Source organism: Lonchura striata, chromosome 22 (assembly GCF_046129695.1).
Source record: "Lonchura striata isolate bLonStr1 chromosome 22, bLonStr1.mat, whole genome shotgun sequence".
Classification (NCBI taxonomy): domain Eukaryota; kingdom Metazoa; phylum Chordata; class Aves; order Passeriformes; family Estrildidae; genus Lonchura; species Lonchura striata.
In genome coordinates, this window is record NC_134624.1 from 10,472,740 (window position 1) to 10,598,139 (window position 125,400).

Consider the following 125,400-nt stretch of genomic DNA (forward strand, 5'->3'; position numbering starts at 1 on the left):
CCAAAACCGCTCCGAGACCGACCCAAAACTGCTCCGAGACTGACCTGAAACAGACCCAAAACCGACCCAAAACTGACCCGAAACCAATCTAAGACTGACCCAAATCCAACCCAAAACCGATCCGAGACCGATCCAAGACCGACCCAAAACCGACTCAAAACAGATCTGAGACCGACCCAAAAGGGACCCGAAACTGATGCGCTGGCAATGGAATTGTTCTGTGACAAAAAAATTTAAAAAAATAAAAAGCCCATTTTCAGAGTTGCAGAAGTTCTGCTGTATGTCACTAAAATTAATTTAATGCTTTCTGAGTAAACCACATCCAGCCTCCAGTTTAACTTCTCCTCCAGTGTCCCAAACCATTAAAGGAATGCTTAAATGTATCCACAGAGAACAGATCTTCTGCAACATCTGCAGGAAGGATGTGCTTTAAAACAAGCAGAGAGTGAGATTTTTCTAAAGTTCACACATAGTTGCTTTCTAGATATTATAAGTGTCTGAAATTAAAAACCTTATTGATTAAAATATAAAGTGTCATTTGTTCCAAACATTAAACATTAATTACTTGACACCCTTTCTCTTGCAGTAAAATGAACCCAGGGTCCCCTGTGTCCAACCAGATCTGCATGTCTGCACTGTCCCTCCTAATTATGGAAAAATTACTGTTCTCCATCAGGGTGTTTTTCAGATGAACAACAAAATCGGGGTGTGTGGGCAAAGCTACCGGGCAATGTCTACTTTTTCCTCCAATGCTCAAAAATATTTGCCAATGGGAGAGAACAAAAATGGGGAAGAAATCCAAACCCCAGCCTCTCTCTTGATTGTGCCAATATTGCAGAAAAAAGCCACCAGACCAGGCAGGAGCATCCTTAAAGTGAAGACACAGAGGACCCGTGCTCTGCACGCTCCTCTCCCCTTCTTTCAGCCCTTGGGTAACTGAAATCCCATGTTCTTGTGTACCAGTAAAGCTGGGAAACTGTCTGAGAGACAGAATATCCTGCTGCCAGATGCTCTTTTTTCATTCTAACACAGTTGTTTTTCTCTTCACTTGATAAAGTTAAAATAAACAGTCTCTGGGGTGAATTACAGGCATCAAAATTGGATTGGCATGTAAACTGTGGAGCAGTTGGTGGTGGCGAGTCTGGGGAAAAGGAAACAGCAGGTTTTAGCTAGAGGGGACAACAGCTTTATTTCCCTTTTGGTCCTTGACAACCAAGCAGATGTCCTACAATTATTGGTTTACCTTCTAGGAATAGCGTGCCTTCTCCCACCCTGCCAGGTACACAGGCCTGGCCCTCCTGCAGATGTGCAGCTCCATCTCCTCCCTGCACCACCAGCTCCATCTGCCTGAGAGTCACACAAGTCCTTGCCTCCCCCTCAGCTTTCTGGGGTACCTATTTCCAGTCCCTTCGTGTAGGTACAACTGGTGGTCTAAAGAATAATATCTTCTCTGATCAGCTGGCATGGGCTTTTTCACAGCTGTTGTATTTATCTGGCAGTATAGCAATTCTGGGTTTGTGTCCACTGTAGACACAAGGGTCTGTGGATGTCCCTTTGGTGCAGAAGTCCCTGAGCCCTGACAGCAGTGGTGGGTGGCAGGAGGTGTCCCTGGGCACCCCTGCTGCCCCTGGGCTGGAGGATGGTGCTGTTCTGATGAGCTTGGCAAGTCCAAAAGTGTGCAGAAGAATAAACACTGGGGAAGAGAGTGCCAGGTTCAATTAAAAAATTTTTAGGTTCTGGTCCCATCTATAAAGAAGTGCTTGTGATACATCTGGGAACACCTAGGGCTGCACACCTCAGAGCTCACCTTAACACGCTGCAATGAGCTGCACTCAGGCCTGAAAAACACAAACTTTTCTCTTTACGTTTTTTAAAGCAGTCTTGAAATCTGTTTCTAGCATTTACAAAGCTGCAATCCAGTTTTATCATCCTACAAGACATCTGACAGGGAAGTTAAATAGCACTCCAGACACGTTTTTTAAAACTTCCTTGGGAGAGGAGGAATGTTTAGTGCTATCTCAGCAGGTGGGCATTGGAGCTGAGCTCTGTCTTCACTGCGTGTGTGTGATGTTCAAACTCCCAGGTATTTTGGTGTCTGCACTGACACCTGCCTGCTTTCCCAGTTTTGTGTTCAGTGCCTTCTCAAAGTGTGAATGACAAATGACATCTTGAGTTCTTGGACCTTTTGAAGAGACGTTGGGTAACTTGGAATGCTTGACAAAATCTTCAGTATGGTTTTCCTCTATGAAGCTAGCACCTGCTCTTGCATTGTGAGAGGCAAACACGCTGCTGCAGGGTAACTAGAGGAAATCACTAGGCAATTTTTTGCTCTCCAGAACAAAGGAATTAGAAAAAGTCAAGTCTTACCAGGCCAGGCTGGTCTCTGCACCACCCACCCAGCCCTGCCCAGGACAGGTTTCCTTTAGAGCTGGTCAGAGGCAAGGCAAACTGGCCAGGAGGGAAATCACTGCTGGTGCTCCTGATCCCTCACCACAGCTGTGCCTGGTGATATTCCAACATGCTCCTGGCTGGTGTGCATCCCTACCTCCCGAGCTAGCCAGCAGCTCCTGCAATGTCCCAAGGTGAACTTGTGTCAGGAGTGGAGCCAGGCAGGGAGATAATCGCTGAACTGGAGAATAAACTCACCATGTGTCTCTCCTGCTCCAAGCCCCTCCAATTTCAAACATCTCGCCTCAACAACGATCTGTTAACGAGCTGCAAGCCAAGAATCTGTCAGAAGAATTTAAATACAATTCTGACAAGATCAGAACTAGATAGACTCAAACTTCACCAACCTGTGGCTAAACCAAAGCTCATCAAGTAAATGTTTGCCCAGGCAGGACAGAAGGTGAGCTTGCTGGGATCTTCCTCATTGCATCTGAAACTTCCAAAAGCAGACTTACTTGATGTATTTAAATTCATTAGTGAAAATGGAGTGTTGACTTGAGTTCAAGAGGGTGCCTTCATTACTTTGAAAACTGAAAGAAGAGGTTGGAGCAGGCATGGGGATGATGTGAGATGTGAAGGAAGTTCCACAGAGCTTCTGAAAGAGCCATTTTCTGAATGGGAATGCTTCTGGCAAAGGCGTAGATGTGAGAACAGACTGTTTCCCTCCATGGGACAGGATGTCAGCAAAAGGGATGTGTGGGGGGATTCCCATTCCAGGTTGGGAATGTACACTTGAGCCGACTGAACTCCGAATCTGCGGAGACCCCAGGGCTCAGCTGTGCTTCCTCCTTCTCCACATCTGTGTTCCTGCGAACTGATGTGGAGCTGCTTGTGCCAGTTGTTTGTAGCCCCTCCTGTCTTGTGACTGTGGTGATTAAACCCAGTAAAGAGATGGTTTCTCCAGTGCCAGGCTCCTGCAGAGAAGACTTGGGCCATCTGCTGAATGGGCTGCTGCGTTTCTGGCCGCTGGTGCTGTCGCGTGGCTGCAGCTCTGCTGTTGTGCAGCAGCCACGTATGGAAAGCTTTAGCCTTTAATGTGAAAAATGGGAAAGACAGATGCAATCTGGGTCTCATATTGTTCTTGTATGTTTTCCTCTCATCTCTCAGGAGCTCTCTTGCTGCTGCCTTTCCTCACTCTCAGCACCAGCGCTCTTGTTTTTACTTGATAAAGCAGGCACAGTCACTGCCCCCAAATCCAGATCCCTGCCTGAGAGTGTTCCTCAGGACCTCCAGAGGATATGAACTGTCTCCCCATGATGGTTGTGACCTCAGCCTGTGCATATTGACACCTCACAGAAATTACTCTTTGCAGAGTTTTTTCTAGCTGTCATTCCAGGTTCAAGTAGGTGCACAGTGGGTATCTGGTTAAATCAACAAAACCCCTTTAGTAGAAAAGTATGGAAAAAAGGTATCAGAAAAATTTAGTGTTTCAAAGACAATCAGAACCAAATGCCCTGTCTTGCTGGTAGGAGGATGGGAGATTTAGGAGTAGTTATCTTGAAAAAAAAACTAAACCACCAAAAAGATGAGTAATACAGGCAGCTCCCATTTTTCTATTAAGTTTCTGGGCTACACAGATTTGTAAATGATGGCACTAAATAACCAGCCGTGCCCAAGCTCCCTGAAAGGCTCTGTAATATCAGCAGCTGATGTCCCACTGCGCAGGGACACAATTGGGTCTGTTCCTCCAGACAATACACCTGTCACTGGGAAACAGAAAGCTGGCAATTAACGGGGAGGCTCTGTGTTGGGCTTTCATCCCAGACAATGAGAAGGGCCTGGAAGAGAGAGATTAAGGCTGGCATGTCCACGTGAGATTGCTGAAACAAACCTTCACTGAGACTTGGGGGCATTTAAAACAAGGAAATAAAACCCTGGTTAAATCTAACTCTACAAGCAAGTTAGAATGCAAAATAGCACTGGAACGGGATCCTTTGCATTAGAAATGTGAGCTGGGGTTGTAGAGGAAACTTTCTTATCAGCTGAGATGTCCTGTAGCTGTCAGTGTATCGTAGGAAATTAACCCAAGTGAGGTTCTGCGCTCAAGGGCTGCAGAATTCTGGGAGCCCTGCATTGCTCAGTGTTTAGAGGTATCCCAAATTATTGGCCCTACAAAAGCCCTGAAACCAATGCAGCAGCAATGCACTGACATAAAGTGTCAGTGACTGCTTGTGACCTGAGCCTGGAAGGGAGCAGCTGGTAGAGAGAGGAACTCATTTGCTCAGCAAGTCTCAAACACTTTTTTCTCCTGCTGCAGGTGTTCTTCCAACACACAGGAAAGCCAGAGGAAAATTAGGAAAATATTTTCCTTGCTATCAGCTCCATCTCTTCAGGATGTAACTTAGGATTGCCACTTGCCATAAAGCAGAGGGTGGGGGTCTCCAGTGAGTGCACCCATGCTGAGCTTTGAGCAGAGCTCCGAGCAGGGGCACAGCTCCCACTGCAGAGCCCTGCACAGGAAACTTCCCTTCACCCCTCTGCACATCCTGCACATCCTGCATCACCAGGGACGTGAGCTGTGATTGCTGTGCTGAGGAGGTCACCTGCTGCTGGCAGGGGCACGGGGGACTGAGGGCTGCAGGGAGAGCTGTACATTTTCTGTGTGAGGTCTTGGGTACAGGCAGGCTCTTGAGACCTCCACGGGTCACTCTGTCCCCTTGGGGAGGTATTGCTCTGCCTGTGACCTTGTGCCCTCTCCCCTCAGCTTCCTGGAGACATATCCATCACCTACCAGCTCTTGATGGGAAGCCTGTAGCATCAGGGAGTTTGGGCAACCCTGATGTGACAGACTTGAAAGGAGAAGGGGAGAGGAAAATAAGAGAAATAGACAAATAATGGCATCACGAAAGATGTGAGTGTCTGGCCATAAAATCACATCAGTGCAGACCTTCTTCAGTGTGCAGGGTGAGGAACTTGTTTGGAGACCTGAAGAAATAGCTTGAGCACGTGTCCCCTGTGCCCCTGCCCTGCTGAGCTGCCGTGCCATGTCCCAGCTGTGCACCTGGGGACTCCTGCAGGGCCCTCAGGGCTGCTCTGCAGCTCCAGACCGTTCTCTAGGCAAGGGGAGTGTGGGGCTCGGGTGGTGACCCTGTGCCTCTGTCCAGAGGGGCTGGGACAGTTGTCTTGGTTTTTCCAGGCACTGCTGCCTCTGCCAGCTTGTTCCCTGTGAGTGGGAGGGGTGCTAAGAGCTCCCTTGGAGTGGCAGAGATGGGATGTCCAGCCCTGAGGGCTCCCCAGAGCAGGAGCAGGGGGACCTGAGCACTGCAGTGCAGGGTTAATTGCTTCCTGAATGCTGATGAACTTCTTTTGGGAGAGCTGGCATGGACAGCCCGCAGCAGCACAAGCCAGCAGCAGCTTGTGAAACATTCAGATGTGTAAAAGGGTAAAATAATTGCCATATGGCAGTGGTGTGAAATGCTTTCACAACCCCAGTACTGTGAGGGAAGTAAATCTGCACCTCCTCAGGTGTCTCCTGAGTCAGCCCTTGGAAAACCCTGCCTTGGGTCAAAACTGATTCTAATGAAAGTTTGGGTGACACTAAACTGAGTGAGGAGGAATTGGATTAGAGAGAGTGTCAGTTCTGAGCAGTAAACAGCAGGACAAAAAAGACTGGAGGAGAATAATATGTACAACTGGGCCAGGGGAATGCTGCTTTGAAGGACAATTCTGCAAGGGACAGACTTGCACATGCCTGAGTGATCTCTGACACACTCTGTGCTTTGTTTCATTTCTCAGTGCATCTTGCTCAGACACGTGGCTTCTACTCCATTTGGCACATATTTGATTTATAAAGATTAACACGTTGCTGGCCCATGTACTGGGAAAGGTTGTGTGAAAGGTGTGCCTTGAGGGTGGCAACTCAGGGTTTACTCACTGCTAAGGAAACATTCCTTAAAATGCACCTGAGCTGATTTTTTAAATTGACTGAGTGTAAACAGAACTGCAACGTATTCCAAACCAAGCTAACCCAGAGTGACAGCATCATCCAAATGGCACAAAACAACTTGCCCTTTGCTCAGCTGCTTGTTAGAGAGATTTACCAGCATTAAAAGTGCTTTGGGATTTTGTCATCCAGCCATCCAGGTTGTATGTCTGATTGCCAAGGTCTTCATGTGCTGGACAGACACCTCTTAACTCTGGGAACTCTGTCATTTCCCCTTTATGGTGAGATGTATGAATGAAGGTGATTCCAGAACCTGCAGTCGCCCTGAGGAGACAGCTGACTGGCTTTGTGGGAATTAGCGCTGATACAGTGAGGAGCTGCCAGCACTGGTGGCAGCGAATCTGCTCCATGGCAAGGAGCAAACAGCTGGCAGTGCCCGTGTGTGCAGAGATATCATCTGGAGAGCCAGGAGGAACCACACTGTTCTCTCTGGGGCTTTTTCAGTCTGATTTTAGGTGAAAGCACAATGGCATGCCAACTGTTGGTTTCCACTTGCTGGCTGTGACCTTTCCTTTGAAATGCCAGTGATGCTTTCTTGCCAGGGTCTCTTAGAGCCATCCTTGATGCCAGCCAAAGCATCAAGTCTTATTTGAAAGTCCAGTGTATACTTATGGAAATTAGTTTATGTTTAAATCCAGATAACTGGTATAGGTGAGGTGGAAACTTGGGTGGCATTCAGGGATCAGAGGAAACTTCCCTTCACCTCTCTACTTATGCACAGAAGAAGGTTTATTTGAATACACAGAGAAGAGTGATGCTGAGGGCTTGATCCCTTTTCTAATGCTACCATAAAACTGTATTTTGTGCTCTTACAAAAAGTGAGTCATTCTAAGACACAGGCACAAAGACCACAGTTTTTGCTGTCTACTGGGAAACTCTAACTCTCATTAAACCTAATCCAGCCCTAAATTTGAAATAATTTTGCTGTTTCCCTCAAGATTTTTGGCATAAAGTTGGGCTCTGCCTCATGCCCTTTGCTCCCTCCATTACCAAGGGAAGAAGGATTCAGGTGGGCAGCAGAGCCTTCTGCAGTGCTGCCATGCTGTTGACAGGCCCTTGGCACTCTGTGCCACGCTGCCAGAAGTGCCAGGCCACTTCCCAACTGGCACTGAAGCACCAGAGCAGCTGCCTCCAAGGTCCATTCTTCTGTGGGAGATTTATTGCCAAGAGCAGAGGCATTGGGATGGGAAAATTGCCTTCATTCCCAGGCGAAGACCCTGAAGAACAAAAGCCAGTTGCTGGTGAATCCATGGTGTGACTCAAGCATTTACTGGGTGGGAGGAGTGGGAGCTGTGTGCCCGTTGCTGTAGCAAAAGTGAGTGGGCATCAACCGAAGGAGCAGCTCTGGCTGGTGAGGTGGGGAGTGCCATGGGGGTGACCTGGACCCCCCAGCCTTGGCATTGTCCCCGGGCAGCTGCAGACCCCGGTGCGAGGAAACGCCGGAACGCTGAAGCTGCTCGGTGAGGACATCGCACCAGGAACCCACTGGACGTCTCTAGACCTATCCCACTTCACCTGCACTCCTGCCTGTTTTGGCTTCTTTCTGCTGTGAGGATCCCTAGGCACTCCTCCGCTCCCTGATTTCTCTGCCGTGATCATGCGCCAGATTTTCTGGGAAGGTTAATTGGACACTTCCATGGAGCAGTGACTGCCAGGGAAGAAGATCCCGGCACAGCGGAGCGGGGAGGGCTGTGAGTGCTTCGCTGTGGGCGATGGGGTGGGCTGGAGGGGCGTCCCGGGCTGCGCTGTGGGTGAGGACGCGGGCAGTGGGGTGCGGGCGCCCGGCAGCGCCCGGGGACTCGGCAGAGCCCGGGGACTCGGCAGAGCCCCGGGGACTCGGCAGCGCCCGGGGACTCGGCAGAGCCCGGGGACTCGGCAGCGCCCGGGGACTCGGCAGAGCCCGGGGACTCGGCAGCGCCCGGGGACTCGGCAGAGCCCGGGGACTCGGCAGCGCCCGGGGACTCGGCAGAGCCCGGGGACTCGGCAGCGCCCGGGGACTCGGCACCGCCCCGGGGACTCGGCAGAGCCCGGGGACTCGGCAGAGCCCCGGGGACTCGGCAGCGCCCCGGGGACTCGGCAGAGCCCCGGGAACTCGGCAGCGCCCCGGGGACTCGGCAGAGCCCCGGGGACTCGGCAGAGCCCGGGGACTCGGCAGCGCCCCGGGGACTCGGCAGAGCCCGGAGACTCGGCAGAGCCCGGGGACTCGGCAGCGCCCCGGGGACTCGGCAGAGCCCGGAGACTCGGCAGCGCCGTCCCGCTGCCAGCGGGCCCGGGGCTGCGAGCGGCGGCGGCGTGCGGCGCGGGGCGCGGGGCGCGGGGAGATGTGCGGAGCGGGGTCGCAGCCGCGGTCCCGCGGAGCTGTGCGGAGCAGGGTGCGGAGCAGGGTGCGGAGCGGGGTCTGGAGCAGGATGCGGAGCAGGATGCGGAGCTGTGCGGAGCGGGTGCGCAGCGGGGTATGGAGCAGGGTGCGGAGCAGGATGCGGAGCTGTGCGGAGCGGGTGCGCAGCGGGGTCCCAGCCGCGGTCCCGCGGAGCGGACCCGCCGCCGCCGCGCTCCGCCGCCCCGCCGGGCTGCTGTGCCCTGCCCGGGCTGGCCCCAGGCCCGGTGCCCTGAGGCACTGGGCTCGCCCCGCGGGGACACTGGGCTCTCCCGGCTGGTGCCCCGTTTTCTCGGGCTGCACCATCTCCAGGGCCCTCCTTGGAGAAGGGGACACCTGAGGCCACAGGCGCAGCCGAGCGGGAGATTGGCGGCGCCGCGGCTCCCTCTCACCCATCAGATTTATACTTTTCCCTGGAGGGCCAAGAGCTGTGTTGGGCGTTTCCAAAGTCTCTGCTGAACTTTGGAAGACCGTGAACACAGAGCCCGGGCTGCAGAGCAGATCTCTGAAGTCCCTTAGCAGCAAAGTGCTTAAATGTGCTTTTACAGCGCGCACGGCGAGCCCGGGGAGAGCAGAGATCACTCACAGCCGGTGATGCCAGCGCCAAGAGCTTTAGGGCTTGTTTGCATTGGCGTTGCCAGTTTCCATCTTGTGTCTTTACGTGCCCTCATCTATGATTTTACTGGGCTTTTTACTGTCGTGCGCTCAGTTTCCTCCCCCTGGGGAGATGGGGGGTCACTGCCGAGCCCGGGCGCTGGCAGCTCCCCGGGATGGCTCCGTGATGCTGGGCTCTGTGTTCGGGCTCATGGAGGCTGGATTTACTGCTCTGCAGGGTCTGCTCCGGTGCTCTGCTCCTGCAGGTTTTAAAGGCAACGAGAAAATCTGCCAGTGATGCAACACTGTTTAATTATGCCATTTATGGTGGCTTTTTAATTTAGTTAATGCAAATGAAGAAGCTCTGCGATCTTTCCTGTTCCCTAATATCGCACATCTCTACGTTTTATGCTTAATTATTTTGTATCCTGCAAACAAATGTTAAACTGAGACCTTAAGATCTTCAAGAAGATCTGGAAATTCTTTGGATAAGATACTATTCAGGACAGGTATTTCAGAGGGAGTAATTTTCTCCTTTTTGTTTTGAGACTTTCTGAAGAAAGCAGCATTGTCAGGGGATGTAATTTCTGCAGAATGCCTCTGTCTCCTTGAATCATCTCCAGTAATATTTTATTTATTCTAGCAAAGGGTGAAAGCTTCCCAGCTGGTCAGCATGGTTAGGAGAGACTTGAGACCTGATTCTTCCTTCTTCAGCTTTCTGGTGAGTATTACCGGGCTTTTTTTTATTCTGAGTATTTGAGACAATATTAATGTTTCTCCACATGTTACAACACATCCTCTCCACCAGGTCGGTCTGTCCAGGAGTCTCCTTGCCTTTGCAGCCCTTGCCAAGAACCAGACTTCTAAAGGTTAGTGATTTTATCAGCACTCTCTATGTGTTTTACAAGTAATATCCAGCACAGAGAAACAAAAGGTGTCTGGTGGTGCAAACAAAGGTAAAGAAAATTTTTCTGTTACTCTGTTTTGTGCCTTAAATGTTGTTTGCAGAGCTGGTATTTGCCAGGCTGTTTGCTCAGCTGCTGCTCTGTGCCCCACTGCAACTGCAAACCAAACAGATTATTTTGTGCTAGAAAATTGCATCTTCAAGTGCAGAAGCTGGGATGAGCTTTTTGGGGATAAAGCAAGTAAAGTTATTTTTGCATAACTGCTTTGAACAAGCTTTTCTGAGGGCCATCCCTAGGCAGAGCAGAGTGAGTTTTCCTTTGTGCTGAGCTTGGCATGGCTTGTGTGTCCCACGGGAGTGTGCCCAGCTCCAGCCCTGGCCCAGAGAGCAGCCACAGGCACCCCTCAGTTCAGGCCCCATATGGTCTGAGCTCTGTCCCACTGTGCCCACCGACCAGCCCAAGGGCTGCACGGGCAGATGAGCTCCTGCCAGCAGCTCCTCCAGCATGCACAAGGCAGTGTTTTTAGCAGCGGGCTGGAGAGCCTTTCTGTTTGCCCAGGCTATGCGTGTCTTTCTCCAGGTTTTGCTCCTGTCACAATTGAGACCCCCAGACACACGTATGAATACGTGGCCACTGCTCTGGACTGGTGGCAAGCTGACAGGTACTGTGAGCAGCAGTTTGCACAGCTGCTCTTTGAACCCCAGGACAGTGAGCGAGGCTCCTTCAGCAAACTGCTGCAGTCCCACCACATCCGAGGTTCTGTCTGGATAAAGGAAAGGGACAGTGTCCTGCACAAAACAAAGAGGAGACGTGAGTATAAGCAGACATGGGCTATTTAGAGATGTTTTCATACTGAAAAATACAGCTGGGCAAGTTGTCCCTTGTTTTTTTTATTGTCACTTATTGGCCTGTGCTTTGTCCTTTCTGCTGACTGAAATTTCTCCTTCTAGGTGACCACACTGTACCGGTCCTGGTATTCCGAGACAAAACAGACACAAAATACGTGAAAGTGCTCTCTGACTTCCCGGCACTGCATGCTGTCACAGCCTGTGCCCACCTGCAGTGGGACACCAGCAACCAGGAGATCGCCACCATCTTCTCCTACGCCGTGCCTGCCTTCATGAACGAGTTCCAGCTCCGTGGCTTTGTGGATGAGGAAGGCTTTGTTCGCTTTGCTCTCATCGTCCACGGGCACCACTCCCCTTACCTGCCTGTGTTCCGTGCCGATGGACAGTGGCATCACTTCTGCGTGACCTGGCAGCAGGAAAACGGGACCTGGGCCATCTATGCCGACGGGAAAAGGAGGGCGTCAGCCAGTGGTCTGTGTCCTGTGGGGCCATCTGCCCCCCAGGCCATCTTGGGCCAGGGCACCTTCATCATTGGGCAGGATCAAGATTCCCTGGGGGGCACCTTCAGGGCAAAGGAGTCCTTCAGTGGGAACATCACTGACCTGCACATCTGGCAGAAAGTCCTCAGCCCCGAGTACATTGAGAAAGTTCGCTCCTGCGGGGTGGTAAAGCAAGACCTTGTTTTTGGGTGGAGCTCAAATGCCCTGGAAGTGGAGAGCAGCGTTCAGGCAGTGGCCACACAGCTTCTTTGCCCAGGTAAGTCTCAGTATCCTCGTGGCTACTATCCTGGCTCTTAGGGCACAGCCCACAGTGTCTGTTGTACCATGGCTTGTGGATTGCTGCAGGAGAGGTGACACCTGCTGGGGATGGTGGGTCTCTGGGAGACCCTTCTGTCTGTGTGTGTTTCCACAGGGCCTGTGGAGGAATGCAGAGTTTTGGAAGTCGGCAGCAGTGGATTCAGTTATGCTTCTTGTTTGCAGACTTTGCCTTTCATCTGTCACTACAGCAAGGGTACAGCATCTGTTAGTTATCCCTGCATTGCTTCCACCACATGCACTCCTGGCTGGGCTGGTGGCCAGGGATGGGGAGGCCCCTGCTCTCAAGGGGTCACATGCAAAACCCTCTGGGGCTGGCACTTTGCTCCAGCTGCCTGCACTCTGGCAGGGGGTTTGGCTCTTCCCCAGCTGAGCTGGGCAGTGCTGGCACACCTTCTGTGCCCTGGGTGCAGCGCTGTGAGTGCCTCCCAGTCCAGGCATTCCCAGATTTGTTGGCCAGGGGAGGGACAGAAAAGGAGCGTGGAACTGTCTCTCCAGATGGGATCTTGGGCTAAAAATAAAATACAGCTGTGGAGACTCCTTGTCCTGCCTGTCCTGCAGACTTAGCCACCATCTGAGGACCATTGCCCAGCCTTTGAACATGGCATGTGTTAACCACACTGTTGGACACCTCAGCAGTGGTTCTGGTTCTGGTTTGTCCCCAGATGCATACTGGCAACTGAAAAGAGCTCAGCTGGAGTCCAGTCACTCGCTCGCCAGCCGTGTGAACAGCCTTGCAGCGAGGACTGTGGTGAGTCCTGCAGCCCAGCAGTGGCAGCTGGCACTGGAGCAGGCAGGAGCTGCTGGGGTGGATGTGTTGGCACCTAGAGCTGTTTGAGGTCACTTTGCCCGCAGTTGTGCCTGGGGCCTCTCCTGAGCTGCTGTTGGAGATTGTGACCAACACAGCTGTAACTTCTGCTGTGATCAAACAGTGTTGCTTGAGATGGACTCATCTCACTGAGGATGGGAATCTGGACAAGAGATCCCTTCCCCCAGGGTATTCCTGGCTGGCCAGGTGTTCTGATGCCAGCAGGGGCATGCAGGGCATTGCCAAGGCACAGCTGATGATCGGGGAGAGTCAGGGCTCTGCACTGAACTGAACCATCTTTTCCATGACAGATTCCTGACAGTGTCTTCACGAGTGGTGTGCAAGACATGAACCTCTCTGTGGCTCTTGATGTTCTTGATATCTTGGCAACAGTTCTGAGAGAAGAAGTGCCCATGCTTGAGCCATCCGACCTCCTTGCAGTTCTTCAAGTACTAAAACAAGTTTCGGATTTGGAAATCCAGGAGGGAGATGAGCTGGAGATGTTGGAACAGTTGGGCCAGTATTACATGGAAGTAACTCAGTCAATTCTGGAAGAGCAGAATACTGGGACATGGTCATCGATCAGCCAGGTAATGGTGCCACCAGCCTGACTGCTGCGTGCCTCACCTGCTCATCCTTGGCCTGCTGCACCACCACAGGCTGGTCCTGCTGTCCCTGTGTGGCCACCTGCAGCCTTTGTGGCCACCCTTCAGCACGGGAAAATGCTGCAAGCACAGCCATGGAGCCTCTTCAGCTCAGAGCAGCTGCTCGCGGTACCTCGTTTGTTGGATGTGCAGCCAAGTCCTTGTGCAAACAAGTGCAGTGCTAGTGGTGCCTCCCTTGCAAACCCCTCTGGTGGTTAACTCGGCTCTCTTCAAGCTCTCCCCGCTGTCAGTCTGGACTGACAGTTTGCAGATTCCTGGGGCTGTTTCCTTGCCCCCACATCCCACGTCTGGCAGGGACATGCCCTGCCTTTGCAGTGTGTTGTGTTTTCTGTGGATGGGCTGCCAAGGAGCTGTTTGCCATCAGCCCCCTCACTGCTCAAAACACCGTCAGGCTTTGCATAAGGGATTTCCATCATCCCACCCCTGTGAGGTTTTTCTCTGTGCTCACGTGTGTTTTTTGTGCCTGGTGCAAGGTCTGCACTCTCCACCTGCCTCTGGAAAATGTGTGACAGTGTCTGGCCTGGCCTGTGCCCCAGGAACCAAGCCAGGGATCTCCAGAGATGATTAAAGGAAGCTGAGCAGTTCAGAGCTTGCCTCACTGCTCACAGTGGCTCAAGAGTGGCTCAGGTCTCCATGGCCACAGCCACTCACAGCTTCTCAGCAGTGGCACAAACTCAGCACTGGCCCAGTGCAACTGGTGCAGCTGGCAATCTCAGGGAGAAGGATGGGAGCTGTGCACTGCAGGGGTGGCACTTGTGCATCCAGCACAGCAGGACCTCGAGCAATGGGGCTGCTCTTCTGCTGCCCTTCAGCTGGTGAACCCTATTCCTGGGTGAAACCTTTTCCAGGAAGAGCAAATGGTTGCTCTACAGCTTTGCGAAAATCAGAACTCAAGTCTAAAGGTCTTTCTTTCCAGAAGCTCATTTAGTGATTTATTTTCATGCTGTTTTAATGGCTTTTTATGCAGAACAGCAAGTTTCCCTCATTACCAGACTTGTCTCCTTGCTGAAGGAACTGGGAACATCCTTCAGTTAAGAAATCGCAAAAAAATCACAGAAAAGCAAAGCCAAAGCCTTGAGTCTCAACTTCTCCTTTTTTCTGCCAAGGACCAAATGTTTAAGGAAACTCCTGTGAGCTGTGGGAAGGGAGGGCTGATGGTGCAGGTGCTGATTTCCATTGTTCTCTCTGGTTTTGCAGGTTATCAGGGGGCCCATGGCTGTGGTTGAGCTCTGTGACAGAATGGTGTCACTCTTGGTCCCACTGCTGACCAGAGAGAGGACAAAGATCACCATCCAACATGGGAATATTGGTGAGTGGCACTGGAGGGCATCTCACCAAGACCCAGATCAGCCACCCCATCTGGTTCCCATCCAAATCCACCCCTGGCTCCTCTCCTCCTCTGGCTCACCTCTTGCCAGCCCTGCAGCCTGCTCCCCATTTCCTCTGTGCAGAGTGTCACAGTGTGAGGGCACCTCTCATGCTGTGGATTGCAAGAGGATTGTAAGAAACCCTTGGGCTTGGCAGAAAGTGAGCCCAGATGCCCTCAGTTTGCACAGAAAGGGACCTGTCTGCTGCTGCTGGGGGTCTTGGCTGGTCTTGGCTGGGACTATGGTGTCCTTGTGGTACTTTGCTGTAGCAGGAGCTCTGGAGGGAGGCTGAGCCCTGGTTCAGCACTGACTTTACCTGTGCACAGGGATGGAGGTGAGGGAGCTGGAGCTGAGCGAGCAGGAGCTGAGTGGCTCAGCATACGAGATCCAGACCCCTGAGAAAGGCAGGCACGACCTCATCGAAGTTCCCATGGAAGAAATGCAAAGGCTGAAATCCAGAGGTTTGTTTGGACACCTGAGCTTCCCCTGGTACCTCTGCACCACCTTCCTTAGTGGCACAAACTGTTTACCTTGGCCACGTGAGGTCTGGAGAAGTGTGGGGAGGGGATACCCTTGGCAAAAGGGAGATGGGCCGTGGGGAAAGGCTCTGTAGGGCCCCTCTAGAGGCACAGCTGGGAGCTGAGCGTGCTCTGGACCCCAGCATCACCCCAGAGGAGGGCAGCGGTGTCCAGCGCTGCCCTGTGCTCTGTTCCTGTCCCCGTGCTCTGTCCCTGCAGGTCTCCACAGAGTCACAGTGAAGAACATGTGGTTTGGCTACGGCTCCCTGCAGCGCTGCCTGTCCAGCAGCGGCACCAGCGCTGTGTCCCAGGGCACGGCTGCCCCTGATGGGGGTCAGAAGTGAGTGAAACAGAGCCCCCCGCGCCCCAGGGCTGCCCTCAGTGCCACGGAACAGCTCATTTCCAAACCTGGTGCCTCGGTGCTGGGGTGACCTTCATCCCGATCCATCTCAGCCCTGGCACTGGGGCTGCCTGTGCCCCGAGGTACCCCGTGGGGTGTCCTGCGGGCCTCTGGTTCCCTGGGTTCCCAGCTCTGCAGGGGTGGCAGGGCACAGAGCCCACGGGGGCTGCTGCAGGGTGCCCTCTGGCTGGGCACAAGGTGTCTCTGCAGACGGTGCCTCTGGGAGCGGGGGGCCGGGCTGGCTGCGCTCCCGGAGCTCCGAACACTAGGTGGGGATGGCCGCCCGCGCATCCCGCGCCCGCTGCGCCCGCCCGGCGGCTCAGCTGGAGCCCTCGGGATGCTCCAGTGCCCGCCCGGCTGCTCAGCTGGAGCCCTCGGGATGCTCCAGGGCCCGCCCGGCGGCTCAGCTGGAGCCCTCGGGATGCCCCAGGGCCCGCCCGGCTGCTCAGCTGGAGCCCTCGGGATGCTCCAGGGCCCGCCCCAGTGCCGGGCAGCGATGGGGCTGTGCCAGGTACCACAAGGTTTGCCCCGTGCCCCGGCCCTCTGCAGGCGGCCCGGCAGCCGCCGGATCTCCGCAGCTGTCCCGTACCCCGGGAGATCCCGTTCTCGGTTCTCTGAGCACATCCTGTGCTTCCTGAGCCCGTGAGCAGCGCCCTTCCCCCAGCAGGTACCTGAGCACCACCGTGGGCACGGCTGTGATCTCCTCCACCCTGCTCAGTGAGGACCAGGAGATCAGCACGGCCGTGCGCTACCACCTGCAGCACCGTGTCCAGGTACCCCCGAGGGGCTGTGCCACCCCCTGCCCGTGGCACCACAGCCTGGCCCAGCTGTGCCCGGCTGTGCCCGGCTGTCCCTGGCTGTGCCCGGCTGTGCCCAGCCGCGGCTCAGCACCAGAGCTTTGGGATGAGGGCTGTGCCTGCTCGGGGCTCTTGCCGTGGCTCCTGTGTCCTTGGGGAGGTTTGTCCTGTGCTGACAGAGCCTGGCACAGCCAAGGGAGTGACCTGCACCCCGTGTCCAGCACCAGCATGCCTGTGACCACTCCTCTCCCCTCTCTGCCTGCAGGACCTGCCCGATGCTCTGGTGGGGCCCGTCTGCGCCTTCTGGAACTTCAGCCTCAGGTGCCTTGTTTCGGTTCAAGTCCCCAGATTTATGAGCTTTTTATTTCCACTGGAAAACCAAACTCTCAATATAAATGTAATGGTAAGAGTAGAGATCTGGAATTTTTTGCCTCCTTTGCATGCTGACATCCCTTGTCTGCTGGAGGAGAATGCTTTCCTGGGAAGATTTCCTTTGGAGAAGTCACTCACAAGCAAGTGACCTTTAATGAGGTATATACAACTCAGATGGAAAGCCCTAGTTAATTATAGTTGTTGCCTGTGACAAAGAAGAGTTAGTCCAAGATATACACTCCAAAGACATGCAGGACTCCCAGCCTCATAAATCCTGCCTGGCATTGGGATGTGTTTTTGCTGAATGTCACTGTGGTGAGAACACTGAGGCTGTGATATATCATAGATTGGTAATGAAGTCATTCAAGTGAGAAAAAACCTCCTTAGAGTCCCAGACTTGTAGCAGGCATGGATCAGGTAGGGGAAGATGAGAAGGGTGATTTTGGAAACAGCTGGTTATTGTCCAAAGAGTCCCAGCAGCCTGCTGGATGAGGCAAAGCTGATGAGACAAAGGGGAACCAAAGGGAAGTCCACATGAAGATCTGTTTCTGATATCCTCATCTTCCTCCTTTAAACTCTGCTTTTTCTCTGGGAGAATGAAGTTCCCATCATGCCCTGGCTTTCTGTGGAAGTGAAAGGTAACTTCCATGTGTTTTCTCTGGTTTTGCTGCACATTAGCCCAGATGCTGGTGGGATGTGGTCCACAGCTGGCTGCTCTGTGGCCAAGTCTCTCCCAGACTCCACTGCCTGTTTTTGCAACCACACCACAAATTTTGCCATCCTGCTGCAGGTGTACGAGATGCAGGTATGTGAGGAGCCTGTCTCTGGGGTGGGTGCTGGGACTGCAGCTGGTGGGTTAATTCATGAGGGATTTGAGTCTTCTGTTGTTTCATGTCTGGAGCAGAGGACCACCAAGGAGGAGTTCACACTGCAGACTTTGACTTTTATTGGATGTGGAGTTTCCTTCTGTGCCTTGACAGTCACCTTCATTTTGTTCTTGGTAGTTCGGTAAGAAAAGCCTGGACACTCACAGCCTTCTCTGTGCTTCCTACTTGGTATTTTACTTCAGAGCCTTTCTCCAAGTGTCCTTTGTCAGTGTGGGAGGATGCAGGTGTGTGGGAAGAGGTGGGAGCTGCCCTGTGCTCCGTGGCAGAGGGGAGTAGTTGGTGTTGGCTGGAGAGGGGCTCAACCCTGGTTGTTTCTGTGGAGATGCTCATTGATCTGTGCACACACCTGCGTGTCTGTGGCAAGATTTCTATCAATTGCTAACGATGTTTACTATAAAAGCTGCTTTGCTAGAATGAATTTTTATAAAATAAATGGAGCAAGGACTATTTATTTGATTGCCAGCTCTTCTGTGTCACTTGGCAAGCACAGAGATCTGCCTTGTGAGCATGGCAGTGGCTCTCTCCACCTCCCCCTCACTGCCTGTGTCCTGGAGCTGTGGCCAGGGGCTGAGCAGCTGTATCCAAGGGTGTCCCCAGCACCAAGTACTTGCACAGCAAGGCTGTCCCCTGCCCCTCTGACTGTCATCTTCACCCAGGCAGGCCTGCACAGCCTGGGAGGACAGGGAGGACCCTTTTGTGGTGCACCCTTTTGTCTGGCTCAGCTCAGGGCTCCCTCTCTCCCTCCCCAGTGTCCCCAAGAGTGAACGAACAACTGTGCACAAGAACCTGATCCTTGCACTGGCTGCAGGAGAAGCTCTGCTCATGTTCAGTGAGCTGGCCAAGTCCAACCAGGTGAGCTCACCAAGAGTGGCCCACTCAGCCCATGTGGCCAGGCTCCAGCACCACTGTCAGAGCAATGGGACAGAAGTATTTATTAATTCCCTTAAATTAATTAAAGGGTAACTACCTTACCTTTTTATTAATTACCTGTAACTGTAATTGGGATAGAATTGTCTCTCTGTTTGGAGATGCACATATATACGTTGTGCAGTGTGGTTTCTGCCCTCTCCAGGTGCTGTGTTTCATGGTCACTGCCTTCCTGCATCTCTTCTTCATGGCAGCCTTCTCATGGATGCTGGTAGAGGGGCTTCTCCTCTGGAGCAAAGTGGTAGCAGTCAACATGAGCGAAGGCAGGAGAATGAAGTTCTACTACGTGACAGGCTGGGGTATCTGCACACTCCTTTGCCTTGGGTCCTCAGGAAAATATTCTTTTTCTTTCCTATTGAAAGTTTTAATAAGAGAGATGCACTATTGTTTGATTTAATTTAATATGAGAACTGGGTGCCAATGCCCTGCAGAAGCTCCCTTGAATTATTTGTCAAATTGCTAGTCTTAGAATATAAGTTGAGCAGAATTTCTGTTATATTTCTAAGTCCAGGAGTTCATTAGTAAAAAAAATGGAGGATGAGATTTATGGTAAGTTCTTTTTCTTGGAGAGCATCACCATTGTCTGATAATAATTAAATATAAATGTTTTCCTAACTAAGCACCTTTTATTCTGAGGGAGCCCTTTAGGGACATAGAATTATTTGAATAAGCTGAGGTTTGTGTCCAAGAGGAACCTTTTTAGGGATGTGCTGCTCAAAGAGCACACACCTCGTTGGACACTGGGCAACCGCTTCAAGTATTTTGGATTGGTTTATGTCTTTGGTTGTCCATTTTGTTAAAAAAGCAATCTGAGGAATAAATTGCTTTGGTCAGGACTCAGGTTTTGGAATGCTTTATACCTCAGAGAAAGATGCTGACAGCTTGTAAATCTGGCTGTGTGAGCCAGGACAGATTTCAGCTGCAGAGAATTGATGTTGCTCGTGGGGTTTTGGAGGCTCACGCTGAAGTCTGTCTGGTCTGGGGGGTTTTGAAGCAATTGTCTGGTGCACAGTGCCCTGCCTGGGGCACCTCTGCTTTTCCCAAGGTCTGACCTGTGGGTTTTTCTGCAGGACTTCCAGTCCTTATCGTGGGGGTGACCCTTGCAACTTCCTTTAACAAGTATGTGGCATCCAACCACTGCTGGCTGAACGTGCAGACCAACGTCATCTGGGCCTTCGTGGGGCCTGTGCTCTTCATCCTGGCTGTAAGTGCCAAACCCTGCTGGGAAGGTGGGAGTCCCTTGGGTCTGCTCCTAGAAAAGCAATGCAGAGTCAGGGGTGAATCTCATTGTGCCTGCTGCTTTTAGAGGAAAATTGTTGTTTTGCTTTATATAGACTTCTACAACACAAGTAAATCTCTTTAATCAAAAAAGCTTTTTGATAGGAAAAAGTGCTTTAAGAAAATTTTGCTGACCAGTTCTTGGTTGGCTGTTCAGTTAGGAATGTGGTGTGTGACATTGCCTCATCTAAAGGTCCTGTATTTTAATACAGGAACATCTAACACAGCAGCAGAAAAAAGGTCCAATATTTATGGGATCCAGAATAGACCTTTAACAGGGAAGAGGTTCTGTAGGACAAGTTTTGGGATAAGTTTCCTAGATTCCATACATGTGTAGAGAGCTCTGTGAAGTCTTCTGATTTCATTGTTTTCCTGGTAGCGATATTTGTCCCCAAGTTCTGAGCCTAGTTTCCAGCAGGGAAGTCTCACCCTGCTGGAAGTGTGCAGGATGTCTCTGAGGCCAGCAGCTCTGCCCTGGCAGGTGAACAGCTTCGTGCTGCTGCGGGTGGTGATGGTGACTGTGGCCAGCGCTCGCAGGAGATCCAAGATGCTGACGCCCAACAGCAGCCTGGAGAACCAGATGGGAACACAGCTCTGGTGAGCAGGGAAGGGCCTGGCTCTCCCAGCTGTGGCTGCTCGGGGTGTGAAATATGTGAGATAGTGTCAGATAGATGGAAGAAATCCTTCCCAGTGAAGCTGCTGAGGCATTGGCACAGGCTGGCCAGAGCAGCTTGGCCAAGGGAAAGACAGCGAGCTGTGAGAGTCAGAGCAGCAGGGGCAGGAGGGTTTCTCTCCCCCAGGGTAACTGTGTCTCGCCCAAACAGTCTCTAATCCCAGCTGAGAAGCCCAGCCAGCACCTTCAACTTAGAGAACCAGTGCTGGTCTCCATCTGCACTCAGACTCCTAAATCTCATCCCTTTAGGACAGGATACCTTGGCAGTACCTGCAGCAATCCAAGCTTGGGGCTTGGTGAGTTGAAAGTAAGGCTGGGGGCTGCACACAGGGGACAAAAGGCAGTGGGGACTTCTGTAATCAGTCAATACTGAGAGACCTCTAAAAAACTGCTGCCTGAGTCATATTTTATCATGCTCTGTGAATTTTTATTGTTGTTAGCTGGCGCCGGATACCCCTGCTAGACACGCATTGTTCCCCTGTAGTGTAAATAAATTTTACCAAATTTACAGAAGCACAAAGATAGGGCATTGCTGGAGGGCAGGGTGACATCCATGTACAATTAAAACAAATAGAGAAACCCTCCCTGTACCAGAAATTGGGGGGAAATAGCTGTTTTCTCATGGCTGATGACATCAAAGAGCTCCCTTCTTGCTAACTTGCAGTGATAAATGAAGAGCAGGGCTGGCACACTGGGGTCTGGGAGGTGAAATATTTGGTTTTTCCTGTCTTAACTTATTTTGTTTCCAGAGGAATTTGTTCCACAGCTCCTGTCTTGGTGGTGTTTCATCTCTGAAATGTGCCTGGATAACCCTGAGCTCTTCCTCCCACCAGGGCCACGGCCAAACCCGTCCTGGTGCTGCTGCCCGTGCTGGGGCTCACCTGGCTGTGTGGGCTCCTCGTTCCCCTCAGCATCGTTTGGGCCTATGTCTTCGTTGTGCTGAACTCCCTTCAGGTGAGTCCTGCCCCACGTGGGTGCCCAGGCCAGGGCCAGGCAGGCACCTGCAGTGCTCTACCTGTCCTTGCAGCCAGGGACACTTAGCTCTGAAGCCAGCCCAGCTCTCCCAAGCCACTGGGCTGTTTTGTCCGAGGAAACTCATTTCATCCTTCCAAGATACAAAATATAACCCTGGAGACCTTGCACATCTAATGGCCCTCAGCACCAGTTTCTGGCAGTGTCTTACTGGTGACACAGGTTTCCAGTTCAGATCCTGTTTCTTGTGCTAGTTTTTCTCACATCAGTATGTTATCAAAATGGCAGTGACAAACTCATTAGAGTTTCCATTTGCTCATATAATACGTAATTAAAAAGGTACCTGTGCAGTCAAACGGGACAGACATCCCTCCTGCTCTTTGCTCCTGGGAAATGAGCCTCTCCTGCAGGACAGGGTGCCTCTGTCCCTGTCAGAGCAGGGCTGCTGGAGGAGAGCCTGTCGAAGGTCACATCCAGCCACAGCCTGCTTGACTGCTGCTTGCATGGTGTGTTCCAGTTGGGTGTTTTCCATCTAGCTCCTGCTCAGACATTCTGAGAGTTGTGACCTCTGTGAACAGTACAGGCAGAGCCACCTTCCCCTTGAGGTTCAGCCTTACTGAGGGAGACTGGGGAAGAACTAAGAATCAAGAAGTGAAAAATCTTTACCTCTGAAATCCATGTTGTCTGCAGCCATGCAGCTACTCCCCAGGGATGCTCCCAGTGCCCAGTGCCAGCTGTACTGGGATCTGGTGAGATGCAGGAGTGTTTGGTGTGCCAGCTTTGGTGGGCTGGTGAGCAGAGCCTTGCTTGGGACAACTGCAAGTTTGGGGGCTGTTTCTAGCTCTGACTTGCAAGACCTTGTGTGGGTAATATAATTTCCTTCATACTCTTCATTCCTCTTCACCACCTGGCTACATTTTTAAGGCTTTTTGCTTGTGTTGGTATCTTCAGGGCCATGGCTGTGACTGTCATTATTGCAGTCATGTTGTTAATCAGTTAGTGTTAATAGGAAATTCTGGAAGGCAGAAAGTAACTTCATCACCTGGCGCATAAAGCAGCACTCAATATTTGCTTCTGAGTTCACTGTTTTCATCAAAAGACTTTAAAGTTTTAGCCAGCCTGTATATGGTTAAGAGAGCAAAGCAAACTGTGTAAGTCCCAGCAGCCAGGAGAGCTCAGTTCTGCACCAGGCTGGGACTGCTCCCAGGGCCTGGGGATATCTGCAACTCAGGGACACACGGTGACAAAACTCCTGGAACATGTGCTTGCCACCTGCGGTTCAAAGCATCAACAGAGGCATTGCCAACCTTGAGAGAAGGCAGCTGTAGATGGAGCTAGAGAAGCACTGAACACCCCTGAGAACTGCTGCACACCATGGCTCCCAACACGGTCCTGAGGGGACAGGAGCTCTCGGCAGGCAGGTGGGAGCAGGGAGCTCCTGAGGGCACAGAATGGAGCAGCTCCTGAGGGCACAGCACAGCGTGGAGCAGCTCCTGAGGGCACAGCATGGAGCAGCTCCTGAGGGCACAGCGTGGAGCAGCTCCTGAGGGCACAGAATGGAGCAGCTCCTGAGGGCACAGCACAGCGTGGAGCAGCTCCTGAGGGCACAGAATGGAGCAGCCAGCCCTGGGGCCGGGGCCATGCCTCACCAGAGGTGCCCAAGGGCACTCCCTGGCCTGTCCCAGCCCTTGGCTCTGCATATTCAGGGTCCCTTGCCCAGTGCTTGAGCACAAATCCTAATCCAGGGGATCCAAGTCAAGGGAGCAACTGGGCACTGCCCTCCAAGCCAGTGGGATTAGAATTTTGCAGCCCCATCTCCCGTTTTTCCTCTGTTTCAGTAGAAGTTGGCTCCTGCCGTGTGGCGGAGCGGCTCTGGGCACTTCCCTCTGGCACACTTGGCTGCTCCCAGCACCGGCCCTGCTCTCCAGGGTGAATCCCGGCCTTATCTCCACGTGCACAAGATGGGTGGCTGCTCGGGGATGTGCTGAGGGGCTGGCGCTGCTCCAGCAGCCGGGTGCTGCTCACGCACATCCGTCAGCCCCCGATGGGAGGCTCCAAGGCCAGACAAGGGCTGCCTCTGCACATCCCCGCTCCTAGGGATATCAGGAGGATGGCAGGAGGCTGTCTTGGTGATAGTTAAACAGCATCAGTTCTCCATGTCTCCTCATGCCGTGCATGGGTTACTGAGCAGGAGAGAACTGCGGGCCCAGAGCTGTGTGACAGACATGGCTGTGCCCTACTCACTTGCCTTCATTACCAAGTTCAGGACAGTCTGCAGATTGCCCCAGAGGAGAAATAAATGCTGGTGAGAGGCTGCAGGGTTGAGAGAAAGCCATCCTGTTTCAGCCCCTTTGCTTACTTCCTATGGATCACTTGGAATTTCCTTTGAGGCCAGAGTGCTTCTTCACGTGTGCAGTTGTTCTGTTGCTGGGGTTATTTTTGTTTGCTGCTTTCTTTCTGCTTGTCTGCAGAAGCCCAGGCCTGTCTTCAGAGCCCCACACATGACAACTCCTCCTGCAGCCAGGCAGTGACTGAAGGGCGAGAGGGAGCCTGTGGTGCTGTGGGGCAGGAGCAGGGCAGGGGCAGGAGCAGGGGCAGGAGCAGGGGCAGGAGCAGGGACAGGGCAGGGGCAGGAACAGGAGCAGGGCAGGGGCAGGAGCAGGGACAGGGCAGGGGCAGGGCAGGGGCAGGAGCAGGGGCAGGGGCAGGGGCAGGAGCAGGGACAGGGCAGGGGCAGGAGCAGGGACAGGGCAGGGGCAGGAACAGGAGCAGGGCAGGGGCAGGAGCAGGGGCAGGGCAGGGGCAGGAGCAGGGGAGGGGGCAGGACGGGGCTGCCCCAGAGCTGCATCTCTGCTCCCGCCCACTGCTGCAGCTGGGCCTCCTCTCCTTCCTTGCTCTCCTCCCAGACGACCTCTCCGCTCCCCCCTCCCCACGCTCATCCAGAATGATTCTTTCAAGGAAGACCTGCCTTGGAAGCCTGGCCAGAAATCTGGTCTGGGGGAGTGACCAGCATTGCTGGCTGAAGGACAGGTCACGGCGCGGTGCCAGGGGGCTGCTGCCATTGCGCCTGCCAAGAGCTCGCAGATGAGAGCAAGGCTCGTTGGAGACAAGATGAATTGCATCTCTTGCTGCAGCTGATTTATCTAGCTGCGATAACAAAACACCCACAGATATAACATAAATCTGGTGGGCCAGATAGGGCTGCCTTAAGGCCAGAATCGTCAGTCTGGAGCTGTAATTAGCCCCAGGCTGTGGCCCCAGGCAATGCTCGCTCTGGGCCTGGCCTGGGCACTCTCCCTGGGCACATCCCTCACACAGCTGTGCCCAGCGTGCCGTGGTGGCCGAGGTGACGCTGCTCACTGCTCCCCTCCTGGTGTGTGAGCGCAGCAGACTGTGAACAGCTGCTCTCAAGTGTGGAAGGTCCTTCCTGCCTGGCTGTCCCTGGCTGGGCTGTCCCACCCTCTGTGCCAGCCTCACCCATCCCATCCCCTTTGCTCCATGAAAAGCAGCACAAACCAGCTGTACATCTCTGACCCTTCCTCTGCTCTCTCCCTTGCAGGGCCTGTACATATTCCTGGTCTACGCAATCTATAACAGCGAGGTAGGAGATGGGTTCAGGCACTGGTCACAGCATCTGTGCTGGCATCTGGGGGGAGCTGGGTTCTGGCAGCTGCAACAGGCAGCACAGCCCCACTGTGCTTCTGGAACTGTGGCTGCTTTTTCTCCTTTCCTTGCTGGTGTGGCTCTGTCTCATATCCTTGCTCTGCTCCAGGTGAGGAATGCCATCCAGAGGATGAAGGACAAGAAGAAAGCCCTCTCATTCACAGTAAGTTGCAAAGAATCCCTGCTGCCCCTTCATCCATCAGCCACCCACCAGAGGAGGGTCCCAGCTGCACTGTGGGTCTGCTTTGAGGAGATGATGATGGAAAGAAATCTGATTTTTACATTTTTGTCTGCCTTCTTTTGATCTTGCTGGACACCACAGACCCAAAGGTAGCCTACCCATACTAGACAGCAGCCTGCTCTGCCAGGGTGGGTGGCAGCCAAAGCAGTGATGATGAAATCAATCCTTGATGTTGGATCTGGGTGTAGCAATGGCTCCTTGCAATTTTCACTGTCCTATATCTCTTGCCTGTCGTTCCAGAACTGCTCTCATCCAATCAACTACTTATCCAGTCCACGAAACACGACCTCCTGGGACACGGGGAAGCTGAGTCCTGCAGCTGAGGCTGCCCTGCCAGGCCCTGTGCAGAAAGAGCCTCCAGTGAAGAACATCACCAGCAAAGGTAAGAGTGTTGTTGTCACTGTTAGCCCAGCCTGGCTGGTGACACCACAGTAAAATGCTTTTCCCAAGACTTGACTCGTAGTGCAGCTGGCACTGCATTAATTCCTTTGCACACTGTGCCTGTGTGAGCACAGGGGCTGCTGCTGCTGCTGCTGCTGCTGCAGGGAAGGCAGAGCCTTGTGCATGTGGATCAGGCCCATGGCTGCAGCCTGGCTGGGTGGTCTCATCAGCATGTTAGGCAGCATTGCATTCTTCTGAGGCAAAAATCCATGCTAGTGTCTTAAAATTAATTTTCTGGAAGAGAGGCAAAGGTGACAGTTGAAAATAGGGATTTTGGCTTTGTGGAAAAAAGGTTTTGTGTTCTCCAACCAGTTTGTGGGTGCAGTGATGCAGAAAACCCGTTTGGTCCCTTTGCTTTAGCGAGGGACACAAAGTACCAAGTTCTTGGGAAAGCAAGAATATTTCCATTCTCTGGTCTGTGAACTCATTGTGCTGCTTCACCCTTCAGGAAATTTTGGACCCAAAATTCCCATGGGCATTTCATCCATTATGTCAGCCGAGAGACCGGTATGTAGCACCTCGTTCCTTCCTCCTTCACCCCTCCCAGAGCAAAGCTCAGCAAGGCAGGCCTAAAGCAGGGAACAATTTAAATTTGACTACTCTGCTCCCACTTCCATCTCCTGCTTTTGAAATGATCATCAGTCCTTGTGTACTTGACATACAAGTGCTGTAATTCCCTCAGAATAAAATCCAGCACTACTTTCATGAGTCTCTCACTGAAGGATCTCTCTTTCCCTCTCTAATATTTATCCTTTGAAAACCTATGTCACATAGACAGCTCTTATTTATCCAATAGATAATACTTCTACAGCTGGCATATCGTTCTGAAGGCACTCAGTAAAATCCATATTTCCATCTCTCATGATTTATATTGTGGTTAATGCTGTGGCACAGGCCCCTTGTGCTGAACAGCACCAGGGCTCGCTTGCAGGTGATGCTTTTCTCAGGCAGCCAGGTGCTGGCTGTGTGAGGCAGGGTCAGGGCTGAGCTCCTGGCACGGGGAGAGGCGTGGGGATTAGCCCAAGGACCCGAGCTCCCCGAGGCAGGGGCGTTGGGAGGCAGCAGATCCCCTAAATGCCAAGGCCATGGCATTTCTGAGCAGGCAAAGACAGAAAGTGCTTCCCTTGGCGCGAGGGTCACGGAGGGCTCTGCTGTATCTTTGCTGCACAAACATTGCATTTTTAATGTGCTCCTTCCCTTTCTGGCCAAGGCAGGCACTGCAGCTCCAGGGCAGACCTGGCAGGGTCTGTGAAACACAGCAGGGCTGGGCATGGCAGGGCTGGGCACGACAGAGCTGGGCATGGCAGGGCTGGGCACAGAGTCTTGGGCATGGCAAGGCTGGGCACAGCACAGGGCTGGGCATGGCAGGGCTGGGCACAAAGAGTCCTGGGCACGGCACAGAGGGCTGGGCTCGCCTGTGCCCTCTCGGTGTGCCCTGCGCCGCGGGGGCTGGGGCTGCTGTCAGTGCCCTCAGTTATGTAAGCCAGGCTGTCTCCCTGCTCCCTGGCTGAGTCACGGCGCTCGCCAGAGGAGCGGTGGATTCAGAATGTCACTGGCAGCTGCACAATAGTTGGGATGAAGAGAAGATGCTACTTAAAGGCGTTTGAAAACACTTAAAATGACAAAACACTGAGCGAATGGAGATACAAACACAGACAAGATGTTCTTCGTGTTTCAGCTTTTTTAAATGTTGTTTGGTGATCTTTGTTGTTGTTGGACTGGGAGTAGGAATTTCACATCTCCCAGAGCATTAACCATCCTTTAAACACAGAGTGCAGACTGTGTGGGCTCTTCCCACCGCAGCACAGGGGTGCTGTCATCCTTCCCTGGGTTTTGCTCTGGTCTCCAGCATGGTACCCAGCCTGGTGGGTCCCCACGGGGCTGGAAGGGTCCCCAGAGTGGGGTTGGGAGCAGGGTGCCAGCTCCCCTCTGCTGAGGGGTGCAGCTGTGTCCAGGCACCCTCTGCCAGGTGCCCGTCCCTCGGGGCTGGGATGAAGGCTCCGGTTTCCAGCCTGTTTGGGGACAGTGGGTGGCTCAGTGCTGGGGCAGTGGGTGGATGGCTTCTGGGGAGCCCTGCCTGGCCCCAGGGAGTGTGCTGGGGGCAGCCAGCACAAAGCCATCAGACCCAAACGCTCTGCTAACTCACCTTCTCCCCTCTTTCAGGCCGTAGAGCTGACAGCGTTCAAATGCTCAGGTAACCTTTGCCTACATCATGCTCTGTAGTTGTTGGTGCTGGTTCCTGTGGTGGGGTGTTGGAGGGCTGCCCAGGGGGCAGCTGCTTTCTGCTCAGGCTTCAGGAATTGTATTCTTTCCAAACTGCCCTGATGGGTGCTGTCCTGGCCAGGCTGTGGGAAATCTGTGTCCCCCTGAGCAGGTGAGGGACAGCTGGGGGCTGTGGAGCCCCAGCAGCCCTGCCAGTGGCACTGCCTGTCCCAGCAGCACTGCCCAAGGTCCCATCCCAGGGCACCTGCCTGGATTCTCCCCGTGTCTCTGCACCTTTCTTGCTGCCCGTCCTTGTCTGCTCCAGATGCTGGGGCCTGCTGTGCCAGCAGAGCTGGGGCTCTCAGGCATGGGCAGCTGGCAGAGCTCCTGGTGCTGAGCTCTGCCTGCCCCCCAGCCCCACTGCTCTGTGGCAGGGCCTGGGCTGCTTCCACAGGGGCAGCAGCTCTCTCTGCCCTGGGCTATTTTAAACCAGCAGCTGTGGCAGAAAGCACTGGTGGGTGCTGGGAGTGCCATGATCCCAAAGAAGGAAAGCTGGGCAAGGTGGGTATTCAGACAGGGCTGGATTTATGAGCTTAAAAGCAGCCATTTAGCTTCTTCTGTTTCAGGTTGCAGAAAGGCCAATGTCACCATGGAGGTGGGTAGAATTAAAACCAGAAATCCCTCCTAAGCCCCAGGCCTCTGCTGGATGGCAGCTCCCTGCTACCTCCTCAGCTTCCCAGCCTGGCTTTGGGCAAGTCCCCATCTCCTCAGAATACAAATGCAGCATATTTCACTTTATTTTCTTTAACAGCCACTGCTGGGTACTCCCAGTGCAGCTTCTGGATGGGCACCCTGAGGTGAACAGTGCAGTGAGGACACACCAGGGGTGGAGCGATCATGTTTTTTCTGCATTGTGACATTTTCTTTTGTCAAGGCAAGCAGTGCAATAGCAGGTCTCTGATTTTGCTCCACATGAAGTGTCTAAGTAGGGCACCCTCAGACTATTTTCGAGATGAAGCAGAGCAGCTTTCCTCCCCACACTGGACATATGAGAAAGGCAGAAACAGTGGCAGCCAGGAGTAGCTGTGCAGCAGCATTTTGGGCACAGAAATGGGGTCTCAGAGGCAGCAAGACCTGCACTCACCATGGGCATCTGTGCTCTGTCCACCCACCTTCTTCTGCGTCTCTTATAACCCACGTGTGTTATTAAACTCCAGCTGTGCAAAGAAGTGGGTTGTTTAGTTTGGTTTTATTTTCTCAGGTGAGCCCTCAGTGTGTTTTTAGAAGCCCAGGTCTGCACAGAGGGTGATGGAACACCAGGCTGGGTTCGGTGCCAGGGGTGAAAGGAGTGCTGTGCCTTTCTGAGCTCCCCAGGCTGCCCCCGTGGCCAGGCAGTCCTTGAGGCTGGGGTGAAGGAGAAGATCTCAAAGCAGAAGAGCTCTCCTCTCACTCTCGTGTTCGTGCAGCCCCCGCTGCTCCAGGCTCAGCCACGAGAGCCTCCAGCCACTAAAGCAGAGAATAAAAGGCTGTAATGCCCAGCTTCAGGGTGCTGGGGGAACCCAGGGCAGCTCAGCCTCACACAGGCATGTGCCTTCACATTCTGCTCACAGAGCAAAGCGCTGCGGAGCCCTTGGGTGCCAGGATGGGGACAGATCATTCCAGCACAGACACGGTCCCCCTTCTATTTGTTGTGTCCCAAACAGTTTAATGAAAAGAGATGTGTTTAGCCCCAGATATCTTTACTAGAAAGCTGCCATCCAGCTGATTAAAATGGTGCTGCTGCCAGCAGGAGCTGTGGCAGAGACAGAAGCCCACTTGTCTCTCCCAGGAAAGTTGTGCTGGATCTGGGATGGGATCCAGCGCTTCTCTGCTCCAGGGCCTCAGCCACACTCTGGGCATTGCACTGGCTCCAAGGGCAAGAGCCAGACAATGGGTCCATGGGGAGGTGGGATGGGTGAGGATAAGGGTGGATAAAATCCCCGTGAAAGCCAGGCCAGAACCAGAGGAATGGGGAGTTTTGCAGCGTGGCTGTGGCAAGAGCCAGGCATGGCCTCCCCCCCAGGGGCTCAGCCCATGGAGCAGTTGTGCAGTAATGAGCTCCAGCCCAGCTCTAGGGAGCTGCTCTGTGCAGCGAGCCCTGCCTGGCTTCATTACACACTTTTTGTGAGCAGGGCATGGCTGGGGCGGTTCACATATTTGCACAAACAATAACTCCCATCTTCCTTGTCTTGGCAAACAAGGGCTCCAAGAGGCCTCCACATCCTCCATCTCCTCAAGTGATGGCTGCTTTGTTTCCCCAAGATAATTTCATTATTCTGTTTGAATACATTTATATGTTGCTAAGCCACACATAGCAACATGGATCTTGTCTCCACAGCCCAGCCTTCCACTGATCGATACTGAGTAATTCTGCAACTCTCACCATATTGTGTTCCATAAGCTTGGTTTGAAATAATAAGGAATTTATGAGTCTTTGGGATTCAAAGCCAGAAAAGCACCTGAGTGTCATGGGGAGAAATGCAGGCCCCGTCCATGCCAGTTCTGCTGGGCTGGCTGTGGCAGGATCACCACTGGTGCCATGGCCCTTCCTGAGGAGTGCCTTGTGTACCCTGTGGAGGAGATGCAGCCCGTGGGGCACCGGTGCTTCCTGCCATGGCAGGGCTGCTCTTTTCCTTAAATCCCATTTAAAGCTCCTTGTTCCGTGCCCCCAGCACTGGGTGCTGTGCTCAGGCCGATGGCTGACAGGGAAGGAGAGGTTTCCCTACGGCCATGGCCCTACCTGGAGACTGCTTTGGCTCCCTGTCACAAGGACCATGCTTCAGAGGCCCCCAAAGGAACAGGGGGGTCTCTGGGGTGGCAGAGCTGAAGCACTGACAGGCAGGGCTGGCTGTGCCAGCCTGGTGCCAGCTGCACCCGCAGCTCTGTCCTGCAGCAGGTTTGTGCTGTGGGGTCCCGCCAGCTCTCCCCCTGCCCTGGGAGGGACCCCTGCCCTCCCCTGCTGCCAGCAGAGCTGAGACCTTTTCTCTTTTGCTTTAGGTTTCTGAGAAGTTTCTGGGTGACGAGCCTGCAATGCAGAGGGTTCTCCAGCAGGAAGGATGGCAGGTTGGAGGAGCTGGCTTCCCTTGGAGAGCTCCCAGCCCAGGCAGAGCTGACACCCTGCACCCCTTCCCAGCACTGCGTGCTGCCAAGCCAAGGCAGGGGCAGTGTGGGGTCTCACAGGGCTTTGTCTGCTGCTGATAACTGCTCTACTCCTCTCCCGGGTGGGTATTTGTGTTCTGGGGTCCCCTGGCTCCTGCAGCCTCTGCCAGGGCAGCCAGGGCTGTTCTGGGGCAGCGCTGCCAGCCCTGACCCTGGCAGTGCAGGGTTGTGGCTCTCGTTGTGGCTGCCTGGGGGAGCTGGAGCAGCGGGATGGGAACAAGCCCAGCCTGCCCGTGGCAGCCGTGCCCAGGTGCTGCCCAGGCTCCTGTGCCCGTGGGGATGGCAGCACCCCTGAGCTGGGGCAGGGCTGGGACGGGCTGTGTACCAAGCACAAGCACTAGGGAAGCCAGCAGCTGGCTTCAAGCCTTTTCTAAACCAGCTGACATCAATAGCATCTTCTGCTCTTTAGGACAAAAATCCTCTCCCTGCTCCTGCTTGGGTTCCTGCCCGGCTGGCCTGGCCCCTCGCCAGCTGGGCTCTGCTTTCCTTCCCTCTTCTCCTGTTACCTCTGTAGCGTTTAGAAAACAGAAAATGTGGTGGGTTTTTCCTGATTATGACAACAGTAAATGCTGATTTTAAAGACAACCTCCTCTCCTTGTTGCACTGTGTCCAAGGGAAGGGGATCATGTCCAGCTCTACATGGCTGAGCCCAGAGATGGGGGGTTTGGCCATGCTGCAAGGACCAGGGCACTGCCCACTAATTGCCCACAGATGTTGCTGCTCCTACACTCACTTGCAAAATACTTTAAAACTCACTATGGCCATTCCCAGCAGCACTTTGAACCTATCTGGGGTGCCCAATGCCCAGAGGCAAAGGCAGCAGCAGCCCCCTGCCACAACCATGGTGTCCTGGTCCCACAGAGGCAGGTGACACCCCAGGAGTTCACCCACAAACACCCAGCCCTCCCTGTGCCAAGCACCAACCACAAGGCTTAGAAAGACAGCCAAAAAAGACAAAGTTTGCCATTTTAAATGAACTGCAAAATTTATTACAGTGGTTTGCTCCTGACAAAGAAGTTGGTAACCTTCTGCCTGGGAAGAAAGGGGGAGGAGTGGGGAAGGGCAGGGATGAGAGGGAGGAAAGGATGTAAGAGACAGAGAGAGACACTTAAGGACACTTTTCAATTTCTGAAAATAAAATGTCTTTTACCTCCCAAAACATTTTCTCCAGTTAAGTTCACAAAAAGAAGAAGGTGAAACCAAACCACAGACTTCAGGAGGAAAATGCACAAACGTGTTAAAGCAGAGACAAACATGCTCTTTCTTCTGTGTCTAACAAGCTTCACAAACGGCGCGGCTCCGGGCGCAGCCTCTGTGGCTCCTCAAGGCACCGGCTCTGCAGAGCCGCAGCGGCCCCTGGGCACGGGGACATCCCTGCCCTGGGAACAACCCTGAACAACCCCGGCCATGCTGCAGGACCCCCAGAGCTGGGGGCTGTGGGGCAGGGGCTGTGCCAGCCCCGGTGATGGGGCAGAGGAGAGAGAGCACGGCTGAGACCGAGAGAAAGCAACAGTGAGAGTCCAGCACGGCCCAGTTTGGGGGGGCTGAGACCCCCAGTGCTCCCAGTCCTGTCTGTGAGCCCCAACCCCATGATGGGAGAGGGACAGAGAGCTCTCTGCCTGTGGCATTGGCACAGTTGGCACAGCATTTGCTGTCCCCTGGGGACATGGCAGAGCGAAGGAGGGGGCCAGGAGGCCCAGCATGAAGTGCAGGACAATCCTTATTCCTCCTTACCCACTCACTCAGCAGATAAATGCAGGGGGGGCACTGCAGAGCTCCCCAGGTTTCCCCAAGATCCTGGGCACGTGCTGGAGCTTGCACCTCCCTCCTGCCTGGCTGCTCTGCCCCCATTACAGTGGGCAGGAGTGAGCTGTGCCGCCCACGGGCAGCTCTGGGCTCTGGGCACTGCAGCTGCCACAGAACTGCTGCCTCCAGCACCAGCAGGCACCAGGAAAACGCACCTCAGCTGAGGATTCAGCACTGCCCATCCCTGCCTGCCCTGTCTTGGCCAGGGCAGCTTCAGGACAGAGCTGGCAGCAATTGGGACCCGGCATCTGCCCCTTGGGGTCCTGGCACTGCCGCAAGGGCCTGGCATCTCCAGCCCAGCCCCTGCATTCTGTGTGGATTTCCTCCAGAAATCCACCACCTCTGTGTTCTCTAGTGCCTGGAGACACCTCAACCACCATAAAACCACAGCCTGGAGGGGTTTCACCTCCCCTCTCTCCTGCCCCATGCACGAGGGGCCCTGAGACATGGGCAGGGTCGGGGAGGGATGGTGGCAGTCAAGAAACAGCTGGTGGAGGCAGCAGGAGAGGAGCAGAAATAGGAGAAAAGCCAGGACAGGCTTTCCCCTTCCTTGGTGCTGCTGAGCTGGGTTGGCAAGTGACAGGTTTGGGCACCAGGTGTGCAGTGGAGCTGGAGGTCAGCACTGCCGACGGGGCAGTGCCAAGCCACGGCCCTGCAGCCTCAACTGTCCTTGCTGCGTACGAAACCTTCTGGGGCGTTTCCAATAGCAGAGGTTAAATAGCATCACTGAGGAAGGCAGGGTGGGAGACGGCGCCTGCCAGCCCCGGGCACCAGCCCTGCCCCTGCAGGAGGCACTGGGGTGCTGCCGGGTCCTGCGGGTGGCCGCTCAAGTCCGCTTGGCGTGCAGCATCTCGATGAGGAGGTTGTTGCAGGGCACCTCCCCGCTGAGGTGCTTGTGGTACAGGTACTCCTCAGCCTGCAGGCTCAGCGCCCGGACCTCGGCCAGCCACAGCAGCAGCTGGCGGAACTTGTCCGTGGAGTGCGGGTAGTGGCACACCGTGTACTCCAGCAGCGCCGCGTTGGCCTTCTCCTGAGCATCCTTGGCCAGCGTGTGGTTCTCCAGGTACTTCACGTCTGCAGGGGGGAGGATGGGCATGAGATGGTGCCAAACTCACGGGTCTGCCCCATCTGTGCCACACTGTGCTGGGTGGGCCAGGAGGGACCCGCACTCCTGGGTCAGTGTCCCTCCTGCGTGAAAACACAGTGCAGGAGGGGACCCACACCCCATCCCCACCCAGCGTGGGCTCTCCATCCCTACCCTGCTGCCCAGGTCTGCCCTGATGCTGAAGACAGATTCCAAAGCCCCTGGCAGCAGGACTGGTGTCTCCCTGCCCCTACTGCCCAGGAAGCTGCAAAGCCAGAAGGTGTTGCCAGCTGTGCCAGCACGTTGGGAGTCGCTGCCATCAGCCCTCCTTAATTCCTGAAGGCCGAGGAAGCGGCTGAATTAATTCCCTGATAAACCTGGTCTTTCCAATGTGGCAACCAGGCTCACCAGCCTGGAAACCCTAATCCTCCACGCCTCGGCAGGGCCACAGCAGCTTCCCATAATCCTGCTGCCAGCTCCGGTGCCAGCAGGGCAGTGACAGCTCAGCAGGCAGCGGCACTGAGGTGCAGGCAGGGTCAATCGCCCCTGCACACAGATTTCGGTGGCTTTAGGAACCAGTGCTGGGCACTGCCTCATCACCACCTGAAGCTGCACACAGCCATGGTCCCACTCACCTGCCCAGCAGAAACCTCGCTGCCAACCCTGGCACGGCCCACCCAGGGCACGAGGATTTAATGGATTCACTGTGCAGGACAAGGCACTTGGGAGCAGTGCCTCGGTCACAGCCCCTCTGGCTGTGCTGCACACAGACCCTGATGTGCCAAATTCCACCTGGAAACGGGGAAATCTGGGCACAGGGGCTGGCCAGGGCAGCTGGGAGTTTGGGGCTCCCTTGGAGGGATCGTGGTGCCCAAGGCTGCCGCAGCCCGGCCGGGGGTCAGAGCCGGGAGCGGAGTGTGGGGGTCCCTGGAGCCCCAGGGAGGGGAGGCACAGCACAGCCGGGGGCCCGTGAGCCCCCAGGGAGCCCCACCCGGGCCATGCCCACGGCCACGGGCACTGCGGGGGCAGGCACAAAGGGCACAGGTTGTGCCAATTTGCAGCGGATCAGATCACCCTTCCCTTTTCACTCTGACAGCACATTTGCTCCAATTGTCTCCTGCTACCCGGGTTGTTGTTATGAAATCTCTTTATCTGCATAAGGTTATTGTGCATGTCATTAAAAAAAAGAAGTTATATTGATAAATGTCAAATCTATCCCCTGAGTTGGCTCAACAATAGCTAGTTCTACTCGATGAACTCACCTGGTTCTCTGAAAGACCCTATTCACTGTTTAATTGAATATTTGAATAATCTTTTCATTCCTGCAAGGAATAAAGAATGTTGTCCAAATAACATTGACTCACTTCATTTAGAGACACTGCAGCAGTTGCAAAGACTGTCCTGTGACAAAGCCTCCCATCACACATACAGATATGCCTGGGATTATTTCTATGCCCTCAAGTGTTCTTCCTATTCACAGCTCCTTTTGTTTGGGAGAAGCTGCTGATAAATTGCAAACGCTTAAGGGAATGTGGGCTATAAAAGCCTCTCTTCCTCCCCTCCCCAAGAGTAGCTGCTTCATGAATGTAAGTCATGAAATCGAATGATAGGTCAATCCATTAAGGCTCTATTAAGCCCTTCTGTAGAACAAAGCTAACCTGTGCCGTCCTCATAAATATTGCTATTTTGAGAAGCCCTAATTTTAATTAAATCTCTTTACCTGCTCAGGAGAGAAATCTATTTAGAACTCAAATGGCAGCTCTTGTGAACAGGGCTTGGCTTTGACTGTGCTGTGGCAGAGTGGTAAATGTGGAAATTCTCTTGTTAAAGGCAATTACATCCTGCACATAATACACAATCCCGTCCTCTACAGCTGAGCCTACGAAGGGCAAATTACTCCAAGTGAGCTCTGCAATATGGAGAGAAAAAGTTGCATTTGGGGCAAAATGATGCATGGGAAAACACAGCTTTTGGATTCTACGCCCTCCCTGAAAGCCGCTGCTCTAAGGAAGCCATCGGGGGGACAGTGCTCCTGCTCGCTGTGCTGTGCCATGCCAGGGGACACGGGGGGACCCGGGCAGCACGGGGGGACCTGCCCCTCCTGGTGCTGAGAGCGCGGGGCAGCAGCCGGGGCAGGTCCCGGCTCGGGCTACGAGCCCCCCCGGCTCGTTCACTTCCCAGCCTGGGCACTGTTTGTGCCACACCTTATCACTGCTTGGGCAGCGAATTATCGTCTCTCGTTTCTGCGGGTTTCTAAACAGCTCCGGGGAAAGGAAAGCTGAGGGAGGAGATGCTGCAGCTGCAGGACGGGATAGCAGCGCAGCTCCCACCGCCGGGGCCTGGACGGACCCCGCGGGTGCGGGAGTGCAAACACAGAGCCGAGGCACTGGCACAGGGACGGGGCGGGGACGGGGACAAGGCTGGGGACGGGGACACGGCTGGGGATGGGGACAAGGCTGGGGACGGGGACAAGGCTGGGGATGGGGATGGCTCTGCCACAGGCGGCGGGGGGCTCACCGTGCGCTCGGCCGACACAGGGCTCCCAGGGCAGGAGCTGCGCCAGCCCCGGCGCGTTTCGGCCCTGGCAGCAGCGCCTGGCAGGGCTCCGCCGTTATTTAGTCTGGGTGAGGTGGGAGGTGTGAGCTGCGCCGACCGCAGGCTCCGGGCTGAGCCTAATCAGGAGCGCGGAGCGCGGCCCCGCGCCGTGCCCGGGCTCGCTGACGCAGAGCCGGGCAGATACGGGCCCGGCCCGGCCGCCTCTGTCAGCACCCCTCTGTCAACACCCCTCTGTCAACACCCCTCTGTCAACACCCTGTTTTCCGCAGCTGTATCAGCGCCCGTTCCCCTGCCCGCTGTGATGGGCCAGTGACCAAAACAGGCTCCGCTTGGCCAGAGGGGTGACAATGTCCCCTGCAGCTGGAGCAGAGCCCGGCCCCGCAGCGGGAGACGTTTGTGTCCCGGGACAAGAGAGGGGACGTACAGGTGGCAGCTCTCCATCCTGCTCCTCCTTAAAAGCCCCTCTGTCGCACAGCCGGACCCTGGGCTGCGTGTGCCCCCTCCGGCCCCGCTGCCAGCCAGGCTCCGCAGCGGCTGCCCTCGCCCCAGTGCCCCCCGCTGCACTCACCGAGGCTGAAGAGGATGAGGAACTTGAGGCAGACGAATTCGTGCCGGTCCACCTGGAGCGAGTGCAAGTGCAGGACGAGCTCCTGCGCCCGCAGCACCAGCGTGTTCAGGATGGAGCCAGCCTGGGCTGCGATGGCCGACATGTCCACCTGCCAGGACAGGGGTGGCATCAGCTTGGGCAGCCAGTCCCCAGTCCCACCACAACCTGCTGCAGGGCACCTCACTCCCATCCCACCACTGACAGTACAGGTGGGTATATTGATCTCTCCATAAGCAACATTATTCTCCAGAACCAGGAGCTGTGTGGCAGGATGGGACAGGATGGGACAGGATGGAACCTTCTGCACAAGCAGACCCAGAGTGTAACAACACCATCTGCCTGCCCTATGCTGAGCTGGCCACACCAGGACAAAAGAAAGAAAGAAGTCACTCCATTTCCCCATGCAGCCCCTTCCCATCCCCACTGCTCCTCCACAGCACCACCACAGTCCCAGAGGCTGTTTCTCACCTCCTGGCCAGTGACCAGCAGCACGCTGTGCTCCTTGCCATGCTGCAGCTGTCGGTAGATGTGGTCAAACACCAGCAGCTCACTCCAGCAGTTCTGCAGCAGCTTCATCTGGTCACCCACCTGAAACAGAGCAGGAGCAGCACGGCTGACACCCACCGTGCTGCAGTGCACAGCACCCACCCTGTGCCTGGCAGGCATCCCATGGGAGGGGCTGTCCCCTGGGGTGAGCAGGGAGAGCTGGAGCTGCACCCCAGAAAGGGGGACCCTGGGCTGGAGGACAGGAGATGGGCAGGTGGCTTTGCAGAGCTGGCTTCAGAGCAGCTCAACATGTTTCAGTGGCACTTGCAGGCTCTTATCAGCACGGGTCTTCCCCCAGCAGGCACAACCTCCTCAAATCGCACACAAATTTTAACAAAATGACTGTGGGAGGGACACGCGATGGCTGCACAAAGGGCCTTGTGTCCAGACAGCCCCTCTGGATACTTTAAAATGAAAGAAGACAGTGCCCATCCTGGACTCCCTGGCAGGATGGCAGGCTGGGGGGCAGCAGGGCCGTGGGGGAGCCGCCGGGCACGGGACATCGCTGAGCCCTGCAGCTGCCAGCCCGGCCCTGCCCGCGTACCAACGCACACCACGCGCACTGTGCACATGTGCTGCTGTGTGTGTGTGCCCAGAGAAACACCTGGGCCTGTCCCTGTGAGGGGCTGGAGCCAGGACACCGGCTGGAGGGGCCCCCAAAGGTCTCACAGGGCACCGGGCACTGCGGGCAGCAGCAGTGACTGGTGGGATGAGCTGCCAGAGCCAACAGCTGCTTTTGGAAGAACCAAAAGGCCCCGGAGCTGTGGCATGCTGCCTTCCCCACTGTCCTGCCAAGAAACACCACGGGTCACTGGCTTCATCCCCTCAACACTGCTCTCCACTGAGCCCCAACTCATTTCCACAAAGAACTGAACTCCTGCCCTGCCTGGACTCCCCTCTGCTGCGGGGCCAGTGCAGGGAAAGGGTTGGGATTACGGTACTGCCTCCACCCCCGCCCCGAGGAGCAAATCCAGTGCCAGCAGCCCAGCCCTGCAGGGCCATTGTGCTCCCCCGTTAATAGAGGGAAGACAGATGCAGCATTACAGGGCTGGATAATGCCCTCGTTCTGCTGAAGAGGCTGCAATAAACCCGTGCTGGGAGATTGCAAAAGGAATAGAAGCCAGATGAGAAAGAGCTTTATGGTCTCAGAGCCGGCACTCCCCGTGAGCCGCCGGGATTTGTCTCTCAAGGGTGGTGGGTGGCCAGAGCCGGGCGTGCAGCAGCGCAGGGAATCAGATGGGGTGGGAAGGCAGTGACAGTGCCTGCCTGCAGGGCCGTGGGCACTGTGGCTGGGCTGTGGCACCTCTCCTGCCCGCCTGCAGGGCTCTCCCTCATCCCCCAGCCAGTGTAGCAGCAGCCATTCGTAGCCCAGCACTTCAGAGTGTGAGGCTCCTGGTCAGCTGCTCAACAAAACCCTGGGGAAAAGCTCATTGTGCACTAAACCCAAACGGAGACTGTCTGCAGCCGTGGTGACCCCTGCCAGCAGGCGAGTGGCCGGCTGTGGCGGTGGCCAGCCCGAGCAGGGAGCTGGGGCCAGCCCAGCTGCACGATCCCGGCCGGTGCCGAGTGCCTCTGCTCTGGCTCAGTCACGGTGTTGTTTTGGAAGTTCTTTCCTGTGCCTCATTCCTGAGCGGGAAGAGCTCCAGAAGAGACAGACAGAAGGTCTTGCCTTGAAAACTATTCTAAAAAATTAGCTTTTCCAAAGAAAGCGCCTCAACAATTTTGAAATCTTATTTTCTTCCTTTAAAAATTGCTAATCAGCTTCTCCCAAACCCTGAGGGGTGTTTGGCTCTCTCCCTGAAGCCACTCAGCAGCACATTTCACCCTTCGTGGCTGTTCCTTTGCCAGCATGCTCCGATGTGCCGCGGAGCTTCCTGGGAACGTCGCAGTGCACCAGAACCACATGGCCATGGCACGGGGGAAAGTGCCTGGGGACACGATGGAGTGGGCTGGGGGCTCCATGGGCCAGTCAGAGCTGGCTGAGGTCCGTGGAGTTGTCCCCAGCACCAAGCTGGGTGTCCCCATGCCCGGCTGGGTGGCAGCGGGCACCCCCACAGCCCCACTCCAGCGCTGGGCAGGGGCTCAGCCTGGGGGTCACCGCGGGCACCCCGCCCTGGCCTGGCCTGAAGGAGCAGGGGGCTGCTAATGGAGGGCACTCAGAGGCAATCAATCCTCCCAGCCAGGCGGCAGCACACACGCTCACTGTTAAAAGTTAAGCAAAGGATCTTCCTCTTTTAATGTCAAGGCTTTTCCTCGGAGTGCTTTATCAAAGGCCTGATGCAAGCTGTCTTTGAGAGGCAGTCCTTATCTTTTTTTGAAGCGAGCATTTAACCCATATCCAAAACACGTGGTGAAACCCTCCCCACACTGGAAGAGCAATCCTTGATGGGCTGCAACCCACAGAAAATGCAATTCTCCATGGGAAAGGGTCTGGGATGGTGCTGGAGGGGAGGCAGGGCATGCAGAGGCGGGGACGGTGCTGCCCAGGCACGGAGCTGCAGGCCCTGCATGTGGGTGTAGTTTTAAATCTTCTGCAACCTTCCCTGTGGGTTCATAGGTACAAGGTGAGGGAGCCCCTGCAAGTGTTGGGGCTCCCCAGAATGTGCTCAGGCCACGCAGGGATGGTGCAGCCCCACAGCGCTCACTGCTCCCTGCATGGCTGGTTCAGGGCAGCCCCACCTGGGTACCACGGCTTTAGGAAGGAGAGTGACCCACCAGCAGCTCCTCTTTGGCAGGAAGCCCTGAGCTGGTGCCAGGACATCCATCCCCAGCCACGGGCCCAAGCAGCACACAGGTGCCCTGGCCTGTCGTCACCACACAGATGCCCTCCGGGTCTAACCCCATATCTCAGGTGCAGGATTTGCCCCACAGCCCTCTGGCAAGTGTGTGGCACATGTCAGCACCCCAAGCAGCCCCAGCAATTATTGAGTGCAAGCAGATCCTATCACTTTGGCTACTGAGAAGTGTGAAAGTGGATTGGTGTCCACCAGCCACCCGCAATGGAAAACCCACACACGCCCAAGGTGTTAATGGTCAGTGCAGGTCCCCATTGCCCTGCCCAGATACCACCACGATGTTAATCTTAAAACAAATAGCCATCAGCAGCAGTGTGGCCAGGCCAGGATCCCATTCCCTGCTGGCTCCCAGGCTGCTGCAGCCCTGGCTGCACGGGCACCACGACTCTGCGGGCAGGGCTGCGCTGGCCGGGGCGCCACAGGCAGGGCAGCGTCACATTTCCCCCAGTGCATGGGATGCTAAACATTGCTGCAGCATCCACCACCAGAAGGAGATTTTAAATCTGCCAAAAAACGCTCTGGCCATTGGCCAGGAGATGGGGTCAAGATGACCCACATGTTAAAGGCAGAGAAGCAATTGACTGCAAATGGGCTTTGTCGTGGCTCTGGGATCTCTAAGCACAGCTGAGGGAGAGCAGCCCAGCAGACAGACCCAGTGACCACAGGGACCCCTGGGTCTGTGGGAACAGTGCTGCCCTCAGCATCCCCCCATCCCTGGAGCTTGCCTCTGGATGGAAGGCAAGCTTGCCCTTGGCACAAAAGGGCTGAGGAAGGGTCAGCACCACCACCCTGGGGCTGTGCCATGCCCCTCCGGTGGCACAGGGACCCACAGCACACCCAGCCCAGCCTGGCCTTCGGGCTGGAACCGTGGCAATTTGTTTAACATTCCTGGCTGCTCATCCCAATCTAAAGGTCACTGCAACCCTGTGTTCACGATATTGATATGTAGGTATGGCAGTGACACCTATATAAACTAGGCTGTGCAGGACGTGTGTGCATAAACCACACCAAAACCAGACACAATGTGAGCGTGCAAGCACGCGTGCGTGCGTGCACATCCTCTGTCTGTCTCCATATACATATAAAAAAATTACATCTGAAAGGACAAAGTTGCCTGAGACTCACAACCCAACAAAATATATTTCACCCCCGGCCTATATTTTTCTTCCTGAAAAGATGCTGCAAATCTTCCCTCAGTCCTGACACATCTCATCTAGACTCAGTTAAAGTTCGTATTTATGGGCGTCAGCGCTGACCTCTTCCACCTCCGCCCGCGCGGCCTCGCGCCGCGGCTGCCTGGCCGGCCCTCGATAAACAAGCGGGCCCCCAAATCCCCTCTGCCGAGCAGCGTTATTAGTCTTGCCTCCGAAGGCCAGCGCAGTCCGTAATTCTCCTCCTGGTGACACGAGATGAACGCCGCGACATCAGTCTCGCGGCGGATTGGCATGGGGACCCTCGTTTGTCAGTGGCAGACTGACAGAATTACTGGCCCTTAAATGAAACGATATATCTGGGAAGTTAAATCTGTTTTCAATCTGACTGCCCCGCGCCTGCGGGCGGACGTGGCGTGCGAGCCGATGTCAAGAGGCCATTAGCCCCTGGCCCCCCTCCTTCCCCTGGTGCCGTGGTGGAGCCAGGGGGGCTCTCCCCAGTGTCGCCCAGCCCAGCCACCACGCCAGGAGTGTGGAGACAGCAAAGCACCCGTTCTGGCCCTGGGCAGATTGCTGGGGTGGGAATGGGAATGGGAACAAGACTGGCCAGCTCCAGGGGAAACTGCTCCCATTGTCCCCGGGCAGGCACCAAAGGCTCATCCCAACCAGGCGTGAGCCAGCAGTTCCCCACGTCCCTGAAAATTTGCTCCTTCCTCTCCAGGCTCCCTGTGAGGGCCCGGGGAGAAGCCAGGTCTCTGCTAGCAGCCCTGTGGAAAGAGCATGAGTGAGCTCAGGCAGGGCAATCCATGAGGGGCAATCTGCCCACACCTCCCCTTCTCACCTGCCTGCACCTCCTCCCATGTAGTGCCAGCCTGGCACAGTGCCCTGCAGTGCCTTTCCAGCCTGGATCCTGCACTGGGAATGCCAACAGCCCTTCCCTGCTGGGGCTGGGGACCATCACCTTCACACAGACCTTCCTGGGGGATGGAGAGGGCTGCTGGCAGCCCTGCCCTGAGGAGCCCCGAGCCCCCAGAGGGGACTGCCAGTGCCATGGATCCTGGAGATTGCCATGTTCCTCCGTGCTGGCTTTAGGGCAGAGCCATAAACCCTGCACTAGCAGGAGCTCATTTACCGCCCCAGCAGCCGCCTGCTTTTATGTGCCAGGCAGGAGCAGGAATGAGGACTCAAGTTCTCAGACCTGCTCCTGCTTCCCACTGGCTGCTCTCTCATGCCTCAGGAAAAGCCTCTGCCCTGGCCAGGGAGGATGAGCCGTGTGGGGTGGGCAGAGGCAGGGGCAGCCCCAGGTAGGGGCACCGGGGATACCGGGCACCTCTGCTCCGTGCTGGGGCTCTGTGCACGGTGGGAGCCAAGGATGGCCATGCCTCATTCTCCCTCTCCCACTGGAGCCAGGGTGAGCTGTGCGTCCTGCAGTCCCTGGCGCTGGGAGATGCTGGGAATGCACCCCACCATCACCATGTGGATAAGGCAAAAAGTTGAGCCCCCAGGATGGCAGTGATGGATGTGGGCACCTGCTGAGCACTGAACCCCCTGTCCTGAGCATGGCAGGGCAGCTCTGGTACCAGCTCTACACCTGGTAGCTCTGCCCAGGTGAGGCCTGTGGCACTGCCATCCCCCTCAGAGTCCCACGGCAGGAGGAGCAGCCGCCAACACCGATTCACACAGGAACAGCCTATTTTGGTGGCACAATCACGCTGACAATGGAGTTACAAGGCTACACAGCTATACAGCTGGGAACTGAATTTACACTGTTTACAATATCTCCTGCAAAACAACAACCACCCTGTTCCCAAAATCCAGGCTGGACACTGATATGATTGAAACAAGCCCAACCCACCCCCACAATGCCATTTCCTGACACTGTTCTGAACGACAGGGGCTATTTTGAGCCACGAGCCTAGGCCACACTCAGCCCCACAGCACCCATGGCACAGGGAAGAGCCTGGTCCTATCCTACAGGACAGTCCCACTGGGAGAAAGTGATTTTGGCCAAAGCTAAGCAGCACAATCTCATGCTGGAAACACAAGAAAGCACCTGAGTCTCATCACAGCTGCCCCAGGATGTTGCTCTCTGGGTTTTGGCCATGTTGCAAAATTTTCTCTCCCATTTTTGCAGTTTGGGATCTTAGGTCAGCCCAGAACATGAATGGAAAATTTCTGAAAACTTGGCAAGGTGTGCAGGATGGCAGAAGCTGCTCCAGCCCTGCTGACCCTCCCCTGGCCACAGTAAATGCTCAGGGACATTTGCTAGAGGGGATGTCTCGGCAGGGCGGAGGTCAGCTCCGTGTCCCCCAGCCGGGCACACTCGTGGGCTGCTGGCAGCAGACACCACGGCTCTGGAGCAGGCTCGGGCTGCCCCTGCTGCCTGGTGCTAACAGGACCCACCTGACCACATCGATTTTCCTCCTAAAGGCAGGGCAGAGAATTGTCTCAACTATAATTCCTCAATGTTACATTTTTCAATTATGTCTTGAGCTTGACACCACAGTCACTCTGCCGGCGATTGCCTCAACACCTGCCCCTGCCGTGATGAATCTGAAATCATTAGCCCCACACGACAGTGGGAATCGCTTCGGCATCGCAGCCGGGCCCCGGCACCTCCAGTCCTGCAGGGAGCTAGGAGCAGGACTGGCACATGGTAACAGATCTGCAGTGATGGCCCCAGGCTCATGCCCACGCGTGTTTCCCCGTCCTCACAACATTTCACCCTCAGTCCTGCCCACAGCCACATCTCGTCCTCACATCACGGCAGCCTCAGTCCTGCCTGTCCCCCATTGTCCCTGCAGAGCAGCGCCCATCCCACTGACAGGTCCTACCTCCAGCTCCTTGAAGAAGATGCAGCTCCGTGCCCACTCCACGATGGAGAAGAGGGTCTGGTCGGCCATCTTGCACATGAGGCCGAAGGTGCTGAGCTTCTCGTGCCGGCCTTTGCCCTGCTCTTGCTGCAGGCAGGACAGTATCCGTGCCTTCACCTGGGCCTCGTCGGGCTCCAGCTGCAGCAGCTTCAGGATGACCTCGGGAATGTCGGGGGGAGAGCTGCTGGGGTAGGTCTCTGGGTACATGTAAGCAGGCACGGCCTCATGGGCATTTGTGTAGTGGTCAGGGTACTCGGACTTGATGGTGCGGTTGGGGAAGGAGGGGTAGTGGTAGCCAGGCAGCGGCGCGTGGCCAGGCACTGTCATGCCCAGGGAGGGCGTCCCGTAGGGGCTGCGCTCGTAATCCACGGGCGTCAGGGCGGCCGGGTTGGGCGGCAGGGTCTTGGACATGGCGTGGATGCTGTGGATGGTGGAGGACAGGCTGTAGTCACTCTGCACAGGAGACATGATCTGAGGCACGGTCTCCAGCTTGAAGCTGTTGGCTCGGATCAGAGCTTTCTTCTGCTGCTTTAAGGCACGGTCCCGCTTGTACATGGGTCCAAACTTGTTCCTCCCTCCACGCATCCGGTCTGCACGGACAGCTGGAGACAGAGAGAGGGCAGAGACTGCAGTGAACCCACACGAAGAGAGACCAGGCCTCCACAGGGCACAGAGAAAATGCTGGGGGACATGACTTAGTGGCAAAAAGGGTTTGGGGGACACTGGGGAAACCTTCCCAGAAAGCTGACAGCAGATTGTGTCACTCCCAGCCCAGCCAATGTCACCCTCAGAGCGTCTGGCGATTGCAGGAAAGGAGGACACATTTGGCTTTCACTACAAAACGAGCTGGAGGGAAAAGCAGCTTTCATTCCCTGTGGGTTGAGGGGACAGCCCTTAAAGCCTGAGCAAAGGAGGGGATTTGACACTCCCTTTAGTTTTAACAATCCGTGTCACTGGACCAGCCCTGGGATTTCTTTGTATCTGTAGAGCTGGGACCCCACAGTCCCCTCAGGACCCTGGTTCCCTCCATCCAGGCTGCACGTGCTACTTCTTAGCAGATCTCTGCCACTTTTTCGGGCAGCACGGCTGGCAGGTCGCAGTGGATGCACTTCACCTCACTGGACTCAGGCAGGAGGTTTCCAGCCCTGGGGGTGCCAGCCCTGGCGAGGGCTCTGCTGGAGCATCCCGCTGGCAGAGTCCCTCTGACGGCTGCAGCAAAGCACATGCTCCCACCAAACCAAAAAGCCCCAAGGATCTGCCAACGTGCCAGGGAGCAGGTGCTTCTCTGCAGAAGGAGCCTGTCCTCCTGCACTGCCTTGCTGTGCTCCGGGGCTGCTGCCCGGGCATCTCCTCGGAGCAGCCTGGGATCGCTGGGAGGCAGGAGCGGGGGGCTGCGCGCAGCGGAGGAGTGCGCCGGAGAACAGCCCGCAGTGAGCATCAAAGGCAAAACCCCTCTGCTATCTTGTGTTCCCGCTGACAGCCAGCGGGTCTTGCTTTGCCTCTCAGCTGTTACCTCTGCCTTTCTTTCGCCTGCTTATCCTGGGGCTCGCAGCCAGCCCCCCCGGAGAGCTGGAGCACCTCCCCAGCGCTCCCAAGGCAGGCTGGAAAGGCGGAAGGGTGGCCGGGAGCAGCAGCATTTCCAGGACGAGCAGGAATGTGCTCCCAGGAGACCCGCCCTGGCTTCCTCCCTCATTCTTTATTCATGAAAACAGCATCTCGCTGGGAGCGGGCTGCCAGCGGCAGCCTCTGAAGAGAGGGGTTCTGCGTCCCCGCTCCCGAGAGCCGCCCCACGCCCCTCTGGGCAGCCGAGAGCTGTCCCGGGCCAGCTCCTGACTCGGGTCCAAGGGAGGTGGCCACACTCGGACGCGTGCACAGCCCAGCCGGGGTCTCACACAGGCAGACAGGCTGACAGCCCGCACTGGCACAGGCAGGTCTGGTAGCCCTGGCCACAAACCCCAGAGCCAGAGCACACCAAAAAACGAATCTCACACCCACTCGAAGTGATGTTATCCCACCACTGCTCGAGGTCGAGCACAGCGACGCCCAGAGATCACATCCCAAAGCAAACCCCTGTGACCCTGGGCAAGGGTGCTCAGGCAGAGACCCTCCTAGGGCTGCCTGCACTCCCACACGCAGCGAGAGGTGCTCACCGCCTGGTCTCACAAGCCCTCCAGAGGTAACTGCATATACCTCCTCCCCTCTCCCAGCAAGAACACAAAGGGAGAAAAGGCCTTTTAATTCCCTCCTGCTCTGCTTTTCCTGCTATTTGTGTTACACTTGGGATTGGGAGCAACTTGCCATTTGCTGTGTCCCAGCTGACAGCCGAGAGGAAAATGATGCATCCTGACCTTCAGGGCAAGGGGGCTCAAGTGGAGCCACCCAGGAGGTGCCTGCACCCCCACAACGACCCCAAAACCATCTGCAGGTGACTCCCGAGCCACAAACCCACACGGTGGCAGGAGCGGTCTCCAGCACCCTGCAGCCCCCCCTCCCTTCCCACTTGCACTGCCTTGCCTGCTCTCATCCCTGTACAGAGCCCTGGCTGGGGCAGGCTGCTGGCCAGGCTCTGCCTCCCTTTGGCCACCTTTCTTTGCCTAGGCAGGAACACGGAAGGTGCCATGGGTAGTGCCTGCAGGGTGCCCAGGGCTGTGGGCAGCCTTCGGCCAGGGCTGTGCTTCTCCTCCGGGCAAGTTTCACTGCCACCTCCCTTCAGCCACTTTGAAGGGTGCCTGTATCGACACTGTCAATCACCTCCCAAAATCAATCACCTCGAAGTTGCTGTTGTCCTGTGGACCTATAGACTCACCTCCAAAACATCACCTCAGATACTCGGGGTTGAAAAAGCTGGTCTCTTTTTTACTACAAAAGAGACGATTCCATGGGAATATTGCCCTCGGCTGGGCGATTTCTCGTCTGCCCAGCTCTGCTGAGGAGCCAACAGCAAGAAAACGCACACGGAAAGGCTGTTGGGACAGCTCTGGGACTAAAGCACCTCCACATATACACGACAAAAACTGCTGGAAAGGGACAAATTGAAACCATGCATTCTCACCCCGGACACCCCAAGCACTGTCCCTGCCCGTCTGTCGTGGGTCTCCAGCCCCTGCGCAGCGCCCAAATCCCCTTGCGACATCGATCAAAACAGCCAGAGCATGCACCGAGGCATTTAGGGCACCAGTAACTCCAGCCCAGGGAGGAGAGTGGAACTGGGATCTGTTTTGGAAGGCAGCCCACGCCGGGAGTTTGCAGGGGCTGAGTTTGCAGGTCGATGTTGTGTCTTACTCCTGCGCTCCTGCTCGCAGGCTCCCAGCCCGCTCCCGAGCGGGCGGCCGCCCTGCCAGAACACGGAGCGCTTTCCGATGAACCGCGCCGTGCCCCGAGCAGCGAGCCCGGCGGGCGAGGGGCTCAGCCGGGCCACGGTCAGGCGGGAGGGTTCAGCCCACTCCCACCCCTGCAAAACGCAAACGATTTCCAGCGCGATGTGGGGAGGGGGCGGCTGACTCTGGGGTGGGGGGCTCCTTCTGCCTCTGCTTTTGCTCTGCCATCCGTGCCAAAGACCCGTCCCCTCAAATACGTGTCGCTGCCGGATGCCGAGCATTGCAGAACCCGCAGCACGGGCTGTCGGAGCCCGACTCTCATGTCGGGATCCTCTGCGCCGACATCAGAGAGAGGCGGCGGCTGTGGGGCTGCAATCGTCCCCCGGGGGTCAGAAATCCGTTATACTAAATGTCACCGAGAGGAAAAATATAATTCCTGGTGGGTCTGCGGCAGTTTTATTGCGATCCCCATAATTTTTAGCGTTTTTCCTTAAGTCTCGGCTTCTGGAATTAGGTGCTTAAGGAAAACAGTAATTTATTTGCTATTTCCCAACCTTCCTGCAAGCAAAAAAAAAAAAAAAAAAAAAAATCCTGGAAAGTTGAAGCCGTAGCAGCAAGAACCCCGGGGAAACAAACAAAATGAAACAAGGAAAAGAAGGAGACGACGCAAGAAAACGATTTTTTTCTTAACTTAGGAGATAAAAACGGAATCGAAGCACTGGCGGGACTGACCGGCCCGGGGAGGTGGCGGGGACAGCGCGACCGGTCCCGGCAACTGCACAGTCCCCGCACAGTCCCGACCCAGTCCCCGGCCCCCACCGGCCCCCGCCCGCCGTGCCGTGCCCGGGCCGTCCCTACCTTCCAGGCGCATCCCCACGGTGAGGCACTTCTGGAAGCGGCAGTAGGGGCAGCGCTTGCGCTGGGTCTTGTCGATCTTGCAGCTCTGGCTCTCGGTGCAGGTGTAGTGCTTGTTGTTCTGCACCGTGCGCTTGAAGAAGCCCTGCGGCGGCGGGCGGCGGCGATGCGGTGGGCACCGACACCGGCATCCCGGCACCGGCACCCCGTCCCCGCCACCCGCCTTCGGCAGAGGCTCCCGCCGCGCTCGGGGCTCCCGTCGCGGCCGCGCTCCCCTCCCGCCACCGGGCGCGAATCCGCCGCTAACGAAAACGGGCGAGAGAAGCCCCGCGGCCGGTCCCGCCGCCCCGGCCCCTGCAGAGCCCCCTCCCCGCTCCCTACGGAGCCCCGGACCCCTCTTCCCCGTGCAGCGCTTCCCGCACAGCCCCGGCCCCGCAAGGCGCCGGTCACGCAGAGCCCCGGCCCCGCTTCCCCGGCTCCGCACGGCCCCAGCTGCATTTCCCCGGCCCCGCACAGCCCCGGCTCCGCAGCCCCGGTCACGCAGAGCCCCGGCCCCGCTTCCCGGCCCCGCACGGCCCCAGCTGCATTTCCCCGGCCCCGCACAGCCCCGGCTCCGCAGCCCCGACCCCGCGCGCCCCGGCCGGTCCTACCTTGCAGCTCTCGCAGGTGAGAAGCCCGTAGTGGTACCCGGAGACCTTGTCCCCGCAGACCGGACACAGCTCGTCCAGGTCCTCATCATAAGAATAGTCCATCCCCTCCGGCGGCCCTGCTGCGGGACGAGCCGCGATCAGCGGGACGGGATGGGACGGGGAAGGGGACGGAGGGCGGCCCCAGCCCCGGCGCTGGGTGCGGACCGGGAGTGGGCGCGGTGGAGACCGAGCGGCAGGTGCGGGAGCCGGAGCTCTTTATAGCGCCTGGAAGAGCATCTCCATGTTGGTGCGGGCTCACGGCCAGCCCCCCGGGGCTGGGGAACCTCCTCTGGGAGAGCGGGCGGCTCGCGGCGGCAGGGACGGGGCGGGGGCGGAGGGACCCGGCGGCCCGGGGACCGGGGACACCGCGGCCGGGCTGGGGAGCGGCTCGGCCAGGCCTCGGCAGCATCAGGGATCCCCCCAGGGACTCCCCCAGGGACAGGCAAGGGGCACCGCTCTGCGGGAAGGGACGCGAGACCCTCCTTGCTCCCCCACACCATCTGTGGGGAAAAAGTCCCCCAGCCTCTCTGGAGGGTCTGGCCTGAGAGAGGCAGGACCTGCTGAGAAGCAGGAATCTTGGGGCTGGAGCAAGATTCACCAGTCTGGGCAAGAGCCTGCTCTGCTCTGTGCACAGCCCTGGACCACCAGCTTTGTGAGAAAATACCAACACCCTCCACCAGCTGCCCCTGCAGCCCAGGGAGAGCTGTGTGGGGAACACTGGGTGTGCAGCTACTCCTGAAATCTCCTCTGGGGCCACCACTGAGGAGATGAGTTTGGACCTAGCACTGGCCACCCCACCAGGAGCACCCACTTCCAATGGTATCCTGGTCTGCCTGTCAGACAGCAGGTATTGAATCAGTGCTTCACAATTAGGGTTTCTTGATGAAATGTTCCATGACAGCAGCAGATCAGCACAGGGACACCCCAGCTCCCTGCATGTCCTGTTTATCAGGATGCCCCCAGGCCACGGCCCTGGGATTTGGCTATGGGGAGCTGGAGGCTCCAGCTCTGAGCCAGACCCTGGAGCTGAGCCCGTCCTGCAGGGCTGACGCTGAGTCAGGGTGCAGAGCCTGTCCCAGCATGGTGGGACCTGCTGCCAGCACAGCAGCACCGGGGCCTGAGGATCTGGGAGCCTGGAGCCCCGGCACAGCTGAGGACTGAGCTGCTGGCAGTGCCCCGCAAAGGAAAGGCATGGCTGATGGCACCACACGGCTGATCCTGCCAGGCTGACCCTGCATGGTTTGTCCTGAAGGGCTCATCCCACAGATCTCATCCCACCTGGCTCACCCCTCACTCTCACCCCACACACCAGCTGCCCACGGGTAGGAAGCGGCGCTGGCAGGGAGAGTGGCAAACAGGAAACAGGCTCAGTGGAGCATCACCCCAGAGCCACCAGGAATGGAGCCCGGGCTAAGAATAGCAGCAGAGCGGTCTGCAGCGGGGCCAGCCGCTGCTCGGCTGGGAAGGAGCGCTCCCACCCCGGCGGAGCCCCGCGGCCAGTCGCCACGAGCTCCTGGGGGAGCTGCCAGGCAGCCACGGAGCAGGACCTGCCGTTCTGGAAAAGGAGCCCGGGAGGGGCTCTGAGTTGGAAGAACTGAGCAAACACTGTGAGGAACAAAAGCAACCCAAGCCTGAAGGCTGTGATCCCCACCAGCGCAGGATGGGGACAGGGCACAGGCTTGGCCAACCCCAGGAGTCAAGGGGTCCCAGATGCCTCCCATGCCCGCCAGGGTGTGAGGCTGCCTGTGTTCCTATGGGCAGCTCCCAACCCTTGGGTGACCAGGAACCCCCAGGCAGCACCAGCTGGGCTCCCAGAGCCCCTCAGCAGCCTGATCTGTCATTTCTGAGCAGCAGCTTGGCCACAGGGCCAAGACTCTGGTGAGGCCTCACTCTGCTGCCCGTGATCTGCAGAGCCGCCATCCCCACGCCCGCTGACGGGGACGGGACGGGAAGCGGAGGCCCACACACGATTCCTGCTTCCTCGTCAAGCCCTGCCGCGTCCCCAGCCCCGGCCTTGGCTGCCACCATGCCGGGGAATGGCGGCCGTGGCTGGGAGATGGCTGGGATGGGGACTGGGTTCCCCCCACGGACACGTACTCACCGCAAGGCGGCTGCACGGCTGCTGCGCGTGGGGCCGGCGGGTGGGAGAGCCTCGCTCGGCCACCGGCCAGGAGCTGTGACCCGAGGAGCCTCCGTGGGGTGCGGGTACCGCTGCCCTGTCCGCGGTAGGCTGGGGGATTTATGGGGACCTACGTCTCTTGGGAAGGTGTTGGGGCTCTGGCTGCGCACACGCCGCCCCGGGCAGGACACCGGCCAATCTCCTCCCCATGGGGGCCAGGCTCAGCCAGGATGGACCCACTTCGGTGCCTTATTGGCTTCTGTAGCCACGTGACCATGATGAAAAACATCATAATTAAGCTACAAAATGCTGCCCATAAACTAGCATTAGAAAGTGACAGCGAAGATAAGTGGAACCCCTGCAGCAGATAAGGTGCCCCGGGAAGGAGATCCTGCAGAGAGGTGGGGGGCACCAGAGTGCCCCAGCACCCACGGCCACCCTGATTTATGGCCAAGGGCAGGAGGGAGGCGGCCGGGGGCACGGGGCAGGACACCTCTGAGAGGAACGTGAGCTCACCTCACCCACCCAGCGCTGGGATGCCGGCACGGCCTCCTTGGCCCTGAGAGGTCTCCTCTGCAGGGGAGGACAGGAGGAGGCTCCTCCACACTCAGGGCCCCACTCCCAGGTCCCTGGGGCTCACAGCACCAGTGGTCAGCAGCTCTTCATTTGCCAGAACAGCACTCACAGAAAGCCAGTGCCCCTGGGTCTAGGCAGCCACGCCTTGGCTGCGTTTTTGCCATGTGCGATTCCCCACATTTGACTGCCATGCTTGGTCCTACCCATGGGCACTGTGCCGGCAGATCTTGGCTTCCGATTTCCCTGTGCAACACAGGAATTGCAGTGCCAAGGCAAGAGGCTGCATGAGAAACCCTTCCATCCTGTCAGAGTGGGGATCTGCTCTCACTGCCGGCCCCGTGCTCTGTCCATCCATCACCACGGTGTCTCCCCACATGTTTGCACAGTGTCCTGCTTTCTGCTTCATCCCACAGTGACGACACAGTGCCTTGAGAAGGGGTGGCTGCCTCAAACCCCACATCAGCCCAGCAGAGGCTGTGCCACGGCTCTGCTCTGGCCAAGAGGCTGCTGGCAACCAGGGAGGAACAGCAGAACCCACATTCCTGGGCTCGGGAAAGGCTTCGTCCTCTCTCTGTATCAGCACAGCCTGACATGGTGTGGCGGTGAGGCGCCCTGCAGTATTCCCATGCAGCATGAGGGAAGCATGGGTGCTGAAGGGAGAGGAGTGGGAGTGCGGGCTGCACAGCCCTGCTTGTTTTTTCCTTGCTTTGCAGCTGAAGAGAGGAGAAAAACTAATGAAAACAGAGCTCTGGAAGAAGCGCCAGGCCTGGAGTGGCTTCCGCCCCGATCCCCAGCAATTATCAGCCACATGCCAGATGTTCCGATGCGATGCCAATGTCAGAGAAAATAAATCTGTGTCAGGTTCAAGGTCCCTGCCGGGCCGGCACACAGCGGCTCGCGGCTCAGCGCCGTGCGAGGCGGGACAGAGCTGCGGGCCGGCCACGGCCGCTTCCTCCTGCCAGGCATTGTTCCCCTGGGAAGCCCCGGCCTCACACCGGCCACTTGCTATTTTTGCAGCAAGGTGCTTTCGGGGGTAAATACGTCCCTGCCGGCCTTGGGCACTTTCCTCTGCGCGGGGCCTGGCCAAGGCTGCGGCCTGGCTCCTGCGGCGGGCGCGCGGCTGCGGTCAGGGCCGCGCCGCCGGCCTCAGGGTGCATTTCTGAGGGTGGGTTTGGGAAGGGAGCGGCCGCACAGGCACCAGGCAGAGCCGGCTCCCAGCAGCTGTGGGGTTCCTGGGGACAGCGAGGAGGCAGACAGGTGACATTGTGGAAGCACAGCACCTAGGAGGGAAGGATGAGGTGGCTCTGGCTGCCAGCAGCACGGGACGTGCTGGGGAGGGGATGTCAGGGCTGGGGACAGGCCCCAGAGCTGCTGCCCTGAGCAGCGCTGTCCTGCCACGGGAGCAGCGCAGCCCTGTGCCCTCGAAGGGCCCAAACGCCGGCAATGCCACCAAAGCTCCCGCTGCTGGTTTGGAGCCAGCCTGGTCCCATCTCCTTCCCTCGCAGCCGGAGCCTGCGGATCCGCACCACCCGCGGTGGGCCGCAGCGTGCTTTGGCTCCTCGCTGGTGCTTAGCCTTGATGCTCAGCAAAGCATATCTCCTGCTCGGATTTTATCTCCATCCACTCAGCTTATCGGCGCGGGGCAGCCCTCCTGCCTGCGCCACGTTCCCGGAGCGTGCCTGCAGCAGGTGTGGCCGGCGCTACTGTTCGCCAAGCGCCGCTGCCCGCAGTCCCTGACTCCAGGGCCCGCGCTGATAATGCGCGTGCGGCGAGGACTTTGGCGATAGCGTTCCCCATGACATTACCTTGTCCCCCGCATTCTTCCGATGCCACACACGCCTTCGCTCGGGGCGCGGGCGGCCCGGCCATGGCGGCGGGTGCAGATGCTGTGCAGGCAGCACTGGGAAGTGCTGGTGGTCTCCTCCCGGGGGGACTCATTGACATATCAGTCACATAGTTCTGCATAATTGGGACTTGGATGCAGCCTCTCTTTATGTTTCCTCTTGGAAGTTGCCAACAACATGAAGCACTCCTGGGTCAAAATGACAGCCTTTTGTTTACTATTCCTGCTTATGTGCCTCATTTTCTTCAAGGATAAGAGCTCTTTATAGGAATCTTTATTGTGATGAGGTTAGCAGAGAGAAGGATTTCTCTCCAGCTTTCTCTCTCTCTTTCACAGCTGATTAGCAGGGTCGGCCCATGAGGACAGTGATGTGGAGCACAGACCCAGCATTCGCCTCAGAGTCCCCCCAGACATGAGGCATCTTCTCCAGCACAGTTACAACCTGCTGGACCCCAGCACCCAGCCCGTGGCACTGCTCCCCTCCTACTCGTGGCAGCCTGCAGGGAGGGGATCCACCACCCCAATAAAGGTACTGAAAATCCCAATTGACCCCAGAAGCATGGACAGGAGCTTACCTAGAGCACACATCCAGGCCACCCATGGTGACCTATCCTTCCTTCATCTGACCTCTGCAGTGGTGACCAACCCCATTGGAAGTGTCCACACTTGGCACACTGAGATGTGAGAGACTTGTGATGGACCAGACAGTGGAGACCCACCAGTCTGCTGCACTCAGAACTCTGGTTTTCAGGTGTGAACTCCAAATGGACAATGACTAGGGAAGGGATGAGGAGAGATGTGGGAGCTGTTGGTGACAGGATGGGGAGAGCTCATGGAATAGACATGGGCAGGGTGGACATTGGAGAGCCTTCCCCAACTCTGTGAGAGGCCCCACAGGACCATCCCAGCAGATCTGTCACCCACTGCTGGACTGACTGCGCCTCTGCAGGGAGGTGACCCAGCTGACCCCACAGCCCCGTCCCAGCCAGTGCCCATGGGGTGACACACTCCTGGGAACAGCCACTCCTGTCAAGAGGAAAGCAGCTTACCCTTGAAAGTTACTTTGCGAAGGTCAAGAGTGGGACTGTGACAGAGCAGCCTGACAAACACATCTCCCTAAGTCCTTGGGCCCGATAATGTATGTCCCATGCAATGTTGACACTAGTGATCCACCAAAGATCAGGTTAACAAGTTTGACGTTAGTGACAGCGTGATTTGTTCTGCGCTGGCTCTGAATTCATAGAGCCGCTGGCCTTCGGTGATAAACTATTGCGCCGCGCACACGGGGCTGTGGCAGTTGTCACCCGCCGGAGCACCGAGATGAAAAGGAAGCAGAGCTCTAATCAAAAGACAGTGGTCAGTAGGGGTTGAGCTGAAAATTAAAAGGTGCTGGTACTTTTCCCACTCCAGCCTGGCTTTCCAGACAGTGCCTCGTGCCAGCGTGGGGTGAGGGGAGAGGCTGCCTTGTCACCTCTGCGTGGCTCCAGCTTCCTTTGAAAGTGAGGACAAACCCATCACCTCACCTCTGCCACCTCCCAGGGAGCCCCACCACTGCTGATCTTCAGGGCCCCCTCACCAGGAATAAATCCCGTGTGGCACAATGCCCTTATCCCAGTTCCCAGCCACAGCAGCAGCCCCAAGGCCTTCTCAACACCCACAGCCCATTCCAGGAGCACAGCAGCAGGCAGGGCAGGGCCACAGCCACCACCCAGGGCAGCGCTGGACTCCCCCACCCTGAGAGAGCCAGCCCCAAAATGGGAAGGCACAAAGAGCCTGGAAACACCAGCAGTGCAGAACATTTCACATTTATTAGTTCATACAGCTAAACACTCACTAAACATGCATTCAACACTTATTGGTCACATTTCCACAGGTAGTCAAGTCCCAGAGCAGAGCAGCGGAGCGGGGCAGGCCGGGAGCCGCCGGCAGAAACATTCATTTGGTCGTAGCGCGGTGAGGGGGCAGCTGCCGGTGCCCGTTCCCCCGCGGTGACACGGGGCCGGGCACATCCTCCTGCCCCAGCCCCAGCTCCGAGTGTGCCAATGCTCACCATGTGCCACGCTGCAGCAACATCCTGCTTCCCTGATTTACACAGGGATTGTGGGAAAAATGAACGGGAGAAACCATCACTGGGAACGCCACCAAGAAGGAGCCAGCAGCTGGGACTGACCCTCTTGGGAACATCCCTCACAGCAGCAAGGGGCTGACACAAGCAGCAAACCCGACCCGCTGCCTCCCCGGGCTGCCCAGGACGGGCACACCAGGAGCTGTGAGGTCCTGGGAGGTGCCAGGTTACACAGGCAGCCTCTGCACCAGGCTTGTGGCTGGATGGGCACCGCCAAAACCCAAACTGCCATGAGCCACACGGTCCCCAGGGAGGGACAGAGAGGGACAGGACACACAGCAGTGACAGGAGCCAACCCCAGGAAACACAACTCCAGCAATCACGGCCCCTGTTCCTCGCTGGCAACAGACACTGGCAGTGTTTAGTTTTTCACACAATCCCTTTGAGATGATAAACAGGATGTCACACGAGGTAGTTTAGTTATGGAAATTGAGTCAATAATGTTATCAACTATTACAAGACATTTTATAAATTGAAAGAAAACAATGAATCACAAAAGGCTTTGTTAAGGTTGATCGTCATCTGGTCTCAATTTCTGTTTCTTTTTGCCCTTGGGGGCATTTCTTCCACTGAACCATGTTGCTTCTTTCACAGACTTGTCAGAGGGCAGCTCACAGGAGCTATTTTTAATTTTTTTTTTTTCCAAGGGAAAGTTACTGCCTGGATTGGCTTCCCCAGCTTTTTGCAAGGCTGGTTTAAACTCAAATTTGCAGATTCTAGCTGAGGGTGCTGGGAGGGGGTTTCAGCCCTTAAAACTTTTGCTGACTCTCAGTGCTGGCCCTGTGTATGGCTGGATGGGGCTGTTTGGACACTCATAGCAGCTGTAACCCAACCAGAGTCACACAGCAGTGCCCTTCTCAAACTGTCTGACTGCTCCTACAACCATAGTGAGAAAGTTGCACCGATGAAAATTAAGAATTCATAAGTAACAGAGTACAGGGCCCTGCAACTGGCTGCCAGGGACACAATGGGAAATTTCTGTTTCCCCTTTCCATGAACAGTCAAACATTTAACAGCAAGGGCAGAGGGATGAGGGAATGCAGAAATAGAGCCCCACAGACAGAGCTGTCCCCAGCTGCTGGGTGGCACAAGGGCACAGCCTCGTACAGCCCCGTGCACCTTTGGGATGCTCTGCCCACAGCACCACGTCTGAGCCTTCAGCAGGCAAACTTCCCACAGCCAAACCCAAAGCTTTTCCCCCAAAATCCCCATATGGGGCTTTGCTCAGCTCTCAGCGGGTCCTCCAGACAAGTGGGGAAAGAAGCAACTGTTGCAACATCAAAACCAGGGTTTCTCTGGGTCACATTTTAAATACTTATCCCTGAGCTTCTGTGCATTGAAACAACACACTGTGTACCCAGAGAAACACCACAGCTTGATACTGATAGCTATGCACTCCCCTCCATTTACACATCATCTACAACTTAAAAATTAGTTTCATACTTTAACTAGTTCCCCAAGTTTCCCCCTTTCTCCTGCCTTTCATGTGGCAGGGATGATTGCCGCTTATTATCCTGAGAAATAACAACATTTTCACAGACACCGAGCTTCATAGCTTCAAATCAAAACCAAGAAGGAAGAAAGAATTAATGGGAAATAGCACATTCACAGGAGATTTTTTTTTTCTTTTTTTTTCCTTTTAAAAAATGTAGTAAAGATAAAAGAAATTCAAGTGTTTTCTTTTTTTTTTAAAGTTGGTTTGAAGGACAAGACTTAAACTCCTTTACCTGAAGTGGCTGTGGGTCTGTGCAGAAGCCTGAGGAGCAAGGGCAGATCCTGCTGGCACAGGGGAGGGACAGCAGCAGAGGCACTTGAGCCTTTGCATGGCTGGGGATGAGGCCACCAAGGCACCCAGCAGCAAGAGAGAGCAGCCAGAGGGGTCAAGGCTCAGCCCAGCTGGCAGGAGCCTGAGCTGAAGGGGAAGAAAACTCCCTCACTTCCAGAAGGTTTTGGAGGCCCCGGGGTCTGGCATTCACCTGGGACGGAGCCCCACGAGCGGGACCCTCCAGCTGCACCTCGGCAGCCTCCCCTGAGCACTTCAAATTTATGTCCCACATCTCTGCTGGGATTAAAAGTAACTCCTCGGCTTTCTATCTGCACAGACGCTTTGAAGGAGAAGAGGGGGTCAGCCAGCCAATCTATCTTTCAAATCGGGGATAAAAATTGACTTGTCATGGCAGAAAATTCTACCAAAGACTATTATTGTTGATAGATTTCTCTATGACAGAAGGTCAGATAAGCAAGAGCAGATAGATACCAAAGATAATGAACTTCCCCCTAGTAGCATTAAGCACAAATAAAATATGAGTCCCTGTAAACTGAATGTTACATGAAGAATGGAATGAAAATTCCAACCTTTCCAGGGTGTCCTTCAAACCAAATTCACAAATACATCTACCTAACACCTCTACGTCTCTAGCTACATTCCTACCTTCTCATTATACCTGAGTTTGCAATGCAACACATTCACATTACCCTGTTTAAAAAACACAAGTCATTAGAGGACTTGGTGCAGAAGATATCAGGAATGACTGTCCAGTGATTCCATCTGGTCTGTTTGCTGCTTCCTTACCTGTCAGTTCAGGAAGGATTTTCTACTCCCTATGGCAAATGTGTATTTGGGAACGGATACTGCTGCCAATCAACCTTCGTAAAATTTGCTTTCTACAACAGAAAGTGGAACATTCATGTCTGTTTGTCATCATAACCGAGTTTAAGTTTTTGGTTGTTGCTGGTACAGCATTAGTTTTGGGAGGCTATTTTGAAAAACCACAGATTACCCAATAGATTTCTGTTGGGTAGCTGACAACAAGATGACTGTTTTTATGTACACTAATTAGAACACTTATTCATCAACAGATTATAATAATTCAGTAACTGTAGAATAAAATCACTCCTATGCAATTTTAACAATTCCTTGAGTGTATAAAACAGCAAGCCAGAAATAACCCGTAATAAAAAGATCATATCAAGCTATTTGGAAATTAAACTCAAAAGCTGAGAAATACATTCTAACTTACAAACAGATACACTAAAATCTTCCCCTGAACATGTGAGGTATTGGCTGTATGCAGAAGGCTTTCCTGAGAATACACACGTGTCTCATTGTACTGTCAGGAAGTAAATGAGATTTATGGAACCACCTTTGGGTGCGAAGCTCCACCGAGCTGAGCCGCTGCCATGCCCAGCAGCTGTTACCCGTAACATCCTGTTTAAATAATGAGAAATGAACAGCTATGGACTCTTAGAAGAGGGAAACCGTTGAGCTGGGAGATGCCCGAGCGGGATGCCCGCGGTGGGGCAGCAGCAGAGCCCTGGCGCGGTGCGGCCGCAGCCACCGGCACTGACCGGGCCGTGCCAAACCAGCAGGGCACAGACCCTCGGGCTGCGACCAGGGAGCACCCCCCGGGCCAGGGAGGGAGGGAAGGACGACTCTGGGGAAGGGGAGATTTCTCCTGCTCACCATCACATTCATGCACAGCAGCTGCAGCCTTGTGCTTGCTCTGTGCCACGCAGCTGCCACCGGGGAAAGACAAGAGGGTAGCGACTCGTCCCTCCTACCCTGAAGGAACAGAAGTTGTTTCCACAAGTATTCTTAAACCAGCATTCAAACACTTATCGAGGAGCCACCTTTCTAAGTGAATGCCAGATTTACATCTAAGTAGGCAGGGAAGGAAATCCAGCCAAGGCTGTTTAGGAGAGTGACAGTCTTTGATATAATTCCTAATGAAGGAGATGAGATCAAGAGCATCTCATCCAACCTCCCCATCATGAGCAGGAAATCATGAAATTACTCATGAGAATGCCCAAGTTTAGCTAAACATCAGCACCTAGCAATCACTCAATCAGCTAATCAGCTGTCATTAAACCCTCTGGAGTTGTGGAGAGCCTGTGAGATGGAAAATCCAAGCCTTGCAACACCTAGAACACAACAGGTAACCAAGTACAGCAGTAATGTAGTTTTTCCTGGGATTCCACAAGGAACAGGGCAGTCCTGGCAGGATCTAACTATAGAACACCCATTCCCCGAGTCCAGCGGAGAAAGCCATGCCAGAGGACACTGGAGTCCCTCACCCCACTACACAGGCCCCATTCAACACAGGACACACTAACTGCTCCCAAAACGGGGATTGCTGCAATGCAGAAGTCTCAGGTACCGTGTTGGAAGCATTAACAGGGACAATCCTGTCTCTTCTCTAAGTAGGTTTTTCGTGCTTTTGTAAACCTAAAATGGATTTTAAGGAAGTGATGATAAAGTCCTTGCCATCTCTAGCAACAGGAACACCTTTGTGTAATGCCAGGAGCCTGTTATGAACTGCAGGAACACAATTTCAGAGGAACTGGCAGGTGTTGTGGCAATAGTAAGAGGGCAACTGGCCAGGAGGGGCTGGGGCAGACCCCACCTGCAGCTCCCCAGACAAGACAGGGCCAGGGAGATCCTCAGAGCACTGCCATCCCACTGGAAACCTGCATCTGGAAACTGCCAGGGGAAAAGAAACCAACTGCCTAGACAGACTTCTTCTCCACTCCTGCCTTTTTAAAATCAAAGAAAAAGCTTGGCACTTCTCTAGCACCCACTTCTCCAAAGTCGTCCCTTTGGGATACTAACATCTTTGTCAACATCTGCTCTGTCAACATCAACAAACGCTTTGGATGCAAATCTTGGAAAGAGCAGTGCTTGAACAGCATCTTCTCCTTGAGGTAGTCTTAGTCATCTCGGTCCCCAGCCCCAAATACAAAAGAACTAACCCTAACAAACACTGTAACATTAAACATCTTCACATTCTGTAAACTGCTGGAGAATGCATCTGCTGCATTCTTACAGAACCATGTGCATCGTGTTGAAGATCATACATTCAACTCTGTCGTGAAATAAATATATAGGAAAACGAGTAAAAAAACAAAAACAAACAAAAAGTATTCTTGCTACAAGGGCAGGGAGGCCCACTGCCCTGCCTCCTGCCTGGATGGCGTTTGCCCCTCTCCCGGGTGAGCCGGCCCCTGGCTCAGCGTCAGGCACGGCCGGGGCCAGCTGCGCTCACTCTTTGCTCATGCTCGTCTTGCAGGAATGTAGAACGGCCTTAAACAGGAGAGGCAGCTGCTCCAGAGGGACATTCACCATTTTTCCTGGTAAGAAAGAAACCAGAATCAGCAGCTACAACTGAATCGGATTTCAGAGACACCTAAGCCAGCAGCACTGGAGACAGTTTTACCTTGAACCTTTCACAGAAACAGTTAATCATCCTACAACTACATTAGACATTTGATATGCATTTGGACACAATATTATTTATTTACTGAATAGAAAGCAAAATAAATGGGCAAAGTCAGATCAAAATGATTTCTCCACAAAGGAGAAGTATTTACAGAAAGTGGGAAAGGCTAAATCCCATCTCACCTCAAACCCCCTTGTTGATCTCCGTGAGTAAATTACGAAAGCTACTCTGAGATTATTATCTAGTTCATTATGACGGAGTAGGATGAAGCATATGGAGCCTTGAGACAGGGAGGAAGGCATCTCCCATTGCCATAACATTCAGGAACAGTTTTAGCAACACTAGGCCTTGGAGATGTAATCTGCAACACAACTGCAGCTGAGAATTCACCTGCGGATTTCTGCGGTCCAGGTGAGGAAACCTGGGGGTTACACTGATCCAGTTGAACTCTGCTGATCACTTTCTGCTCAGTTCAGGGATCTCCCTAATTCTGATGAGATAATTACTCAAAGCAGGATTACACCCTTTTGAGACAAAATGCCCCCCAGCTGGGAGTGAAAGAAGAATAAGGCGAGACTGAACGATGTGTTTAAATAGTGTCAGGTTGGAGCAAGGCATCTCTTCCCCAAGTGGCACTAACCCTGTGCCCACCAGCATCACCAGGACACCTTGCTAAGAGCCCCTCAGACTGGATGAGCTCAGGGTAACAGGATGGGCTTAAAGATGGGCAGAAGCCCTGATAAGAAATGGTCCCACACAAACATCCTCGACCAAAGTCCACAAGAATTTGGCTGCAGTAAGTTAATTATCCTTCAGAAGCAAATTTCATCACTTGCTGCCAGCGGGAGAAGCGCTCAGAAGTTACCTGCAATGTAGCGTATCTCTGGCAGACACATCATCAAATCCGGGAAGCGGTTTGGCTGGTGGGGGTATTTGTACTCTGTGAAGTCCTGGCAAACGTACCAGTACCGCTTATTGAGCTGCTCCAGCTGGGAGGCATTGGTCAGACCCCTGATATCTGCAAAGGGACACAATTAGAGCAATGAAAACGTGACAAAAAACATCTCAGAAGAACAGCAGCCTCGCACTTACTGCCGCTTCTCCATTGACAGACTGATTTCTGTCACTCTGATCTGGGTCCCTGCTTTGGAGACTGGCTTCCAGCACCCAGTTAGATCAATACTAAAATTCCCATTTCCCCTTCTGCTGTGCCTGCATCATGGATGTGTCTTTATATGTGTGTCTGGATCCAGGATTTCCCTCCACAAAAGGCTGGGAAAAGAACAGCTAATGTCCTACATTGGTCACCTGCAGCTCAAGGAATGCTCTTGGAGAGAACAGCCCCAGCAACCTGAAATCCCTGCCTGGCACAACACAGCCAGGTGTCAGGCTTTGGTCCTCAGAGCAGATCAGGGAAACACCTCCTCAGACAGGAACACATTCATTTTAGCTCTATCATCTTGGCTGAGGACAGCACTCAGCTCTATAATTAAAGATATTATCACATTTCTCCCCACCTGCTTAGGAATCATGTCACGGGAGCTTTATAAACCCGTCGAGTCCTTGTTTTTAAATTTAGCTTTGCCAGCGTCAGGCAGCACACAGAAAGGGAAGAGGGACAGGCAGGAAGCCCCACTGGCAGCGGGAGCAGCAGCACTGGCAGGTCCTGGGGAGGACCCAGCCCGGCAGCGAGGAAGCTGCGGGGCAGGCTCGGTGCTGGGAGAGCATCTGACGGAAGAGGCATTGAGCTACTGCCCGAAAGCTGGCTTTTAAAAATAAGTCTCAGGTATTTCACATAAAAAATTGCAAACTCCAACTAAAAATAAAAGAAGACAGGAAGTTAATGAAAATACATTTTGGAAAACAATGGAGACAGCTCGAGAAGTGCATTATCCAGTGTCAGGAAACTGCCCAGGGAAGCAAACCGGAACCTCAGCCCGGCACAGATTGAAGTGTCAGCATTATCTCCCTCTGGAAATGAGCGGGGGAGGAGGGAGCCCGCAGCACATTTTTACAGACTGCAACTATCTTTCACAGCACAAAAGACTTTGGGGACATTTATTTCCAAAATTACAGCTGAACACTATTCACTGAGCATTTGTCTCTGCGTGGATTTTGAAATGCCCAGGGTCTTGAGGGAGCCTGAACTGCCAGCTTTACTATGCTGCTTAATCAACAGGAGGATACAGCCCTCTCCTAGGCTGAATTCATGGCCTGCATGTAAATACTTCATTTGTGATTACCTGTCACTGTGAAGAGATTTGGGTACAGAACCTAAAAAGTAGGAACCCAGCTAAGAAACCTTAAGGATACATCCTGAAGGTAAACATTGTCATGAGTCTGAAAAAACTCTAAAAAGAGAAGAACGAGGCTTGCAAATTCACCCTTTGAAGCATAAAAATGAGCAAGTGGGGCTGGCAGCTCCTCTCTGCCTCACCTTGGTTCAGGAAGTTGATGGCTTTCATGCAGGCGTACTCCTCGTTGCTGACCTTCAGCTGGCTGAATTTGCGAAAGAGGTAGATCAACCGCTCCATCACCTCCATGCCCTCTTCACTGAACCTGGGGGGGAGAGATCACATCAGCACACACAGCACATGGACTGGACAGCGAAGGCAGGAAGCTTACTAAAGTAACTTCAGAGATTTTAACATGTCGCAAGAGAATTAAAAACAAAGTCATCAAAACTGCCCAAAGTCTGCTGGTGCCAAAAAATAAGGAAGAAAATGTCTCAGTACAAATGCAGAATTATAGAATCATGGAATGATTTGGGTGGAAATTACCTCAAAGCTCATCCAGTCCCATTCCCCAGCCAAGGGCAGGAGCACCTTCCACTAGACCATGTTACTCGGAGCCCTATCCTGCCTGCCCCAGGGATGGGGAGCTCACAATCTAGACATTTGCAGGGAAAACCTCTCTTGGATTCACTTCACCACCAGCCTGTTCTGACAGCAGAGAAGGTGTCACAGAGCCAGGAATCTGCAGCAAAGCCAGTGACAGAGATGGGCACCACAGGGCATACCGATGCACAGAGAACACCCCAAAACCTCCTGGAAAATTGCCTGATGGAGATTTTGTGGGTGCAGAATGAGGTCCTCCTGCTAAAGAGGGTGCCACACTTCACCAGGAGAAATACCCCACGTGTGCACCATGAAAAAGCCATGGGGAAGGACCAGGCTGGAGCAGAGTGGGAGGGTGTGGAGGGCTGTGAGTGTCTGCAGGCATCTCCAGACCATCCCACGCCTGCCCAGGGCCAGAACAGCCTCTTGGGAACACATCTCACAGCAACAGCCCTGGCTTCAAAGCAGGCATATATTGCAGAAGCGCTCAGAAGTGGGACAGAAGTGTTTCGGGAAGCTTCAGCGTGCTCTGGCATTGTGCAGCACAAAGAATAAGAGCACAGCCAGCAAGCCATCTCTGAATAGAACAGAAATAGAACCTTTTTCACTGAATAATACCTTATTTTGGCATGTGTGTTTGTTTACTTCAAAGTTTTGTAAAATGCATGGTGGGGTTTAACCTCTGCGAAGAGAAAACAAGCTGTCTGAACTCCAGGTCAGTTCTTCAAGAAAGTAATATTGTAAGTGATGAAAGCCTTGTCGGCTAATCTAAAGTTGTACAAGTTTTCTTGCTCTCCAGTTGACATCAAAAATCTTGCAGGTGCAAGATTGCAAAGCTCAAGAAGTTAATGAGCACAAAGACCACTCAGTCATCTGTGGGGTTTAATTGTTTTTAGAGCATGCACATTTTTACCAGCCACTCATCACTTCATAAATCCAGGAGAGCTCTTCTCTCATTCCTGCAGTTGAACTGTCTTACTTTTCTGCACATTCTTTCCTCCCCCTTTCAAACAAAGCTGTTCTGTTTTTCACAGCCCTATTTCTTCTTGAGGACTGACTCCTCCACACACTTTCCTCACAGTTTACACCAGGCAAGTTTCTGGCTGGGAGTTGTCGGCATCAGCTGGGGAGGAGGGGGAAGGGAAGCGCTATCAGGAGTGCTGGGGGAGGTCAGGAGTCTATTAATTTCATATTCATCTTCAGAAAAACAGCACAATAAAAGAAAACATTTGATCTAGCAAGCAAACAGAACATTTAGCCAGTTGTTCAAAACAATTAAAACAAAGGGGCTGGGGAGTTCATTCTATGCCTTTGTTTGTCACCTATGCTTTAGCACTGCTCTTGTCATTTTGTTAAGAGCAGAAATTAACCCTGAAGTGCCAGACCATCCCTGCTCAGTGAGATTTCTCCAACCAGGTGTGAGCTCTAATGAAGTTCCCTTTGCAGTCATTCCTGATCAATGCCAGAGGAGCCGGGGGCACTTTGAGAACACCCACAAATGGGACACCTCTCCAAAAGGGTCCCTCTCAAATCCAGAGTGACCAGATACTCCACGAGTGCTTTGGACAGGGAGACTGATACCCATGAGCCATCCCACTGCTGCTGGAGACAGCCAAGCCACGGCTGAGGGACCACGAAGACCAGTGAGAGGGAGCCATGGAGCTCCAGACCCCTCATCTGTGCAGCTTCCCGCTAAATGGCTTTTTGGGTGTGCATTCTCCCAGGTTACTAATGACAATTAATGACACTTGAAAAGCTAAATCACAAGAGGAGACTGCAGAAGCATTCCTCTCCCAAGAACACCTATTTTCATCCATGTGCACAGATCTTCTCTGAAGGACCTTCAAGGCGACCAGCTCTGAATTGCCGGTTTCTGCAGGGCGAGGATTCCTCCTTTGTCTCGTTGTCTTACCTCTCGCTTGTATTTATCACAAACTCAAAATGAAACAAACACTTCTCTTGTGAGGCTCTGACCAGGACAGCAGGAACAAAAGGACAGCTGAATGCAGGAACAAGTGTCATTGTGGTTTTCTATGACCCTCAGTGCTCCTCGCAGGAGCTGCACCAGATGCACGATGAATGGCTGTGCAGAGCAGCGCCGCAGAGCAACCTGTCCCAGGAAATGAGACACCTGGGGCCAGCTCCCCGCTCCCCACCATGGGCTCAGCCAGCCAGCGCCTCTGCTTGTCACAACAGATGCACAAAGGAGCCCCCAAGAACCACGAGACGCTGCAATGGCCGAGGACCACAGCAATGTTTTAAATCCCTGCTCCTCAGACATTCCCTGCTGACTCCAGCAGCATCGTGAGCCCAGCAAGGGCAGAGAGCAAAGGGCAGGTGTTTAAAGGGAGGACGGGCAGCAGTTTCTCCAAATCCTACCTGTTCTGCCACAGGATGGTGAGATTGGGACTCTACTACCAAAAGAAGAATCTGTCTGACAGCAAGACTACAAAATAAAATATCCAAACCAAAAAACAACACCCTGACTAACATGATAAATGAAAGGCAGGTTCCTCAGAGCATCAGATAGTCTGTACCATAGAAAAAACAAGAGTTAAGTTGCAACATCTTTGAATTTATCTAATCAAAACAATGAAATAGCAATTAATAATCAACACTGATAATGCAGACAACCAGCTATGCGAACAACCTTTCCACCGGCCCTAAGGGTTTTTAAATAAGGCTTTCTTTCCTATGTGTCAGGGTTACCCAAAGCATTGGTTAGTTTTACCTTCCTCATAAAAAGGTGGCTTGTAGGGCTCTGTTTGGGGACAAGAGCATTGCTGCATGGAATTCAAACAGCCCCACATATTACTGTGCCCTTCCCTGTAGAAGGAATTCGTGATTCAGCACTGACTAACCATGGTGTGCTTTCTAAGCCTGGAGCAACTGTTCCCTAAACACAGAAAAGGAAAACAGCCCCAGGTAAAGTGCCCTGTCCCAGGAGGTGGTCAGAGGACACCTGTCCCATGGCTCCTCATCCCCAGATCTCGCTGCCTTGCCCTGAGCTCAGCCCATCTCACCTGTGCAGCTCGTCGTCAGAGGGAGAGTACTTGGAGGTGACATCGGCAAGGTCACCAAAGATCTGCTTGCTGTAAACAGTCAGCGAGGAGAGCAGGATCAGCTCCTGCCACGTAGAGCTGAGCAGGCAGGTATAGTCCTTGATGGAGAGCTCGCAGAAGAACGGCAGCTTCTTGATCCAAGCAATCTGCCTGAAAAGCAATTCATCCGCCAGACGACACAGCAACGCAAACAGCTCTGCCTGAGTCACTTTATACCTGCGGGCACAGTTAGTACAAAGACAGAAAAACATTAAAAACGTTGAATGACATCATCTGACGGGGAACACGGCAAACACCGAAGGGAGTGGGTGTCACCTGGTGACAGGAGCCACGATGGCCAGCACCCACCCTGCCCGGGCAGGGGCTAAGGGAGTCCTCGTGGCCCCTGGGGTCACCCAGCACCCAGACTGGCCACACCACGCAGCCTGGCCCACGCGCCCCAGCCCCAGCCCGGGGGGACGGGGTCTGGCTTGCTGCTCGCCCCGAGGACGCCCCACGCACCCGTCCTCGATGAGCATGGGGGTGCCGAGCGGCTCCAGGTCCTCGGCACACAGCAGCTGGCTGATGAGGCCGTGCGACTGCGGGTCCAGGCTGCGCGGCTGCGGCGCCACCAGCGCCGAGTGCGCCGAGTAGCTGAAAAGGTGCGGCAGGTACTGGTAGTGCGTGGACACCGGCGTGCCCAGGTACTGATCCCTGAGTGCGGCGAAGCCGTTCAGCTCCACGGACCTACTGGAAAAGGAAAAGCTCTTCAGTACAGCCCCAGAACCCCGCCTGACGCATCGAATGTCGCGCCCAGCTCCACCAGAAGTGTTACCAGAAACGGGGAAAGCGAACAGAGTGGAAATGCCCTTGTGTTTAATGCCCTGGAAAGAGCCGGGTGTGCACCGGCTGCACACCCAGCCTGGCTGGCACTGGCTCCACGTGATGGAGATCTGGGAGCTGCTGCTGAGCTGCCATTCAGGGAGCCAAGCAGAAACCCCAACCCACCTGTGCCCAGCCTTTCCACCCCGGCTTCCTTACAGGGCCAGACCTTAGGACTGTACATTAAGTACCCACACAGACAGCGAACACAAACAAGGCCAAGCTTAAGCTGTGACTGAAAGCAGATGGGATCAGGTCTGAGATTCTTGCTGTGTTCACAATCAAAGGCTGCATCAGGAGGTTTGCACTCACAGCAGCCAACTTTAACATAACACCACCAATTACTAACATAAATGGTTTTATTTTCAGAATCTGAGCACAGTGCAGAGAAAGAGCTTATGCAGAATGAGCAATGAAAGGTGATCAAGTTCTCAAGATCTGCAGAAAACACAAACAATATAAACTGAGGTATATTTTAAATATAATTGTAACTCAAGATCGCCTTCCTTTGCTCACAAACATCTCATTTCCCAGTTCAATTCTCTTCAACCTGGTAACTGTTTGTCTTAGAACACAATCAGAGAGGTAAGAACCTGCTGCACGACCAGTTTACACAAAGATGCACACGTGTGTTTTACCTACATTGACCCCAAGTATCACTCAGGGAAAGAAATCCAAGATTTCTGTAACACCAAATTCTTCCAGAGGTCATTCCCACCTTGAAGATGGAGTAGAAACAGGTGAAGGCTGGTTGCTCTCAGAAACTCCATTTCCAGGGGAACTATGGTCACTGTCTCCGTTGTTGCTCCATGACATGTTTGCCTCTCCCTCAAATTCTTGCCCAGACATAATTCTCTCAATCTCTTCCTCTGATATCTGTCAAACACAGGACACAATGGTTACTTTGGCTTGGAACAGAAAAGCAGAGCTTCTGTTTGCAAACATCTTTTTCAGGCACATCTAACAGGGCTGACCCTCCCACCCCCCTGCAGGTACCACATCCTTCCTCTGCATTTAACAACACACATGGAAAATTCTATTTACAGGTAATCGTGGTGACCTCCAGCTCCAGCAGCACCGTTCAAGTGAGGGGAGCACAGCAGACAGGAACTGACACATGAAAAGATGATGTCAGATGGACGTGGCAATGAGCTGTAAATCAGCCACTGTCACACCGTGAAAAACCTGGGAGTAATTGAGGCCAGTGCATTGGGAACATCAGTCAGGACTGGCAGAGGGAATGGCAAACGGGAGGTGGGGCAGGCTCTGGTTTGATAAAGCAATCAAGAGAGGCAAGGTGACACATATAAAATCAGTCAGGAAAACATTTACAGGGAGACAAGAGCTCCCTATTTTCCTCCAGATAAGAACCAGGTGGCACCTGAAGTAGTAATTGAGCATCTAATACTTAAGTTCTAGAGAGCAACATATAGAAAGCTAAAATAGAGTAAAAAAATTGTAACATTGAGTTCACTGTAATATGAAGTTTCAAGAAAGTGCTGGGCATGCTCCTGGAGGAATGTTCCACCTCTAATGGGGAAATGCAACAAAAATTTAGAGGCTTTTTTTTTTTTTTTTTTTTTTTTTAATTCTGTGTATGTCCCTTAATGCAAACAGCAGGAAACAGGTTTGTGTGGTTCCAGGCAGGCTGTCTGACACTGCCCAGCAGGGCAGAGCGGTGCTCGCTTGGCTCCTCACGCTTTGGGCTGGGCTGAGGGCTCTTCCCAGGCACTCACACTCACAGAAATTGCTTTCAGTGTTATTTCTATTTTGCTAAAATAAACAGTAAACTTTTAAAAGACCCCTCTTGCAGAAGCCAGCTGGAAATGGCCATCATTTCTCAGGAGCACGGCACGAGCTGCTGTGCTGAATTCCCTCGCGCTTCACAAGGCACCTCTGGACAAGCTGGGCCATCAATCAGACAGACATTTACTGGTGCCCTGCTTACCACAGCTGAAGGGATTGCAGCAGGCAGAGTGAGATTTACGGGAGGCGTGGAGGGACAGACGTCCTTGTGTGGCTCACAAAGGACAGGGTGCAGCGAGCCTGTCCGTGTGTCCGGGCAGCACCCTGGGACAGGCAGCACCCAGCTCCACCAATCTACAGCTCCTGACAGAGCCAGAGCCCTGCACGCCAGCAGGAGGCACGGCCAGGGGGGATGGAGGCTCCACCAAGCCCAGCCCAGCCTTGGCCAGGGGACCAAAGGCTGAAGGGAACCACGGAGGGCCAGCCACACGTGCTCACCTGGACAGGTCCGATGCTTTTGTTTCTGCCTCCTGGCATGCCATCCTCCCTGATTGCTGAAAGATACAACCGAACCTCAGTGAGGAACACTACTGCCAGGCATTCCCAGAGTACATAAGCAGATACCTACTTATGTTGAAAGAAGTTTTTAAGCATTAAAAGATTCTTATTTTTCATTAAAGAAGTTTATGGAGAAACCTCCAGTGCTTGAGGAGCACACACCACGGTTCTCACCCCAAAAGGCACAGACACATCAACAGGCCTACAAGCATTACTCGAGGATTTTAGTTTCTTCCTGTGCTCCTTGAGTGACAGGTAATGAAGAAATAGCAATCCTTTATCACAATTAATTCCAGCACCATTTGAGAAGTGGCACATGGTAAGGAACCCCATCTAACCCCTGGAAATAATCCAGTGAATGCCCAGGACTGCTGGAAAATGAGATGTGGAGGCCAGCACATCCAACTCCACCACCCAGAGCCAGAGAGACACCACCACAGACACGAAGCCCTGCACTGCTGGCTGCTAACCCTGCTCTCACTTCAGAGGCTCACATCTCCAGCCACCACAGAAAACAGAGGGGAGATGCTGGTCTGACCCTGCTGGTTGTTTGCAAAGCCACTGTTTAAAACTCAAGTTACCACCCCAAGCTGCACAGCTGCATTTCAGAGGGGCAGCCTCATATCTCAGCTGCATTTCTAAGGCTCTTTAATCAATTTCCAGGGAGCTGCAGTGAAATCCAGCTAAGGGGATGAACCTGGAGCATTGCCCTTTCCTCTGCCTGTCTCTGCAGAGGCCAGTGGCAGCCCTGCTCCCTGTTTATCAGGGCCCATCTCTTTCCCAGCACGACCTGGCCAGGCTTGGCAGGAGGCTCTCCCCAGCTGCACGGTGACCTTGCTGCTGCACGGCCTCACCCTGCTTGGCACAGGGGCTGCAGGAGGCCCTCCCGGAGCAGAGAATGGCACAACACTTCAGCAAAAGTTTCTGTCCCAGAAAAGCCACAGCTCAAATCCTCCTCGAGGCTGCTCCTGCAGCTCAGGGAGTGCCTCAGCAGCGCAGAGCAGAGGGCCAGGGGACCTGAACTGTGCCTGCCCAAACCCCAGCCACCGACCCGAGCAATGCACAGCACTGGCTGCTCATTTCCTATGAAAGCTCTTTAAAAAAAATAGCAGCTTCTCACTTTAAAAAAATAAAAAGTAAAAAAAGCTGTCATAGCTAGCTGTTATCCCCTTTAGGTTTTTTTAACTTACTGTAACTACAGGAATTCTGGGGGAATTTTTCTCATTTTCCAAGATATTTTACCACTAACTGTGATTTAGAAGCTTCCCTGCTGCTCATTCCATTATGAGCCCTGGGCATAAATTATCTTGGTCTTTTGATTTCAAAGCATAATTTTAGCAGACAATCGTTTACACCTGCAACAAAATGTAGGAATGTTTTTGCTGGTGGTCCATCAAAAAGGCCTCAAGAATGGTTCCCAAATACAGATGGAATATCATCCTGGTGCTGGTCCTGGCTAGGCTGCATGACAGCCAGTCTCCTCAAAGCTGGTTTTCCTACCAATGCTAAGCTCTGCACCTTAGCTGAATTAAAAAATTATGGTATTTAGACCTAATATTGAAGGGATTTTCCAACCCCACAATGCCATAACTTGGGCACCAGGGCAGGAAGAGAAAGCTCCAGAACCCAACACCGAGGGCCTTCAGGGCTGCCTGGCCGTGGCAGAGACACCGGTGGGGAGTGGAATTCACATGGTTGTTGGAAGAAAAAGGAAAGGAGAAAAAGAAGAGGAAAAGCGAAGAGAGGAGAAGGAAGGGAAGAGATGAGAGGGAAGGGAAGAGGAAGAGCGGAGAAGGAAGGGAAAGGGAAGGGAAAAGGAAGAGAAGGAAGGAGGGGAGCGGGCGGGCGCGCGGCCGGCAGGTGGCGCTGCGCCCCCGCAGGTGAGCGCGGCCCCCAGGTGAGGAACCCGCGCCGCCCCCAGACCCACGGAACACCCCCGACCCCCGGTGAGGGGCTCTGAGCGCCCCCAGACCCACGGAACACCCCCAAACCCCCGGTGAGGGGCTCTGAGCGCCCCCAGACCCACGGAACACCCCCGACCCCCGGTGAGGGGCTCTGAGCGCCCCCAGACCCACAGAACACCCCCAAACCCCCGGCGAGGGGCTCCGAGCTGCCCCCAGACCCACAGAACACCCCCAAACCCCCGGTGAGGGGCTCCGAGCTGCCCCCAGACCCACGGAACACCCCCGACCCCCGGTGAGGGGCTCTGAGCGCCCCCAGACCCACGGAACACCCCCGACCCCCGGTGAGGGGCTCTGAGCTGCCCCCAGACCCACGGAACACCCCCGACCCCCGGTGAGGGGCTCTGAGCGCCCCCAGACCCACAGTGCAGCCCCTGCTCACAGCTCTCCCATCTCAGCCCTGATGCATTTCCTAAGGCAGATCCCGGTGGATTTGCAGTGAATTTGTGATGTTTTTGTGCCGTTCACAGGCGGCTTTCGCGTGAGCGGTGGCCCAGAGGGCAGCAACAGCCACATCCAAAGCCATGAGGTGACACTGCAAAGCCATGAGGTGACACTGGGCTGTGGCCAGCGGGGTGGCCGCTGCCCTGCCTCACTGCACGGCCAGGGCAGCACAGCAAAGCAAGGAATCCCTGCTTTTCACGGGTAACAGCAATTCCAGAGGTTAAACACGTGAAACACTGGAGTGAGGAGTGGAGACGTGACACCGAAATCAACCACAGCCCGTTCTTTATTACTAATTTCTGAGTTACTTCAGCCTGTCCATCCTGGAGGTGCCACCACAGCGTTCCATCACCTCTGCACACGTGGGGGTCAGGGGTGGCTGTCCCTTACCCAGACCACAACTGCTCCAGCCAGAGCTGCTGATCAGGGAAAACCCTCACACCTCACCCGTGGGCAGCAGCTGCTGGTCTGAGCACCACGACAGCAAACAGGTAAGATCCCTTGGCATTCTAAAAGCCTGTTTACCTGCTTTAATTTTTGCCTCGTTAGTAGATTGAAGCATGGAAAAAGTGATCACTTGGCTCAGTGTAAATACAAATATTCTCAAAATATTTATACGTGCTTTCAATTCACCCAGCTTTTTCCTCCTTACAGGAATGAAGCAGCTCAGAACTTAGTACATGCGCATGATTTTTAATCCCTGCACGATTTTGCTGAAGTTTCGGGGGTTTTTTTTTGCCGGGAGTTTCGGAGGCAGAATTGCCGTGGGAGGGGCAGCCGAGGGAGGGGCAGCCCCACGGTGGCCCTGTCCCCTCTCGGTGCCTGCCCCGAGGCCAGGTGGTGTTACCTTTGCGGTTCATGCCCATCTGGAGGCACTTGAGCAGCCGGCAGTACTGGCACCTGTTGCGCTGCTTGCGGGACATGACGCAGTTCTTGTCCCGGCTGCAGCGGTACACGCGCTTGTTGCAGATGCTCCTCTTGAAGAAGCCCTTGCAGCCCTCGCAGGAGATGATGCCATAGTGCAGCCCCGTGGCCCTGTCCCCGCAGATCAGGCAGGTTCGCTGATCCACCCGCTCATCTGCAAGGCAAGAGGGAAGCTGAGGAGGAGCCCCCGTTTCTGTCAGGTCGGTCTGACTGAGGGGCAGCCACGGCGAGCCCATAAGGATCCATCCCCAGGGACAGCCCCATCCTTCCCCTGAGGATCCATCCCCAGGGCCAGCCCCATCCTTCCCCTGAGGATCCATCCCATAGGGGCAGCCCCATCCTTCTCCTGAGGATCCATCCCCCAGGGCCAGCCCCATCCTTCCCCTGAGGATCCATCCCCAGGGGCAGCTCCATCCTTCTCCTGAGGATCCATCCCCAGGGCCAGCTCCATCCTTCTCCTGAGGATCCATCCCCAGGGCCAGCTCCATCCTTCTCCTGAGGATCCATCCCCCAGGGGCAGCCCCATCCTTCCCGTGAGGATCCATCCCACAGGAGCAGCTCCATCCTTCCCCTGAGGATCCATCCCCCAGGGGCAGCCCAATCCTGCCTGTGAGGATCCATCCCCCAGGGGCAGCTCCATCCTTCTCCTGAGGATCCATCCCCAGGGCCAGCTCCATCCTTCTCCTGAGGATCCATCCCCAGGGCCAGCTCCATCCTTCTCCTGAGGATCCATCCCCCAGGGGCAGCCCCATCCTTCCCGTGAGGATCCATCCCACAGGAGCAGCTCCATCCTTCCCCTGAGGATCCATCCCCCAGGGGCAGCCCAATCCTGCCTGTGAGGATCCATCCCCCAGGGGCAGCTCCATCCTTCTCCTGAGGATCCATCCCCCAGGGGCAGCCCCATCCTTCCCTTCCCCACTGCCAGGCAGGTCCCCTGGGGCTCTCCCCAGCAGCCTGCATGGACCTTCCTGCTGTTCTCAGCAGAGTGGGACAGAAACTCCAATGGGGAAAAGAGGGTTCTGAAATGTCCCACCTCAGCTGCACAGAGCAGGGTGTGCAAATACAGAAGCCTGGCAGACACCAGTGCCTGTGAAATCCTGTCACATCTCACAGGCTCCAGGGGCACGAGCCACCGCCCAGAACCCAAGAGAACATCGTTACAGAAACCATCGTACAGCTAAGCCACAGCCGTGTGATTTTACTGATCCTTTTCCAAATCTTTGAAAAGCCTTTGGATGACTAAAAATGTAAATTTCAGGGCTCTCCGCAACAGGAGCTGTCACATTAAATTCAGTATTTTAAGACTCTACCACCGCCTGAGGGAGAGAGCAGAGATGATGCTCGTCTCGGTGAGATGTCCAGACAGGGATGACAAACAGAAAGGAAGAAGTAAACGAGAGTGAAGAGACCCAGGCAGCTCACCCAGAATCTCATCACCTCAAACTGCACAGGGAGGCCTAAACCTCACTTCAACCAAGTCAGCTATGCTTAAAATAATGCCAGCAAGTTTCACCAGCAGCTCTTCCTGTAGCAGATGTTTCACAGCTCAACAGTTTAACTCCTTGCACACCAGGCCAAGCTGCCCCCAGCTCCCATATTGTGTTTTAACCCATTAAAATCCCAACAGTTGCAAACAGATCTGCACTGCAAAGGCAGGAGCTCTTCAAAGACATTCAGGGACACAGGAATATGGAGTATTCCAGTATTCTCCATGGGGTTGCTTTCCCAATTGCCAAAGAGGCACTATCCAGGTGACTAGATCACCCTGGCTGAGGCAGGCCCTGAGAAGAGAACGGAACCACTCATCACACCCTCCTAGGGATGCTGGTTAAACCAGGCTGTCTCTGGTGCTCCACGGCCTGAAGGCAGGGCAGGGCCACTGCCCATGGGGCAGAAACGGCCCAGGCAGGACCCAGGAGGTGGCACGGGCTCTCTGTGGCTGCCTGGGGACAGAGCAGGGCACGGAGCAGGGCACGGCAGCTTCCCGTGCCCCCCATGCAGCCTGGGAGCCAGCGGGGAGCTCAGACTGGGCAGCCACAGCTGCACAAACCCGCGGCGTGCCTGGGGTGCTGCCCACACCCACTGCCCCTCTCTGGACACAGACCCTCCCCAGCCTTGGCACAGCACTGGCTTGTGCAGATGAGCTGAGTCAAACTCGCTCAGCACAACACCAAGCCTGACTTTCCTCATTTAGATTTGAGCAGGGAGTTTTCTGAGACAAAGGCGTTTATCTGCAGGATGGATTTTCGGAGCAGCAGAGAGTCACAGTGAAGTCTTCTCTAGCCTCAGTAAAGCCCAAGCAAGCTGACAAACCAGGGTGCAGCTTCTTACTACTGCAGCACATGTGAATGCAAGAGAAATGAATGAGCCAAATGTATTGGGACCAGAAATTAAACCAGTTTTCAGTTACACAAGCCAAACAAAAATCTAAACCAGCTGCTCCTACTCACAAGCAGCTTTCTCCAGAGCTTAAACCCAGCAGAAACCAGAACCAATCTGTGTTAATCTCTAAAAGGTTTGCCATGCATAGCATGCACATTTGCACCGCTCTGCAAATTTCACTGTTGCAAAACATTAAAATAAAGGGATGAACAAAGGAAACACAGACTTTAAGTGAAGAAACATTCCTGATTCGCACCAAAACATTCCCAGTTTCACACGGCAGACCACCTCAGGTATGTGCTGAACCCAAAGGAATGTGGGTGCAGATCAGGAGTGGGGCTATCTGAGCATCTCTGAAGGGAGGCAGCTAAACATGACTTTGTAGCCACCAAGTGCATAATCTCCACCTTCAGCAATCTGATAAACGCGGGGAGGGGGCCGGGGATTAGCCAGGACAGAGGAGTCCTGTATCTGCAGGGTTTAGCTCAGCCTGAGCTCAACTCCCGGGCCTCCCCCTGCTCCGGCCGTGCCCAAAATCCCGGCCAGCAGCCGCGGCCGGAGGCAGGGCACGGCCCCGGGGCTCCCTCCAGCCGGGCAGCCCCGCTGGCCGCTCACGGAGGGCTCGTTCCCAGGCACGGCTTTTCTTGTTGCGGGAAGAATAGGGCCGTCACCCCGGCAGGGTGGGGAGCACGGGCGATTAAAGCAGGAGGAACCAGAACCCTTCCCTCGCCGTGCCCATCTCCCCAGCCGAAGGGGAGATGCTGTGAATGGCCCCTGGCCACGGGAACCGCACACACCTCCAGCAGAAACTGCCCCTCGGCTTTCCAGGTTAGAGCTGGAAGAGCAGCATCACACCCCGGGAACAAAGACAGAGCCCAGGGACCACAGAGGTGCTCCCCACCGACAACTGGGAGATGAAAAATGATGTTCTACAGAAAGTCCTAGGGGTTTAGATATCTAAAAAAACCCTGCAGGGACCACGGCCAGGCCCACGCTGCTGCTCCGTGCCCACGGGTTTGCCGTTCCCGACCTTTGCCAGTTTTCACCCCGCATAATGTGTGGGTGAAGGATGGGAGAGAACCACAGAGAACTTCACAGAAATGGCAAAGCACGAGCAAATCTAAAGCAGTTTTGCACTGAGGGTGCTCTGAAGTCCCCTAACCTTGAAATTTCACTAAAATATCAGAACAGATTTTTAAGTGAATAAGCCCTCCCCCCTCCCTGTCTCTGTCACCTCTCATCTCACTGATTCCTCTGGTTTCAAACGCTACACAAGACAACACAGATTAGGGCACAAAGCAATGGGTAAGAATTTTTAAAAATACCTGTTTTATTTCAGAGAGAGAGCTGAGGAAGCTTCCCCCCGACCCCTCTACCGAATTTTCCTGATGGGTCTTACATTTAACAAACTCATACACGGGATATTCCGGCTTTGTTCTCCCTACCCATTGTAGCAGGGGCCACTAAATCAAACAGTTGCTGCTACGACAAAAGCACTCACAAAAATCTCAACCTCATCTTGAACCCTGAAGATTTTTATGGCTACTCCCTTGCTAGCCCCTCCCCGAAGCCACATTAAAGGATGTATTGTTTTCAGAGGTCATGGTAGGTTTCATACCACATACAATGTAAATTCTCCAAGAATATGATGATGTTACACAAGAATCACAAAAGATGGAGTAAAAAAGATAAAAACAACACTCCTCACCTATGTTTTATAAGACAAACAGTAAAAGCAATATATTATATTTTTCAAGAATCTGCCTTTTGCCCTCAGCAAAATGAGCAGTCTTAATAATTTTTTAAAGAAAATTCCTGTGAAATTCCAAAAAGAATCCTGCCGAAGCACATAGCAAAGACCCAAACAGAAAGCACTACGGCACGTGAATGAGATTCCAAAATGCACAGCAAATAAACTGAAGCATGGGGACGCAGAGCAGCGCATCCCTGTCACTGCTCCCACCTGTGCCAGCCCTGCGAGCAGCCGGGAGGGGACCGGGCGCTGGCTGCAGGTCCCCAGGCTGCCGGGGGCTCACACCAGCCCTGCACACCCGCCTGGGAACTCTACAGCAATCCAGCTCCCGGTGAGATTTACCTGGGAAACCTGGCAGCGTGCTGGTGCAGCCGCCTTGGGGGATTTTCCATAGTGGGGCTTTACGATGGAAGAGAAACAAAGGCTTTATTTCCAAAAGTAAGGCCAAAAGTGAGGGCACAACCCCTCACCCAAATCCCAGGGCACACGGTGCTGGGATTTGGCCTGCCTGGAAAGCAAGAGGGACAACGAAAAAAGCTGCTACGGGCAAAACTTCCCATTTATACAACAGAACATGAATTTACAGCCAAGAAAATATTTTACAGATGAGAAAAAATTACAGGCAACACTCAGCACTGCAATTCATTAGTATATTTAACATCTTTTCAGCTGTGTGCCAGTTTTTTGCTTCTTGATTAACTGACCCTATCACAGCCCTCTGCAGCACCCTTTAGCTGGGTTTAAATCTCAAGCTGCTAAATACCAGCTGTTTGGGGAGGGGGGCGGAGGGGGAGATCTCACACATGTGTTACTTAAATCCCAACCGCATCCCACTCTCCTCTCGCCTCTGGTGATGCCTCGAACACAAACAAACGTGTTGGTTGTTTTTTGTTTTTTTTTTCCCTTTATTTTTCCTAAGGATGTTTTTCATTGTCAATTTTTGGTTTCAAGAAAACCATCCTGTGAAATTCAAGCCGCAGAACTGGAGGAACTCCCCCTCAGTGTGAAGCGCTGCATTGTCCAAACAAGCCCACCCCCAAACCAGGCGCCTTTGCTTCAGGGGCCTTTTTTTTTTTTTTAACTTATAATCGATGAACACAGGGATTAAATGTTCTGTGCGCTGGCCCCTGCTCGGTTCGGCAGCGGGCTCGGCGGCAGAGCCGCGGCCGGCGCACAAAGGGCCGGGGCGTCCCGCTCCTGCTCCCCATCGACCCCGCAGATGGGGGTCCCAGCCCCACGCTGGAGGCGGGCGAGGGCTCCGCGTCCTGCCTGGCCAGCCCGGCTCAAAGAGCAGATTGTGCTGCCCCGGATCAGGCCGGCCCTGGTGAGAGCTGAATAGAATTAACCCTCTGTGAACTAAAACAAAAACATTTGTGTGCCCAGCTGGGAGAAAGGTTAATTTAAATGGACAAGCCTCCTGTAAAAAAAAAAAATAATAATACAGGAGGGGAAAGAAAGAGGAAACCTGCAACCTTATTCCCTGTACTGTAAAAAGATGTTCTACTCACAGAGAGTCTCATTTTAAAAAGCAGCAAGTGAGTACTGGAAAGAAAAGAGGAGAAATGCTACACTAGAGGAATGGCCAGCGCATCTCACGCTGCTCTCCCTTTCCAGTAATGAAATTTCAAACTCACGCTCTTATTCCACCCTCATTCTGTTTCTGCCCAAGTGGAGTTCAATCAAAAGAAAACCCCCATTAAAACACCCAGAAATCATCAGCTGCTCCTTCTCGGCTCGGTATAAATCAAGAGCGTGCAGCTGATGAAACCCATCACCCTTCCCCTGCCTGGGACACATCTCCATTTGCATATCAAAAACTCATCTGTGAAATGCAACTTCTCCCGGGCAGGGGAGCCCCGGCCCCGCCGCTGCCTCACCCCGACCCCGGCCCGCGCCCCACGGACCGCGCGTCCCGGCGGGCGGGGGCTGCCGAGGGACGCGGGGCGCTGCGGGACCCCCGCCCCGCTCCATTGTGGGGACGGGGAGAGGACGGATCCTTCGCTCCAGCCAGTTGTTGCACAAAGAGTTTGGAACAAAAGCCCGCAAAACAAAATGTGCCCGATGGCCGGGACCGCAGCCGGGACACGCACGAGGGTCTCGGTCGCTGCCCACGCTCACAGACCGACTCCGAGTTCAGTCGCTCTCTCGAGTGATCAACTTTCGCTGATCCAATTTTAGCAAAATAAAGCTCCGTGCGCGGTCCCTGCCCTGGCTCCAGCGCGGCCGGCACGCTCTGAATTAACGACTGGGTTACATGGTTTGGTTTTTTTAATCGGTACATTAGAAAGCGGTAAGATGAAGCCCTGACTTACCTGCCCTAAAACCTATTCTCTTGGCCCTATTGAAGCTGTCTAGATGTGCAACCACTGAGAAGGATGCTGAATTAAGAAAATCTGGAACTAACCCCACCCCCAGCAGTCCGGGCTGCGGGAGCAGGGCCTGGGCACAACTGAAACAGCGACTTCTCCAGCGTGGGTTGCCAAACACGCAATGTTCTCTCCTGGAATATTTCATCCTCACTCTGAAGGTGAGCTTTGCCGCTGTCTTCAGCCCCAGAGGGGAAAAAAGGCTGCAAATACCGGGGGGGCAGCGCCGGTCCCGGGAGGGCGGCCGGGCGCTACCAAGCGCCTCCGTGACCCCGATACTATCCGTAATTACCGATACTAAAAAAAGCTCCTCCAGATGGTCGGAGGGATTAGGAAGTTTAAAATATAAACACATCGAGCCACAAAACAAACTAATGCCCTTTTTTTTTTTTTTTTTTTTAAATTGCATAATCCTGCTCGCAGCCCAGGGCTGCGCTGCCCGGCCCCCGCGCCCCGGGAGCCGTGAAAAGGCAGGAAAGGGGAAAGCCCCCGCGGCTCCTTGTCCCCGCGGTCCCGCACGCCGCGCCCCGAGCCCCGCACGCCGCAGCGCGGACGGGGCGGCCCCGGCCCGGTGGCGGCGGGGGCGGCGGCCCCGGGGCCCCGCAGCCGCCGGCGGCACCGCCCGGACAAAGGCCCGGCCCCGCTCACCTTCCATGCAGGTCGAGTCCCGCTTCATCCCCGGCCGGCTCCTAGGGCCGCCTCATGGCGGCGGCGGGCGGGCAGCCCGGCTCGGCCATCGCCGCCGCCGCGGGCCGCCCTATGCTAACGACGTGATGTCAGCGCCGCCCCGCGCACCGGCCGCGGGGGGCCCCGCCCGCCACAGAGCGCGGGGCGGCCGGACCGACGGACCGACCGACGGACCGACCGACCGACCGACAGAGCGACCGACGGACCGACCGACAGACAGAGCGCGGGGCGGCCGGACCGACCGACCGACCGACGGACCGACCGACCGACCGACAGAGCGACCGACGGACCGACCGACAGACAGAGCGCGGGGCGGCCGGACCGACCGACCGACCGACGGACCGACCGACCGACCGACCGACCGACCGACCGACCGACAGACAGAGCGCGGAGCGGCCGGACCGACCGACGGACCGACCGACCGACCGACGGACCGACGGACCGACCAACCGACAGAGCGACCGACGGACCGACCGACAGACAGAGCGCGGAGTGGCCGGACCGACCGACCGACGGACCGACCAACAGACAGAGCGCGGAGCGGCCGGACCAACCAACCGACTGACGGACCGACCGACAGACAGAGCGCGGAGCAGCCGGACCAACCGACCGACCGACCAACCGACCGACCGACAGACAGACAGACAGAGAGAGCGCTGAGCGACCGGCCGGACCGACCGACCGACCGACCGACCGACAGAGCGCGGAGCGGCCGGACCGACCGATGGACCGACGGACCGACCGACAGAAAGAGCGACCGACTGACTGAGGCACCGACCGACAGACCGACCGACAGACAGACCGACAGAGCGCAGAGTGGCCGGCCGGACCGACGGACCGACCGGCTGAGGGCTACCGACCGACCGAGAGACTGAGTGACCGGGTCACAGACCGATCATCCAACTGACAGACTGACCAACAGACCAACCGACCAACTGACTGACTGACAGACCGACTGACCAACAGACTGACTGACAGACCGACTGACCAACAGACTGACCAACTGAGTGACTGACTGACTGATTGCTGCCACTGCCGTGAGGCGTGGCCTGGGCAGTTGCCAGGAGGCAGCAGGTGATGGCCATCACCACCAAGCACCAAGCACTGGCCATTGGCCACCAGCCATGACCGCTGGCCACCACTTTGCACAGTCCTTGCCAGGGAAGTTGAGAGCGCTGTTCACTGCGGTGTGAAACAGGTACCACCAACACAACATCAACAAAACCCAGGGGTTCCCAGAATGAAGATAAAAGCTGCCCGGAGCAGCTGTGGCTGTCCCATCCCTGGACATGTTCAAGGTGAGGCTGAACAGGGCTTGGAGCAACCTGGTGCAGTGGAAGGTGTCACTGCCCACAGCAGGGTGAGCTTTAAGGTTATTTCCAGCCTAAATCATTCTGATATTTTATGACTCTATGAAAATTATTCATCTCCCTCTGGGACGAACTCAGCCTGGGCTACAGTGCAGCTCATGTGCCCAATAAACTGTCCTGGTGCTCAGCTGTGTTTGATCAGCCCAAAACAATGCTCACACCACGCCACAGCATTTAAGGGAAGGCCCAAGAGTATTTCTGCTGATGCCCAATCCAACCTGTCATCCAGATGTCTGGATATCTCAAAACTGGCTTTTCTCAAAAGCCACAGTTTGCTTCTGTTTCTCTTCCTGAGGACTACAGCACCCAACTGTGCTCTGAGAAATGCCTGGCTTAGAATAAACAAGGCACAGGCAACAAAAGAGGTCATATTTCACTCCATCCCAAGCCTGAAATTTTATTGCTTTCTGGTGACATCCAGCAATGCAAGTAACCTCGTGAGCATGCAGGGCAGAGCTCAGTGGTGTCCTCCTGGCAGCCTGGGCCCCCTGCTCCAGCTGACCCTGCTTTGGCAGGAGATCTGGCCACCAATCCCAAACCCAACCCCAACTCCAACCCTTCCATGATTCTCTCTACTCATAATCCTGTTTTTAACCCAGCATTTCTGCACAGCAGGTGCATTTGCAGGAGCAAACTCTCACGAGCCCACCCTGCACTGCTTTGCTGATGCTGTAAATCTGTGCAGTTTTGTGTCAGTGGGACCCTGGTGGGACTGACCTCTCCTTTCTCACAGGCACCAAACGCGGGCTGGCTGAGCCGGTGCTGCCGCCCTGCAGCGCAGGGCCAAGGTAAGCCAGCCCTGGCTGCACTATTGACACAGCTGTTTGCAATTGTGCTGCTCCCAGAGCTCCACATTCTTCATCCCATGCGAGCCCTGCGCTGGCTCCCGGCACCCCTCGGAGGAGTGTGACCAGAATGCAGAGTGCTTATTTTGTAAAGCTGCAGCGTGGTGTGGACACAGCAGGCTGAAATGAAGCAACTTAATCTCCAGATAACACAAAGTTGCTCCCACAACTGCTGTTCGGACCCAAAACACCAAAAAAAAAAAACCCAAAACAAACCCAAACCCCCTGCCCCACTTCCAAAACTGCAATTATAGACAAAACCTGGCTGGGAAAAATGATAATTGTCCAAACAACCCAAATCTTCCAAATTATTCAAAACTCACATTAAATACACATGGCAGTTTATGCATACGAAATCCTGAAGGGCAGAAAACAATTGCATAGATCCAAAACTATTCTGTAAAATCACAGGCCAGCTGGGAATGGGCAAAGGGCAGGTGAAGAGACAGGAAAAAGGAGTTCTGCTGTCTGACCCAAACAGCCATGCAGCAAGTCTGGGCAAAAGGCAAATAAAGTAGCTGGTTCTTATTTTAGCCTGTATCAGCCAATTCCCACCTCAGACAGAACAAACTGGTGCTACTGTAACCAACCCCTAAGAATTTATAATGACAACAGTTCACGGCAGTAAAAGCCAAAAGCATTGCCAAAAAGTGGGCAAGTGGCACTACTGCCTGCAAGGGATTTATTGTCCTGATGTTAAAGCCATAAGGGACAGGCACAGGAAGCAAGAGGAGGTCCTGCCCCTCTCCCCCTGCTCCCTGGTGATGTGCCATGAGATCATCATTCCAAAGAGAAGGAATTCTCAAAAGATGTGACTTTTTTTTCAGAAATATGGAGACAAAGTGGCATCATAAGCCATCAAAATGGATTGAACAGTGCCAGTGCAGGCCAGAACAGCTCTCCCAGGACACTCTCTGCCAACACCATCACTTGTCACAGCCAATCCCAAAAAGTTTGATGAAAGCCCCGAATTTGGGCAGAGCAGGGTTGGCAGAGCTGTGTGGCCCCAGGAGAGGGGCAGCCCTTCCATGAGCTCCTGCTCTCCCACCCACGGCCACAGTTTCATAGTTCCCCGTGCTGCAGCGGGCTCTGCCCATTTTCATGACAATCGGGGCTCTGTTGTGTCCCCGCAGTTTGAGCCATCGGCCCCTTTGTGGCAGGAACAAAGTCCGGGCTGTGACAACAAAACCCAGCACATCCCGGCTGAAGGCGACAGAACCGGGGCTGCCCCCACACCACTGAGCTGGCCACGCACCAAACCACAGCACCGACGGGCATTTGATTTCAAGCAATGAACAGATCCTAAGGAAATGCCCCACTCCTGGCTTAGTTTTGCTTTGCCCAACAGTGGTGCTGCTGGCAGCACCTGAGCCCACACGGGTCACCAGGAACCTGGGAACGAGACCCAGCACCCACAGCCAGAACCAGCCTGGTTTGCAAATACAGCTGAAAAAATGATAAGAATTCAGATTAACGCATCTCAACAGCCTCGGTACTGTGGACATTGCTGTTTTCAGGCACTGCAGTGAGAGAACTGGTTGGAGGTAAACACAGCGTGTACTTTCCCCAAAAGATCAATTCCACTCACTATGGATGCAGCTATTTCAGAGAAAAAATTTAAAATTAATATTAAATTGCTTAGAGAATCTGTGGAAGAAACTGCAAGGAATGATAATAAACATCCACCTGATGTCTGAACTGTTCTTGATAATGATTTAACAACAGGTCGGGTAATTCCTCTCCTTCCTGGCATTAAACACACCAGGAGTGTGGTGTTAATAATTCCAGTGAAGGTGGTCACTTGGTGCACATAAAATTAAGCTATTTTCTCCTCCTTACTAGTTTGATAGGTCGTTCTGTAAATTGAATCCTTCTAACAATTTCCGGTTTTATCTGTTTATTTATATTTTTATTCGCCTGGCTAGCGAATCTGCCATCCCAGACAATGGAGTGGTTACAAGGAGCGTTTCATTGCACCTCGCTTGGTGGGTGACACACAGCAGAGAGCAGCTCTGTGCAACAGAGGAAAAGGCAAGGGGGAGGTTAAGGGCTCCTCAGAGAGGTCGCCTTCAGAGGAAAAAGGGAAAACAAATGGGATTGTAGGCATGGGAAGTATATGGTTTTACTGCCTTAGTGGGAAAGTACAAGAAAGGGGAATTGCAAAGGGAGAAGCTTTACATTTCTATGAGGAGGCAATCGAGTTCCTTTCCTTCCCTATGGGATAGCTCCATCCATTCTCAGAGCGCATCTCCTGTAACTCCCATAACCAAGTCAGGTCACACAGCCTCAGAGCATGTGGGCAAACACGGGGAAGTCCTTGGGCTGGGCCTGGCACCAGCGAGAGCCTCACAGAGCCTCGAGCACTGCCTGGCTGGGGCAGCAGCGGGCCCAGGCTGAGCCTTGCACCCCCTCCCGAGGGCAGCTGCTTCTCCCAGGGGCCGAGATCCAGAGCCCGCAGCAGATGCAGCACTGGGGCTTTGTCCCGGCGTGTCGTGCCCAAACCAGTGCGCCCAGCAGCCAGCGCGGACACACACGGGCCCAAACCTCGTCACCCAAACCAGGCAGAAGGTGATGCTCAGCAGGATGCGGGAACAGAGGAGAGGCCTGTAGGCCAGGAGGCAGAGAGCATCTCCCAGATTTGAAGAGCTGGGAAAAATTCTGTGCATTAAAGTGATAAACTGAAAAGCCAAAGATGACTTTATGCCAGACTTAGACAAACTGCAATCACACAGATACACCAGCCTGCTGCAGTTGCTGGTGTTTTTAATAATAGCAAAAACAAACCAAGTTTGTTATTATAACTGTAGTTATTATAGTCCTGAACAGTATTTACAAATTTCAGCTTGGTGGTGAGCAGCAATTCTTTTGCATGGCCAGGGAAAAACAAACAAACAGTGAGGACGTTTCCTCAAATTTCAGGTCAGATGGCAAAACAAAGAAGAAAGAACCTTCAGCATGACAACTGCAGCCAACACATTGTTGGGACTGCAGCAGCTTGGGATCATTAAATGTTGGGAAAGTCCTGTTTGGGAATGTCCTGGCTGCCCCATGCCGCTTGGGAGCTTCTCTGGATCATTAAATGTTGGGAAAGCCCTGTTTGTCCGGGCTGCCCCATGCCTCTTACCCAGCGGCGGGACTCGGCAGAGGGACGGAGGCGGCACGCCGTGACACACGGAGGCACCGGGCCAGGCGCGGGCTGGGGTCGGGAAACACGGACGGACCCGCGGCCGCGGCTTCGCAGCGAGCGGAGCCCGGCCCGGCTCCCCGCGGGCCCGGCGCTGGACGGGAGAGGGCAGCACCCGACCGGGGAGCGGCGAGCGGCGCGGCGGGGACCGGGACGGGAACGGGGACGGGGACGGGAACGGGACACCGGGAACGGGACACCGGGGACGGGAACGGAGACGGGAACGGGACACCGGGAACGGGACACCGGGAACGGGAACGGGACACCGGGAACGGGACACCGGGAACGGGACACCGGGGACGGGAACGGAGACGGGAACGGGACACCGGGAACGGGACACCGGGAACGGGACACCGGGAACGGGAACGGGACACCGGGAACGGGACACCGGGAACGGGACACCGGGAACGGGACACCGGGGACGGGAACGGGACACCGGGAATGGGACACCGGGAACGGGACACCGGGAACGGGAACGGAACACCGGGAACGGGACACCGGGAACGGGACAACGGGAACGGGACACCGGGAACGGGACACCGGGAACGGGAACGGGACAACGGGAACGGGACACCGGGAACGGGAACGGGACACCGGGAACGGGAACGGCACACCGGGAATGGCACACCGGGAATGGCACACCGGGAACGGGAATGGCACACCGGGAACGGGGAAATCACACCGGGGACGGGACAGCACACCGAGAACGGGACACCGGGAACGGGACACCGGGAACGGGAACGGAGACGGGAACGGGACACCGGGAACGGGACACCAGGAACGGGAACGGGACACCGGGAACGGGACACCGGGAACGGGAACGTCACACCGGGAACGGGAACGGCACACCGGGAATGGCACACCGGGAATGGCACACCGGGAACGGGAATGGCACACCGGGAACGGGGAAACCACACCGGGAACGGGACAGCACACCGAGAACGGGACACCGGGGACGGAGCTGGGCACACCCGGAGCCGGCCCGGGCTCACACCCGGAGCGGTCCCAGCCCAGCCCCTCCGGGACACCCCGAGTCCCGCCCGGCTCTGCCCAGCGCGGAGCGAGCACGGCGCCGGTGCGGGCCCGGCTCGGCCGCAGCTCCGGTTCCCTCGGCCCGGCAGCCCCGCAGCACCTCCCCTCCCGGGGCCGCCGTGCTGCAGCAGGAGCAGCGATTTAAAATGTCCCTTTAAGTATTTAATTTAACTTGTTGAAGTTTGTAATCCTATTTTCCTTTTTTTTCTTTTTTTTCTTTTTTTTTTTTTTTTTTTTTTTTTTGTACAAGAAAAGGAAAAGCTGACTTGAAATGTCCTTCCAAAATTTACAAAAACGGGAACAAAATTATGGAGGAACTATCTGGTGTACCTTGAGAAACCCTCAGACTTCCCCTTTGTACCCATGTAACCAGCCAAGAATACATCCACGCAGAAACCAGCATATTCCACTGAAAAAACACATCACCCAAACTCCCAGCTTCTGTAAGAATCTCCTGCCAACACCTCAGCTTGGAGACTGAGTGATTTACCATCTACAACCATCTAAAAACAACGATTATTTACTAAGATGAATTCAAGCTTAAATTAAATTGTGAAATGTCAAGATCTATGGAAAATATATTTATTAGAAAGGCAAGGACAATTGAGGATAACAGCACAGGACAACAGCACAGGAGAAATTGCCATGCTCAAAAAATCCTTGTGTAAATTCAATTTCCTTTCTAGAGGGCCTCAAAGCAGCAGGGAGAGGCAACCAGCTCAGGAGAGTGGCACAGTGGCACAGCTGGCCCTGTTTGTCCCCTTTCACTGCCCAGCAGTGCCCAGCTCAAAGCTGCAGAGGGGATCCTCTAGAGAAATGCTTTCATCAGTTTAAGTTTCTGTTGTTGCAAACATGAGGAAAACGTTCCCATGAGACACACAGGTTGTCCTGGCTGCAAGGTCAAATCTTTGTGTGTCCAGCAGGTTGTGTGAGTTCAGATCAGCACTGCAGAGCAGAATGGTGCTGGGGAAGCTCTTTGTGTCCTGTTCAGTCCTTTGGAGCAGACTGGAAATCCGGGGCATTTCTGCACTGCTCCCCCCTCCTACTAATATTGGTTCCAATTCTGAACGGGGCAAGAGCTGAATCCAGAAAAAAATATATGATACCTCCCTGTCTTTCTCTTGCTAAGCCTGATCCTTGTGTTTTCCTTCTGATAAACTGGATAATTTATGCATCACCTGTCCCAGCATCTCCCAGGCCCAGATACCACCCACCCCAGTTAGCACGAGGTTCCAAATTAAGATGTACATGACTGCAAAGAGCCAATTTTATTAGACAAACACTAGGGGAAAAAAAAAATCTTCCATCCTCCTCTCATTTGTGAAACCACACAGGGCACAGTATTCCCATGCCTATTCCTGACAGGGAGCAAGGCTGCCCCAGCACAGGGGATGCTGCTTTGGGTGTAAAGACTGAATTGAACATGCAGTATTTAAGACAATTAGGTTTTCAAAGAAACTACACTAAACATTTCTTTCATGTGTAATCAAATTATGTTAAAGCAAACCTCATAATTTAAACCATTCCATTGGTCAGCTCCTATTTGTTTTCCCTGCACCCTCATTTTTGCTCCAGATCTGTCACATTACATTAACACCTTTCCTACTCACTGCCTACAGAAATAACAGCCTTCGACATGCCTGCACAATCCATTTGTCCTGCTCTAATTACTTTTTGACATAGCCTCTTCTGCTGTTATCTTGCCTTTTCTGACCTCTGTCTGTATTAAAGCCATTTAAAACAATCTTTACACTCTGTATCTATTGTGATGTGTCTTATATGATACTGCTGGAGTATCAGGCAGTGACATTTCGTAAATCAAATATTTAAATCTGTGGTAATACGATAATGTACTTGAGGAGGAAAGCTACAGCACAGTGGTAACAGCTACAACTGGCTGCTCATAACACGAGCCCCCAGGACCGCAGCACATTTTCAGGATGAAATTTCTATAGCCACAGAACTGTTCTACATAAGGAAGCTGCTCAAAGATAAACGGGGTTTTCTGTGTACTGAGGAGTTTCCCTTGATTTCACAAATAGGGGGGAAAGCAGAAGAAACTGAGAAAAGTGGTCATCCTGCACAAGAGAACCCAAACAACCTCCAGACAAATTGCAGACAGGAAAAGGATCAGGCACCAACAATGCAACCCATGACAAATCACACTCTTCTTCAAACCCAAAGAAACCATGAGTCTCTAATCCCAATATCCCTCTGTTTTCATCAAGCCCATTCAAAAACTGTGCCCTCATTTTCTTTTGTGGTGATTCACAGATGAGCCTCTAATTACCAGCTACTTCCCCAGCTGAAGCAGCAGAGGATCTGCTCTGTGCCAAGTGTCTGCTTTGGAGTCAAGAACTTTTCCACATGGTGGAACTAATTTTTTGGGTATCAAGTTGATCCCGACGTATGTATGTCTCACTATACAGTCTAACTACATCTTTACATGCTATTTTCCACATGATCCAGCCTCGTGCTCACTTAATTGGTATCTAGTCAATATTTTACTCACATTTCCAGAGATTCCTCAAACCTACATTTGCTCTGGTTCATTTACAGGGTAATTATCCAGCTCACACCAAGTCTGGCCTTCTAGATCCAACCAGTGCAGACACAGGCACAGCTCTGCTGGGAAAGCACAGCTCTACGCTTTGTCTTCCAGATGACAGCACTATAAAACCGACGGGGGACAAAACCAGAGTCAATTAAAATACATTAAATGCAATGCAACAATTCTGTGATTTGTCATAGAGATTTTATTCCTTTGAATTCCTCTGACTGTGTCCTCAGGACATTAAATCCCACGAATGCTGTGGAAAGCTCTTTCCACAACACTTTCCTATGCTCATTTTTCCACTTCCCTGTCAGCAGCCCTGACCACAAACCTCGGCCTCATTAAGGCATCTAAACAGAGAAGGGACCCGTGGCTGCACGACCGGAGCAGTCTGCTGGAAAAGCAGGAGCGTGAGACGATGCTGTGCTTGAGCAGAGAGATGGAAAGGTTTTTCAGAGATGGATTTCCACAGGACATCCAATGGCAGGAGTGGGTCATGCCCACAGGAATGCTGAAACAGTGAGGATTTAGGGGACCAACAGCAACAGGCACCAGACCTGGAGCCAGGACCATAGAGGCTCCCAAATTTTGTATCTTGTGTGTGAAGAAGCTGCAAGATCCTCTGTCCTGGCGCAGAGCAGCATCTCCTCCAGCCGGTCTGGAGCAGCTGCCAGCAGAAGTTGGGGCCTTAATTCCTCGTGCAGGAACCTCGTGCTCGGAGCAGACCACGCTAGGGCCGTGATTAGTGCCTAACAGATGCCTCTGAATTGCCTGCTGGAGGAATCCACCTCTCCCCGCGACCGCCCGGGGACGCAGCCCCGAATTAGGGGGGTTGATTTCCCCTCATTAAGCCTGTCCTGAGCTGCTCTCTGCAGGATCTGCCCACCGCAGCTCCAGAACCCCACCAGGGCCTGCTGGGCTGGATGGCAGCTCAGCTGAACCACACAGATTCTCCTGCTTGGGGCCGAGGAGCGCGTGCAGCCCCGCTCCCAGCACGTCTGTGTGTGCAGGACAGACAGACAGACAGGCTGAGCTGCTCCTGCCAACCACGGACATAAATCCTCCCCAGCACAGCACAGAGGGTTCAGCCCCAGGGATCCTCCACACCACGAGAAATGTGAGAGGGTTTGAGAGGAAACGTGTAAGATTCGGATTTGAAATTAAAATCTTCTGCCCCAACAACAGCGCCTGGATTTCTGCATTAAATTTTTGACATTCCAATGGCATGATACGTTTGAGTTGCTCACCCAAGATAATCCCACGCGGGTTTTTTTAGGAGTTAAAAATTAAAATCTGCATTAGGGTTTTTATCATATGTCTTGGAAACAAGGCAAATAGAAAACTCCCGGTGTTCACCACCAGGCATCTTATCAGCAAAACTACGGGGGCTCTTTGTGCTGTGTTGTGATGACTTTGCAGCACACGTACTCCTGAAAACAGCCCCCGCTACTCACTGGAGACACCCTGGATGCTCAGAGCCACAGATCTCCCCATGAGGTGCCACACTGTGTGTCAGAACAGCCCAAATCACACTGAGCGAGTTCCTGCACGGATTTAGCAAAGTGCACTTGCACTACGTCTGCAGGGGCAAATGGAAGATGTTAGGCAAGGGACACACTGAGGTTATACACACTCAGTATTTGGGTAAATCAGGAACTTATGAGTTCTGCAAATATGAATGTCACTTAAGAAAACAGAACATAAATACCCACAGGGCAGCGACCCTCTTCTTTAAAGCAAGAGACACCCAGATTTTCCTGTGTGAGTCTTGCCAAAGACTAATTACAGTATTGCTTGTTATTTGTAACAAAACATTTTCCTTATGCCCTGAGACAGCAGTCACAGAGGAACCCGTACACCCTCACCTCAATACACGCTGTCCTGTAGGATATAAAGCACCCTGATCTAGTCTCATCCACCCACTAAATTGCTGCAAAGTTTGCTTGCATGTATTCCCTGCAAGTGCAGGAGAAGCTGCTTTCTGCACTGGCAATGCAGCGAGCAGGGTGACAGTCTAACATGGTGTCCTGCTGAGATCCAAGAATAGCAATGCCTTAAAAGGCAGCGATGTTGAGATCACAAGGAAAAGAGAATTAGGGCACAGCTGTGGAGTTCTGTAGGCTAAAACATAGACTCAATATGTCAGAGAAAATTAAATCACAGAGCTACATGTAATTTCTAGTCTCATTTGGAACTTTGCTGTAGCTGTGCAGAATTTGTGCTCGGGTCATACATGTGAATCTCTGCGTTTCTGCACACAGAAATAAAGCATGAAATTAATTTAGAAAGAAAAGACAAAAGGAGCTGTGTGCCACAGTAACACAAACAGCTATGTTTGGAAGGATGTGTACATGCTACTGCAGCTCACACACGGTTCTGTAGGCAGTTCTGCAGCCAGACAGCAAAGCCCCAGACCAGCCTGGGACACAGCCTCACCTGCAGCACAAACAAAGGTAAACTGACCTGACAGATCTGAAAAATGCCTGTTTTCCTGTGGTTGTCAGGTAAGTGAAAGGGACCCTTCCTCAAAACTGAAGGTACAAAGTGATAACAAACTTTAGCATAGGCTTTCCACCTGAAGATGCTACACTTCTCAGAACAGTATGTAGATATAAATTTGCCAGTATTTCTTTATCCTGAGAAGCCCAGAACCAGCTTCTCCTCTGAAAGCATTCAATATCCAACAGAATACAGTCCATTATCCTCTGGCAATGTCTACTATTGCAATCTGTGTCCAGCTAATGTATTTTCGGGACGTCAGGGCCCGTGCCTGTCAGTGCAAGAGCTGTGCCTTGAGCCAGGAGCTTGGTGCCCTCCTCAGGGCCTTCCCCCCAGCTCCAGACAAGCCTCTGGAAGGCAGAGACCAGAGCAGAGGGGTTTGGTGGCAGGACTGTGGATTCCATTGGAGTCCCTGGATGAAAAGCTGACCTTCAGGCAGAGCAGGAGGGGCTCTCCCAGCCAAACCTGACCCCAGGGAGCAGCTGAGCAATCCCCCACCCCACAAGACACCAGGCTTTACCTGACCAGAGGAATTACCTCTTTAAAAGGCTCTGAAGGCCAGGTACAGATAAGAGAGAAAACAGAGGAGATAAAGCAGCTGGCAACAAGGGAGCAAGACTGATTGGGATGAGGTGTAGATAGCCAGGCTTTCCTAAATCCCTGGTACTTGAGCACTACCGTGGTACAGAACAGCAGGAAAACAGAGGTTGGAGGCTGCCTGTAATTACAACTGTGTTTAGCTAAGTGTATTTCCTGTGGAGCTCACAGAGCACGGCTGCACTCGAAGCTGGTGTGTTGGTATCAGCCATCCTTTGTCCCTAAAGAGGTAAATTATACCTCTCATTTGTATATAAAGTTCAATAACTGCTAATGGCTCTGCTTGAGTTGCAGACAGAGCTGTGGACTGGCATCTCCAGGAGTCAATTCCTATGAAGGGCTAGTACGCTGAGAGATTTTACAAAGAGGGAGAGATCAGCGGCCCAGAGACAGGGAGAAGAGAAAACAAGCCGGGGAGGGATGTGCAGGGGCAGCCTGGCGAGGCCTGGCCGGGGGTCCCGCTCGGTGGGACGGGACCTGCCAGCCCCGGGGCCGTGCCTGCGAGTGGCAGCCCTGGCCATCAGTAAGAGCCGCTCCAACCCAAGCTGTGACCCGGCTCCTGCTGTTCCGGCGCTGTGCGGGCGGCAGCGCCCGGCAGGAGCAGGGATGCGCCCTGATAGCCACCACTGGGATGGAGATAGCGCAGGAGTGCGGGGAGCGGGAGCGATGCGTGACCGCATCCCGCGGAGATGGAGCAGAGCTCCCCCGGAGCACCGGCAAGGGTTAACGGGGCAGGTCCCGAGCACAGAGCGGCACGCAGGGCCACGCGTGCACACCACGATCTAATTAACAGCGAAAATGCCAAACGCTGCGGATGAACTGCTGCTCCCGAGCAGACCTATGTGTTACCCGCTTTAGGCACGGCCCGGTTCACGCGTGTGCAGTGTTCTCGGCAAACGCCGCCCGCGGTGCGGGAGCGATCCCGCGAGTGGGGATGCGACAGGAGTCGCTGGTTCTGCCGGAATGTCTCTGGGAGCCGCAGACCGCAGGGATCCCCGCCGGCCCGGCCCGCTCGCCCGCACCCAGATTCCCGCAGGTTTCTGCACTCGACAGAGCTCCGCGTGGCACGGGTGGCACGGGTGGCACTGCCAGCCCAGGCAGCCTCCCGCCGCTCCCAGTGGATGTGCCAGCCTTCACACGCAGGCACACGCAAGCACGGCGCTGCACACAAGTGTAAGCAAACACGGGAAGAGAAGGGATTGGAGCAACAGCAAAAATCCTGTTCTCGTTCACAGAATATTCCTCGGAAGTGGCTACAGGGCTGTGAGAGTGGCTAAGTGAATATCCATCCCTTGGATCCTCCCTGGGAGAATCCCTGCACTTCCATTCTGGTCAAAGCTCTTCTAAAGAGACTTTGCTCGTTTCTGGCTGGTCTGAGCACTCCTGTTGCCCTGAACCATTCCTGCCCTTTCACTTCCACCAAAAGGAATCCTATTTATTGAGCCACCCAGAAGATTACAATTCCTTCATTACTCCCAGCCAAAGCTCTGATGCTGTGAGGAAATGCATTTTCCCACCCCAAGCCCCACACCCCTCATGTACTGTCCTATTTCCTACTCCCTCAGTCCCTATGGAATTACAGTGTATTGACTGCAGATATGCTAGCAGTTCTGATGTCATCTCCAGGCTTTTTATTTTTAATTTTTTTTTCCTAGGTGAAGCATCTTTATTTCCTCTGATCTGAAATTTTGTGCTGAAACTATAACAAGCCAAAAATCTCTTCAATGGGAAATTTCACAAACGGAGGATTATGACTTCAGCTCCAGAATAAGCAGCAGGAGCAGATGGAACTCTTCAGAAACAATGATTCCATTTTCATGCAAATTTCCTTAGTAGTTAAAAAAAGACGACGAAGAAAAAAAACCACCAAGATATCAGAATGGTCTCTAAATGGAAGATTTTTGAATGATGCTAAAAGCAAAGGGCTGGTAGCTCTCCAGAGTCTCAAGCATTTTAGCGGCAGCCAGGGTGAAAAAAACCGTGACAAACTAAACCCAGACTCCATCCCCACTCAGAGTCAGGATAAGGGAAAGGGAAAATGGAGCGCATGTGTATTTTAGTTTTTATGATTTTCAACGTCCTCGGCTTTGTGCTAATGCACACTTCAGAGCTAATTCTTATGCTTTTTAGGAGCACAGGCTTCATTCATGAAGCAGCATGACAAAAATTCTTTATCCACTTGATGGCTACAGAAGGTGACAGGCACCGAGAAGCAGCCAGCCACGGGGACCCTGTCAGAGCTAACCTGCAGCGCTCCTGCTCGGAGGACAGCGCTCCCCTGATTGCAGGAATACGGGCATACATATTTCATAGCCCAAGTGTGGAAACCGAGCCAACCCTTTTGTTGTTAATACTGGCAGCAAACCCCAACAAACAAATAATGCGCAGAGTTAGCAGACCCTGTTTCTGGCTCTTCTGCTGACTTGTTACTCAGTTTTGATCTTGTGCCTTCATTTCCCCCTTGTGTTTGCTTCCCAAGTGAGAGAACTCGAGCTGCTCCCTCACTCTCAGCGTGGTGAGGACAAGTGGCTTTGCCCAGGAGAGCGTGACTGTGCCACGCCGTGGTGCCAGCCACCGTCCTGTGCTGCACAGGGCACACATGCTCTCGGTCATAAACGCAGTAATTCGGAAGGCCCGGGAGTTCCACTTTCACAGCCACTCTTTTACGCTGAGGTTTCCAAGCCAGGAGGAAATGGCATGCACAGAGGAGCAGGAATGCAGCACCCAGGGCCGTGTGTCAGGGGGATGTCCTGAGCGGAGCTGCAGCCACCTCCAAATCCCCGCGTCCCTCCTGCCACAGCTGCTCCCTGGTGCCGCTCCTGATGCTTTGCAGTGAGGCTCCATAAATGCCTATCAGTTCCATCAAACAATTTCTATCTCACTCAGTTTCACATTGATTTTTAAAATTAATTTTATTGTTCCTTCTTCATGCAAAAGGGGTACAAATTTGGCTTCAAATAAGGCTGCCAAGAGTAAAGGCCTCTGAGCCATGTGTTCAATACCAAGAATACTTCTGTCTAATCCCATTCTACCTACACTTATCCCTTTCATCATGTCACTGGCTGAATCTTTTCACTTTGAATTTGCTCTCAAGCTGAATCTCTTTCCTTCCTCATCAAGTTAGATGGATTTAAGCAATGACAGCTACCAAAAGGACAGAGCACATACAAAATAACTCCAAAAACAGACTCAACAAGGTTTATTTTCAATCTCTTCCCTTACTTACTTCTTAGCAGAAAGATGTAAAGAAACTATTTCCTCACTTAATCCCTCCTTGACCCAAATTAATTTTTTCTAAACTATTTTCTTAAATAATTTCCTTATAGTCTTGCCTGAATGAACTTGACAATAGCCACATCTCAATCTCTAAAGGAAAGTAAGAGAACAGAAATAAAAAGATAACTTAGCTGGTCTGACCAGCATAGTGCTGCACATTGGGGTGGTGGAAGAGGAGAGGTTCAGATTAACACTATGGATTTCTCTTTATTTCTCAATAAAGATGACACAGGAGAGAAAAAAGACACATATCCTTTAAGCCCCCCTTCTTCAGTTGCTGGTCTTTGCAGTATGAAGAGAAATGAGACCCATCTGCCCTGGGTCTGTCTGGATCAGCACATTGGATCTGACCAAACTCATGGGAAGTCTTCCTTCTTCCCTTCCCTGTCTTGTCACAGCCTTTCTCCAGGATGAGAACTGCCAGAAAGACTCAAGGATAATTGGGGGAAACAGAAGGGAGCACCAGCATTGCCTCTCCTTTAGAGATCAATGCCTCAATGGATCTTCATCGCTTTTTCATTTTGACTTGGGTAAATTTTAAGCAGCAAAATGCAACACGAAGTTGATGACAGCACTGTAAAACGGCTGAAAGGCTGAAAACTGGGTCAGCTCCCCCCTCCTGCCCCCAGCCCCATCAGCACTGACAGGGTCCTGCAGGGCCCGGCTCGGCTTGGAGGAGCAGCCACGGCGCAGCGGCCTCGGCTGCAGTGCCCTTGCCTGGGGATCTCGCTCTCCACGGCTGTGCCAGCAGTTCCCTTCCCAATGGGAAATGATGTTTTCCATGGACTTAGTGAAACACGGTTCTAATTTAGCAATGGCCATGTTCATCCTACTGAGCAGGACTGAGTGTTTTGAGAATGAGAGCAAAATAATTAGGACGAGCCTGAAAATATTCAAGTGACTCAAACATTTGAAGATCACCTCTGATGTGGGGACAGAAGAAGGCACCTGGAGATTGGCATGTGGTTATGCTTATACACTGTGCCAAAACCCTGTTCCCTTTTCCAAACCCTAACATTTCATATTTGAGGACTGCTACAGCATTTCTGCTAATCTTAGAATTGGTTCCATAGCTGTTCAGCAACCTTGTAAAGCCCATATTACCCTCAAAAACAATCTTATGGATTCATTTTTATTTTTCATAAATATGATCAAAGATACCATGTGTTTTTCAATCAGAAGCCCACTGTTACCTCAGCAAGCACCAGAATATATATTTTTAACAACTGCATCAACTATGTTTCAGGAGTGTAACTAAAGGACTCAAGAAATGAAAGACAATTCTCAAAAGAGGAGGCAGATAGGAAGCTGTCTGGGAGCTGGAGAAGTTACTACAACGGTGATTGTGGGCAGAATGGACAGCAGATAGGAGTTATCTCCTTCACACTCATGCCAGGGAGGTGGGAACCTCTTCATCCACATCAATAGCAGCTGCGTGACAGTGATACAAGCCTGGGTCAACATTAAAGCAGCATGTCAAGCTTTTTTTTTTCCCTTTTTCTTTCCAAATCGCTTCCTTTTGGATGAGTTCCATGTAACTGTCATTTGTTTCCTCATTCCATTTTGATTTTCCATTTATGCATTCATCCAGCCCTTGAGGGGGAATTCTACAGAAATCCGTGTCAAGAATGCCCACAAGGGCCCTCTGACCCACCCCTCCCACTGCTCCGTGTCCCTGCTAATGACATCATGGCACAGCTGAAAAACTCAACAAACTGGACCAGCAAAGGGCAGGAGCTGCATTGCCACTGCGGCTCCTTCCCTTCATCCCTCACCTGCAGCTCCGGGTGCCCTGTCCCAGGGTGCTGGGGCTGTCAGAGCATCAGAGCACAGGGACCCACAACAGCAGTGGTTCCTGCAGTGGTTACTGAAGGCATTTCAACAGCAGCAAAAGACAGAGAGAGAACAGCCGTGCAGTGTCAGAGAATGAGAACCTGTCCTGCAGGACAGGATCCTCGGTCAGAAGGGAGCTCAGGAGTCACCCGGTCCAAACTCCCTCCAAGGAGGGTGTCCAAGGCTTTGGACTCCCCTCCCAAAATGTACTCAGAGAAAACGTCAGTGACTGAAAAAAAACAGAGAATAAAAGGCTAAGAAACCTGGAAGAGAATGAGAAAATACAACACAGACATTGATTTCTCCGCACTGCTCAGCACTGGGTTCCCTCTGAAAACACTTTACAGAAACAAAGTTAGTGCATATTAGTGCACTTCCAGAGACAGCCCAGTGCCTGGTTTCACTGCCCCAGCACGGGGAAAGGATGCAGACCAGTGGTGGGAGCAGCTCTGAGTTTTGTCAGTGTCAAACCACCGAAACTACAAGGTAGTGCGGTTCATTCATCATCAGGTGGTCTCATTGAGAACGTGCTTTAAAGTGCTCTATTCTGTCCTGCCATAGAAACGGCAGCGGTTGTTCTCCGTGTGCTGGAGAACGGAAAGGACACCAGCACGAGTGGGAATCTCCTCGGCGCTGCGCGTGGGTCAGGGCCACGCCGCCGAAGGGAGCGGAGGGGCTGTCCCGCGGCTCGGGGGGACAACCCGAGCCCTTCCCGGAGCCCACGGCGCTCCTTGAGGCGCTGCGGCCGCTCCGCGGCGCCTCGGAGCGCGGACCCGCAGCGGCCTCGCGCTGCCGCCCGGCTCTGCCCGTGACCCAGTTTCCCAGTGGCCCAGAACGCCCGGGGATAACCGGGGCGGGGGCTCGGGGGCCGGCGGAGCAGGCCCGGGCTCCGTCCGGCGGGGCCGCCGGCAGCCCCGCGGCGGGCCGGGCCCGCGGAGCCGCCGGGGGCGGGGGCGGCGGCCGCGGGCAGGTGCGGGCCGGGCCCGCCCGGCACCCAAACAAGCGCGGCCCCGCGGCCGCCGCCGGGGCGGGACGGCCCCTCCGGGCCGCGGGCGCGGCCCAATCGCCGCCCGGCCCCGCGCCGCCGCAGCCAATGGGCGCGGCGGCGGCGCGCACGTGACGGCGCGCGCGGCCGCCCGTCAGCGGGCGCTATAAAAGCGGGGCGGGGGCGCGGGCGGCGGCGGCCGCGGGGGCTCGGCGGGTCCGGCCGCCGGTCGCGCCCCGCCCGCGCCGCGCCGGGGCCGCCGGTTCCGCGCCGGCAGCCGCCGGGCCGCCCGCGCCGCCGCCAACTTTGGGGACAGCGAGCCCAGCGCGGAGCCGAACCCGGGAGCGCCCCGCCAGGTAAGGCGTTAATCCGAGTCCCGGCGGGCCGGGGGGAGCCGCCTGGGGGGCGGGGGTCGCGCTGCGCCCCGACCTGCCGCCGGTTGGTTTTTTTTTTTTGTTATTATTTACATTTTATTTTTCCAGTCTCATTTCTGCACGTGCTCCTTTGTTCTCCAACAGAAGCGCTTTTTTTTTTTTTTTCATATATGTGTGTATATATCTATATCCGTTAATGTAACGCAGCTGGAGCAGCCGCTCCCCGCCGGTGCCGGGGAGGGGGGAGCGGGCGGCAGCTCCCCCTTGCCCCCCCGTCCCCGCTTTATTCCCTCCTCCCCCGAAGAAGAAGGAGAAAGTCGAGCGATTCCGCGGCGCTGGAAGTTGCTCGCGGGTCCGGGTCGGTAACCAGACACGCGTGTCGCCCGAGGGCTGGCGGGGAGGAACTGAGCCAGACGGGGACACAAAGGAGGGGGGCAGCCCCAGACACGCCGTCCCCGCCCCGCGGCGGCAGCGCCCGGCACCGCCGGGACCCGGGCGGGGACGGCCAGCGGGGAGAGGATGCCCCCGGTCCCGCTTTTGTCTGGCTCCGGTGGCACCTGCGGGGGCGAGCGCTCGGCCGCCCCGCCCGCGGACCGTGTCGCGACCGGCGACGGATTAGCGGCGGTGGCGGCCGGAGAGGGCTGAGACGGCCCCGCTCTCGGCGGTTTGGTTCTGTGGCCGTGCGGGGCTCGGTTCCATAAGCCTCATGTTAATTAACAAAATCATTAAAAATACAAGAGCTGCAATAAAATGAGCCCCGATGTGCGGTATTCCACCAATTCTTGCTTCATCACACGCGGCGTTTTTATCGTAACTTGCTCTAAAAGAAATTTAACATATTTGCTCCCGTACTGTCGACAGTGATTAGCTGTGCCAATTGCAATGAACTCAATACAATATCTAAAAGAAATTCAATGTATTTGCTCCCCCAAACCATCTGCAGTGATTTACTGTGACGATTGCAATGGGCTGTGTATACGATATCTAAAAGAAATTTAACTTCTTTTCCCCCCGCAATCCTCTGCAGTGGTGCTTGGGCTTCTGTGCATGATAAAAGATGTTCAGCATTCACTAAATATCTGGTATTTTCTAAAAAAATAATTTTCATAAACTTTTCCTATCATTTCCTCAGCAAAAACAACCCATTATGAAAGCTCTAAGTAGAATTCTTCCACAAGTTTAGCAAGTTGAGAAGGGGATGATTTACCCTCCTTGTTTTGTTCAGGAATGCGAGATAGCATATTTTAAAAGTTAATAAGTATTAAAAGCCATGAGGAGCATCAAAAGTGTCTTTCCAAGCGGCACGCTCGCCACGGCGCAGGGCAGCCGGCGCAGCGCCTGCAGCTCCACGCAGAGCAGAGGTTATTCACATGGCTGTTCGAGAAACTCCATTCATATCTCTGACTACCTGGATTTGAATAGAAACCAGACAGCAATTCTTTGGTCCCAGCCACTATTCGCCCCGCTGGACAATAGAGATTTGTTAGCACACAGGCACAAGCCCTGGGACACAAAGCTGGAGGCAGCAGAGATAGGGGCTTCACTGCACAGGAAATTACAGCTTTTGATGCACTGTTGGCAGGTCTGTCGGTTCAGAACAGCAACATGCCTGTGCCATGTTTAAGAGCTCCTGACTGCCATTTTTAACCACCTAGAATGTCATAAAAGCTTTATTGTCGCAGTACATAAAATCATGAAGTCCATATGGTTACTTTTCGGCTGCCCTGGGTCTGGAAGGCAGAAGCATGATCTGGCTGGAGATTTTAATTTGGGGGGGGGGCATGGGGGAGAATTAGAATTTGAGAACAAAAAAACCTCATAGTGTTTATAAAAGCAAAGATTTGTTACCGAGGTAGCTGATGTCCAGCCTGAGATGGGGTGGTGTTCTAATGGACTTGGTTTAGCACTGGCTGTAAGGGGATGTGGCTGGGCAGTTTTTTCATCTTAAAAGGTCCAGTAGATTTACTCCATGCAGCTCCAGTACCAGCTGTGGAGAACATTGTTCAGTTGTGTCAACTTGGCAAACACAAAAATAAATAAGAAAAACCAAACCGCTCAATGTCTGGTACCTCCCATTTCCCCTACTTTCCCCCCAGTCTGGAGTTAAAATGAGAACTGCTCAGAGACTGGGCTTTAATCTGCTGATTGGAGCCAATGAGCAGAAATTATCGAGATTAGAAAACCAACCAGTGGGTTTTATTAGCTGAGAAGCCAGCCCCTCGCTGTGCGCGGCGCCGCGCGCCGGGCTCGGGGCAGTCCTCGCCCAAAGAGCAGGAGGCTTGGGGCTGGCCCTCCTTTCTTTCTGTATTTTTCCATAAATCTTACCTCCCCTACCACCTTAGAGCCAGATGAAATACCCGGTCCAGCAGGCTTTTGGAGTGTTAACATTCTGCCAGGCACACAGCTCTCTAGGTGTGAGCCTTGCTGCGACTGAGATGACTTGGCTCTTCTTCACCCAGGAAAAACAATGAAAGTGAGAGCTGTGTGTTGCAGTTGGGAAGTGTGTGTGTTTGTTGTGAGCTGCAGCCATGCCATGCATCCTGAAATGCAGAAACAAACCTTGGGCTGTTTGCTGCCGTTGAGCGTGTTTTTGTCAACACAATCCTGGTGAGCTTAGGAAAAGGGGAGAAAAGTAAGGTCCATATTCCAGGGAGACACCTGGGAAGAGCAGTGCTAAGGCCCTGCACCAGCCCATGAGGCAGATGATGGACTTGCTTCCACTGGTCCTTTGAGCAAAGAAGGGCAAAAAAAGGCTGGATGGCTAAAAGAACACACTTGGAAAAAAGGTGCTTCTTGTATGACTAACAAGTGCTTGTACATGTGAGGGGCCAGCTCATAGAATTTTCAGCTGCTATTTCAGAACATTAAAAAATATAAATGTGAATGTAAATACTTTTCACAAGAGTTAGTTTTGTCAAAGTAATTATATAACTTCCTTGAATTCTCTTCCTTATAGAGTACAATGGCATGGGTGTATTACTTCTCAGTACAATTTAGCTTGATTGTAATCTAGGCCAATCACCTATTTTGATTTTTTTTTCTTGCTGGTACTGACAAACCCAGAAGGACCTACCCAAAACAGGTCTTTGAACAAAAAATATTATTTTAAATAAATGTTAAGGATATTGATGGCTCTATCTACAACACGCTTTTACATGAAATTCCATTGTATTCTTAAAATGCAGCAACCTTTTATCTTCCCTGTAAGACTGCTAATACTTAATATTCATCCAGATGCTAATGTTAAAATCTACCCCTTGAAAGTGCTGTCTAAAAAAAAAAATGTGATGAAAAGTTAAATTCAGTCCTTGCAATTGGGTCATAAGATTTTGAGTACCTGTTAAGCACATAGTTCTGAATGGAAACCAGACCATTGCAGGTAGGCAAGAAGCCCTTCAGCTTAATCAAAACAGCCATAAGGGGAATGTCTGGGCATAACCCACCCCCAACAACATCCCCAGACTCAGCCTGGACATGGCAATAATCCCATCAGGCACACAAGAAAAGGATGCTGATGGCTCTTCTCATGTGGTCAGGGTTTATTTAAACTGCACATAGAAATAACAGATAATTCCAAAGTCAGTTCTAAGAAGTCCAGTTACAACTATTCCAAGGGAAAGCTTATAAAGCCTGAAGCACTGTCACAACCACTAACAGCCTTGGAAGTTGCAGCAGATGCAGAAGACCAGCTTGTACATAACCCAGCCATTAATAGATGGTATTGCATTACAGGGTTGGTTGCCAATAAAAATGTGTCAGGTATGCCGAGATCTCACAATACACTTGGCAATTTAACAAAAAATGTGGAATCCTAAGAATTTCATTTTATCTTAATAATAGCCAGCAGATGTAATAGTTTCAGACCCACAGTGTTGATTAACAGTGCTCAACAGTTTCAAATGTTAAGAACTCAAAAGATAACAATTGGGTGTTTTGATATAAGGATAACGTGGAAGCATGTGTTTCCCTAAGAAGCACCATGGACATACAGACGGATGACATCACCTTTTCAAACAGACTTCAGTCATTCCTCCCTCCCTGTTCTGCCTGAGAGCTGCTCAAACCATCTGCAGCTGCCCTGCACCATAACACAAAGAAATGAACCCCACAGCCAGCAGTGACCTGGGTAAAACTGCACATTTCTGAGTGCTGCATCTCAAACCCAGGAACTCTCCTGCATTAGCAGTTAATAATTGTGTGGGAATGAATATTGCAGGAAGCCTGGGAATGGGGATTCAGCTTTGGGATCCCGCTCAATTTGGGTTTGCAGTGCCACGCTGCCCAGCCCTGCCGTTAAGCCGTGCTTCCCTGGGAAAGGCCAGGCTGTGTGGGATGGGATGCCCAGCATGTGGAGCATTAAGGTGTCCCCTCACGGGCAGTGCCCTCAGCTCAGAGCTGCCCCAACACGCAGGGGACAGGGGCTGTGTGCTCTGGGGTGGCTCCAGCCCAGGCAGGAAGAGCCCAGCAGTGGCACAGGCACTGCTGATGCAGGGCAGGCACACTGGAACGCAGTGAGTCCAGAAAGCCATCAATCCCCAAAATTCTATCAATACATTTACAGATTCTCAATTTGGTAACCACATCAGTTTATAGTTCTCTTGGAAAATACCTTGCCATATGAGTATTCAAGGCTTTCCTACTTCACTTTTTCCAAGCTTTAAGCACACATTACTTGAGCATTAGAGCACACATCCATCCTTCTGTTCCCATGTGCAAGTGCCTCTGTAAATAGTGCTACATCCTGAGTCTGGTGTCATAAACAAAAAGGATTCATCTGGTCTATGAGCAGAAGTGGTCAGGGTTTCACCAGGCACTGCAATTCCCAGTCTCCCATATTTACTTCCATTTCCAGCTGCACGCACGCCAGTGCCCTGGAGTGGCAGCAGCTCCATTTACATAAGCAGGGCTGGTACCCCGGGGGCTGATGCTGGAGCTGAGCCCCCCAGTGCAGGCAAGGAGAGAGCTCTCACCTCTCTGAGAACGCTGCTGCTCCCTGGGGAGCCTGGGGGAGCCCACCAGGGCAGCCACGCTACAGAGGGTGGTTGTGCACGGACAGAAAACCCTGCCCTGCAACTGCCTGTGCTGAATGGCTCTTCTTACTCAGATTTATCTCTTTAGGTAGAGCCTCAAATTCCGACTATTAAGATGATCAACACGTTTGCAGACAAGGTTCACATTAAAAAGGTCCTAGTTACGAAACAGAATACATTCAAGTTTGCCATATATTATTTTCTGCTAAAGATTTAAATATCATGTGGCTTTAGCTTTCTTTCTGTTCACTGAATATCAAGGTCAATTAGGAATGATGTCTGGCTAGTACTCTCAGAGCAGATTAGACAGTTGCATCAAAAACTAGGACCATGTATAGGTCATCTGTTACTGTGACCTAGATTTCTGAGAATCTGTTCAATTTGTTTTATTGAAAATGTGATCTTTCTCAGTTCTGTTTCTCATAGCAAACCTTTCTGTAATAGCAAAAAATAGCTTTATTAGATACTTAGAGACATTGCTTACTACTTCTGCTAAGACACAAAGAAAATCAAATCCATGCAGCAGACCTGTGCCTGTCATCCATTTAATTTTAAAATAACTTAAGGTTCTGAAAGGCTTATGCCTTATAATCTAAAGCATTTGGTCCACATGCCAAATACTAAGCAGTCTGAAATACATAATAGCTTAGCTCCAGCTTTGTTTGCCCTATTTAATTCATTTTTTGCCTTCAGTAATCAGTGTGTGGATGCAATATTTCTGCAGTCTGCTTTGGAAGAGAAGGAAGTATTGAAATATTTGAGTGAGGCTGTTTTGTCTGTACCTGCGAGTGCTTTGTGGTGCCCTGGGAGGAGAGTTGGTGTGGATTGCCCAGATCCAGACGTCCCTCCCAACCCCGCCTGCTTACTGAGGATAAGGACGGGGCTGTCTGAATCCTGACACTTTACAGTGCATCCACCTATGCTTGCTGGGTCGTCATTCTGAAACCACATAAAAGCAGATTTCCATTTGGAACATTTTAGCCAAATTTCCTCTCCTCTCACAGCTCTTAATTGTTCCGGTAGAAATCAATTACTAGAACAGAGACCATGCAAACCCCGCCGTTGGTGGTGTAAGTACAGGCGGGAGGGAAGACAAGAAGGTGCATCTTAAAATGTTAGAAACCATTTTCTAAACACCAATGAGTTCAGTGTAAAAGAAAAACTATAAAAATCTTGAAGTGATTGCAGAACTCGCAATCCAAAGACCACCAACCAAATTTGAGCAGTACCGTCATCATCAGTCTCTGTGGCTTTATCGTGCTGGGGTACAGAGCACATCTGGAGCTCTTGTGCTCTCATCACACCCCAGAACAAAGTGTCATACTCTCAGGCGACAGGAGAAAGGGCACCAGAAAAGAAAATATGCCAATAGGTTGAGATTCACAAATGAAAATCTCTCAAATACATCCCTCCCTCCCTCATACATCGATCTTAGGAAATCTGTTCCCATTTTTTTCAAAATTCTAAAGCCGGTTCTACCAACTCATCTGAATTTTATACTACTTTCATATTCAAACTTTTATGTGCATCTCACAGCACACTGGGACCAATTTATTTTATAGGCAAGATAAAACCCTGCAATATTTGGTGACGTTATCCAAAGATCATTCTTCTAAATGAACATAAGTACATTTTCTCCTTTTTGTTTCACATGATGGCTGCATTTAAATAGGCTAAATGTATAATTCAGAGAAGAATGGCAGAGTCCTGCCCACCTGGGGGTCATATCCACATCCATCCAATATTTAAAAGCACGCAAAAGCAAAGAAATTAAATATATAAGAGACGGGGGAGGAAGTCTTTCTTCCAACGGAATATTTGCCTGGTAACCAGATAGAAGAGACTGCCTCTTTTTTTACCCCCAAATCACAGTTAGTTGTTCTACAAGTCTTTGAAGACACTTCTATTTTAAATGTTAACACCTGAAGGAGCGGTTCAAGATGTGCTGCTCTGGCTGAGCCACGCACAGTGGGAGGAAAGTCTCACAGAAACACAGCTGAAGCTCTGAAGCCAACACTGCACGTTCAGACCATGTGCAAACAAGGCTGAATGATTTTGGTGTGAGAATGGGAAAAAGGAGCAAGGAAACCCAGTGGAAATCCATCCGTGGGGTGGATGGGACCGTGCTTAGGATGTGATGTTTCCCTGTCAGCTCGGAGCACGTCCATCAGGCCTTGTGGTACCTGCTGGAGCTGACAGGGAATGACCACGGCCAGAAGATGGGAGCAGGACCTTGCAGAGGTTCAGTGAGATTGGGGCATTTCTGTGTGGCACCCGAGCTCAAGGAGGACACTCCTCAGGGAAAGAATAGCAGCTTCCAACTAAGCCAGATGTTGGCAAGAGATAGGAAACCTCATAACCTTTGTGAGAAGGATGGTGAGAAAGCCATGTAAGGATTCATTTTCCTGCTCATTACAATGTCATCATAATGTCATTTTCTTTGCTTCAGTTATATGCAGTTACTGGAAGTAAAATCTTTATAGCAGTGAGTGTGTCGTGAAATGGAGTCTTACAAGGTGGCAGCATAAAACTGACCCAGAGGTGCCACACCACCAAAACTGAGCCAAAAAGTGAGATTGTACAGGTATTTCTTTTGAGAAGAACTTCAAATCTTGAAGTCTATCAGATGACAACTGCTGGACTATAAAGATGAAAACCAGGAACATATTATCTTCAAAGGGACAGTTATCAACGAATCACGAGGAGACATTATGATTATGCAAAGCAAATCCACCATTTGATCCCTCTGCATCCATACTGCTTCCCAAGCAGATAACCTAAGCTTTATCTACATGGAATTGCTAATATTCCAAACAGGGAATCAAATATAGAAGTCCCAATTAGCATATTTTTTAAAAATCTGTATTTTTATAGTGTTGTGTATGATCAGTGTGTGCACAGGGACACATGGCAGCAGTTCCATGGGGGTCATGTCCCTGGTCTGAAGTCACAAGAAGCTATCTCAACAAAACTGACCTCAGATTTCACTCTCAATTACTTTGAACCATACTTTGCCCATTACAAGTGTAGGTTCTGGGCATGAATTCAGTATCTCACATGGGAAAAATAAAGTGATTGCTGTGAAACTCATCCAGGGGCAGGCATCCTGCTGGGGTGAGCCCACCCAATGGGCTACCCCACCAAAGCCAGAGACCTTCACTCCAAACCCAGGATTCTCTGGCATTATCCAGCTACGTTATCCACCCAGAAATAATGACAAGGAAACCTCAGCTGGACTCGTGGGACCAGCAGGAGAGCCAGTGGTGCTTCTGCCCTCCCTGCCCTGGCAAAGACCAGCAAGTGCAGCTCCTTCCAACCTCAGCACAACAAGGCAGTTCTCTACAACATGGGAACTAATTTTTGTGAAATCAGTCTGATGATGCTGCCAGCAATTTCTAAATAGCTAAAAGGTAGAAAACAATCTTGGTAACAGAATCATCTGCAGTTAGGATCGTCTCTCTGCTTCCCCAAACAGGCACAGGAACTATGCCTGAATTCACAGCTAATGGGAAATCTTTTGATCTTCACAGACACAAAGCTGCCAGCCAAGAAGAGCAGTCAGCACAGGACCTTCTGAAGAAGCACTTATCCTAAATTCGCCACCACAATAAATGTAACACATCCTGGGTGTGGAGCAGCACAGTCCTCAGTGATGAAGACCTGTGAGCATGTTTAATACAGCAGAAAAGACAACGTTATTTATATCTCACAAAGCTGCTTACCCAGCATTAGATGTGCCCGGCTGTAGCACAACTGCAGGAATCCATCAGGAGGACACCTGAGATTCCTCTCCATTAAAAGTGATGGATCTAACACAGCCAACCATCTTCATGGCAACAAATGTTATCTTAAAAGACGGGAGATAAAAGTTCACAGGGAAGCTGTGCAAATTCATGAAAAGAAAAATGCATTCCTGGTGACTGAACGCACAGAAGTCTGTCTCCAGAAGTCTGTGTGTGCTGAAAAATGTCTGGAAGACAGGAGATGATTAGCAGGAAATATGCAAGCTTCTCCTCCTTGAATCGTTCTCCAAACATCCATTAGCCACTGGTTTGATTTTATTTTAAGAGTCAGAACTGCTTTATTGATTACAGCCAACAGCTGCAATTCAGTAGTGGTCCCAGACAAACAAAGTAGTTCTTTCCTAACAAAGACAATTTCTGACATTCTGTGAAAGGAGATGACAACACCATTACTGAGACATTCTGGGCTGAGGTCATTTTGTTCCAGTCCAGGTATAAGCAATTCATAAATGGAGCTCCCTCCAAACCCATCCCTCTTGTCTGCTCACAACAACATCCCTGCCACCAGCCTTGGGCTGCTGGAAGCTCTTACAGTGCTGAAGAAGCTCCTGGTCCCCTCCCCAGCCTGCCTGGGTGGGACTGTGCCCAGTCCTTGGGGAGATGTGGTGTGGGGGAGGCAGGGCTGGAGACAGGATAGCGAGCTGGGCTCTAATCCAGGCAATTATTCCTGTCTGAGTAGGTCAGCAAGGAAGCCCCTGCCCATGGTTGTGTCTTCCAGCCCCCCCAGCAAGCAAATTTGACAACAATTTCCTTTAGGAGGTCACAGAAGATGAAGAGTTTGACTCTGAGAGCTTGTGTGTTTGTTTTAGAAACACAAAACGAGTTTCACTTAAAAAATACATCTATTTCACCATTTTGATAGCTCAGAAACAGTTTGGTGAAGCACCTAAAAAAACACAGGGCATCATATTACTCAAGCTGGATGTCAGATTGGAAGAACATTCAGAGTAGCTCATTCATAAATGCCTTATTTTAAAATATTTGGGGAAAAAAATCATAACCAAAATAATTTACTTTTCAGTTGAAATAACTTGCTGAGTCTTAGCCTATAATTTTTCAAGCACGAGTGTCTAATTTTCTTGCAAAATCACATCCCAACAGGTCAAAAAAGCTTTCCACTCTTTCATATGCTCTTGAAAGACAAGTTGGTGCCTTGAGTTTCTGAAGACTCAAACCATTTTTCCCTGCTAACAGCCACTGCCAAGGTTGTGCTTCCCTGCTGTGAAGCCAGTCCCATTCCCAAACCCAGGGCAGGTTGCTGTGCTCTGACTGGCTCAGTTGTGCAGGTAAAGATGTTACGAGACAGGACAGAACTGCTGAACCTTCACTGGTTTCCCTCAGAGAACATTATTTTCCTGGTGACAGTCTTTAATTGCTTCCACTGAAAACTCAGAAACCTGCTCAGCTCAGTGATGTCTTCAGGGCAGCCTGTGCCAGAACTGGCTAAAGCATCCATCCTTTCAGCAGTTTCAGGAGAACTAAATGCAGATGCACCAGCCTGTGCTGCTGTTCAATATTTCATTGTTTGCACAGTAGTAGGAGTCAGATTGTGCACACACATGCAGTTCATTATCTCCGTGGCAAGCACTGCTTCATGGGCCCAGCCCTTTATCCTCACACATGGTCTGTATTCCTTGTTCCCAAACATGGAACTTTGCATTCAGCTGTGCCAAAGCATTCACTTACACTTGATTTATCTAGAGATCCAAATCTGTGTCACTCTTTGTCTAAAAATCCCCAAACCTGCTAATATGGGATACTATGTTTTTCCCAGGCCTGAAGGGATGCTTTAGGATGTGGCCAAGTCATTCTAAGGCTGTGCCAACTGGATCAAGTTCCCACTTGGAATTGCATTTAGACCTCCCCGTTTGTCATTTGTTAATCCTTTTAACATTTGCCACAGCAAATTTGTATCATACCAGTTTAAATTGTCATTCGGTATTAAGTCAAACACCTTACAAAAGTCTAGGGTATGTTGCATCCACAAGCAAGCTTGTCAACTTAGAATGAGATCAAAAGAACTTGATAAGTTCCCCTAAATCGCTGGAAACTGGTACTAACAGCATTTCTCCCAGGTCCCAGAAGAGCTCTGCATCTCTTTTCTCTAGGGTGATCATCACAGTACTGTGTTCTGAAAGGGCAAATGGAACAGATTGGTGACTTTGTCTCCCAATTTTATGTAGCCCCCCAGACTTGTCAAGTAATAGTCCCAAGGAATTTTTGGACAGCTAAAAATAACCTGCAGTGCTTACTGCAGAAGACTGCTGAATCTGAAGTGTTTGGCCATGGCATTGCTAGTTAAACACTCACCCAAATTTCAGTGAAAGCAATAACTAAAATTACTGGCAGCAGTTCCATGCTCTTGTCTCCCCAGGGGGAATTTACATGCTTACCCCGCCGAAGTTATTTACCTCGACAAAGAAAACACATTTTTATAATACAATTAAAGCCTGTTCCAGGACAAAGCAAATGTGCTCGCACATGGCATTTCTGTGGATGCTCCGGGCAGGCAGGAAGGCTCTGTCTGTGCTGAGGACAATCCTGGCCCCAGTTTCCTTCACTGGGGTCACACACCTCCCTCATGAGAGTCACAGCTACAGCACAGGGGGTGGGAGGAAAAGGGAAGCTGTTTTACTACCAGATGCATATGTAAAATTTATTTAGTGATACTTTAGGGCGGTGCTGTTGGGATTCCTGCCCCGCTAAATAAAAGCCTTATTGTGAGGAGCTAGTAGAATGATTGGATTAGGGTGTAAGAATTGTTCAGGCACCATAAATACAAAGAGCACAAGAAACGTGCACCAGATTAACTCAGTCCTGAACAGTTACCTCTTACAAACAGGTTAACCACTGTGTTTCAGGGTTTGTATGCAAATTTTGAGGAAAGCATTTTCTTCATACAGAAACCCATTCTCCACTGTAATTTGAAAGAAACCCCCGTGTGCTCTGAATGTTCAATACTTCAATTCACAGAAAAGGTCTTGTTCAGCAGTCACTGCCTCCTGACCAGTGCCTTACAGGGCTCCCACTTTACAAGGTGTTCGTGCAGGGAACAGAGTTGGGTCTCAGGGACCCTGTCAGCATCTGGGGAGGGTCCACTTCATGCTTTTTTCACAACAAAAAATAATAATTAAGGAATTACAATAGAGGTGGCAGCTGTCAGGTCTAGTTTCAGTGCTTCCTAGGTGAAAGAAATCTGAGAGAAAGGAAGGTATGTTGAAGGCTCAGTGCAGACCATAGCTTTTTGAAGTATACCTTGCACATATTGCCCTTTACAGTTTCCAGAAAACTATTTTATCATTTCGGAGTGTGTCCAAAAAAATCTGATGGAGAGCTTTGAACTTTGAAAAGGGGAAGGAGTGCACAGCCAGGATATAGAAATAACATGTACAGTTTAACTTACAGAAGAAATTCAGGCTCTGAAATGGTGGAACAAGAAGATGAAAGTTCCTACCTCGAAGGTCATTGGAGGGATAAAGGAGGAAGAAGTAATAAATTGAGAACAAAGCCTTTCTCACAATGTCATTTAAATATAAACACACTGTTTTGGTTTGTTGAAACCAAAATTTCATGCTTGACTTGAACTGAGTTTCCTTGATTTATGTTATACCTACCACATGTAGTCACCCTTCACACTGGGACACTTCTGAGGCTTAACACTCCAGGCTGAGCACTGCTTGTGATTAATTCAAATTGTCTTTGTTCTTTCCACCAGCTCCTACTCCAAATGATGGCAAGAAAAAGGTGAGACTTATTTTTGGAGAATTCTTTTGATTTTCAGTATCAGCTGATGTTTAATGATACCATTAAAATCAATCAGTTTAAGTGCAGGCTACAAACTGTATTCCTGGAGCAAGATTGCTTCAAGTACTTTATTAGACAATACACTTACTGTTAAATCACATGTATCAGCTCAGGATATTCAGACAGAAACTGTTAGATCCCTACAACAAGAGAAAATACTCTGAATTTAAAGCAAGTTTCCAGCATTTAAGCAGTAAATTATCCCCAGTGACTCTGTAAACTCCACTGCACTCACAGCAAAGTTACTTCGGATACACCAGCAGATTTACTTTTTAACAAACAAACTGCAAATAAGTCATCCCTCTGGAACCATGCAAGCCAGGTGGAAAAGGTGGAGATAATTAGATGCAATATAGAGATTTAAAGAAACGAAATCCCCTTTTCCTCTTTTTAGGGGAAAAGAGCAGGAACGGGAGCTGTGGGAACACAAGCATTATGTACTCCACCAAGTAGATCCCCTTCTCTCACTTCTGTTGTTTTAGCAATGTGGGTGAGCCCCAGTTTTTTTTCAAGTGAACTTTTTATAAAGAAAACGGAATAATTTTAAACATCTTTAGTGCTCCTATTGAGAACAAGCATATCCACAAGAGGAAAGGCTTTTTCCACAACTGCAATTCTGATATATTCAAAGCTGGTTTAAGAAATACTAAGTGAACTCAGCATCCATAACCAGAGTGTTACACTTCTGCAATTCATTAGTCCTCAAGGTTCCATTCCGTAATTAAAATACTTTGCAGTTTAAGGCTTTACAATAAAGAATGTGCAGTCCTCAGCAGTGTTTCCACTGCCAGTCTATGGAAAACATATGCATGGAAAATGTGTGCAGTGCATGTGTACAGCCATCTTTGGATAGCTTCAGTGAACATTCAACGCTGTCGGTGAGTTTGAGAACTAGAAAAAACCATCGACCGTTGACTGTACCTTGAGGTTTATCACAAACCCTCTGTTAAATGGAAAGCCTGAACCTTCAGAGATTTCACATGTGGTTGCCATTAGCAGGTCATGATTTACAGATTATATTAAGAGCTACAGAGGTTGAGTTTTTCCAGTTCTACTTTCTCTAAAAGTGAATTGGTGTATAAGAAATGCTTGTTTTCTCTTAAAAAAAAAAGAATTAAAGCTTTATACTAGTGCAGCATTTCTGCAGAACAGAGTGTAAGAGATCAATGGAAGGTTTTGTATGGGCAGCACAAAAGCAGGAACGTATCCACACCATATGGGACACTTGGAAACAAATCTGAGCGTGGTATATATTCAAAATAGCAGAATATAGGCCAGATCAGGAGGGAAACCTTTCCATTTGGGCTGGCAACTTGAGCTTTGCTGGAAAAAGCTTTGGAATGTCAGTTCATTTGCTCCCAGGAACCTGCAGCAGCTGCTCACCGGGCGAGGAGCAGCTCCAGGTCCAGCTGCTCCCGCGGCTCAGGCTGTCACCCTGCAGCCAGGCAGGCAAGGACACAGCCTTGCTTTCCAAGGCACGGCAGCCAAGGGCAAGGAAACAGCCTTGCTTTCCAAGGCACGGCAGCCAAGGGCCCGGGCACCTCAGTGGTGGCCACGTGGAACCTCCTCCAGCCCAGCTGGCTGAGCAGGACTGCAGGCTCTGGCAGCGGGTGCCTTCACAAGGGTGCAGGCAATTGTGCCTGTCCAGGGGCTGCAGAATCCATGAAGTAAGGAAAGACCCAAAGCACGTGCCAGGGAGTTTTGTCCTGGGCTGCTCTGGAGTGACAGCACCATCACCGTGGCGTGGCATCTTCAGCATCTAATGGCTGCAATCAACATTCATTGCTGTCGGTGGGTTTTCATTTCTATCAACTCACTGACCAATGAATGCAAACTGCGGACCAGCCAGCCAAGGAGCACCCACCCAGAGGGCCAGGAAAATGACACTTTCAGCAAAGAAATGCCCTGTCCAAGTTCTGCCTCCCAAACCTGTGTAAGGCTGTGCCATTGTCCCACCAAAGATGTTCAGGACATGCCATCCAGCTCCTTCATGAACAAATCTGAATGCTAACTAAGAAATGCACAGGGATTTTTAAAGAAGCAGAACAGTTGAGGAAATAGTTCAGTTTTATTAATAATAAAAGTGATACCCAACTGGTAAATCTATCAGTAAAGCAAAAACCTACAGCTTTACCAGGTTATAGGAAATAAATTACCAGGTGATAGGAAATTCAACTTCCTCCTGAGTGAGCCAAGCTATGGAACAGCACTGGTCCCACAAAGTGACCAGTGAGAGATGGAAAGGGACTGAACTATGGAGCTTTGGACTGACAGGAGCAAGAATGGGAGGAAGCAAAGCAGAAACAGTGATTTAAGGTACTGCTGCAGAGAACGTTCTTCAGGGCTGTGGTGGGCAGGGCCAGCCTCAGTAATACTGGAAAGTGAGGAGCTGGAGCTGGCTGCCTGGGGCAGGCAGGGACCTTGCTGCTCTGAGGCTGTGCAGGGAGGAGCAGACACATCTGCATGACAAACTGACACTGCAGGCAGAAGAGAAGCCTCTGGAGCTGCCCTCCAAGTATTTCTACGTGACTGGCAGGACCTACCTGTTCCAGAAACACCCCTGCCTCTGGACACTGGAGCAGTGAAGGAAGGAGGCTCCTGTGGTGCCTCCACTGCACTCAGAGCAGGGATGGTGGCTCTCCCTCTGCTCAGCAGTGGTGTCAGTCAATTCCCTGGGCAGCAAAGGGTCCAAGCACTTCTCTTACGCCTTGTTTGCTCCTCCAGTTGCTCAGAGGATTATCCTAAAGGAGCCTGTTCAGACATGCTGTGCTGCTATCCCACAGCAACCGGGTCCCTCTGCACAGCTCAAGTCAGAACAACTCACCAAGGACTTCTAAACTCCAGTTTGGTGAATATTCAAAATATATCTGCTTGCTCTGCTCAAAGACTTTAACTTCTTGGATTTTACACAGGAACAGCTCCACCAAGTTCAACAGCTACACGCTAAACAGACTGAACTTTGCAAAAGTGGAATTTTAGGGAAAATCTCCCCTCTCTCTGATAGCAGAGCCCTATTCAGTCACCCACAGCCCAGGTAAGTGTGGTGGCTTGGTACAGGGAATTTACCATAGCAGTGTAACAGTGAAAAGCCCAAAAGCATGCCTGCCACATTGTTTTAACATTATGAAAACAAGACAAATGACTCATTTTTGATGCAGTTTGACATTCTGCCTTTGAAATCTCAAAATTTTCAGCTCGGCAGACTCATTCAGAAGTGAGAGTGCACAATTTGGATTTTTTCCAGATACATCATACATGATGTACAAGAAAGCACTTTTGTGTTATTTTAAACAGACATTTCAGCCAACTGGTTTTCTTCATGTATACCTGCATGAAAGTAGAAAATACAGAAGTCCTGACAGAGGTGTTCATCTTTACTGTGAGGACATGTGAAAATAATTCACTGCAATTACTCTGAATAAGACATTTCAGATAAACAGGGAAAATCACAGTAAAGGGGCCATTACCCCAGTTTGCCAATGCACGACAAGCCAAAGGCTTGAGCACACATTCCACACCTCTCAAATGCTCTGCATGCACAAGTAAGCTTAAAATTTGGGTTCTTACTTTAAAAATCCTCCTGATTTTTTTTTTTTTTTTTTACTTTAATTTTGGTAAGGAGACAGCAAGGGAAAAAAAAACAGGCGTGTTCAGAATGTTTTTAAATCCGTGCTTGGGAAGCTTCAGATGTTTGTGTCAGCAACTGTTTGGTGCCTAGCAGAGGCACCACCCCGCAGATCCACCTGCCCCAGGGCACATCAGGGTGACACTGAGCACCAGCACACTCAGTGCTGCCACTGCAGCCATGGGACAGCTGGGGCTGGGGACGTCTGGGACCTGCCCAGCAGGAGCTGCCAGGGCTCATCCATCCACACTGGAGGCCAGTGAGGGCTGCGTTGTGACTGAGCAGAGTGGCCACCAGCGCTGACCGGGTGATGGAGAGACAGGGAGACGTCAAAACTCGAGGAGCTCAGTTTATTTCGTTTATCAAAAGTTGATATAAATATCTTCATAGGGAACAGACAAGCATTTTTCAGTTTAGCAAAAGGTAACAGACACGAAAGCTGTAGCTAGACAAATGCACACTGGCAATAACATACAGTTATTTAAGGGGGGAAAGAGGGTCAGTCAGCTCATGCTGGACAGCCCTGCCCTCTTCCTGCAGATACATTCTGCTGGGAGAATACTGTGGAAAGTTTAGTTATGTTTTAATACCTGTCAATGCACAAGAGTAAACATTAGCTATATCAGGCCACAAAGGTTCAACAGAGTATTAGCCAGTATATCATCATGAACTATACATGTCTCCAGATGATAAATTATTCTACATAGCATTTGAAATTACCCATTTTCATATAAAAGTGATAAACTGCATGAAAACCTAGCTAGATACCAACAAAGATGTGTTTTATTAATCAACAGGCAAATAACTGCACACATGTTCACAACTGGGAGCCTTGCATGCACTCCACAGGGCTGTTCTCACTATAAAGGAAGGAACCAGATTTCCACTCCCATCACACAGCAACCACAGTTCTCCAGTAAAAGTAAGTGCAAGTCCACCAGCACAAAGGCACGTGGAAAGGACCATGTCCTGGCTCTGGGAGGCTTTTAGCAGTTGTGAACATCTGAGCATTACTTTGAAATGAGCTGCCAGATAAAAGTCTGCCACATTTGAGAAATCCACAGAGTTCCCAAACAATGAGATGAAAAGTTGCTCTCAGTGAGGGGTTCTCGGCCCTGTTAAGGACACGGTTTCCCAGTCCCACCAGTCTGACAAGGGCCTGTTGCCATCTAGTGGAGTCCCATCGACTGGTGCCTCCACAAAGCACATGCCACTAGATGGAGTGTTAAGAAGGAATTCTGAATTCCTACTTTTTTAGGTGTCCAGCAGTTCGGGCTTTCAAAGTGTTAAAAAGGTACAGGCACAGAATTACCCTGAAATTGAGGAGGATTTCACCAGCTGCTCTCAGTTTCATGAGAACTTGCAGGCTATAGATTTTCAAGTGTAATAATGACACACTACAGAAAAATACTCCCATGTCAACATAATTTATATCACCTCAGGGGTTTCTATCACTCATGCAGGCATCTCCTTCACTGAGATAGCTCTGGTGGACACAGGTCTGACACAGCCTGCGTTCTGCTGGTGTAAATAGTGATGTACAAACCTGTCTGTGCTACTTTAGTGTGAGATACCTCAGCAGCTCTCAGCCATGGGAATCCCCACTTCCATGGACAAACATCAGCTGTAAAACTTCTCCAAGTCTCTACCATGGAGTATCAATTAACATCTCTGGATTATCTCAGAATGAGAAATTCTACCTCGTCACACATGGCAAGAAAAGGGTACTTACTGCCCACGGAGTTCACAGGGAGGACAGGAGAGGAGGAACTCATCTGCTCCACATCTGTAGCTAATGGGAAAGTGAAAATGAGAAAGATGTGATGTGCATGTTACTGAGAAGGTTTTACTTTGAAAACTTTCATTTACACTGAAATGGAATACGCATGCCTTCAGTCACCCGAGGAAGCCGCTTTGAGGAGCAGGTAATTTTAACAGCATCACCCTCCCCTTTCAAGGTATTTCTATCATACACATTATTTGTAGATCTACTTTTCTCAGCAGTCATATTAGTAATTTATAACTTGTGATGGTTTGAGAATATCAATTCAGAGCAACTTCCAGCACAAAGAAAGTCTAAATTACATCAGGTTTAAACTGTATGCAGAGCATTACTATGGAATAAAAGGACATGATGATCTCCCATCTGTGGCCAGTGAACCTTCAAAAGATTCCTGATCAGAAGAGAGATCCTCTTCCAAAGGCTGGCAAGCTGCTGGAATTTGATCTGGAGCAGCATCAGAAACAAGTGTCTTTAAGCACAAGACACTCCAAAGCTTTATTTTCTAGCAGCTGAAAGAAGAAACAGAACTTCCTGCCTGTGTCTGCCAGTGAAAACCCTCAAAGTCAGAATGTGATCAAAAACAAATGCCAGATTGCCCTCTGTGTTTTGGAAAGGATCCACCTTTCCAGGACTCAAACCAGGAGAAAACCATCTTGCAGTAACAGGGCCAGTTTTAACCCAAGATTAGGTAAAGCCAAGATGCATTCTTTGGGCTTGATCTCTCTCAAAGGACCACAGCCCCTCTCAGCACATCACCACCAACACCCAAGCCAAGCAGCTCAGTCTCCATCTCCGTGATTTTCATGCTGGTAGGTCTCACATAATTATATATTGTGTAACTCTTGTTTAGCTCTAAGACCCAATAAACGCACACCACAAGTTTGCATTCCTAACCACAGAACACAGTCCCAGAAGCAGAACTCCAGCCCACAGCCAGGCTTTGCTGCCAGCCCAAATCCTGCCTTTTCACATTCTTGCAATTCCCATTTCTCAGGCAGCGGGGCAGTTCCCTGAGGACCACTGTTTACACTGAAAGTGCAAAGTTCTGCTCTAATTAGGCAAACCACAAACAAAAGTAAACACTTCAGCAGACCATCTTTACAGAACATGAGAGCAGACACTGCACCACACTGACTAAATCCTGCTGCCATACTTTGATACCACCCCGAGCCTCCTCGGTGTAGCTACTCAAAGCAGCAGCTTTAGTTCATCATGTTCAACACCAGCCATAGCTGAGAACAGCAACAAACACAATTACAGATTTATTCAGCAATGCCCTGGCTTGTTCCTGTCCTGTTCCTCACTGAATTACCAAGGCATTTACTGCCTAGAACATCTACATGTTAATTTAACATCTTGCTTGGCTCTTGCAGCAGTGCTCAGAAAGCTGCTGGCTGCAGACCTCCCAACAGGTTCTGGATTACTCTGATGTGCTCAGAGAAGAAAAATTATTTTGCATCTTTCTATTTTCCACCTTAATACTATAGTATCCCTGATTTAGGAACTAGCAAGCCATATACTATACATGTTTTGTAAATAAAAAAAAAATATTTTCTTCATACATAATACAGGCAATTGAGGTTCAGGGAAGGGTTCTGTACTTTTGCCTGTTGAAAGCTACATATGCTTTCACATATCCAAATTCAGGCTGTAAGTGCAGGTTGTAGTGACTCTTTGGAGAGGGTGCAGAGCAGCACTGAGCACAAGCTGGCGTTCAGGAGCTGGGAGCAGCCCAGCAGATGGTCACTGCGAGGTTACCTGCTGCTCTGGCACAGAGGTCACTGCCCAGATGGCACAGGGCAGGCACTCGAGCTGCTGCTGCCAGAGCGAAGCACTTAGGGCAGTAAGCTACACCTGCCAGCAGCTGGAATAGTTTATCAAGTATCATTCAAAGAGCAACTCAATAATGCATGTGCCTGCTGAAGAGAGGGTTCTGAGTGGGAAGTGTTTCCAGAGAGGCAGCGCAAATTCTCCAAGTCCTGAAATTTTACATTGTTCACTGTTTGGAAATTTCAATTCATGCTTGAAATGATGTGTTTTACTGACTGTGGTATGTTCACCAGTGCAGACACCATGCTCACCACCACGCAGCTGCTCAAGTTTGAGGTCAGAATTCCCTCAATGTCCTGCCCATGCAGGAACATGGCACAGCTGTGGCATCCAACAGCAGCAATGCATCAACATTTCTGGTCTTGTGCTAGATGGTATTTATTAATTATTAATTTATTATATTAATCTCAAAATCACACTTTGATTTTTTTTCTAAGTACGTAGAAGCACAACTGCTTATTCTACACCTGGCTTTGAATAGATGGATTTAAAATTTCTTTCTGTGTGAAAACACAGCTGTTTATGAAATATGGTAATGCTGGTTTGCTCTCTTACCCATAATCCCCCACCCTTCCCTCCAGCCCTTTTTATCTTTAAAATTATACATAATCCTTAAAATTCCTAAAAACAATTCATCTACAGGAGAGGAGATACAGACTAACAGCCAGACTAAGATTTTGGAGAGTGGTTTGCTCTAAAAGAGGAAAAGAACAGAAGTCTGCTCAGCTATGAAGAGCTGCTGCTGCCAATACAAGTATTTACCTCTTGACCTCTCCTCTGCCCACTCAGTGAACAGTGCCAGTTGTTTTCCTGTATTATATACTGTTTACAAGCCCTGAGTGGTATGAAAGGAATTAATAATTCAGCTCATGGAGCTGATGACCTTTATTGGGGTACCTCTATTTGCTGAGCAGGAATCAGAGCAAAAAGCTCCCTTGAAACCACAGGGTTTCTTTTTAAGAGTTTTTCACTTTACAGCCTAATTTGCCACCATAACATAAATAATTTATCCTGTTTTAAGCAACAATGCTACCTATTCTCAACCCCTCAATTTCTAACTTCCCTTGTATCAAGCCAGGCCTTGCTCTTTGGCTTTTCCAGGAGCCTGGTAAACACACTGGCAATGCCAGCATGGAGAGCTTTGCAGGATCAGGAACATTTGGGAACACCACCAAAAAAGATGATGCCATTTTGAACTTCTCTTGACCTTTGCCTGCCCTTGTCCCTGTTCATGCTAATTGAAGGGGTACATGGGCTACTCCTAGAAATGAACTTAGCCTGGACCTGTGACCAGCACTGGACTTTGGGGATGAGCTGTGGTGCCCCCTCCCCAGCATGGAGGAGCTCAGCAGGTAACACGGTGCAGGTGACACAGGTGCCCTGAGCACTCAGGGATTCCCGGGGTGGGAAGGAGCAGAAGGGGCTGACTCAGGGAGTGCCACCATGTCCCCCTGCCCAGGAGTTTCAATCAACCTTTTCCTTCGGGTTACTGAGGTCCCCTGAACAGCAGCTGTGCCCTCCAGAGTATCAGCCTGCTGTCATCTGCAAGCCTGAGGAGTTTGTCCATCCCACCACCCAGATGGTTGATGAAATTGCCCCAACACTGACTCCCAAGGACAGTCACAGCATGATGGCCACCAGTTAGTGCTTGAATTCCCTTGGAAAAAACAGCTCAGGTTTTCACCCAAACTGCCGGCTAGGATGACATGGGAGACTGCATCAGAAGTCCTGCCTAATGCTAAGGTTAATGACAAAATTACCCTCCTCATCCATGGATCCAGTCATTTCATCACAGAAGAACGAGGCTGGTCAGGCACGATCTCTCCCCTTGGTAAACCCACAGCAAATGTTCCCAATTACCTTCCTGTCCTTCAAGTGCCTGAAAATACCTTTTGGGAGGATTTGCTCCATACCCTTCCCACTGAGGGGCTGAGACAAGCCTGACCAGCCTGCAGTTCCCCAGAGCAGCTACTACTCAGCAGAACTGAGCTGAAGGTGATTCATTATCCCTTATCAGCTAAATTTTACTATACAGAGACATTCCTCCCCTTTCCCCTACATTGGGTAGAGTTTGTCTCACCTCAGCACTGAAAACACACATTGTTTGCAGAGAGGAGTGGGAAATAAGGTCATCTCATGATAAATATTTTTACTTATTTTCATTTACATGGAACACAATCCCAGTCCTTGCTTACCAACAAAGCTGAAAGGAAACCTACACAGAGCTGACTCTTCCATGTACCTGCACTGTATTCCTCAATACATTCTCTACAAACATTGTATTTTAAATGCCTGTTTACATTCCAGTAAAATTCTGTCAGCATGCTATCTGATTTATTGATGCCATCAAAAGTCACAGGATTCCTGACGTGCCTCCTGAGGCACAACAATCAAAGCAGAAAGGAGATGCGTGCTGCTGTGGTATCAGCATTACCACACACCTTATGGGCTGGGCTTCCAGAACCTCTGTGATTCCTGGGACAGGGCACAGTGTTCTCCTGGGAAGCTGCTGCTTCCCTGGAGGTTCAGCAGGCTCTGCTCCTGAAAAATGGGGTGCTGTGGAGGAGGTGCCCCCAGAGCCAGCTCGTGCTAAGAGCAAGACTCAGAGCAGCTCTCAGCCATTCCTCTAAAGGGGACTCGGACACATTTGGCATCTCATTTCAGACTTTTAGGCTACCAAAAGGGAAAACACAGTCAAGCACCAACACTTTATAGAAGAATTACGATGATGAAGAAAAAAGCCTGCCCTAGAAGACGGTGATCACATCTCTGTCTCACACCCAGTGCCTCTCAGCACCCCAGCCTACAAGCACACTGTCTCTGCCTCTGGGCATGAGATTTTTGCATCTTCTCTACCTGGAGGATGTTTTGGTTTATTAGAGTATTGCCTACCAGGCAGCCCACCCTACTCCAATATTGGAAGATCAATTGCATAATCAGTCTGCAAATCTGGGGAAATTCTTTATTGACTTTTTGATCACTGATAAAGTGTTGGCCAACATAAGGCATACCACTTCAGCAAAATCCATCTAGAGTGCACTGGAATTACCTACATTAAAAAAACCAGAATTGACTGATATTATACAAGAGATGCTATTTTTTGAAGAGTTAGCATCAATGCAGATGAATACTGATCTGATAAATAACAGCACGTTATGATATACAGAATATGGCAGAAATCATGTTGCAAATTAGGCAGCATTCCCACAGGCAAGGTGTTCCAGACCCCAAGCCCCAGTAAGTGCACACCTGCAGTGTGGGAACAGAGAAAGGTGTGGCTCTCATCTTGTGAGGCCACCTGGACCTGCCTGTGCTGCAGTAACTGCCCAGTCCTTGAGACCTCAGCTTTTCCTCCCGTTCTTGATTCCAGCATCTTGCTGGTGAAATTCAGTGATCAGAGCCCACGGAGCGCTTCCCTGCCACCCCACCAGCAGCAGATCCCAGGTTTTTTGGAGTGAAAGGCTCACGTTGAGCATTTGGCCTCTCAGGACAGGGATTACACACGGGCAGGAACCGAGGGAAATTCGATTCTTTCTCCCCACCTTCCTCTCTGCCTACTGTCTTCCATGTTTGCAAACCGTATTAGCTCCTGCTGCTTGCAATTCCAGAAACACTTCCCTTTCTCTCTGGGCTCATCCCAGCCACATCTGCCTACTGCTGTAATCTCATTTTGCAGGATGCCACATATCTTAATAGCTTTTAATTGTGGTAACACATCTTAGCATCTTAGAAAGCACATCAGAAACTGCCTGACAGAAAAATGCTGTTCAGAATAGAAACATCCTTCCTGACGTTTGGATATTTGTCTCCACTTGCATTAGAAAATTACCTTAAATGCAGAAAAATATCTACATTTTTAAAGAGAAGGCTCCTAATCTTTTTTTTGATTAAATTTAGTATACACTGCTGCTCTGAAGAACAATCTGACTCTTAATTGACTTTTAATCTAACTTAAATATACAGAAGTTCATGTTTTGCTGATTTCCATGAAAAGACAGTGCACAGTTTTGTCTTTTATAAAATCTATATTAGAAGACACATGATTACAAGTTTTGCAATTTAAAAGTAATTGTTACATACACTGCTACAGGAAATCTATTTGTATTCTTCCTTTTGGTGCTCCACAGATGGTGGTGTTGTGCTTGGGCAGTGGCGGGTAAGGCTGGTCCCCTGCACACCACCCAGCCACAGACCATGGCCACACCTGAAACATCTCACTCTCCTCAGGAAAAATCATCCCAGCACGATCCACTGTCTGCTGGGCTGAAGGAAAATCTGTGACACTGCCATTTATTTTGCCATAATTATGGCATTTCTTATGTAGCAACTGTTGCAGAGGTTTTCATAGGAGAAAAAAAAAGCTATAAATGGGTCTCTTGTTCCAATTTATAGCATCTTACCAGAATATTTTGTAGTATTTCTTATTTGAATTTCAAATTATTATTTGAACTCTTACTTGAATTCAAATAATCACTATCCTAGAATAATATATCCTATGGATGTTGACAACTACAGTTCACTTATTATTGAGCAATCTACAATACTTCTTTTAGCATAACCCAAAGATAGAAGAGGTCAAACACCCAGAGGTACATTTCTTCCCAAAAATTTCTTCCCCAGTACCAGTTTGCAATAGAAGCTGTTTCAAACTTATGTTGTTTCATGAAAAAAGAGCAAAATTTTTAAATTCTGATCTTCTAGATAAAAACATGTTGCTGCTGGACCTGCCACCAGAACATGGAGGTTTGGGAACAGGAAAGAAACCTTTCACCTACCAGCTACGGAAAAGAGGTAAATTTAAAAAATCAAACACAAATCAGCACTACTGAAAACAAAACCCTGAGTGCAGGCTGGAGCTGGCGATGCAGCACAGCCCGTGGTGTGCACAGATTTCTTTTCACAAAAGCTGGGTGTAAGTTACCACTTGTGAGCAAGGACCAACACAGCCCTTCCTTCTGTCCACACTAAGGGACATTTCTGGCAGGGCCGGCGATCCCTGTTTCCCACATCGTGTGATTGATTGCACTCTGCCCCTTAGAAGAGTTGATTGGTTTCCTGGTGCCAGGAAAATGATTGATGAATATTTCAGGCCGTGGGCCTCTCTTCCTGCTGGGTGTCCTTTTCACATGTCTCCAATGGGCCTGGGGATTTTTTTCAAGACTAGGAAGTGTCATTTTTATGGATATCACCCTGTGATAGGGACAGTTCACTGAGCAGAGGCCGTATGTAGACCCAAGTGAAATACTAAAGGTCAGCTCAAGTGTTAAGGTGATGGACCCAACTGGCAGTGCCAGGTAAGCAGGAAAGCAGAACCGGGCAAAGAAAAGCTTCACACAGCAGCAGCAAACAGGAGGCACCGAGCAGCCACACCCTGAGCTTGGCACAGCAGCAAACTGGTACCCAACACTGGCACCTTTCCTCAGCTCCCTGCAGGTTTGGACACCATGAGTACAGTAAATTTGCAGGTAGGAATAGCCCCAGAAAGGGCATTTCCTCAGCACTGCTGATAAAACAGGCAGAGGATAGAGAGGCTCCTGGCAAAAGCACTCACAAGACATCTGAAACAACATACTTAGGAATAATTCCTTGTAAGTATTGCCAAACAACATAAAGCTACAGCTGTGGGGCTGAATGAAGAGATTTTTGGAGGACAAGCTGGTGTTTGGCAGAACTTTCAGAGACTCAGAGCTCCTTTACAAATTTTTACTACAACCTCGACAGCCATCATTTAATCCCTTGGATTCGGGAGCCGAGGGCTCCGCAGCAATTCCCACAGGTAAAGGCTGAGCAGCAGCTGGTCAGAATAAACCCTGCTCTGCCAGGAGCCCATCCCAGCTCAGGGGTGAGCAGCGCAGGGAGCCCCCCACGACGAGCCCCTTCAGGCACTGCACCCCACTT

At 52.3% G+C, this 125,400-nt stretch overlaps 3 protein-coding genes and 1 long non-coding RNA gene across 4 annotated transcripts; 2 read left to right on the forward strand and 2 right to left on the reverse strand.

Moving 5' to 3' along the window:
- Positions 1-10,035: 10,035 nt before the first annotated feature.
- On the forward strand, positions 10,036-29,224 carry ADGRD2 (adhesion G protein-coupled receptor D2). The gene is given in 26 exon segments (XM_077787959.1): positions 10,036-10,083; positions 10,171-10,231; positions 10,847-11,077; positions 11,218-11,871; positions 12,028-12,126; positions 12,596-12,681; positions 13,050-13,328; positions 14,601-14,712; positions 15,097-15,231; positions 15,508-15,628; positions 16,356-16,461; positions 16,751-16,806; positions 17,536-17,662; positions 17,762-17,865; positions 18,494-18,596; positions 18,817-18,970; positions 19,742-19,875; positions 20,431-20,546; positions 21,456-21,576; positions 25,154-25,195; positions 25,367-25,420; positions 25,739-25,880; positions 26,388-26,446; positions 28,103-28,133; positions 29,120-29,153; positions 29,155-29,224. Coding segments are annotated over 26 exon segments (3,279 nt in total).
- Positions 29,225-33,868: 4,644 nt separating this feature from the next.
- On the reverse strand, positions 33,869-49,690 carry NR5A1 (nuclear receptor subfamily 5 group A member 1). Its single transcript, XM_021543806.2, has 6 exons — positions 49,580-49,690; positions 48,933-49,074; positions 44,719-45,359; positions 37,861-37,980; positions 37,354-37,501; positions 33,869-34,219 (listed from the first exon to the last, which is right to left on the reverse strand). The coding sequence occupies exons 1-6, from the start codon at positions 49,679-49,681 to the stop codon at positions 33,972-33,974; spliced, it is 1,401 nt and encodes a 466-aa protein (XP_021399481.2). The 5' UTR covers positions 49,682-49,690; the 3' UTR covers positions 33,869-33,971.
- Positions 49,691-55,945: 6,255 nt separating this feature from the next.
- NR6A1 (nuclear receptor subfamily 6 group A member 1) lies at positions 55,946-81,149 on the reverse strand. Its single transcript, XM_021543698.3, has 9 exons — positions 81,040-81,149; positions 73,814-74,044; positions 70,502-70,557; positions 68,976-69,133; positions 67,898-68,125; positions 67,358-67,612; positions 63,935-64,056; positions 62,363-62,515; positions 55,946-61,408 (listed from the first exon to the last, which is right to left on the reverse strand). Exons 1-9 carry the CDS (start codon positions 81,065-81,067, stop codon positions 61,320-61,322), a joined length of 1,320 nt encoding a protein of 439 aa, XP_021399373.2. The 5' UTR covers positions 81,068-81,149; the 3' UTR covers positions 55,946-61,319.
- Positions 81,150-99,535: 18,386 nt separating this feature from the next.
- Positions 99,536-108,858, forward strand: LOC110477675 (uncharacterized). The gene is made up of 2 exons (XR_002466621.2): positions 99,536-99,609; positions 108,188-108,858. It is a non-coding gene; the product is annotated as an uncharacterized LOC110477675 (long non-coding RNA).
- The last annotated feature ends 16,542 nt before the right edge of the window (positions 108,859-125,400 follow it).

Coding starts and splice junctions, on each gene's coding strand:
- NR5A1 (XM_021543806.2), bottom strand. CDS start 49,681: ATGGACTATTCTTATGATGAGGACCTGGACGAGCTGTGTCCGGTCTGC. Junction 45,360..48,932: donor CGTGGGGATGCGCCTGGAAG/GTAGGGACGGCC, acceptor CTCTGTCTCCAG/CTGTCCGTGCAGACCGGATG. Junction 34,220..37,353: donor CCTCATCCTCTTCAGCCTCG/GTGAGTGCAGCG, acceptor TCCCCCCTGCAG/ACGTGAAGTACCTGGAGAAC.
- NR6A1 (XM_021543698.3), bottom strand. CDS start 81,067: ATGAAGCGGGACTCGACCTGCATGGAAG. Junction 74,045..81,039: donor GGACTCGACCTGCATGGAAG/GTGAGCGGGGCC, acceptor CTTGCCTTGCAG/ATGAGCGGGTGGATCAGCGA. Junction 69,134..70,501: donor AAAGCATCGGACCTGTCCAG/GTGAGCACGTGT, acceptor TGTGTTTGACAG/ATATCAGAGGAAGAGATTGA.